A 144,179-nucleotide genomic window follows, 5' to 3' on the forward strand; every position below is an offset into this window, starting at 1 on the left:
TGGAGCTAGTAAACTACCTCGACTACGTCTACTCTCACGTCTCCTGTCTCGTTGTTTTCTAACTCCACATTGGTGACCCCGACGTGATCGAACTACTAATACGAGTATGTCTGACAACGAAGACGCCGGGAATAATGCTGCCGCGGTACCCGCTCCCGACGTCGGTGCTAACAACATGGCTATTGCTAACGCTAGCGTTTACGCCGCTACTGTGAAGCTACCCGACTTTTGGCAGCGTAATCCACGGCCGTGGTTTCAACATGTGAAAGCCCAGTTCCAGCTGAGAGGGAACGCAGGATGCAACGCAGTACTTCCACGTAGTGGTGGCGTTAGACGCATCGACAACGGCGCGAGCAATGACACTGTTGGAAGCTCCGCCAGCTGCTGGCAAGTACGATGCTATAAAGACATTCCTCCTGAAACTATTTGAACTGTCGGAGCTGGAGAAGGCAGACCGTTTACTGTCCCTGAATGGCCTCGGCGACGGCAAACCGTCTGAGTTAATGGAAAAAATGCTGTCTGTGCTGGGATCGGCTGATCCGGCCTTTCTTTTCACACACATTTTTCTGAGGCAGCTCCCCGCACCTGTACGCACAGCACTGGCCAGTTCTCCTCTCGCCGCCTCCAAGGACTACCGTTCTCTGGCTGCTGAAGCAGACAGGGTTTTCCTGGCCAACCGGCAACAGTTTGTGCATGCCCTGCTACCCAACCAGACCGCCCCACCACCACCTGTGGACGACTATATGGACACCGCGGCTGCGGTGACAGCCCGCCGCCAACCTGACGACGGGCTCTGTTATTACCATGCCAGGTTTGGGGCAAAAGCAAAACAGTGTCGCAAACCCTGCAGTTACAGGGTTCAGGGAAACGCCAAGGCCGGCGCTCGTTAACGGCTATGGGCGCCAGCCGTGACTGCAAGCTGTTGTTCATCAGAGACTCCTTGTCGGGCCGACGGCTGCTGGTTGACTCTGGCGCTCAACGCAGCATACTACCAGCACAAGCTGTGGACACAATGACCGACAGTCACGGCCCCCAGATGGACGCCGCCAACGGCACGTCCATTCGGACGTACGGTATCAGACATGTGGACGTCTGTTTTGCGGCCGACGTTTCGGCTGGGACTTTGTGATGGCTGCTGTGTCCACCCCGCTCCTAGGTGCGGATTTCCTCTGTGCTTTCAACCTGCTGGTGGATGTTAAAAACTGTCGCGTGATTGATGCTGTCTCTTTTGCGTCATACCCCTGCACGCTTGGGGGGGCTGGAGCGCTGTGCCTCGCTAACACACTCTCCACCGGGGATCCATACCAACGCCTGCTCGCAAATTTCCCCGAGCTCACCACACCCACCTTCTCCTCGGCGGTGACCAAGCACGGCGTGGAACATCATATCACCACAGTGGGCCCCCCAGTTTACGCCCGGGCCCGACGCCTCGACTCGGCCAAGCTCGCAATAGCCAGGGAGGAGTTTTCGACTATGGAGCGCCTCGGCATTGTCCGCCGTTCTGACAGCCCATGGGCTTCCCCTCTTCACATGGTTACTAAGGCCGACAGGGGTTGGCGCCCGTGCGGGGACTACCGTCGCCTAAACAATGCCACGACCCCCCGACCGGTACCCCATACCGCACATACAGGATTTCTCTACCCACCTGGCGGGCGCTGCCATCTATTCCAAAATCGACTTAGTGCGGGGGTATCACCAAGTGCCGGTCCACCCACTGGATGTCCCAAAAACGGCTGTCATCACACCCTTTGGGCTCTTTGAGTTTTTACGTATGCCTTTCGGCTTTAAAGGGGCGGCGCAGACGTTTCAGCGCCTTATGGATTCTGTGCTCCACGACATGCCATTTTTGTTTGTGTACTTAGATGACATCCTCGTGGCCAGCGCGTCGGCGGAGGAACACATGACGCACCTCAGACAGCTGTTCGACAGGCTCAGCGAACACGGCCTCATCATCAACCCAGCTAAGTGTCAGTTCGGGGAGTCGTCCATCACCTTCCTCGGGCACCACATCACTCCACAGGGGGCCGTTCCCCTCCCTGCCAGGGTTGAGGCTGTCACCATGTTCCCCCGCCCCCGCACTGTACAGTTGCTGCAGGAATTCCTGGGCATGGTGAACTTTTATAACCGTTTCCTGCCCCGTGCCGCCCACATCATGCGTCCCCTGTATGAGGCCCTGCGGGGTAAGAAGTCTAAGGACGAGCTGGACTGGTCTTCGGGGATGGACGAGGCTTTTGTGGCCGCCAAGACCGCGCTGGCCAACGCTGCGCTGCTAGCTCACCCGTCGCCCCCATAGCCCTTACAACGGATGCCTCCGACTACGCCGTGGGGGCCGTGTGTGAGCAGTGGGTGGGGGGGGGGGCTGGCAGCCGTTGGCGTTCTTCAGTAAACAACTCCGTGAGAGCGAGCGCAAATACAGCACCTTTGATAGGGAACTACTGGGTCTCTTCCTCGCAACCAGACACTTTAGGTTCCTATTGGAGGGCCGACAGTTCACCGCTTTCGTGGACCACAAACCGCTGACGTTCTGTATGGCCAAAACCTCAGAACCGTGGTCTGGGCGTCAGCAGCGCCATCTCGCGGCGGTTTCCGAGTTTACCACGGACATACAACACGTGTCGGGCAAGGATAACTTCGTCGCCGACTGCCTTTCACGGGCGGTTGTTAACGCCGTTCACTTGGGACTCGACTACGCCGCTATGGCAGCGGACCAAGCCAAGGACGCGACCGTTCAAGACTACCGGTCGACCCCTACGGCGCTACGGCTGGAGGACGTGATGTTCGACGCGGCCAACACCACCCTCCTCTGTGACATCTCCACCGGTCAACCGCGCCCCCTGGTGCCTACTTCCTGGCGGCGCCGAGTTTTCGACACCGTCCACGGCCTTTCCCACCCGGGAGTGAAGGCCTCGACCAAGCTGATGAGCGTCAAGTTCGTTTGGCCTGGGCTCCGTAAGGATGTTAGAGCCTGGGCCGGCTCGTGTGTGGTGTGCCAACGCGCCAAGGTGCACCGCCATACCAAGGCCCCTTTGGCGCCGTTTGTGGTTCCAGAGAGGCGGTTTGACCACGTCAATGTTGACCTGGTGGGTCCCCTGCCCCCCTCCCGTGGTTATACGTTCCTCCTCACTATTGTGGACAGGGCCACCAGGTGGCCAGAGGCTATTCCCTTGTCCTCCACGACGGCAGCAGAGGTAGCACAGGCGTTCATCGGCTGCTGGGTGGCCCGTTTCGGCACGCCTGGTGACATCACGAGCAACCGGGGCTCCCAGTTTACCTCGGAGCTCTGGACGGCGGTCGCTGAGCACCTGGGGGTGAAGATCCACCGCACTACGGCGTACAACCCGCAGAGCAACGGACTTTGTGAGCGGTTCCATCGGGACATGAATGCCGCTCTGCGGGCAAGCCTCACTGGCTGCGACTGGATGGACCGGCTCCCGTGGGTCATGCTCGGCCTGCGTTCGGCCCCGAAGGAAGACCTCCAGACCTCCTCCGCTGAGCTGGTGTATGGCCAGCCCCTGCGGGTTCCGGGGGAGTTTCTTCCGGATGCTACGGCTCCCTGGTCGGCCGCCTCTCACCTAAGTGCGTCCCGGAGCGCTGCCGGTGCCTTCGCTCCCGTTCCGATGTCTCAACACTGCCTCCCCCGGTCCTACGTCCCCAAGGATCTGCCATCGGCGAGGTACGTCTTCATTAGGCACGACAGCCATCGGTCCCCGCTGCAGCCCCCATACGACGGGCCCTTCCGCGTCCTGGAGGCGGGGGATAAGAACTTTGTGGTGGACATGGGGGGCAGGCCGGAGCGGGTCGCTACAGACCGTCTCAAGCCCGCTCACTTGGACATTGGGAGCCAATGCAATTGGCCCTACCCCCGTGGCGGGGGCGCCCTCCTAGGTCGGCCCCGGCACCTGCCTCTGTTCCTGCTTCGGCCCCGCCTATGGCCCGGGTTTCGGCCCCATCTGTTTCCCCTCCTGTGAAGCGCAGCCGTTATGGCCGCAGGGTCCGCCCCCCGACTCGTCACCTGTTTTCCCCGTGACTTTGCACTATGTCATTGACTGTTCTGTTGTAGAGTCTATTTTTATGTTCATGACTTGCACTTTTGCTGTTTTGCATTGTTTTGTGTAGGTGAATTCTGGGGGGGCCTGTGTGGTGACCCACATCTATATATCGAGAGACATTCACCTAAGAGGACGGTGTACCTTTAAGGGAAGAGGCGAGGGGTCAGATAATGCACTTCCGCTTCCGGTTCACAGTCAGTTCAGTGTCGTTGTCAGATGTATGACATGCTAAGTTGGAGCTAGTAAACTACCTCGACTACTTCTACTCTCACGTCTCCTGTCTCGTTGTTTTCTAACTCCACAGTACGATTCTTTCCACATTTTATATTCCATGTACAGGCGGCACAGTGGCGCAGTGGTTAGCGCGGTCACCTCACAGCAAGAAGGTCTTGGGTTCGAGCCCCGGGGTAGTCCAACCTTGGTGGGTCATCCCGGGTCGTTCTCTGTGTGGCGTTTGCATGTTCTCCCCGTGTCTGCGTGGGTTTCCTCCTGGGGCTCCGGTTTTCCCCGACAGTCCAAAGACGTGCAAGTCAGGCGAACTGGCCATACTAATTGTCCCTAGGAAGAATGTGTGTGTGTGTGTGTGTGTGTGTGTGTGTGTGTGTGTGTGTGTGTGTGTGTGTGTGTGTGTGTGTGTGTGTGTGTGTGTGTGTGTGTGTCTCGGGCCTGTGATGGCCTGGCGGCCTGTCCAGGGTGTTTCCCCGCCTGCCGCCCGATGACTTGACTGCTGGAAGAGGCTCCAGCATCCCCGCGACCCTGAGAGCAGGATACGCGGTTAAGACAATGGATGGATGAATATTCCGCGTACAGATCCCATGCTTCATGGTTCAACGGGGGAGGCGGAGATAGCCGAACACCAGGGGCTGCCATAGTCCCAATTCCCGATGCCAACAACTCGTGGTTTGAGGTCGCTGCAATTATCTCCTTTTATCCTCGTCGCCAATGTTGCATCATCCAATAAAGAAGCAATACTTTTTTTAACTCTCTTTATTGTCCATCCTCTCACTCCAGTACATTCTCGTCCCCCTCATTTCCTGTCCCTCTGCACTCTCGATATCTCCCACTATACTACATCCAGTGTTATTGAGCATGCACAAAGACATATTGAGAGAACCGTTTCGTCACTCGTCTAAGTGACCTCTTCAGTCTCAACTGACTGCAGGTATCCCCACCCTTATAAGCAATACAGTGGCATAACGACCGAAACCAGCGATCAGTTTACAATGTATGTTTGATCATTAACTAGAGTTTCAATGGCCATGTGTACTATTCACAGAGGATTGGGGAATAGTTGCAATCACAGCATTGTCAGATACAGATATACCCCCCCCCATTTAATATAATGCAAATCTTTGCAATGTTGGTGGATAACTATCTGGCATTTTAACTCAAAAATAAATCAGTTCCTTTCATAGCTTCATATCAATTAATTAGGAATTTGGTCTTTTGTGAAGGCAACGATGTGAGATAACAAGTAGTGATGCTAAAAAAAACCAAAAACAAATAACAGAGTTTTGTTTTGAACCCCTTTTTTCCCCCCAATTGCACTTGGCCAATTACCCTACTCTTCCGAGCCGTCCCGTTCGCTGCTCCACCTCTTCTGCCTATCCGGAGAGGACTGCAGACTACCAAATGCGTCCTCCGATATATGTGGAGTCGCCAGCCGCTTCCTTTCACCTGACAGTGAGGAGTTTCGCCAAGAGGACGTAGCCCGTGGGAGGATCACGCTATTCACCCCAGTTCCCCTTCCCCCCGAACAGACGCCCCGACCGACCAGAAGAGGCGCTAGTGTAGCAACCAGAACACATACCCACATCCGGCTTCCCACCCGTAGACACGGCCAATTGTGTCTGTAGGGACGCCCGACCAAACCGTTGGAATACGGGGATTCGAGTAGGTGATCCCCGTGTTGGTAGGCAATGGAGCCCTGTGATGGCCTGGCGGCTTGTCCAGGGTGTTTCCCCGCCTGCCGCCCCGTGACTGCTGGGATAGGCTGCAGCATTCCCGCGGCCCTGAGAGCAGGATAAGCGGTTCGGATAATGGATAGATGGATGGAATAGACCGCTACGCTACCCGGACGCCACAGAGGGAAAATTTAACAATGCCAGACTAGTCATTAAAGTGATGATAGAACATGTATTAGATGTATAAGCCTTAGATCTTCCAGATGAATGACTGTGTATAGCTACATCCAGCTTCCCATGACAAACAATCCCCTTATGAAGGCGCTGCAATTCCAGTCTTAATTTCCTGTGCTAATGATCCAATTAATTCAGGGAGCAGAGCCTATGTGAAATGGAGATAGCAGAATTAATGGAAGATGGTCAGTGGAGCATATTTTTGATGTCTACAACCCTTCCATATATCCTTAATGACGGTTCACTGCTGACAGCCATCTTTGAGATCACTTACATCTTAGGCTGTTTAAATATGTATTACCGTTTCATTAATCACACACACCACAGTGTGACAGTGCATGCCTGGGGTTGTATTTTAAGACATGGAAACTTCTTGGACTTATCAGAGATAAGAGTACGAAAATGTGGTTTAATGGATTCAGATTAAAGACAGTTGATCCATAAACTCGTTAAAACCAAGACAGATTTATTGAGACCACTAATGAATTCTATATGGCTGGTTTACAAGGAATGGAATGATGTCAAGGTAATTAATTGCCAGTTAATGTGTTAGTTATAAGTTGCATTCTTTGTTGGTTCCATGTCTCATTGATACAAATAAAAAAGTGAATGATATTTACTACTAGACAAACTTGGTAAGGAATAATTGAGATATCATCTGGGACCCAGGCTTTACAATGCACATACATGCTTTAACCATATCAACTCTGTCAAAGATGACTTTGGTGTCTTGAACGAAGTCTAAAGGAGTATGACAAATAAATGTTTTTTGTTTTTTTTAATCAAATTATCAACTTTATCGATAATGAAAAAAGCTAATTTTTGCTTTTGTTGCACCACTTATCTCAATGAGTTGTATAGGACAGATTCCATTTTGTTCAACCTCTTCACATTTTCAGTGACCACCCCCCCCGTCCCGCGCTCACAGTACTGCCAACACCTCTCAATTAACTCATTTAGCCTGATAATGTTCAGTCATCTGTCCTGATAAATGTGTAATTTCTTAGTGAAAACTTAACGTAGGACGAAAAATATACGACAAGGATGAAATGATAACAAATAATTTTAAATCTATTGTGGCACAAATTAATGTATTTCATGAATATATTTTTTTCCATATTTTGGTGACAGCAAAATGATTAAAATACTGCTCCTAATGTGGTAATTTTCCAATTTTATTGCTAAAAAATTATCTTTATTTAAATCAAACCTTATATCAATGTGTCCAGAGAGAGAGAGCGAGATAATTTTTTTAACATTTTCGAAACAAGTCTTATTTAACAAAAATTTATCAAAAAAACAGACTTGAAATCTTTTTAAACATATAAACATTCATTCATTCATTCATTCATTATCCAAACAGCTTATCCTTACTCAGGGTTGTGGTGATGCTGGACCCTATCCCAGCAGTCATTGGGCGGTAGGCGGGGAGACACTCTGGACAGGCCGCCAGACCATCACAGCAACACATTGCAACAAAAATAAGAAGAGATCTTAAGTGGCCAGATGTGGAAGCAATCTGGATTCAGGTTCACCTGCTGCATCTCAAGCGATTACTAGAATGCCACTGCGATAGAGCACGTAACTCTGACATGGCATATCTTGAAAAAAATCTGTACAATGCTTCAGAATGTTTCTGATCTATATTTCTCTCTGTGTCAGAAACATATAAACAATATTTGTCAAATTACAAACACTCAACATGCATCTTTTAACAACCGCCCCCCCAAAAAAAATCATTCAACAACAACTCAAAATAGGTAAGACCCCTTTCATCCAAGCTCTGCAGCAAAAATCAAAAACCAGCTCATCCTCCATGGTTGAACACAGCACCCCTTTATAACACCACATGGCTGTGAATTTGTCCAGATCTTTCATTGCTTTGTAATAATTAAAATCTACCCTTATCCTGGCCTTGACCATCCTGGTAAACAACAGTTCAACATCACATTGTACACACTCCTTTTTTTACGGCTCACAATGAAGTTCAAGAGTTGGCATTTAAATTTTACACGTTGGCTATATTTGCAACCAAAAATAAAATTCTGTTTGCAAAAACTTTCCCCAGACGATCTAAATAAATTGTCTGTTAGCAGAAACAGGGGTATAAGCCTCACACATTCTAAAAAAAACAAACAAAAAAACAACAACAACTAAACACGTTCTGTCTGGGCACAACAGGAACAGTTGTCATTCACATTAGGATTTAACACAGAAACAAAAGCATTGACCGCCACTATGCCATGCAAGACCCTGTCAGCCCACCACTGTGACACTCTTTAAGCAGTTTCAATAAAACACGATGAATGAATTGTACCTTTTATTCCCATCTGACCAGGGGAGGAGCCATGTACACCTTCGGGGCTTGGCCACCCCATTTACGGCAGATATGCTCTATTTCCAAGTTATTTGAGATAATAGAATTCCTAAAAATCTGTATGCCATTTGGGAAAAACATAACAGGGGAAAAAAATCACCTAGAGGCGACGTCCAATTTTGCATTCAATTGCTCTCCAACTGTCTTCATCATTCTGAAACCATAACATAACAAATATGGAGGATGATTAATTTTCACTCCTGCCTCCTAAACAGGTAAATATTTTCTGATGTTACTATTTTTAAGTTACATAACATAGGTAGGGTGGGAATTTGGCGTAAACAGCATAACTAATCTTGAAACCTAATTTGGTTAAACTATGATGGAGTAGATTTCACAGGATGAATGTTCAGCTGACAATCTGCTACATTTGGATCCATGCCATAATAACCTGGGCTGCTTTGGCTGCAAATTAAGGATCCCTAACAAGTAAATGTAGTCTTTGATACTCTGAGTTGACTATTAAGATAACAAAAGAACACTTACACAAATTATATTTCTTTAGGCAATAGCATAGTAGGATAAACAACATGGGCATATATTATTATCTTACGGTATTTGATCTCTGTTCTCTTTTCCTCTTTCCTTGTCCGCCCAGACATGATACACATATTTTCAGATCAGAATCAAAATCATGTTTATTGGCCATGTAGGTTTGCAGCGGGAGGATGATGCAAACCTACCTTCCCATGGTGTGGGAAGATGGTGGCGCGAATTCACGTGTGCGGCGGACTCACCCAGCACCGCCCGTGCCGTGCCTTTGTCCACGTCTAAGTTTTGTCTTCGTTTTGTCACGGTAGAAGCAAAGAGGAGGACCCAAGTGAAGACGGTGGAGGTAAACCGGTTCCGACAAACTCCTTTTTTAAAAAGAAACAAAAACCGCAGGTACAGATAGCGGGGAGGGCTGACAAACAGGATGAGGAAAAACGTACAAAAGTAGCAGGGAGAAAAAAACAGCAGTAATGGACGCGGGAAAATAACAAAGACGAGGCACTCTGGCGACAAGAAAGTCTCTGAGTCTCAGGGGGGTGAGTGTGAGACGACCCGACAGAGCGCCAGAGCAACCAAGGGGCATATACGTATACCCAGCGAAGGCCAATCAGGGAGATTGGGCGCAGGTGCGCAGCAGCCGGCCAGCCAACCGGAGACAGGGGAGGTTGAGTGAAGCCGAGAAATCCGGGTCATTCAGGACCCCGGGCGCAGGTGGATTAACACACCAATCAGAGGATGGGAGAGCCACGACCGGACACCATGACACGTTTGCTGGCTGGGAGAGCGGGCGCTGGATTGGTTGGGAGCGCTTGGTCTGCTGTGTCCTGTGGGCGCAGGGACCACGGTCCTGCCCGGAGCAGCGCGCGAGGAGGTAACACCAAGGGCGGTCTGACAGGACGTGGAAGCAGGGCAGGCTCAGCTAACTGCTAGCCCATGCAGACCAGTAGTTCCGGTAACACTGAGGGTGGTCTGGCGGCAGCCTTGTCTGGCGTTGACTGTGGTGCTTTTGGTGTTGTTGTGTGGAGTGCGAGGAGGTGCGCGAGGGTGTCTGGCTGGGAGAGCTGGCGTTGGATCGGCTGACGGAGCCTGGTCTGCTGCGTTCGGTGGGCTCAAGGACCACGGCCCCTGCCTGGAGCTGCGCCGAAGAGGAAACACCGAGGATGGTCTGACAGGACGCAGAAGCAAGGCATGCTAAGCTAACTGCTAGCCAATGCAGACCGGCAGTTCCAAAAGTCATCGTGGCTTGCGTTCGTTCTCTTGGACAGTGATTCTTTTTTGGTTTAGTTTGGATATATATGTTAGTTAGTTTGGATATGTGTGTTCTTGTACAAACCCCAATTCCAAATGAAGTTGGGATGTTGTGTAAAACATGAATAAAAACAGAATACAATGATTTGCAAATGCTTTTCGACCTATATTCAATTGAATACACTACAAAGACAAGATATTTAATGTTCAAACTGATAAACTTTATTGATTTTTGCAAATATTCACTCATTTTGAATTTGATGCCTGCAACACGTTCCAAAGAAGGTGACAGGGGCAACAAAAGACTGAGAAAGTTGAGGAATGCTCAAAAAACACCTGTTTGGAACATTCCACAGGTGAACAGGTTAATTGGAAACAGGGAATTGTCATGATTGGGTATAAAAGGAGCATCCCCGAAAGGCTCAGTCGTTCACAAGCAAGGATGGGGCGAGTTTCAGCACTTTGTGAACAACTGTGTGAGCAAATAGTCCAACAGTTTAAGAACAACGTTTCTCAACGTACAATTGCAAGGAATTTAGGAATTTCATCATCTCCAGTCCATAATATCATCAAAAGATTCAGAGAATCCGGAGAAATCTCTGCACGTAAGCGGCAAGGCCGAAAACCAACACTGATGCCTGTGACCTTCGACCCCTCAGGCGGCACTGCATTAAAAACCAAAGGAGTTGAATCAAGTGCGACTCTCATGACCACTGAATAATGAAGTCGAAACTAACACCCCCAACGACCGTCGCTGCTAAACAAATGCAAACCAATAGCCCCGATAATGACGGGCACGGCCATAACATCGGTACACAAAAGAGCCACTCATACCTATGGCTCTGTTAGCGACGGGCGTCGGTAAACATCGGGACACAAAGAGCCGTGGACATCTATTGCTCTGACAACGACTCCAAAGAGAATAGATTCTGAGTCTCATCACCAGCCAGTCAGACTAGCTTCGTCTAGTCAGAAAGGCACGAACTGAGGAAGCCTCTTGGATGAGAGGCGAAACGTCTTCACGGATATATACCAAGTCCAGTTGCACTTGATTCAACTCCTTTGGATAACCATGACCTGGATGAATGAGAACATTCACAGACATGCATTAAAAACCGACATCACTGTGTAAAGGATATTACCACGTGGGCTCAGGAACACTTGGGAAAACCATTGTCAGTTAACACAGTTCGCCGCTACATCTACAAGTGCAAGTTAAAACTCTACCATGCAAAGCGAAAGCCAGAAACTTCTCTGGGCCCGAGCTCATCTGAGATGGACTGACGCAAAGTAGAAAAGTGCGCTGTGGTCTGACGAGTCCACGTTTCAAATTGTGTTTGGAAATCATGGACGTCGTGTCCTCCGGGCTAAAGAGGAAAAGGACCATCCAGATTGTTATCAGCGCAAAGTTCAAAGGCCAGCATCTGTGGTGGTATGGGGGGGTGTTAGTGCCCATGGCATCATGGGTAACTTGCACATCTGTGAAGGCACCATTAATGCTGAAAGGTACATACAGGTTTTGGAGCAACATATGCTGCCATCCAAACGACGTCTTTTTCAGGGACGTCCCTGCTTATTTCAGCAAGACAATGCCAAGCCACATTCTGCACGTGTTACAACAGCGTGGCTTTGTAGTAAAAGAGTGCAGGTACTAGACTGGCCTGCCTGCAGTCCAGACCTGTCTCCCATTGAAAATGTGTGGCACATTATGAAGCGCAAAATACGACAATGGAGACCCCGGACTGTTGAGCAACTGAAGTCGTACATCAAGCAAGACTGGGAAAGAATTCCACCTACAAAGCTTCAACAATTAGTGTCCTCAGTTCCCAAATGCTTATTGAGTGTTGTTAAAAGGAAAGGTGATCTAACACAGTGGTAAACATGCCCCTGTCCCAGCTTTTTTGGAACGTGTTACAGGCATCAAATTCAAAATGAGTGAATAGTTGCAAAAAAATAAAAAAGTTTATCAGTTTGAACATTAAATATCTTGTCTTTGTAGTGTATTCAATTGAATATAGGTCGAAAAGGATTTGCAAATCATTGTATTCTGTTTTTATTTACGTTTTACACAACGTCCCAACTTCATAGGAATTGGGGTTTGTAGTTTTTGGAAATGTGTTTTTGTCTTTGTGTTGCACTGTTGTGGGCTGGGGAAAACGACATTTCCTTTGAAACGACAGTGCTCCTGATTTTGGTACTTCGTGGGTGAGCTGTGCTCTGTTGAAATCCCCAAGGACGTCATACCTGACATCACCTGACGTCATACCTGACATAACCTGACAGACAGCAGCGTAACTCATTTGACTGACAACTCTACAACTGTATACATAATGACTTGATGTCAGAGAGGGGTGGGACGTCTGTGTATTTGATCTGATTACATTCGGAGCAGATTGGAGCATGACGGTGTTGGGGCGAACTTAACCAGTAATGGAACCTTTGCTCCATTGATTTGCCGGTCCATTCACAGAGACCGAGGGGAAATGAGACAAAGTTGACGTTATTTTAAAAACTTAAAAAAGATTTGGCGCTTTTGAGAAAACATTCGGGGTTGGAGCCTAAGAACCCCTCGCTCCGCCGCCTCTTCTGACGTAACAGCAGATTTGCTATTCAAATTTCATTGCAGCCCAATTTCAACCGGCCCCCTCGGTGCACATTCGTGCTCCTTCCAGTAGATGGTAGGGTCACACTTAAAAGAACAGTCACTTCATTCTGTACCGAACATAGTCTCTATTTTAGACGCGCTGCGTAGTAAATTTCCTGTTTCTGCCGAATGATGAATAGGCTCTACGCCTATTCATCATTCAATTCATCACCTGAAAAAGAAAACAATAATGAATTATGTAAAAATCAGGCTTTCATAGCCGAAATGAGCAAAACTTAAAAATTCACTCGTTTTCGCTCACCCTCACTTCGACTTTCTCTCATCCACGTAAGCACAGCCACACTTCGGCACGCTACGCCTCTACCACACACACACACACACACACACACACACACACACACACACACACACACACACACACACACACACACACACACACACACACACACACACACACACACACGCTCCTTTACAAATCTTGCCTCCCCTATCCTCCCTATCCTCCCTCTCTCCATATCTCCCTCACACACACTCTTCATGTCCTCCTGGCCCCAACACGCTGGGAATGGCAGATGCCGCTCGCGCTGGTCTCATTCGCGCTGTGGTTGAGCGCATCACATGTTGTGGCTCGAGCCGGAGCTGAGCGCGCAAGTGTCCCACCTTCGGTTACCTGCTCTTCTGATGCCAGGCCACACTAAGCTCTACAAAACTCGAGGAATGGTGGAATTTATCAATTTTAGCGGATGCCAGCATTGTTATTAGCATATTAATCAACTATTTACATCATTGCCCGCGGGAATGGTCATAGTCAATTGTATGCACTGCAGATAACCAGCCTTTGGAACTCAAGCAAACGGAAGTAAACGGCATGTGATTTACTCTTTACTTCAGGAGAAATCAGAACAAGTAATGGCTGCCCTACGAAGAAAATTTGGAGAGGACTACCAGGTTGTAAATACAAACCGGGCCACCACTTTTTCAGCGCCGGCGAAGAAGAAACGCCAGCGCTTCGTGGAGAAGAACGGGCGCTGCAACGTGCAGCACGGAAACCTCGGCGGAGAGACGAGCAGATACATCTCTGACCTTTTCACCACTCTGGTGGACCTGAAGTGGCGGTGGAACCTACTCATCTTCATCCTAACCTACACCGTCGCATGGCTGGTTATGGCATTTATGTGGTGGATCATCGCTTACATCAGAGGAGACCTAAATCATGGTCACGATTCATCTTACACTCCCTGCGTGGCCAACGTTTACAACTTCCCCTCAGCTTTTCTGTTCTTCATTGAGACCGAAGCGACCATCGGCTACGGGTACCGCTACATCACGGAGAAATGCCCGGAGGGCATCATTCTGTTCCTGTTCCAGTCGCTGCTGGGGTCCATCGTGGACGCCTTTCTCATCGGCTGCATGTTCATAAAAATGTCCCAACCAAAGAAACGCGCAGAGACCCTCATGTTCAGCCAGGACGCAGTGATTTCTCAGCGTGATGGGAAACTGTGTCTCATGTTCCGTGTGGGCAACCTGCGAAACAGCCATATGGTGTCCGCGCAGATCAGGTGCAAACTCATCAAGGTAAGGACAACATGGGCCAGATGCGTCCTGCGCCACGGGCCGCTTTGACGACCATAAACGAAACCATGTAGTCAATCCGTACTAAAAGCAAAAATAGTGTGTGCTTAGACCGAACAAGGTGAACGTCACACTGCTAAGTGTGCCTCGCTTTTGAATGACCTGGCAATGTAGTGAAAGAATCATATGCTATTCATTTGGAGATAACGATATATTTTGTGTTTGCAATTTCCACTGCGGTTCAGCTAGGCAACACCAATACCTCCCAGCAACGTATGATACAATGAAAATATCAGTTTATGCAAACTGTAGAAAAAATATAAAACCAGAACCAAAACTAGAATTTCTGCACAGTGTTTGGGTTCTTCTCTGACATCGTCACTGAAAGGTTAAAACCAGAGTGAACACATTGCATATCAGTCATGTAAATAAATCATCTTTATTTAAAGCTTAATGGTAAGCAGGTCCCACCACAACGTGTTGTAGACAAAACAGATGCACAGAGCATGTTCACAATCCCTCAGTGGACAGGCTGTGTGACTGAAAGGCGGTCGGGCGCATCGCAGGTTGGTGTGGTAAGAGAGCAGATAAGATAGGATAAGAGAGCAGATAAGATAAGGTAAGATAAGATAAGATAAGATAAGATAAGATAAGAGAGCAGATAAGATAAGAGAGCAGATAAGAAGATAAGAGAGCAGATAAGATAAGATAAGCGAGCAGGGGGACTTTCAGCAGCAGAACCACACAGCCACTCCTCAGCCCGTGGCAGCTGCAGGTTTGACTGCTTCGCTGGTGTGACGGCAGGTGCAAAGCAAGGCAGCGTGCTGATGGGAGACTGGGACAGAATATGGCTGCTGAGGACATGGTGTACCTGGTGAACCCCAAAGCATGAAATGTGGAAAATCAGTAGCGAGAGAATTTGGTGTATCACTTCCACTGGTTGCCAGTCAAGTAAATAAACAGCACTCTAGGGAGTCAATACTCTTCAAGGAGAAACATTAAGTTTTTTTTTCTTCCTTAAGTCCACGAGGGAATAATTCCCCTTTTTTCCTTTCACTTAAGCAACATCATCTTTTGAGTATGGATTCAACCCTTCCATAAAGATGTCTTTATGCTCAGCTGAGACTGAGGAGCTCACTTAGATAAAATGTTTCTCTCAATAAACGTGTCCAGATGAACTGATTCAACTTTCTGCGACCTTCCATAAGGAGGCTTTAAAATGACTTGGTACTTTATCCACTAAATGTGCTGCGCTCTTGCCAGGCAAATGCATACCGTACCGTATGCAATGTTATGGCTTTCATTTACGCAACTTTTTGTCTCATGTCATCCATTTTTTGTGTCCCATCTTGTCACTCTCACTACACTGTTTAGTGTGGTAGGGTGTCCACCACATCCTGACATGTAGCTGATGATCCTCATCCTCATAACACAGACAACATTATATATGCATATCATTCCCTCACATCGTGATATGTGTGACTGGCTCCTCATTTAAGTAACGATCGTTCAGCTGCCTCACAAAATGGGCTGTAAAGAAGATGAAGATCATTAGGAAAGTGTTAGGAGCTGTTTTATGTCTGTGTTCTTCCGCACATCCACATGAGCGGATCCACATGAGCACATCCACATGAGCACGTCCACATGAGCACATCCACATGAGCACATCGAGCAGAGTGTTAGTCAACTTAATGGTGCATGCACACAGGGAGCAAAGCTACTCCACCGCCCCAGTCCCAGCAACATAAGAACGAGAGAGAGAGGGGAGGGGGAGAGAGAGGGGGGAGGAGAGCGAGAGAGAGAGCAGCCTATGGATATAAAGAACAATCACATCCGGTTCTGTCTACAGTCTGTCAGACGGACCCAGAACCACAGCTGTGTTCAACACGTGCAATCATATCATTGGTTAATAGTAAACATATGAACATATGTCATACACATGTTGATAAGCATTAAAGAAAAACAATAAAATAATATTGATCATTACTGTTTAGAGTAAAAGTTTGTGCTGCAGTTCTCATACAGAACGGTTGGTGGTGCTATGGAGTTGCAACTCCTTCAACTCGTAATGTCTCCAATCTGAACGTCCGCTACTTGTGCTTGTGCCCATGGATACTGTCACACGACTACATTAAGAGTTAAAATGATGTTTTGTGTGTGTGTGTGTGTGTGTGTGTGTGTGTGTGTGTGTGTGTGTGTGTGTGTGTGTGTGTGTGTGTGTGTGTGTAAAGATGTAACCCACTGGTGCTGGAGCCTCTCTACACACCCTGGGACCCTGCGTTGTGTTTCTTTGTGTGTAATGGGGTATTGTGCGGCAAGAATAAATCACTGGACAAGGGGGGTTCTGAATTGTGGCTGAGACCGTGTGGCACTTTATTTGCTCACAACAGCTGCTGGTCCATAACCTTACAAGGTAGTAAAATAAACTAGGGCAGGCTCTTCTAATACTCTTATGACTCCTTAATCATCCAACTCCTCCTTCTACTCCTCCAACTCCTGCTATCACTCCTACTTCTACTCCTAATACTACTTCATCTCCCTCTCCAGCCACTCCTCCTTATTCTAACAACTCCTATAAATACTACTCCTTCTACTCCTCCTACTGCTCCTAATTATTTTACCACTCGTACCACTCATTCTACTCTTTCTACTCTTATTATTCCTACAACTACTTCAACTCCTCCAGCTACTAACACTCCAACTACTCTTCCAACTTTTACTATCACTCCAACTTACTATGCATTCATGTTTGCAGTGGCCTCACCCAATACCGGTGTGGGAAGATGGTGGCGCAAATTCACGTTTGCAGCGACTTCACCCAGTACTGTCCATGCAGTGTCTTTGTCCATGTCTGCGTTTAAGTTTTGTCTATGTTTGATGGTTGGGAGAGCTGGCGCCCAGGGACCACAGCCCTGCCTGGAGCTGCGACCGAGGAGGTAACACCGAGGGTAATCAGACAGGATGCGTAAGTGGGGCAGGCTAAGTTAACTGCTAGCCCATGAAGACCAGCAGTTCTGACAACACCGAGGGTGGTCTGGCGGCAGCCTCACATGGCATTGACTGTGGTGTTTTTGGTGACGAGGGTATTTGGCTGGGAGAGCTGGTGTTGAATCGGCTGGGGGAGCCTTGTCTGCTGCATCTGGTGGGCCAAATGACCACAGGCCCTGCCTAGAGCTGTTCCCGAGGAGGAAGCACTGAGGGTGGGCTAACAGGATGGGGAAGCGGGCAGGCTAAGCTAACTGCTAGCCCATGCAGACCGACAGTTCCGATACTCATCCTGGCTGGCGTTTGTTCCCTTAGACAGTGATTTTTTTTTTTGGATATATGTGTTAGTTTAGGTATATGTGTATATGCAACTACCTTGGGACACCATAGTAACCACCTCTTACACCTTATATTTCACCTGTAACACCTTAGCAACCACCTGGCAACCACGTAATGATAACCTGACAACCATCAGGAACACCCTAGTACCCACACTGCAACATCATGCAACCACCTGATAAACCCTATTAACCGCCAGGAACACACTAGCAACAAGCCACAACAGCCTAGTAACCACAGAGAATACATCTGGACTACCCTTTAAACTACCTAACAACATCTTAGCAACCACCTCGCAACCACTTAGCAACAAACTGGCAACCACCAGGACCACCCTGGTAACCACCTTGCAACACCCTGCAACCATCTAATAAAACTCAGCAACCACCAGAAACACCCAAAGCAATCAACTTACAACACTCTAGGAACCACATGTAAACCACCTGGAAATTCAATATTACATCTATACCCTAAAAAAATTTCATTGTTTTAACTCTTGAAGCACTCTTTAACTTTTTTTTTTTCAGCTTTTGCCTTTAGCTCGTCCACACTGTTTCTTCAATAAAAGTACCTTTCTAGTTATTGTTATTTTCCATCTTCTCCTTCTCATGTTTCTCAAATTGCTATCAAATTGCACCAAACATGGTTCATATATCCAGCTATCCCTGCTCTACAATTTTTCCTAAAGGACCATTAAAATCTGTCACATTGGATTTTTGCTAACTAGCATTTTTTTAACCTGTTTTTTATTCCCGTAGGGCTTTTTCAATTTATGACCTATCAGCACAGAATTTGGCACACAGCCTAGTGGGACCAAGAGAGACAAACTATCCATGAACCTGATCAGTGTTAGAAGTGATAGGGGTTATAGCTGCCATTTTCCCTCTTCTTTTCTTACTTACTTGGACTGGTTTTCATTGACAAATGATTAGAGGTGTGGTTTTCCCGCCCTTAGGCACGGGGGTGGGTGCATTGTTCTTCTGGTCTAAACATCCATAGCCGGATGTAAACACGCAAGCCTAGATCTGCGATATCTTCAACAACATTAAACATTAAACATGTGGGCACTTTCTCTGACGTTTTTGAAAAAATTGCGAAATAGCTAGAATGGCCTGAGAATAGGTGGACGTTGCTTATCCAGAGTGTGCTTGAGGGCAGAGCCCAGGAAGCTTATGCTGCATTAGATGTGTCTGACAGCAGAGACTATAATACTGTGTGGAAGGTGGTTCTGGCAGCCTATGAGGTGGTGCCAGAAGCCTACTGACAGAAGTTCAGGTTTCTGCAGCGAAAATCAAGTTAAACGTTCCTTGATTTGGCTAGGCAACAGGAAGTTGTGTTTGACAGGTGGTTAACAAGCACTAACACTCACACCTTTCAAGAGTTTTGGCAACTTATGCTGGTGGGGCAGTTCAAAACCAGTTTACCCCGACATATGGAGATACATCTAAATGAGATGGGCATTACTGAGCTAAGAAAAGCTGCTATGGCAGCAAATTTTTATGAGTTAACTCACAGAGAAATGCCACGGAAAGGAAAGTTTGGCAGACATGATAGGAGGCAGGCTGCAACTGACAGGCATGGTGGGGCAGAATCTACTCCCGCCTCTGTTCAGTCTCCATGGCCAGGGAAAAGATATGAGAAGCCTTATTTTTTCCACAAAGATGTCATCTGCCATTATTGCAGAAAATCTGGCCATATAAAGGCCAGTTGTTCCGGTCTGAAGCGGAAAAATGGAGATGGGAAAATTGTGGGATTGATTAGAGCCCAGACTTAGATCAGTTCCTGTGAAGTGGACAGTTTGAACCTGCCTTCCTGCCCAATAGTGAAGGGGTTTGAAGGTTTTGTGTCAAAAGGAGCAGTTTCTGGTGCAGCTGATGGCAAAATGGTCCCTATATCAATTTTGAGGGACACAGGTGCCACACACCTTAATGGTTCAGGGTGTCATAGACCTACCGCCCGCCACCTATTTAAAAGCTTCGACCCCAGTGACGGGGGTAGGAGGTGTTTTTGTTAGTGCCCCTTTGTACAAAGTATTTCTGGCATCTAACATTGTAAATGGACCAGTAGTGGTGGGTATTGTTCCTTCCTTGCCTTTGTGTTGGGCAATGATTTGGCTGGTACTCAGGTTTGTGTGACACCTGTTGTGAGTGAGACACCTTGTGAGGTCTCTGAGACCATGACTTTGGAGAGAGAACATCTGAAGTTGTTTATGGCATGTGTGGTGACACGTGCTCAGGTTCTGGCTGCTGAAAAGGGACATTTCAGTGAGAAGTATGAACTGTCTGGTGGTTTGGCTGATACCTTTTTTGCTAGACTAGTTGAGGTGCCCCCCTGCTCCCAGTTTTCTCAGGAAGCCCTTATATCAGAGCAAGGAAAAGATCCTTCTGTAGCTCTATTAAGACAGATGGCTGATAATGCTGAGGACATGAAGGCTGTGGCTGAAGGTTTATTTCTCCAAGATGGGGTCTTGCTGAGGAACTGTGGCCTTGTGATAGTCCTGCTGATGAACCATGGACCGTTATGACTCAAATTGTGTTGCCTGAGAGTTTCAGGAAGGAAGTCCTGCGTTTAGCCCATGAAGTATCCTTAGCAGGTCATTCAGGCATCCGTAAAACACAAGAGAAAATCAGTAGACATTTTTACTGGCCCAAAATGCATAAAGACGTGGTTTCGTACTGTCGTAGCTGTCATCCATGTCAGATTGTGGGAAAGCCCACCCAGACAATTCCAGTTGCTCCTCTCTGCCCTCTACCTGTTATGGAGGGACCTTTCTCGAGTAATTATTGATTATGTTGGCCCTTTGCCAAAAAAAAGAAAAAGAAAAAGGGAATGAGTATCTCCTGACTACTATGGATGTGGCCACCATATTTCCAGAGGCGGTGGCTCCACCAAAATTACTGTATCTTGATTCAAGATACAGTAATTTTGGTGGCTCATTTTTCAAGATTCTTGAAAAATTTAATGGCCATTAAAAATTGCTGTGATGATGGCAGCTTGCAAAGTTAGTTTACTCTATGAGCCAAATATTGTGAAACCTAGAATTTAATAAACAGGAAAAGGTACAAGCTTTTTATTTATAAAACAGTTGTACATGTGGGTTCTCATTTCTGAGTCAATGAACTGGACTGTCTGTGGATCAACGCCATTGATTAAGATGGTTGCAAATGCAACAGCAAAAATCCCACAGTCACAACCATTTCTTTGCTGCTGCACTGCTGTAATTCTGATTCCCAAGTAATTTTCTTCCCCAACAAGATTCTTAACTTGTTCCTCGACCTCTTTTTATATTATTGAAAAGACTGTCATACAAGTTGACAAAGCCATTATCACTGCCAACGGTACTAACACACACCCAGTGTGAATTACCAGTGTGTAGTATCTGTATAAATTGTCCACTGACTCTAGGAAAGTTTCTGCATAGCCCTAAAGTTGGTCTTTGTAATCCTTCGATAGATGGACCAGTATTTTGAAGAGGAACATGAGCATAACGAATGATATCCCAATCAAGCCAACTGGAAGGCAATAAAATTAACTTGTTTTGTTCATCTGTTAGCTTAATGAGTATAGAGCAAACCTCTCAGCATCACCAATTCTGGCTCCAGTAATAATCAAATCTTCATCTTTATTTGCATGATGGATTTGATTTTGCTTGGAGACACAGCTAACTTTGCAAGCATGCGGTTGTAAATGATGCATTGCAAATGAAAAAACGTTCCATTTTTGCAGATGTCATTATGACATGCCAACAGTTTGTCAGTTTTCTTTAGCTCTTTGTTACAAATGCAGATAGATGTTTGCTCAAAAGCTTTATTGAGAACAAGGCTTTCTTTATTGGGTTTTTATGTTTAACTTTGCCCTTACATGTTTGACAAAGTGGGCAGATCCAGTTCCTTTGTATGTCAGCAATCTTTAAGCATGACATGAAATTTAGTGATGGGACATGACTCATTACTGCAAGAAACAAGTGTTGACTCTGTATCCATTCTGCAAAAGCATGTTGAATTTTGATTGACAGTCTCAATATGTTGCAAAGCTCTTCTCTGTGTGTACCATCTCCCAAGAACTTCAGGTAAAATGCAGTATCTCCAGAAATGCATAAGCCGTGGCAGAAAAACATCCCAATGTGCAGGGTCAGGAAGAATCCTGTTCATAACCAGCTCTGCCTCTTTTTTTTTTAATCACTGACACCACATACAATGAAGTCATAGTATGATCTATCTGTAACAAATAGCTGCTGCTGCACCTGGTAGTAGTACTGGTGGTTCTTTTTAAGAAGATACTCTGAACCGCAAACAAACAAGCACGAGTTGCGCTTTGATACAAGGGCATTAAAATCATTATCCTTCAAACAATATGGGCATTTAACCTCACCACACCCCAGACCACAACAGTCCCAATTGCACATAAAACCTGGAGTTGCATGTAGCCATGGATGGCCTTCATCAATGAATATTCCACATTGTTCAGTTTTAAAATTTACATGATGCTGTTTCATAAAATCCTCATATGTTTTTACTGCAGACTTTCCATGTTTGCAACCATGATCAGTGGCTGCTGACACAAACTTGAAGATGCTTGGGTAACAAATAATTTTTATCAGAGACTGAGAGGGTTGTGCTGGGTTTGTATGGCTGACCTGCTAACTAACAGAGGCACCAATCCTCCCAGTCCTATGTTTGTAAAATAAACCTCCGCTTGCTTGCTCCCTTATATCCTCTTCAATTAACTTGATATCAGATGCTGTCAAGTTGATACTAACAGTTGTGCATGCTTGCAATAGAGTATGACAATCCATGTCAAGATACTGTTCATCAAATAAGTCAAGAATTGTTTGTTTAAGCCTAGTTTTTGGAACAAAGGACTCAGAAAAGGAGCGTACAACACTCAATATAACTGGTTTATTTTTTGCACAAACTAAGTTTCTCAAATAAATCATTTATCTCAGTGGCAGTTGGAGCAGTGAGAGCCTGTTTACTCTTTTGTGATTCAGCAATACCTTGATGTTCCTTTAAGCCTGGTGTAAATTTAACTGTTTGAGTATCTTTCAGTTTGCTGGCTGATCGAAAATGTATTTCTCTAACTTCTGACACATCCTTAATGTTGGGAGGCAAAAGCCATGAACATTTAGTTTGTGTACAGGCCAACTTTCCCTTTATCTATATTGTAGCGAATTCGGGGGGGGGGGGGCAACCACAGGAACTGCCACAACTGCCGATGGAGGGAACCGCCACTCCTCCTTTCCTGAAGGAGGGGGGTAGTGTAATGAGGCCATCGGAAGCGTTTCCCGAAGGAGGGAGGTAGTGTAAAGTGCACGAATAAGTAGACACGTTAGTACTTGACTGTCGGGTCGGACCCTTTAGTCGACTGGTTAACGTTGTCGCTCGCGGTGCGGGAGACACGGGTTCGCGCCGCGGCAGTTTCTGTGGTTGCCCCCCCAATTCGCTACATTGGTGTCAGAAGTGGGAAGCGCGCGGACGCGCTTCCCGAAGGAGCGGGGTAGTGTAACGTACACGAATAAGTAGACACGTTAGCACTTTGCTAACGGGTCGGACCCTTTAGTCGACTGGTTAACGTTGTCGCCCGGGGTGCAGGAGACACGGGTTCGCGTCCCGGCTGTGGCGGTGCCCTCCATCGGAAGCGCTTCCCGAAGGCGGGTACGTGCACAGATGAATAGGCTCGGTAGCCCTTGGCTAACGGGTCGGACCTTATAGTCGAGCGGTTAGTGATGTCTCCCGCAGTGCGGGTGATACGGGTTGGCGTGCCGGCCGCGGCAGTTCCTGTGGTTGCCCCCCGAATTCGCTACATTGCTGTCAGAAGTGGGATGGTGAGACCATAAGGCCATCGGAAGCGTATGCGCCCAGAGGCGTGAAGGAGCTGATACGTTTCAGCGAGGGGACGCGCTTCCCAAAGAAGGGAGGTAGTGTAACGTGCATGGATAAGTAGACACGTTGGCCGCTGGCTGACGGGTCAGACCCTTTAGTCGAGCGGTCAGCGATGTCTCTCGCGGTGCGGGCGATACTGGTTCGCGCCGCGGCAGTTCCTGTGGTTGCCCCCCTCCCCCCTTCGCTACAATATGTTGAGCAGTTGCTACGGTCATTGTGTATTTTTCAGGTGGACATTTATTGTGAGTGTGCAGGGTTATTTACTCTGATATTTATTGTATGGATTATTGCACGAATAACTAAAAAGGACAAATTGCCCATGTTATGACCGAGTTGTACATGCCACTGCTCAGTTCACCCTCTACAATATACGAAAAATCAGACCTCATCTGACACAATATGCCACACAACTTGTACAGGCTCAGATAATTACTCTATCTATCAAATACACTATGACAAGTTTGTGGTTCTTCTCACAGATCGCTACAATGCATTCATGTGTAGCTTGAGCAGAGGACACAATGCTTTGGTCGGCTATAGCTTCACTGTTTGCTCATAATTCATTAATTAGGCATATATCTTGTCATAAAACAAACAAACCAAACAGACCTTGTAAACAACTCTTTATGTCTGTAGGCAGCATCCAAAAAAAAATAATCAGGGAAACTTGCCCTTTATTCAGTCAGCAGAGAGTCTTTTTACGATCACGTATGTGAAAGTCAGGGCTCATATCAGGATAATATCAGGGCTGTGTGGTGGAGCTAGGGTTACCACCTTTGTCATAATGTTTGACAGATCTTTGACAATGCAGGTAACATGGTCACTCAACACCTCCCACCTGGTGAAGAAAGCACAACAGAGGCTTTTCTTCCTCAGGAAACTTAAACAAGCCAGTCTCCCTTCTCAGCTGCTGGTCAACTTTTACAGAAGCACAATAGAAAGCATCCTCTGTCAATGTGTCACAGTGTGATATGCCAGCTGCACAGCAGAGAATAGGAAGGACTTGGCCCCGGTGGTAAAGACAGCACAGAGGATTGTGGGAGCTGTGCTCCCGAACCTGGATGCTGTGTATGCTGGCTGCCTGCAGAGGAAAGCAAGCAACATCAGCAAAGATGCAACACACCCAGGTCACTGTCTGTTCATTCCCTTGCCATCGGGGAAAAGATACCGCACCATCAAAACCTGGACTAACAGGCTGAGGAACAGCTTCTTCCCCAGAGGTGTAGCCTCCATCGCCCCCCCCCCCACACACACCTGCCTATAGCTGCTGAAGACTAACTGGTACTAAAGCCGCTGCAATATGGACAACTATGTTCAATAACCCCATTTACTATTTTGAACTTTAAAAGCTGCTGCTTTTGCTGCCTCACTTATTTTTACTACCTCACTTATTTATACTAAATGTTGTTTGTCCTTGTTTTTATCTTCTTCTTTTTTAATTATTTACCTTGTTGCTGGTCTGAGAGTCACCAAACGAAATTTCGTTGTGTGTACACAATGACAATAAAGTCTCTTATCTTATCTTACAGTACAAGTAGATCGAACCCAATAACATAGTTGATGGGTAGTGTATGCCCAAAACCGTTGATATTATCAAAGGGAATGTAAAGGGAGGTTGATTGATGGTTAAAATAAAGCCAACGGGAAACTTGGTTATGTAATGTGTGTTAACAGTGTATGCTAACGAACGAACGAACTCTTTCCCTCCAAAAAGCACATGTGATATAAGCATTGGTGAAAGTAGGCCGGTACAGTCCGATACTGCGTACCACTAAAAGATTTAGATCCGGTACTAAGCGGTACGCAAGTAGGGGACTTTTCTGAGGGGAAGCAAAAGCAGCTTGCTTGTTGTCACATAGCCAACACAATCAGTAACGACTGCATCTTAACAAGAAAACACAGCTGCTCATGTTATGTCAGCATTAACAGCAGTAATTTATTATGAATCGCTAATAAATAGTGTTTGTGCCCCCTCCCCCTGCCGGGCACACTCGCGACTAGGTGAGCTTCGGGGAAAATATCTTAAGTCACTAGTCTCAGCAATAATATGAAGAGAGGCAACCAACCCAACAAAAAGCCTCCTGGAGCACACCGGAAGAGTCGAAAAAAGATGGAGGAGGAAAGACGGCAGGAAAACAGGTACGTCTGATGACTGTTTTTGTATTTTGACATTTTTCAAGCTAAGGTTAAAAACTAGCCGTGCAGCTAGCTAACGTTATATCCTGTCATACCTGGAGCTGGTAACCGTGATGTTAGCTAGATCATTTACCTCACCTCACTGATATTACTACCATCTATTTGCAAGGAAAACAATATATCTCATGACTTTTGTGTTTACTGGCATTTTTCAAGCAAATGTTCAAAGCGGGCCACTTGACAGCTAACGTTAGCTAATGATGGGAGCTGCCGAGCTGGCATATGAACTGCCACCTGTCGTCATCTAACTTAGCTAGCTAGATAGCTACGTCTACATTTACCTCACTGGTATTATTAGAGCACCATCTACCTAGTTCCATCTGTAACTTGCAAATGGTAATGGGCACAAAATAACTCTGCTAAAGCGTTAATTTAGCAGAGCAAGATTAACACTGTACTATAAATGTGTTTTACATAGTTGGCCAGTATAGCCACAGGAAATTATGTCAGCTAGTTAGGCTACTCAGTATTTTTGCCTATTATTATCTGTATAATTTCCAGGTGCATTGCTGAAATATCTGGATAAGCCCACGCCCACCACTGCACAACCTGAGGACTCTGCTACTGGATAGCAGGTGAGTTCTCTCTCTCTCTCTCTCTCTCTCTCTCTCTCTCTCTCTCTCTCTCTCTCTCTCTCTCTCTCTCTCTCTCTCTCTCTCTCTCTCTCTCTCTCTCTCTCTCTCTCTCACACACACACACACACACACACACACACACACACACACACACACACACACAGTGGGTGTCTATAACTGTATCAACCATGTTGGTCTGTGCCTGCAGGTGACCCTTGTCATCAACACTACCTGCTACACAATCTGGAGAGACATCAACCTCATCTATTGCAGCACAGTCTGCAGCAAGTGAGTCCAGTTTATTATTGCACATTATTACAATAGCACTTCTATTACTAATAATGCATATGTTAATGTAATACACACAAGCACACACACACACACACACACACACACACACACACACACACACACACACACACACACACACACACACACACACACACACACACACACACACTCATAGTGTGTGTCTAACTGTATCCACCATGTTGGACTGTGCCTGCAGGTGAACACTTGTCATCAACACTACCTGCCCGAAGTGTACCTGCTACACACTCTGGAGAGACATCAACTTCATCTATTGCAATAGCGCTTCTATTACTAATATACAATGCCTTCAAGGACCACCAGGGGGCCACGAGCCACCAGTTGAAAACAGCTATATGATGATTACTCAGAACACATCAGTAGGCTATGTGGTGCACTCTTTAAGTGTTTTGTTTTTGATGGGAAAATGCAGAAGTTATTCCACCTGAAATTAAAAGACAGAGACTAGTAAACTATTCCACTGTTAATGAATTTAGTTGTTTTACTAATTTAGTTATTTTCTTCTTATGTAAAACAGTTGAGGGCCAGAGAGAGGAGGCAGGAACTTACCCTTCTATATGGAAAGAAGACCGTTCAGGTGCAAAAATGAATGGCTGTATGCTCATAATGGAAAGCTAGGCTGCACCACATGCCGTGGTGTAAAGAGCCTGGGTGTAATGGCATCAAGTGGTGTCAGTATTGCTATTCAGTGGGCTGAGGGAAAGATAGCCCCATTTGGTAGCTCAAGGGATGTCCAACTTCTATCACTGCGCAAAAAAATATCCATGAACATGGGAACTCCAAAGCACATGAAGAAGCAACAAATATTCTTCAGAAAGCAGAGAAAAAAGTACTTGAGAATGTGAATGCCAGTAGTCAGGAGACTGCATTTGCTTCTACTGCCAAGGTATTCAGGACGGCATACTATGTGGCCAAAAACGACAAGCCTTTCACAGACTTTGAGAGTCTGATTGACCTGCAGCAAGCTAATTCTGCTGATCTAGGGCATGTTTTGCACAGCAAAACTGTCAGCATTGATATTATTGAACATCGGTCATCACAGATGAAACAGGAACTTCTGAAGAAGATAATAGAGACCAGGAGTAAGATCACAGTATTGGCTGATGGGTCAAGCAGTGTGGGCATAAATCAACACAAATTGTGTTCCTGAAGGCTAGTGTCGATGGAAAGTTGGAGCCCATTGCCTTTCCATTGGATCTGATTGAGCTGAACAGTCTGTCTGCTGCTCATATCAAGGAGCAGCTCATGGGATGCTTGTTGAAGAATGACTTCACCATTGAGTTGCTGCTGGAATTCCTCATTGGACTTTGCAGTGATGGGGCCAGTGTCATGCTGGGAGTGAAGTCAAGTGTTAGGAAGCTGCTCCAGGATGACTTCCCAGGCATAGTACTATGGCACTGCCTTAATCACAGACTGGAGCTTGCTGTGGACCAGGCACTGGATGCGACAGGTGGAACAAAAGACTTCCAGGCCTTTCTTGACAGCCTATATTCATTATATAGCCAGTCACCAAAAAAAAAAACAAAAAAAAAACAGCGGGAGCTGAGTGAATGTGCTCACAACCTAGACATTGCCCTCAAGAAGATTTGAAAAGTGTTCAGTGTTCACTAGATAGCGTCTTCATCCAGGGCAGTCTCTTGCAGTTTGGCAGTCTTATCCAGCCTTGGCACAACATTTCTGTGAGGCATCAGTGGATAAGACAAGGGACGACAAAGAGAGGGCAAAATTCAAAGGTCTGCTTTAAGTTGTGCTCCATCAACTTTGTGAAAAGCCTTGCAACAATGGCAGACGTCCTGACTGAACTCAAGGACTTTACAGAAATTCTTCAGAACAGGAAGACCACACCCCCAAAGGCCCATGATACCATGACAATGTATGTCAAATGCATAGAAAGCCTCAGTACCTACCCAGGACAACATACAGTTGATGCCAACCAGGCAGAGGAAGTCATGTAATTCAAGCGAGAACAGTTAAGTGTTGGCAGGTCTCCCATCATCAACTCTGCTCGGTTCATCCAAGCAATGTGTGTCAACATGAAAGAAAGACTCTTCACAACTGCAGCAAACAAACCACAAGCCAGTGTTGTAGCCAACCGGAGAGAGGCTTACAACAGTCTTATCAGTCAAATGGCAATCCTCAACCCTGACAACTGGGAACACGACAATCCTCGATTTGGAGAAGATGAGGTGAAGTCTTTGAGTCATGTCCTACATCTGAATACAAAAGAAGCCCACCTTGGGTTCATCGAATACAAGTAAAGTGGAGGAAGAAGCATTCCTAACAAGATGAGGAAGTTGCTTATGGCATCTCCAACTAAATGTCACAGTCGTCTGTTAATGTGTCAGCCAAATCAAACATGCACAGTGGTGCTAAGTGACGGGTGACATTTTGAAAGTTTATTTATAAATACTGTTGCACTTTATACACCAAAATAAATAATTTGCTATAAATGATGTCAAGTGTTTCTAATGTTTACACACTATACAGGCATTTATAAAATCGAACGTGTCTTCAGAGATGCTTGTCTAGGGGCAGGAGGCGAACAATGTCAAGCGATGGTTAGAGTAGTAGTACCGGCAAGAACTTAATCCTACTTTCACCCCTGATAAGTAACTTATGAAGTTGTCACTCCGCTACTCCACATGCCAAATTAACAGTAAAGTATATGCAATAAATGTAAAATCAGTTAGAAGTACAAAGAAATGGTTTCATGTTTCATATTTTAGTATTTACCATTTAATATCGCACTCGCTGCTGTCTGACCTATACATGAGATCAGAATGTTTGTAAACAAAGAGCGGCAACGTACTTCCGGGTGGATTCTAGTAGTTGGGTAGTGCCTAGTAGCTAACGTACATAACGGTTAGATAGCACTAGTTGAACAGACAAATTAATTTTCAAAATGCCGAAACCGTGCTGTGTGTGGGGCTGTAGTGCCAAATGTACCCTGGCAAATTAGTTTTTAGGCTTTCTCCGTTTTCCATCAGATAAATCTAAATCTAACCAGCGAAGTCTGTGGGTACAGAGGGTAAAACGGACGAAGAGCACTGCTAACGTTACAAAATTAGTGAAACTGCCGGGAGAACTTGCTTGTGCTGAACTGGGAGGAGGATGGAAACCATCCATTCATGACCGGATTTGTGGGAGACATTTTATTACAGGTAAAAGTTAACATTGTTGCCGTGGTGTAGTGGGAGATTGTGTACCCGTTTCACCCGCTAGCTAACGTTAACCACATTTTACATCAGTCAAAGTAACGTAAATCCCCGATCGCGTCATTTCTAATGAAAGCAACATACAATACTGTTCATGGAACACCCAGCTTTCTATAGCTAGGCCTACTACTTTATTTTTGTTTCAACAGAATTATTAATTAATTAGTCGCGAACACTTCCTTACCTTCTCATTCAGCTAGGCGATCCAAAAATGTCCCAAGTGTCCGTTAGGAGCAAAACGTCCAGAGGTGGACAAATGTCTCGAGAGATATGTCTCGAGACGGGACATAGGCATATTATGCTCGAGACCGGTTTGAGCTGAATGTCCCACTGTTGGACTAGGCTCCAACACAAATAACGTTAGCTACGCTAGAGAGCATAATCCAACAAACTTTTGTATTGATTTTTACACACGTTATTCACAGCAAGTTGAATATAAAATGAACACAAAAACAATAGTTTAATTTAATCTGCACTCAAAATTACTTTATTATGCTCTTTATTTCATACACACATGGGACAAACCTTACAGACCCCTTGCTACAGACGCGTTTCGACTCTGCCTTCTGTGTTGTATAAACATTGCACTCCGCGAAGCTAGCCACCCGGTAGACAGGTTGACGTTATTTGGACGTCACACTGATCGCTCCTATAATAACTTGACAGCGCGGGGATCGTTTGGAACTATTGACGTGTACATGAACCACGTGATCGCGTGGCGGCGAGATCAGTCAGTGTCGTAACTCAACTGCTCCGGTCGAAGGAGAGGAACAGTGGCAAAGGGCGGGACTTCTGTGACTACGGGGAGAAGAAGAACATGGCGGCTACCTGAGGAAGATGGTGAAAGTGTGGATGAGAAGTGTTTGATTGTAATAACTTAACCAAAAGGGTATCAGCGGCAAAAAGGAGTTGTGCGAGTTCGGGTAGGCTGTCGAGACACGAGGAAATGAATGACGGCTGCCGTGTTTGAGGTGGACGGACCGCGCTGCAGTAGGAGCGGCATCAGCGAATCTGTTCGGCAAGTTTGGATGTTTCCTCCCTTTTCCTCCCACCTCCCTCCTGTGAGTATTCCCTGCCGCTTGACTTCGTCCACTTTAGCACTGGGCTTAAGGAGGAATTCGTTTTTAAAACAAGGTGTTCGGCTATTGTCAGGCGCTTTCGTTCTTCATGGAACGGACACTGTTGACAGGTTAAATGAGTGGACATTTACGAACTTCATACGAACTGTGCAACGGAATGTATGATGACTGTTCAGTACCATGGTGAAATATTTGTTTTATTGCTGGAAGAGCAGATTGAGTGAGGTCGCAGTCCGGGTTTGATGTAACATTCAAAGTCTGGTTTTCAGGGGTAACCAGGGCATTAAGGGTTACATTTTGGAAGCGCAGCCTTAAGCTGCCTTCACCTTTTTTTCTCAATAGCAGTAATAGTAGTAAATTCAATTGATTGGACCTGATTTGGAAAGGCACACACCTGTCTGTATAAGGTCCCACTGTTGACAGTGCAAGTCAGAGCAGAAACCAAGCCACGAAGACAAAGGAATTGTCTGTGGACCTCTGAGACAGGATTGTGTCATGGCACAGATCTGGGGAAGGGTACAAAAATTTTTCTACAGCTTTGAAGGTCCCGAAGAGCACAGTGGTCTCCATCATTCGTAAATGGAAGAAGTTTGGATCCACCAGGACTCTTCCTAGAGCTGGCCGCCTAGCCAAACTGAGCAATCAGGGGAGAAGGGCCTTGGTCAGGGAGGTGACCAAGAACCCAATGGTCACTCTGACAGAGCTCCAGCGTTCCTCTGTGGCAATGAGAGAACCTTCCAAAAGGACAACCATCTCTGCAGCACTCCACCAATCAGGTCTTTATGGTAGAGTGGCCAGACGGAAGCGTCTGCTCAGTAAAAGGCACATGACAGCCCGCTTGGAGTTTGCCAGAAAGCACCTAAAGGACTCTCAGACCATGAGAAACAAGATTCTCTGGTCTGATGAAACCAAGATTGAACTCTTTGGCCTGAATGCCAAACGTCATGTCTGGAGGAAACCAGGCACCTCTCATCACCTTGCTAATACCATCCCTACAGTGAAGCATGGTGGTGGCAGCATCATGCTGTGGGGATGTTTTTCAGTGGCAGGAACTGGGAGACTAGTCAGGATCGAGGGAAAGATGAATGGAGCAAAGTACAGAGAGATCCTTTATGAAAACCTGCTCCAGAGCGCTAAGGACCCTAGACTGGGGCGAAAGTTTACCTTTCAACACGACAACGACCCTAAGCACACAGCCAAGACAACGAAGGAGTGGCTTCGGGACAAGTCTGTGAATGTCCTTGAGTGGCCCAACCAGAGCCCAGACTTGAACCCCATTGAACATCTCTGGAAAGACCTGAAAATAGCTGTGCAGCGACGCTCCCCATCTAACCTTACAGACCTCTAGAGCAGTGTTTCTCAACTCAGTCCTCAAGGACCCCCTATCCTGCAGATTTTCATTGTAACCCTGCATAGGTAGCTCTACTTGTACTTACTTAACCAATCATCTCACAGCACTTAATTACGCAAGGTGTGCAAACTCTGACATTCACTGCTGAATTACTACAAACAGGTACCTATTCAGGGTTGCAAAGAAAATCTGCAGGATAGGGGTTCCTTGAGGACTGGGTTGAGAAACACTGCTCTAGAGGATCTGCAGAGAAGAATGGGAGAAATACCTCAAATATAGTAGGTGTGCCAAGCTTGTAGCTTCATACCCAAGAAGACTTGAGGCTGTAATCGCTGCCAAGGGTGCCTCAACCAAGTACTGAGTAAAGGGTGTGAATACTTATGTACATGCAATATTTCAGTTTTTTATTTTTAATACATTTCTACAAAACCGTTTTCGCTTTGTCATTATGGGGTATTGTATGTAGATTGATGAGAAAAAAAGGAATTTAATCCATTATGGAATAAGGCTGTAAAATAACAAAATGTGGGGAAAGTGAAGGGGTGTGAATACTTTACGGATGCACTGTATATGGAAGTACATAATCATAAAAAGGGGGGGGGTTCTCTGCCTCCTATATCTAACTCTAATCTTCCTTATCGAGTGGGATTTGTAAGCTCTAATTTCTTCTTCTTTCTTCTTCAAGGCCTCCTCGTTAGTGAGGGTTGCCAGCACCATCAGGATGACATTTTTGCCAAACAAATCTCTTCCAGATCTTTCTGACCTGAGCTGATCTTGTTGCTTCTGATATTTTCAGACTAAGCCATTGTTTGATGTTATCATGATACTGCCATTTTGGTCAGCCTCTCTTGTGCTTTGTTGGTGTAGTTCCCAATAGATGGTCTTTGTTAATTTACTTACACCTGGACAACAGGTATGCCCCAAAGAATGATAACTTTATTTTCATTGTATGTGCCATTAGTCCTCTTTTTGTTCCTAATTCATTAAGGGTGCTCACATTCGTTCGTTTCTCTGTCCAACTTATTTGAAGCATCCTATGATAAAGCCACATCGCTGCAGCCTTAATTCTGTTTACCATCACTTTCTTCAATGTCCCACTTTCAGCTCCGTATGACAACACTGGCCAGATGAGTGCTTTAAGTAGACTCACTTTCACTGCTTTTCTTATTCCCCTATTTTTCCATATTTGTACCATCTCCATCATTCTTTTCTTTGCTAGGGTAATTCTGATTTTTATGTTATCTGTACAATCATCGTCATTGTTCTTAGCTGAACCCAAGTATTTGAAGCTCTCTAGGTGTTCTACATCTTGTCCATCTACTGAGATTGCAATATCGGATTCACCCACTTTCATGCACTTTGTCTTTTTCACAAGCTCTTGTAATAGTCGAAAAAGGGGGTCCAATTCTTCATAGACCTTTGTATAGAGCCTTGACGGGTGTCTCTGATTTTCTCAAGTTTTAAAAACTGCATAATGTCTTTAATCCATCTGGAAAAAATTAGGTGGTTCTTGTTGCTTCCATGAGAGAACAACGAGACGTCTAGCAAGCAAGGAGGTAAATGCTATGATTACATGTGCTTTACCTTTAAGGGTGCGATTTTCTGGAGCAAAACCAAATAGGGCACATATGGAATTAGGAGGAATTTCTTTTTGAAACATCTTGCTATAGGCATTAAAAATACTGGCCCAAAATGTGTTAAGGTTAAGGCATGACTAGAACATATGTGTGTGATCTGCTGGTTGACTTTTACAGCGAGGACAGAGAGGGTCTGCATTAGGATAAATTTTGGCCAGTCTAGCATTGGTCAAATGTGCTCTCAAAACAACCTTTAGTTGTATTAAGCTGTGTCTTGCACATAGTGAGGAGGTATGTATTAGGCCAATTGCAGCCTTCCAGTCATCATCAGTCATTTCCCCTCCAAGGTCCTCTTCCCAAAGTCTCCTAATAACTTGCTATGAATGAGGGGAGATATTACTTATTCTGTCATATTGAATTGATATCAAGCCTTTGCAGTGTGGGGATAAAGAAAGAATGTGATCGATTGTATTGTTTGTTGGCAAATTTGGAAAAGAAGTAATGTTTTTCTGGGCAAGGTGTCAGATTTGGAGATATCTGAAAAAGTGAGATTTTGGCAGATCGTACATTTGGGAAAGTTGTGTAAATGAACAGAATTTTCCATCAACGCATAAATTAGAAAGTGACTTGATTCCCTTTGAGAACCAAACACCTAAGGTAGAATCAGAGAGACAATGCGGGAAGTTGTAATTATTTTGGATAGGGGAAAGTACTGATGTGGTCTGCAACTTAAAATGTCTCCTAAATTGTGACCAAATTCTAACTGAATGGCACACTATTAAGTTGGAAGAAAATTGGCTTTGAGGAGGAGGTGAGGAGGTACAAATTAAAGAGTATAAATAAAATGGGCTGGAACCGTGTTCCATTTATACCTAGGCCTCACAGCTGCCTTGCACACACTCCCCCATCCAGGATAATAGTTTCTTGATATTACAAGCCCAATAATAATAATTGTAATTAGGTAGAGCAAGGCAAGCAAGCTTTTTATTTTATGTCTCTGCAGTACACTTCTTTTAATTCTATTTTATGTCTCTGCAGCTCACTTATTTTAATTCTATGTGGTTTACCATTCCAGATAAATGAAGTTATACTCTTCTCTAATGACTTAAAAAAATACTTCTTGATCGGAATGAACTTTGTGACTGGTCTCCCCCCCTTCCGAAGGTAACATCACCATCCTCACGGTGGTGGATAGATTTTCAAAGATGGTCCATTTTGTTCCCTTGCCCAAGTTGCCCTCGGCCAAGGAGACAGCCGAGTTGATGCTGCATCATGTTTTTCTCCTCCATGGCTTCCCCAGGGACATTGTGTCTGACCGGGGCCCGCAGTTTGTGGCACAGTTCTGGCGGGCTTTCTGTTCACTCTTGGGAGCATCCGTCAGCCTCTCATCTGGCCACCATCCCCAAACCAACGGTCGGATGGAGCGGCTGAACCAGGAGCTGGAGACCAGCCTACTTTGCCTTGCCTCGCAGAGCCCCAACACATGGAGCAGTCAGCTCACCTGGGTTGAGTATGCACACAAGTCTCTCCCATGTCTCTCATCTGGTCTCTCCCCCTTTCAGTGTGCTAATGGATATCTGGTTCGCCGCTACCGCCACACCTGGGCCCAGGCCCAACGCACCCTGCTCCACAATTCCGAGTGTTACAAGAAGGCGGCTGCCGGCGGCGGATCCCAGCCCCCACTTACAGGAGCGGCCAGAGGGTATGGCTATCCACTAAAGACCTGCCTCTTAGAGTGGAGTCCCTGAAATTCGCTCCCAGGGTTGTGGGACCATTCCCTATTTCCAAGGTCATTAACCCAGTTGCTGTCAAGCTAAAACTCCCCATAGCCATGAGAGTCCACCCATCCTTCCACGTGAGTCAGATCAAACCGGCCATAGAAAGCCCTCTGGTCCCTGCCTCCAGGCCCCCTCCTCCCCCTCGGTTCATCGATGGTGGCCCTGTTTACACTGTCCGCAAGCTCCTGGCGGTCCAGTGTTGGGGCCGGGGCTCCCAATACCTGGTCGACTGGGAGGGATACGGCCTGGAGGAACGTTCCTGGGTCTCGGCCAGCAACATCCTGGACCCCTCCCTCATCCGGGACTTCCATCGGGCCCACCCTGGTGACCCTGGGCCGTCTGGAGCCGGCCGTTGGGGGGGGGGGTACTGTCAGGCTCCGTCTAGATAGTTAAGTTATCTTTTGTTTCTCCCAGTGTTCTTTGTCTTGTACTTCCTGTTTTATTTTGATACTCACCTCTCGTCTCGTTTCAGGTCCTTTACTTCCTGCCCTCATGTGTCTCCCTCCTCCAGAGTATGTAGTCTAGTGTTCCCTTCCTTCTGGGCCAGTTCGCCTTGTTCCTTGTGACAGCGTTCCAGCATTTTTCCCCTTGTGTGAGTTTCTTGAGCCCTACAGTTTCCTGACCTGTTTTTGCCTTTTTTGACCTCGCCTTTCACCTGCCGATTTTGGACACTGTTGCTTTGTTATCTGATCACCTGTGTACCGACCTCATTTTTATTAAAAGGACTGATTTTTGTGAACTGAGAATGAGTCTGCGTTTTGAGTCCAAGCCTGTGCTTCAGTACTGACACCGCCGCGAGAGAAAAGAATAAAATAAATAGTTTTGGTTAACCTTTCAACTGTCTTAAACGTACATTAGTGGTACTAAATAGGGCAGACCAAGAAAACGTTTCATAATCTAACAGAACATTAACTTGCACATCAAAATGACCGCGATAAACACAAGTAGGGATTCTCCAAAGGAGTTGAATCAAGTGCAACTGGACTTGGTATATATCCGTGAAGACGTTTCGCCTCTCATCCAAGAGGCTTCCTCTGTTCGTGCCTTTCTGACTAGACCAAGCTAGTCTGACTGGCTGGTGATGAGACTCAGATATTTATCCTCTAGGAGTCGTTGTCAGAGCTATTGATGTATGCGTGGCTCTTTGTGATCAGATGTTTACCAACGCCCGAGCCATAGATATGCGTGGCTCTTTTGTGTACCGATGTTATGGCCGCGACCGTCGTTATCGAAGCTATTGATTTGCATTTGTTTAGCAGCGACGGTCGTTGGGGGTGTTACTTTAGACTTAATTGTTCAGTGGTCATGACAGTCGTTGGAGCCGTTAGTGACCGACTGTTGTTCTTGGAGGCTAGACAAGTAGTGATTCACATGAATCTGTGACTGCCGTATAGTTGTGAATTTAAAATTATGACTACGTCGTTTTAACAGCTATGTACAAACACATAACCTGCCAAACAAATCATACGAAAAATGGGAAACGGCAAAACATCCAGTCACCTTCCACAGAGGTTACTCACCACCACCGGCGTGATAGATGGTTGTTCAAGAAACAATCGGCGCAGGGGTTGTGCGTAGCAGACGATTCTGAAGAAATGAAGATGCTTCAGGGGGGAGAAAGAAAAATCAATTTCTGTCCATTCTTGTCGGTGACCTGGAGTTTGGCAGGGAAAAACATTCTGCATGTAAAGCCAGCATTTTCTCAGCTGCAACTTGACGGTCGAGTACACGGCTCTTTTCTTCGAGACCGCCACGCTGTAGTCCGGGTAGATGTGTATTTCGGGCCCACGAAAACTGCGGGATTCCCGCCTCCCTTGCTATCTTCAGGATGTGCTGCTTCGTCTGATATTAGTGGATCCGTGCGATGAATGGACGTGAGTTTCCTCCGTGGAGTGGGTAGTCTGTGAGCCCAGTCCACAACTAAAGGGGTGGGGAACGCGCCAGCACCAAAAATTTCTTTAAGACATGCTTCAAAAAAAGAGGTAGGTTGTGAGCCTTCAACTTTTTCCGGTGTGCTGGTTATACAAATGTTGCGCCTCGATCTGTTTTCCAAGTCATCCAACTTGAATTTGAGTGCTTAATTTTCTTTGTTCAGGTCTACACAGAAGGATTCTAGGGAAATAAGTCTTGTTTGCATGTCATTGAGCGTCGTTTCCATTTGTACGATTGTCTGATCGTGTCGGTCAATAATTTCCCGATCAGCAGAGAATTGGACAGTTAGTTTGGATATAATACATCCTTCCATGGCCTTCAGCAGCTTCTCCATGTCCATTAAGGTTAGTGGCGAGTTGCTAGCTTCCACAGCGCTACATGTCCGTGAATGTTCTCATTCCACAGCGCTAGTTTGGCTAGTTTGTGCTTTGTCATCACGGTTAACTTGGTCATTATCGTCCTTTGCCTGTTGGTTATGCTTTTTGTTTGGTTGCCCCATCGTTGATAGTCTTTCGCGAAGATTTACGCAGAGTAGTAGTGGAAGTTGAGTCGTCCATAGGGTTAGTGGTTGTGTCAGGAAGGGCATCCGACGTAAAATTTTGCCAGATCATTATGCGGATTGACAAGACCGCCATCGGTGTTGTGCCCTCACAGGGTACCGATGGAAACTGTCGATTCCGCTGTGGCGACCCCTGGGAAACAGGGAACAAGCCGAAAGAAGAAGAAGAGTAGTGGAAGTTGAGTACATTTCAACAAAAGTTAGCCAGGATTTCAACAGAGCTCTCCCAGTTTGTAACCTACTCCGCCATTAGTCAAACCGGAAGTCCATCCCAGTCATTTTTGTAGAAGTTGCAGCTAAGTCCCCACAAATTTTGGTGCCAAAACCCGGGACAGAATTTAATATCTGACCTGCTGATAGCCTAGCTACCTTACCAGCTAAAGAAGAGCCAGAGAAAATCATGGAGCATTTACAGAGACTGAAACAAAGGTGCGGAGTTGTACGAGCATCTACAACTAAGTTGCTGCTGATGTGAGTTGTGACCGCCTATGAGACCTACTGTCCATGTTGTCGGTTAAGGAAAAGAATCTCCTGGAATTAGAAAACGATATTGAAGAGGAGATACCGATGGACGAGCTGGAAGCGGACATAGTAAAAACTGAATTATCAGGATAATGTTAACCTCTGGAAAGCTCGTGCACCGAGGATGATTGAGAGGGAAGAAGCGAGAGCGAGCGAATAGAGGTCGCCTCGGCTGAGCGATGTGAGTACCCGTTCAAACAGACTGTACAACACGCCGTCAGTAAAGTTGCCCCGGCAGCCGTAATCCTGTACGCACTGTGCGCTATTAACCAGTGACGTTAACACCAATGATCGGCCTTCGAATGCATTTGCGTCAAACGGCGTGAGTGGCAAAAAAACAAAACAACCCCCCCCCAAAAAACGAACAAAATCATAAAAAAAATGTATGCACGGTGCGTACAGGATTACGGCTCCGGCGCCACTGGCCCGAACTGTACATGAACAAGTATGATGGTGAAATATCAAAGTGGCAGGAATTCTGGGATCAGTTTTAGACCACTATCCATAAGAATAGAGAGCTGACCAAAACTGAAAAGTTTACATAGCTCAAGTCATACCTCGTGGGTCCATCAGCAAGAGCCCTGATTTGGGCTGAAAATAACGGAGATAAATTATGAAGCTGCCATAGACATGCTTAAGGAGAGATTTGGTAGAGCAGACCCTACTGGTGAGTGCACACATGGCAAAATTGCTGAACTTGACTCCAGTTAAAAAATCTTCAGATGTTGTTGCCTTAAGACAGCTATACAGTGAGGGTGAGGTCCAGATCAGAAGCTTGAAATCTCTAGGAGTGATCTCAGATACATATGGGGGATTGCTGTGCCCCATATTACTCCAGAGGATTCCAGACGACATTGCCCTCACTTGTAACGCAACACGGGTTCAGAGCATGAGTTTGCTGAACTCATCACTTTCCTACAAGAGGAAGTTGAAAGCAGAGAGCATGCCATGCACTTAACCAAAGCAGGGAACTTTAACAAGAACCCCCAATCCACTTACCAGCACCGTCGTAAATCAGATTCAGAGAGTGGAAAATTCAGAGGGCCAAACTTGCCATCAGCTACAGCACTTCACACAGGCAGTTCAAACTCCCCTCAAGGCTGTTTATTCTGTGACAGCACAAGTCACAAGTCGGAACTGTGCACAGATAATACAGTCAGAATGCGCAAGGAAAAGTTAAAGAAGATGAGAAGGTGTTTCATATGCCTTGGACAGTGGCATGTTGCCAAATTCTGTAGAACAAAGGCTGTTTCATGCAGTAGGTGTGGACGAAGACACCACCCCACGATGTGTGATAAAGGTGAGCAAACTGAACCCCCAAATAGCGCTCAAGAGACAACTGAAGCTACTATATCTCTTCTGTGGCTCCCCATACTGTAAAGACAAGCACATGGAAGCGGAATACAGTTCTTCCGCAAACACTAACAGTATGGGCAGAGGGAGCAAAGGGGAAAAGGAAGGTTTGTTGCCTGATGGATGGAGGAAGTAAGCGGAGCTTCATCCTGGAGAAACGGGTAAAGGCACTGGGATTGCCAGTAGGGAAAAACGAGACTTTAAAGCTTAACACCTTTAGCAGTGACACTCCAGTAACAATGGAACACAACGTTGTGAAATTAGTCCTGCAAAATATAAAACAAGGTGCAAAATCTTGAGATTGAAGCAGTTTAAACGCCACAAGTGAGCTCTGCCATCATGTAAGTTCCTGGAGAACAAATCTGACAGCAGCTAGAGAAAAGGGGGCTACCATCAGCAGATGTTTCATGCAGCAGTGATGAAGAACTGGAGCTGTCCATATCGATAGGTTTTGACTACTGGAAAATCGTGTCTGGCAGAGTAGAAAGACTATCAAAATCCCTGGTTGCTGTAGAAACCATTTTCGGCTGGACAGTGCAGGGACCAGTATCCATGTCAAGTATGAGGGAAGCTTCATGCATGAAGATTGGCATTAAGGAAACCACACGCTTTTAAAATCAGCTACGTGCATTCTAGGAAATAAGAGTCCCAAGGCATCTCCAGCAAAGGTGAGGAACGAGCTGATGACATCAAGGCCCAACAAAACTTTTGACAGGTCAGTCAAGTACATCAAAGGGCGGTATGAAGTGGAGTTACCATGGTAACAAGATTCACGAGAGCTCCCAAATAATCTGAAAATCGCCCGGAAAAGATTTGAAGGGCTGAAAAGAAAACTAAAAACTGATGTGACACTGTTCAAGAGATACAGTGATGTGATCGAGGACTTTCTTCAACAAGGAATACGTGAAGATATCCCAGAGATTAAACACACAGTGCAAACTGAGAACAGTAATGTCGAGTACTATCTGCTTCACCATGCTGTAATTAGGGAGGACAAAGCAACGACCAAGTTGCGAGTTGTTTTCGATGCTTCTTGACATGAGGACGACTGTCCATCTCTTAACAACTTTCTGCTCATTGGACCAAATCTAAACCCAGACCTCCTAACCATCTTGGTAAGATTCAGGCTGCATCCAATTGAATTCACAGCAGACATCACAAAGGCCTTCCTTCAGATATCTATTGTTGATAAGGACAGATATGCCTTGAGGTTCATGTGGCTCACAGGACCCCCCGATGCTGAGGACATCAAATCACGCACACGGAGAATTACCCATGTGTTGTTCAGTGTCATCAAATCCATTCTTGCTTGTAGCCACAATCCGAAATCACTTGGAAAAATACCAATCAAGTCATCCACAGGTCGTTAAAACTCTAAAAAGACTCTCTGTATGTTGATGACTTTATTGCCAGCTCCAGTGACGTTGAAGATGCTTATGCACTAACCACAAGTGTAAGGGAGATCTTGTCCACTATTAATATGAACCCCTGTAAGTGGACCACAAACTCATCTGAACTGAAAGCCAAGTGGCTGCAAGGGGATTTTGACTTCACTCTGGAAGCTGAAGCACATGGCTGTGTGTTAAAGGTGCTCGGTCTAGTATGGAGGCAAGAGATTGACGACTTTTGTTTTCAACTGCAAACATCTAATGGACATTTTCAGAACAAATCAGAACACAAAGAGGAGTGTCCTGCGGTCATCAGCCAAAGTATGACCCCATGGGATTTCTGACACCATTCACAATAAGTGTGAAATGTCTTTTTCAGGATATGTAGCAAAGCGGTATCAGCGGGGACGAGAAACTGCCAGACGATCTCTCTCAAAAGTGGCAGCAATAGTATATGGAGCTGCTTCAGCTGCACCAGATCGTCATCCCCAGGTGGTATGGAACCAACAAAGTGCAAAATGGACAAGGCCATGTTCTTCATGTATTGAGTGACACAAGTAAGAAGACCTACAGTGCAGCAGTGTATCGCCAAGGACAGACAGCTGAGGGAAAAACTGTGACCAGACTAGTCATGTCGAAATCAAGAGTATCACCTATTAAGAAACTCACCCTGCCTCGTCTTGAGTTAATGGGTGCTCTGATTGCAGCTAGAATGGGAAACAACCTGGTAAAGGCAATAAACATGCAGCCGACTCAAATCCGCATGTGATCAGATTCCACGATAGTCATCCAGTGGATTTGCAGCTCCGCCCAGAGGTGGAAACAGAATCGCTAACAGAGTGATAGAGATACAGTCACTGACCCCACCATAAACCTGGTCACACTGTAGTGGAAAGTTTAACCTGGCTGATCTCACCAAAAGAGGTCAGACAGCCTCAAACCTAAAAGAGGAGGAGCTCTGGTGGTCAGGGCCCCCATTTTTGAGTTCAGCAATGCAGCCAGAGCCATATAGTGAAGAGCTCTATGAAGAGGAGATAAAGACTGAGCTTATGTCAAGCCATGTCACAGTCCAGCTGAATAACACAGAAACGACATCGCCAGATCCGTTATTAAAGCTGGATACTACATTAAACTAAAGACTGTATTCAGAGTCGCAGCTTGGATCAAACGATTCATCCACAATGCTCACTCAAAGGAAAGGAGACAAGGAGAGCTTGTAGCTAAGGAGCTAACGGAGGCTGAAAGACACTGGATTTTGGAGGCACAAATTCAAGGTTTCCAGAAGGAGATGAGTGAAAGCAGCAAGGCATTCATAAAGACTCAAAAATCAGAGACCTGAGCCCGTTTCTTGATGAAAATTATTTAGCCTGTGTGGGAGGGAGGCTGCAACATTCAGACTTGAGTTTCAGTGAGCAGCATCCATGGATATTGCCTTCCAATCATAGACTGTCTGAAATACTGATCAAACACAATCATGACCAAGGCATGCACTCTGGTATGAGAGACACTCTAGTGCAGCGGTTGCTAGCCATGTGCCATGGAGAGCCATGTGTATGCAGGTTTTCATTCCAACCCGACTCCACACTAGGTGATTTCACTGATACATTCTTCCTCTTTGGTTGAAGGGTTGCTAATCAGTGAAATCGCCTAGTGTGGAGCCCGGTTGGAATGAAAACCTGCATACACATGGCTCTCTATGGCACATGGTTAGCCACCCCTGCTCTAGTGCAACTAAGAGACAAGTATTGGATCCCTCGAGCCCGACATATGGTAAAAAGGATCATCACAGCTTGCAATACTTGTAAGAGATTCAGATTGAAAGCCATGCAGTAGACAACTGCAGCCCTGCCAAGAGACCGGATTATAGAATCTCCTCCCTTTGAAACTGTTGGTGTGGACTTTGCAGGGCCCCTTTACGTCAAAACCAAGAGTACAGTGGAAAAGGCACACATAGCATTGTTCAACTGTGCTGTGACCCGTGCCGTGCTCCTGGAGTTGGTGTCGGACCTGTCAACAAAATTCCTTCTGACATTCACGAGATTACTATCAAGACGAGGTATCTGTATGGTTGTCTATTCAGACAATGCTAGAACTTTCAAACGAGCTGATCAAGACATCAGAGCGCTCTGGAGGGCTATCAAGGAGCCTGAACTGTTGAAGTATTTTTCTGAAAGAGGCATCATGTGAAAGTACATTGTAAAACGAGCAGCTTGGTAGGGTTTTTTTTTTTTTGGGAGAGATTGGTCAGATCAGTGAAAACATATTTGAGAACGGTGATGGGAAGTGCTTCACTGAGCTTTTGAGGAGCTATCATCTCTTTTGGCAGAGGCAACAATCAATTCAAGGCCACTCATCTTTGTCTACAATGAATTGGAGGGAACTCAGCCTCTGACACCAGCTCACTTTCTGATTGGAAAGCAACTTTCCTTTTTGCCACCTAAGCCCTTTCATGCTGCCAGCCAAACCTCCAACTCCAGCCTAGAGGAGCTGACAGGGAGATGGAAATATCGCCAGCGCATTCTCTATGAGTTCTGGACCCACTGGACAAAAAGTGGACCTGAGATCTGCCCATACCAGGAAGACCCCACACTCTACGAGGGAGATCTGGTACTCATCAGAGACAACAAGACACCGTGCCAGATTTGGAAAACTGGGATAATCAAGGAACTGTCCTCTGGAAGAGATGGACTTGTGAGATCCTGTGCCATGCATACACCAGAGAGGACAATATTAAGGAGACCAGTTCAACTCCTATGCCCTTTAGAGACTTAAGTGTATGAACATTCTTCATGGGGGGGGGGGGTGTTATAGCTTTAGTTCATTGATACATGTAATTCATAGTAATTCATGTAGCTAAAACATACAGTTGAAAAGGTTACATATTGTGAATGTTGAATCATTTTGTTTGTTTGTGAAGAATTATAATTGTGAAGTGACTAATACCGACCACAAGATGACAGTGATGTTTTGAGTGTAAAGTTACAAGTGCCACAAAGTGTTGTCAAAAAATGAGGAAGAATAAATTCACTAACACGAGTGATATGAAAACAGTTGAATGCCCCGCATTTTATTAATGTAAATGATACACAGTTGTTCAGTAAACTTTTGAAAGTTAAGACGTGATGTCCCGGTCATTTTTGTAGAAGTTGCAGCTAAGTCCCCACATGCCAAACTGTGTTTGATAGGCTGAGGAAGTGTCTGATGGCGTCATCTCCCGACTTCAATCTCCCATTCATTGTAACAACAGATGGGAGTTACCTGGGCCTTGGGGCCGTCCTGAGCCAAAGACAATAAGGGGTTGAATGCATGATAGCTTTCACCAGCTAAGGTCTGTGTGGGTCCAAGAGGAATGACAAGAATTATAGTGCCTTTAAGCTAGAGCTTCTTGCCCTCAAATGGGCAGTCGCTGAAAAATTCCGAGATCTGCTGCTATATTCTAAGTTCACTGTCATTACAGACCACAACCCCTTGTGGTACTTGGAGACCACAAATCTCTGCGCGGTAAAACAAAGTTGGGTGGCCCAGCTGGCTGAGTTCAACTTTGAAGTGAATTATATAAGCCTGGAAAACTGAACCAAAATACAGATGTGCTGTCCGGTATCCCAGTGGCTTCAGAGCCAGAAGTCGAGGACACAGAGAAAGACTTCTTGGTGATAAAGGAAGATGAATTGTGCACCTGTTTGTGGCCTGCCTACAGAGTTAGGTCCAAGGGGCCAGTGACACACTCGGCAGCTCTGTCCAGGCTGAAAAGCCAAGTCTACGGACACAGCTGGAGTGAGCTTCAGGAACTTCAGTTGCAAGATCCTGACATCTGTTCAGTATTGACTGCTGTTAAGGTGCATGAAAGGCCCAAGAAACAGAAGCTACGTGCGATGAGCTGGCCACAACGGAAATTGACTGGACAGCGGGAACGATTGACGTTGCAGCATGGCTCCCTGTTTCGGTGCTTACGAGACACCAAAGATTGTGAAGAAATTTGAACGGGTGGTTGTGCCTGAATCCTTACAACAGATCATGTATGAGAGACAACATGACCATGGTGGGCACTTCAGTGAGAGGGGCACCATGGAGGCTTTGAAGCGAAGCGCCTATTGGCCCACTATAGCTAAAGATGTACTATGTTGGGTACAGCAATGCAAGCATTGTGCCCTGCAAGAGATGTGTTCCCAAAGGCACAAGCCCCAATGACCTGCACAAATGTCACAGCTCCCCTGGATGTGATTGCCATGGATTACACCCTTTTGGTACCATCGGCGGGGGTTGTATAAAAATGCCCTGGTCCTTAGTGTTATGTTAACCAGGTTCATGATTGCAGTACCAACGAAGGATCAAACTGCACGAACCACAGCGACTGCGCTAATCAAACATTGATTCGTGTACTATGCCTGCCCTGCCCGATTGTATGCCGACCAAGGCCGGAATTTCGAGGCCAGTATAATTAAAGAGTTCTGCCATGTTTATGGGATTGCCGGGAGTAGGATGAGTCCCTACCAACCACAGGTCAACGCCCAGTGCAAGCGCTTTAATCGCACAATGCATGAAATGTTAAGCTCTCTCCCAGTGGAAAAGAAAAGGAACTGGAAGGAGCATCTGCCAGAGTCATGGCATATAATAGCCATGTCCATTCCTCCACTGGCTACGCCCCATTTTACTTACTTTTTGGAAAGGACGCACATCTTCCCAAAGATATCCTAGGAGGCAAGGACCTGGAAGTTAGCAATGTTGACAACATGGATGACTGGGTCCATTGCCTACCTTGATGGGGATCTGTGGTTCGAATCCCTGTGTTACCTCAGACTTGGTCGGGCATCCCTACAGATGTAATTGGCTGTGTTTGCTGGTGGGAAGCTGGATGTGGGTATGTGTCCTGGTTGCTGCACTAGCACATCCTCTGGTTGGTCGGGGCGCTGTTCAGAGGGGAGGGGGAACTGGGGGGGAAATAGCGTAATCCCCCACGTGCTACATCCCCCTGGCGAAACTCCTCACTGTCGGGTGAAAAGAAGCAGCTGGCGACTCCGCAGTCTCTATCTGAGAAAATGTTTTGTATATTACTCAGTAGTAGATTGTTTCTTGCTTTGAACATTATTTGTGCTCTGTTAAAGTCTACTAAATCCCTGAACTTCAAGGCACTTGACTTTAAAAATAGCTGGTTGATGTGTTCACAATATCCTACATTGTTAAATATCCTTATGGCTCTTTTTTTGTAGGTTGGTTTTGTAGGTGTTACCCCATACCTCCACACAGTAGTTCAGATATGGTAAAATACATGAACAATACAGAGTATGCAATGACTTATGATCCAGAATGTGACTTGCTTTTTTCATGACTTCAATGTGCCTTGCCAATTTTGCTGTCACATTGTATATTATGTGAGGTTTCCAGCAGATTTTGTGGTCTAGTATCACACCTAGGAATTTATTTTCATATACTCGTTCTAGTTGGACATTGTCTATCACTGCTTTTACTTTGGTATTTATTAAGTGATTTTCAAATAACATAAAAGTTGTTTTGTCCAGATTTAAGGATAATTTCTTTTGTCACACTCCCGTTTTAATTTTTCCATTTCTATTGTGGTCACCTCCAAAAGCTGCTGTAAATTCTCACCAGAACGAAATATATTTGTGTCATCAGCAAAAAGAACAAATTTCAATATTTTTGATATCTTGCAGGGTTTTTCCTGGCTCAGAATGGGCCTTTGGGGGGTGACTATGCATGACAGTAAGCATGATCGGTCCGCATCGCGCCTATACGCAACAGTAAAGTCAATGAGTCTGTGTTGCCTTATTGACAGAAATCTATGCATTTTCCTGTTATTTCTGACCATTTGATAAACAAAAATGTCTATTATGCTTGAGTAATTGAAACTCCCATTAACAAACTGGTTAAACAAATTTTTTTTATTACAACATTGTAGAGGGGAGTGGGGTTGGGGGAGAAGAGTGGGGTTGAGGGAGTGAGGTTGAGGCGGGCAAAGATAATTCATAATGGGGAGTGGGGGTGAGGGTGAGGGGAGTGGGATTGAGGGAGAAGGGAAGGGTTGAGGGAGAGGGAGTGGGTTTGAGGGAGAAGGGAAGGGTTGAGGGAGAGAGGAGTGGGTTTGAGGGAGAGGGAGAGAGGGTGAGGGGGTGGTGGAGAAAATAATACAGCAACATTATCACTTGGTTAGAAATAAATAAAATAAAGGGGGGTGAGCGAACGCAAGTACAGTACAACCAAATAGTCTTCTTCGCCGCCCATCACGGTCTTTCGATAGCTAGCTTATGTAACGTTAGTGTGCAGCAGGTGTCAATACAACGTAGCTGACTGTAGCTAACGTGAACAGCTGTTAACTCGAAAAGAAACTAACTAGTGACATTTACGGTGTGTTACTGTAACGAATATAAAGCATTCAATTCTAAGACTAATGTAGATGCAGCAGGCCACCCAAATACAAACTATTCAGTCTTTTACAACAGTTTACCATAAAACGTTTTTTCTCCCTCCTCTCAACCGTTTTTCAACAACCGCTTCTCTTTTCTCCGCAACAACAATATGCAAATTCTTCTTATTAAGAACGGGATGGTTATACATGTATACATATTTTATAGCCTAACGTTACTGATGATATTTATAAATTGAAAACAAGCTGAATTTAATTAATGCGCGCCTGTTGAGACAACGGGTGTCTGATGGGGGTGATTTCGGTCTATCATAACTCTACTACACAGTCAGTGACCGGCAATCCGGAATAACATGTAGCTATACATATAGATAGATAGATCGATAATTTTACTAGCCTCACGACCAAGGCCAGTGGAATTTGTTTTTGGTACACTTTACATTTTACACTCTGCGGCACAATACATACATGGACAACAACAGACACTCCACATATTATCACGAACAATACAGTTGCACAATAACAGAAATAAACATATCCGGCGTAACAACTTAATGGTGGTATTGATGCCAATGGTGTGTGAGGAGGGGAATATAGGGAGGAATTCAGAGTCCTTATGGCGAGGGGAAAAAAACTGTTTGCGAAGCGTTTAGTCTTAGTTGACAGTGACCTGTAGCGCCTCCCCGAGGGAAGGAGCTGGAAGAGGTGATGAGCAGGATGTGAGGGGTCAGAGGTGATCTAATTTGCTCGCTTTACAATCCGGTTAGTATGTAGAGATTCAACTGAGGGGAGTGGGTTGCCTATGATTTTGGATGCCTTGTTGACAATCCGCTGCTATACTCAAATCAATACATAGAAAATAAGCTGACTTTCACTGGTAACTTACCTCACAGGTGATCCAACTCTAAGGCTGTCTTCAAAAAAAGCTCCACTGTCTATGTGCCGGCTGCCTTCTTTAACAAGCTTCGCTTTCACTGAGCTCATGCACCGCTGTCGTTCCGAGCTCGCTGTCCGCAGTCACAGGAAATCTCCGACATGACACGAAATGGACCCATAGATATGAAGCCAAAATGTTTAAGATACTGATAACCTGTCTATTAACTCGATTACTATTGGTCCAGACCACGGAAATTGCAAGAAAGAGGGGCTGAATGGGCTGAACTTGAAACAAGCTATTAAACACTTTCGGAGAGGATTTGAACCGCTATTTTTATTCTTAATTCTTATCGTTTTGGCACTGGTGATTTTCCTTTGGCACTGGCTAAAACCTCTTTGGGGGGCGCCAAAAATTCCTCCATGCAGGAAAAACATTGTTGCATATATCATTTAACTACAGAATAAATCATTTTGGACCTAAAACTGACCCCTGGGGTACGCCACAAATAATGCATGATGATTTATGTTCACCTATCATTACAAACTGCTGCCTGTTACTTAAATAGCTTCTTATTCAATTCTGTACCACCCATCTGATACCATACCTTTCCAATTTACCTATTAATCTTTTGTGGTCAGTAGTGTCAAAAGCTTTTTTTAGGTCTATAAATATTCCCACAGCAAACCTTTTTTGGTTTATGCAATTAGTTATTTCTTCAATTAACCCAATGAGCGCCTGAGATGTTGACCTGTCTGGTTGAAACCCGTACTGGCTATCGGTTAACAGATTGTGCTTCTCAATGAATTTGTCTAGTCTAATAACAACTAGTTTTTGTAGTAATTTGGAGAAATGTGACAATAATGAAATTGGTCTGTAGTTAGTAAATTGGTGTCTATCTCCGGTATTATGTATGGGTATACCTTTTGCTATTTTAATTTTGCTTGGAACTTTACCATATTTAAAGGACGTTACAGATGTGGGTTAGTGGTTTAGCAATACATTCGATTACTTTCTTAACTATTGTCATATCAATATCATTCCAGTCAGTAGATTTTTTTTGTTCTTGCATTTGTTTCCAATGTCCACGATTTTCTTCTCTACTACTGCTCTAAGAAAAGTTGAACTTGGATTTCTGTCCCCAATAATCATAATCACTATCATTCTCCACTGTGATTGTTTGTGTGTCATGGGTTTTTCCTGCCAGTTTTGGGCCCACATTTACAAAGAATCTGTTGAAGCCATTGACCGCGTCTTCCATGTTATTCATAGACTTATCATTATCTGTAAAGTATTGAGGGCAGCTTGGGCTTCTAGATCCATTTCTAATAATACTATTCAAAACATTCCATATACCTTTGGTGTTGTTTTTATTGGTCTCTAACTCTTTATTATAGTATTCCTTCTTGCATATCCTCCAGGGCACCAGATTGGGACTAAAATGGTCGCCAATGAGACTAACTTTTTTAATTTTACGACCATTTTTTCCCCGCCAGTCGCCAGCGGCCACCATTACCCACAAAAAAAGAAAAAAGAAATGGCCATATGTCTTGTTTGTGTACTGAACTCTCGTCTTCTCTTGCGCCTCCGTCTACCTGACCTATCGTGTGAACTCCTGTACGGTTTCCAATACATAAACTCTGCACTCCTGTCCTGCGGCGGTTGAAGCGTTGGCTGTACAGATGAACAGAAACAGTGGTTGAAGATAGTATAAAGTCACGTTTATCGGGTTAAAATTTGAAGTGTTAACTTTTTGCATGGTGTTTAATTTAGTTCTATGTAGTTTAGTTCGATGGAGTTTGAATTTAGAGGTTAGATGTTGCTAACTGTGTAGTTAGCTAAAGTAAGCCAGCTGGCAAGAATACAAAATGCACAAATGAAAAATATCAGACTTTTTCCTCACACCCTGGCCGTCCAATAGGGTGACCAGATTTTCAAAATCCCAAATCGGGACCCTAAAAAGTGTATCGCACGTTCGTGCTCGCGCACGCGCATATGCACTCGCAAGCTTGTCTGTCTCGCTGGATACGATACATTGAAGGATTTTTATCCCCTCCCACCAACAAAAGACAGGCTAGAGTAGCCGAGTTTTTTTTTTTTAATTCCACACACCCTAGCCCTAAAACACATTGAATAAGTGTTGGCTATAATATAGCTTGCTATTCTTTTTCACAATGATCAAATGTCCAGATGTCGCTAGTGCACCTAGTGAGTGCACCTTTCAACACCATGGACAGCGCCTCAGCAGACAAAAAAAATCTATGTTGTTACCAAAAATCTACCAAGACATAGCTTATTTGAAAACTATATAATAACACTAGTTAACACAAAATACAAGGATTGCACTGGTGTAATATAAAATATGTATTGATTTGTCAATAAATCTGGAGGTCTTTAGTAAACACAGAGTTTCTCCTCGGCATAATGAAAAACTTTACGTTAGCTGCTAGTGTAGTGACTGACAGAAGCAAGCCGCAAGCGACATCATAACAACCGTCTTGACAACGACGCATTGATTGATTGACACACATACAGACAAATCAGTGTTTAATTCACACATGTGGTGCATTGTTTATGTTTTTTGATTGGATTAGGTAATAATGAGTGGGACAGAACACGGGAAATGTCTCTATAAGTGCTGAAAACAAATATAATATTCAATATTTTTTTTAACTGCCATGAAAACCGGGTCATTTGGGGGACGGATGTTGAAAACCGGGACATTTTACAGATACTCGTCAGGACTCGGGACACCCAGCTTGAAACCGGGACAATCCCAGGCAAACTGGGACATCTGGTCACCGTACCATCCAAACCCAGCCTCCCCTACATCAGATGCCGACAATGTCGAGACCAACTTGACCAGTGAAAGTTCTCAAGTGACAGTTGAGTCATCCCAGCCTGACTCCATCAGTGTGCAGTCCTTTACAGATGATGATGATGAAGCGCAGCAAGTGGAGTCTTCCTCTCCCGTCCCTGTGGTTCCATCCCTACAAGACAGTTTAAACCACCTTGGCTACAAGAGTTCGCCTTGTTACATTATGACAAGGGGAGAACTTACTGCACATTTTGTGCTCAAGTAGGACAAGAGATTGCTGGTAAAACAGAGTTCATTACCGATTTGAATTATTTTAAAAAGAAACCATGAGGAGGCATGGTGACAGTAAAAAATAAGAACGCCAGGGATTGTGTCATTGCTGGCTAGCAGAAATGCAAACGGGAGAGCCGAGCATTTAAGTCCTCCCTGCCAGTACATAGCCTCTGCAACAGCAAGCCCTATGTGGTGCCTCCTCGTGGCGCCACGCGGTAACTGGGTACACCTTGGACCCTGGCTGAACTACAAGGTCCTAGGAGGAGGTCTGGCCCCTAGACGTGCGGTATGCAGGCCCACCAGTGTGTGGATATTCCCTAATGCCCACGAACCAGCCCTCAGCTATGGGTTAAATAGTGCCACTGCCTAGTGGATACCTCAGGAGAGGAATACGGGAGTAAAACCCTACAGAAAATCAACATCTACAGTGGTGTTGTTTTTTGTTTTTCTTGCCCTTTTGTATCTGTTTAAGTCGGAGAGTACTGCTGGCATCGTTCGTGTGTGGCTGCCGCTTCTCCCTCTCGTAGCCACCCCTTCCCATTCACCCCTGTATGTGTGTTATGTTCATCTGTTGTCTTGTTTCACCCCGTTTATTGTAAAGAGACTTTGAGTGTTAGAAAAGCACTATATAAGATTTATTATTATTATTATTATTATTATTGTTATTGTTATTATTATTATTGTTCGGTGTGCCCCAACACAGCTGATTCAAATGATCAACTTGTTATGAACTTCTGAAACTGCTTAATAGCAAAATGATCATTTAAATCAGCTGTGCTGGAGCAGGGAGTGATCTAAAGTAAGTGGTCCCCCAGGAGAAGTTTGGGAAACGCTGGTGTAGACTATGGAAGGCAGAGCAAACAAAGGTAGACAATACAGAAGGGAAAGAAAAGGCAGTGTGAGACAGTCCTTTAACAATGTAGCATAAGAAATCATAAAATTTGGGACCTGAAAATTTGATTTGGCTCCTATATATTTTGAGTTTGGGAGCCTGTTAAGGCCCTAGTGCTGTGTGTTGGGTGTCTGTGTAATTTTCCCTCTCCAGGTAATGCCCTGCCTCCTGCGGAGCTGCTGGTTGAGCCCAGGTGATACCAATTCCTCATCAGCTGGGTATTTAACTTGAGAGAGAGACGGCCAGTGGGGCGGCATTGTTGGCAACCAGTGAGAGATGGCCAGTGGGCCATTGTTGGCAGCCAGAGTGAGAGGCAGCCAGTGGGCCATTGTTGGCAACCAGAGTGAGAGAGAGAGATGGCCAGTGGGCCATTGTTGGCAACCAGAGAGCGAGCTCTTGTGTCAATACTCAATACTCCTTGAGAAGAAGGGTGAAACCTGTGTTATTGTTTTTGTTTCTTGTTTCTTTCTTTTTGGTCTGATCTGAGTTTTTGTTAGCTATGCCTGGTTAGTTAGGAGCCAGTGTCTTCAGTTGCCCTTTTTTCAGTTTGGGCCAAGACACCACTGTCCCTAAGCAAATTTTCCAGGTCATCATACACCTGTTGACATTTGCCGAGAGTCTCCAGGACTTTACGCTTCTCAGTGAGCAGCTCTGCCACCTGCTCAGCCATGCGCATCTGCCTACGTCGGTACATCCTGCTTTTGACAGAATTATAACATCGGCAGCTGAATAGCAGCACTGTCAGCAGCCCCACCAGGCTGGAGATTATGACTGGTTACCATGACATGTCCTGCAGCCAGCTCAATGCTGCAGCTATGCACTGAAACACACAGAAGTTTCAACCTCAGCCTCATGGAACACAGGAACCAAAGGGATGTGTTTGGTCACATCAAATGTACCGGTACAGCTTGGCGTCGGCAGCTCACTAGCAACAGTAGATCCAGAACCTGACTGCAACTCTAACTGTCGCATTCTTATAGCCGTTTCTGTCTCCAGTTTCTTCAATTCCAACTCCCTGCGAAGCTGGAATTCTCTGAGCTTAAGGTTGAGTGCAGGCACCTAAATGAGCAGCCAGAAGGAGCAAGATCCATCAACACAGCTGCTCTAAAGAAGCAGGAGTTGAAAGTTGCACACTTCGAGTCTGCTGTCGCTGACCTCACACAGCAGTGCCATGCAAAGCAGGTTGAGGCAGAGGAGCTACGTTTGGAGCTGTCGAATTTGAAGAGGATTACCCTCTTGAATACAAACCTAGGGTTTGTATTTATAGGAGGAGGTGTTACGGCCCCAGTGCCGTGTGTTATGTGTATGTGCAATAACCCTCTTGTAAACAAACCTGGGGTTTGTTTTTATGGGAGGGGGTGTTACAGCCCTAGTGCCAAGTGCTGTGTGTTGGGTGTCTGTGTAATTTTCCCTCTCCAGGTAATGCCCCGCCTCCTGTGGAGCTGCTGGTTGAGCACAGGTGATACCACTTCCTCATCAGCTGGGTATTTAACTTGAGAGAGAGACGGCCAGTGGGCCAGCATTGTTGCCAACCAGTGAGAGACGGCCAGTGGGCCAGTGTTGGTGGCAGCCAGAGTGATAGATGACCAGTGGGCCATTGTTGGCAGCCAGCATGAGAAACGGCCAGTGGGCCAATGTTGTCAACCAGAGTGAGAGAGAGATGGCTAGTGGGCCATTGTTGGCAACCAGAAAGCGAGCTCTTGTGTCAATACTCAGTACTCCATGAGAAGGAGGGTGAAACCTGTGTTATTGTTTTTGTTTCTTGTTTGTTTCTTTTTGGTGTGATCTGAGTTTTTGTTAGCTATGACTGGTTAGTTAAGAGCCAGTGTCTTCAGTTGCCCTTTTTTGTATATATATTGACTTAGGGTTAGTTTTTGTTAATAAATCTGTTCACCTGGTTCAGCCTCCCACCTTTCTTATCCCCGCGGGACACTTTATTTTTCTTTGTTACTTCCCCTGAAGAAGGAGACCTTTTGGACTTGGTTGGCCCAGGGGTCTCCTGAAGCAGCAGACAGGTACCGGGAGACCAGAAGGGCTTGCGCTTCAGCAGTCGCGAAAGCAAAAACTCGCGTTATGGGAGGAGTTCGGCGAGGCTATGGAGGAGGACTTTTGGTTGGCCTCAAGGAAGCTCTGGCAAACCATCCGGTGAGTCAGGAAGGGAAAGCAGGGCTTGACTCAGGCTGTGTTCAGCCGGGGAGGGGAACTGTTGACCCGGACTGGGGATGTTGTCGAGTGGTGGAAAGAACACTTTGAGGAGCTCCAGCACCCAATTAACACGTCCTCAGTGGAGGAGGTAGAGTCTGAAGACTCAGGGGAAGCCCCACCCATATCCCTGACAGAAGTCTCTGAGGTAGTTAAAAAGCTTCTTAGTTGCAAGGCACCAGGTGTGGATGAGATTCGCCCTGATATGCTGAAGGCTCTGGACATTGTTGGGCTGTCTTGGTTACATGCCTCTTCAGCGTCGCGTGGAGGTCGGGGACAGTACCTGTGGAGTGGCAGACTGGGGTGGTGGTTCCCATATTCAAACAGGGGGACTGGAGGGTGTGCTCCGATTATCAGGGCATCACATTACTCAGCCTCCCTGGGAAAGTCTAGTCTAGGGTGCTGGAAAGGAGGCTCCGGCTGATTGTCGAACCTCAGATCCAGGAGGAACAATGCGGATTCCGTCCTGGCTGTGGAACAACGGACCAATTCTTTACCCTTGCGGAAGTGCTGAGGAGGGCATGGAAGTTTGACCAGCCAGTCTACATGTGTTTTGTGGACTTGGAAAAGGCTTATGACCATGTACCCCGGGGCACTCTGTGGGGAGTTCTGCTGGAGTATGGGGTAACGAGGCAGTTGCTGCAAGCTATCCGGTCATTGTATAACCAAAGTGAGAGCTGTATCCACATTCTTGGCACAAAGTCAAACAGGTTTTCGGTGGGTGTCGGACTCCGCCAAGGTTGTCTCTTGTCTCCGATTATGTTTGTGATATTCATGGACAGGCTCTCAAGGCGCCGCCAAGGTGAGGAGTGTGTCTGTTTTGGGAACCTCAGAATTGCATCTCTTCTCTTTGCAGATGATGTGGTTTTGCTGGCTTCATCAGAACGCAACCTCCGGCACGCACTGGAGCAGTTTGCAGCTGAGTGTGAAATGGCTGGGATGAGAGGTAGCACCTCCAAGTCTGAGGTCATGGTTCTCTACCGGAAAATGGTGGATTGCTCCTTGAGTTGTTGCCTCAAGTGAAGGAGTTCAAGTATCTCGGGGTCTTGTTCATGAGTGAGGGTAGGATGGAGCGGGAGATTGACAGGCGGATTGGTGCAGCATCAGCAGTAATGCGGACATTGTACCGGGCTGTTGTGGCGAAGAAGGAGCTGAACCGGACGGCAAAGCTTTCAATTTACCAGTCAATCTTTGTTCCAATCCTCATCTATGGTCATGAGCTTTAGGTAGTGACCGAAAGGGTGAGATCGTGGATACCAGCGACTGAAATGAGTTTCCTCCGTAGGGTGTCTGGGCTCAGCCTTAGAGATAGGGTTAGGAGCTTGGACATCCGGAGGAGCTTGGAGTAGAGCCGCTGCTCCTTCACATCGAAAGGAGCCCGTTGAGATGGTTCGGCCATCTGATTAGGATGCCTCCTGGGCGCCTTCCTTTGGAGGTTTACTGGGCACGGCCAACTAGGAGGAGACCCCAGGGTAAACCCAGAACTCGCTGGAGGGACTACATGTCCAATCTGGCCTGGGAACACCTTGGGATCCCCCAGGAGGAGCTGGAGGGCGTTGCTGGGGAGAGGGACACCTGGAATGCCCTACTTAGCTTGCTGCCACCGCAACCCAAACCCGGAAAAGCGGCTGAAGATGAGATGAGATGAGACTTCCCCTCATCCCCTGGACCTTTAACGGGGAATGTAACAGAGCCATATATATATATTTGGCCTGGAGCCCTGTCCTCACAATGTTGGCTTAGTTTTATGTTTTTGTTTTTTGTATTTTGTTTCTGCTTCGATGGCTTTGTGCTTTATGAATTATTTGTAGAGCTTTTTTTAAAAAATTTTTTATGACAAGCGTTGCGTAGTCCCTTGGTGATCCAAGGACTATCTTTATATTTCCGTTTACTGTTGAACTGTTTTGTCGGGCATTTTTTGTCATGTAAGATTGAAATATTTTTAGGAATGAATCGTAACTTTATCAGTGTCTTTTTCTTTGTATACTATATTCTAGTTATATGTTAGTAATTCATCTTTAAAACATTAATTGATTCATTTTTTCTTATATATTTAATGTTGTTGGGAACTTTGTTATTCCTAAAATTGCAGTCATAGACAGTAAAAACTGGTAGATGGTCACTGATGTCATTTATTAAAAGCCCGCTCTCAGTGTGGTCAGTGTGGCCATCTGTAATGTTTGTGAATATATTGTCCATTATCCATCCATTATCCAAACTGCTTATCCTACTCAGGGTCGCGGGGATGCTGGAGCCTATCTCAGCAGTCATTGGGCATCGGTTTAGATGATGGGTGGATGGATGGATGGATGGATATTGTCTATTTAGGTGGCACAGTATTAAGGTGATTCTGCTAGGTCTAGTGATTTTATGATATAAACTCAAACTATACATGGTATTAATGAATGCTTCGGTCTTTTTGTTCTTATTTGGATTTAACAGGTCTATATTGAAATCCCCACGTATGAACACATCCTTTTGTGTTTCTTTTGAATAAGTTTTTTCTATCCAGTCCTTAAATATTTGATCCCAGTGCTCTGTATATACAGCTCACAATTACATTTTTTCTTTTTAATCCATGCAGATTTCTGTTGTAATGCTGTAGTATCTTGACTACATGAAACAAGCACACACACAGGATTTGTTTACTTTAAATTGATGAAAACTTCAACCTCCGGGTTCTCTGATAGTCTCGCAGGAGCTACTACTGAACTGTGTTCCAGCTCCTCTGGAGGTTCCATAGGTTGGTCTGGAGATGGGCAGGACTCCAGGTGACGTGCTCGCACCTGGTCATCGTGTCTCCTCATCCTCTGTGTACTGCCAAGAATCACTGTATAGGAAACAGGACCAGAAGACATCTCAACTGCAGCTGGAATCCATTTTGGTCCTAAGCCATAATTCCTTGTGTACACGGCATCCCCAGGTGCAAATCTTCTCAGCGTGGCCGTTTTGTCATGATGTTCTTTCTGCTTCAGTTGTTTCTGTTGAATTTCAACTTTAGGTCAGGTTTCAGTAGGTCAAACACAGATCTCAGTCGTCTGGACATCAACATTTCTGCAGGCGACAACCCTGTCATTGCCTGAGAGGTGATGCGGTTGCTGAACAGGAACCTGGAAACTCTGGTCTCGATGCTATCTCCTCACATGTTTTTCATCCCCTCTTTAAAGGTCTGAACCGCTTGTTCCACTAAACCGTTAGAAGAGAGGTGGAACGGCACTGAGGTGACATGCTGAATCCGGTTCTGTGACATAAAATGGCTGAATTCTGCACTTGTGAAGCAACTGCCATTGTCAGACACTAACATCTGTGGCAATCCATGGACTGCGAAGCACTGCTGTAGCTTTTCAATTGTTGCATGTGTTGTAGAGACATTCAGCGGATAAACCTCTAGCCACTTCGAATGTGTGTTGATTATCACCAAGAACATCTTGTCCTAGAACGGCCCTGCGTAGTCCACATGAATGTGAGACCAAGGCAGCTCGGGCCATTCCCAGGGGTGCAGTGGTGCATTTGGTGGCGATTTTCTATTTTGCTGGCATTCCACGCATATGCTGAGCTCCTTCTCGATATCCTCGTCCACCACATGTAAGACCTCGCTAAAACGTTCATACGAGATGTGCCTGGATGTGACTGATGGAGCGTCTTCAAGAGAACAGACCGCCGCTGTGGAGGAATCATCATTCTGGCTCCCCACAGGATGCACCCATCTTGCGTACTCAATTCCAGACGGGGCCGTGCCTATAGTCCCCGGGTCCTATATTCCCCGGGTCCTTTCGGGGAACATAGGACCCTTTCGAAAAAAAAGGGTCCCATATTCCCCGTTTTCCCCTAAAAAGGTCCTATAATCCCCGTTGCAATAGACACCGGGGAACATAGGACCCTCTTTTAGAAAAAGGGTCCTATATTCCCCGCTGTTACCAGGGGAACATAGGACCTTTTTCCAAATAAAGGGTCCTATATTCCCCGCTATTGCCAATCGAGGAACAAACCGGGGAACTTAGAACCCTTTTTGCAAATTATTTCCTTAACGGGTCCAAAATAATAAAAACATGGGTCATGGCTGAGTTGTAGGCTACGACAATCTATTCCTCCGCTGATTAAATTAGGCCGTATTACCATTGTTGGCTGTTGTATATCGCAGGCCACCTTGAGTGCGTATCCAAATTCGGCCTATAGAGGAGGCTGTAATTTGCTTTATTGCTATTTCTTACCAATATTTACTGCAGTAGGCCTAGTTAGTTGGCTCTCCGGCTCAGCATGGACAGTCGGCAATCAACGCAAGTTTGTCTTGCAGTAGGCCCGCCTACCAGTATAACCTAGCCATTTCCACCTTCGCTCAAAATTCAGTTTGCACAGCACTGGACACTTCAGCCACTTTCTTGTTACTTTGCAGTTCGTTTTCCATATTAAATCACTTGGCAGACTTTCTTTCAAAAAGACTTTAATGATGAACTTTTTAGGCAGAGAACTTAGACCAGGACTTGAAATTTAGGACCAGCACAAAGTATCCATCAACGGGGGCCGCCTACCTTACACAATAGGCTAATTGCCTAATAATAATAATATGTGCTTCTCAAAAAACTAAAGGCTTGTGGAGGTGCTAAACCAAAAACATGAATCAGAGACGAACATCAAAGGATGTAAGGTAACACTCACCAAATGGTAAAAAAATAACAGAGGCAGTCCTCTATTTCACCATTTTATTGTCTGGCATCAGTCATTAAGGTTTCTGAAGAAGACCACCCGGCCAAGTTAATGACTGATGCCAAACAATGAAATGGTAAAATAGAGAATTGTGTCTTTTTTTTCATTTGATGAGTGCTACCTTACATCCTTTGATGTTCTTCTTTAATAATAATAATAATAATAATAATAATAATAGTAATAGTAATAATATCAATAATAATAATAAGAAATAATACATAATAATAATAATAACAGCCCTAATAATAATAATGATAATAATAATAATAGCCTAATTATAAAAGAGGCCTAATAACAAATAACAATTACAGGCATAATACTATCAATAGCAATGCTGATAATAGGCTATTAATAACAAAATGCTTCTAGTAAAAGCTTGGCTGAAAAAGGGTTGGTCTATGGCAGAAGCCCCCCAGAAAAGGCATGGTCTAAAACAAAAATCTCCAAGGCCTAACTAGGCTAACGTTAAGGCCTTTTTCTTCCTCAAAAAATCAAAATGAGTAGTCCTAGTCCATTAGGCTACTCAACAAAGAGGGGCTAAAACCCTGGATTTGACATTGCCGACGCTGCAGGACCCTTTGCGCATTATAGATCCTTCTGATTGGGACTGTTGGCTCCCTCGCAACTTCTGCAACCACCCCCTGTCGGAATTCTGCACGGTGCACCATTTCTCCGTCAGGGGGATGCACGTGTTCCCCAACATCGTGCACAATAATGTTAGCATCCACGTCCTCCACTTCAAATCTATTTGTGATCAGTGGCACTCTACAGTTCCACCTCCAGCACCTCCATCTAATGGTGTCTTGATTGGTGCGGTGCTTCTGATATCTGAAGTTCTCATGTACCAACACTTTGCCCCCTCGATCACCATCCATAACTATCGCCATTGTTTGTCTTCTTGTAGGCTAGTAAGCACATGACAGTGAGTCCACGAGTTATCACCGATAACAACCGATTGTTGCAAATTGTTGCAAGTTGGCGGGCGGTTTAGACATTGGTGAATTTTGATCATGTGGTTTAGAATGCCAGGAAACTTGCGTGCAGATGACCACACATCCACGACAAGTCTTAAATATTTCCAAACTCGAAATCATGTGTGCATTTGGCTATTTATAAATTATTTTTCGAGCAATATGTGTTTTGTGATTCAGCTTTAGCGTTGTTGATTAGCCTTTCATTCATATTTTGTCAAAAAGGCGTATTCATTAGCCTAGGCCTATGTCCCGTTATTTCTGTAGCATACAGCATCTTAGAATCTTAAGAGACCAGGCAGATATTGTTATTATTTTATTGTTATTACCATGCTATATTAGCCTACTTTATAATTATAAATATTTCAATTATCCAATTTTTAGCATTTCTAATATAAGGCTATATTGTTATTATTATTATTATTATCATCATCATCATCATCATCATTATTATTATTATTATTATTATTAGGCTATTATTATTATCATTACAATTATGATGCTTAAAGGGCCTTACTGAGCATATGGTTTCTATCTAATATCTGTCAGATGCTTTTCCCAATAAGCTGGTGTGGTTATAATGGGAACGACGGCTTTCTAGGGAACATAGAAGAAGTGGGTCGGAATTGGCCTATTGTCGGTATCAGCCAGCTTTTGCAGGAGTCTATCCCTGGTACAATGCGCTAGACCTCTGGGAGATGGACTGCTGAGGACGGAACACAACACCTATCCTCAGCTCCCAGCACTTCTCGCACAATGTGCTACTCATACGCTGAGTTGGCGGCACCCGGGATCGAACTCACGACCTTGCAATCCATAGGCGAGAGCTCTACCGACTGAGCTATGCCCGGGTACAGTTGCTCAAGGAACATAGGCTTACTATATTACATTCAGACACAGACGAGCCAGCTCACCTACTCGGCGAGGCACATTTTCCTCGGTAAGTGACACATTGCGCGCATAAATATCAGAGAACTACCGGGGTGGGTTATGCGCCCAAATGTAAGCTGTAGCCTAATAAATTGAAATTGGTGTAGTGTCGAAAGTTTCCACATACTTTAGCCAACCTGGACTTTGTGAATTCGTTTTTGTGATATAAAAATAGAAATCGTATGATTCATTGTCTTCTTAATAATCTGCCCTAAATAATGCATTATTGAAAATGCACTTTTTGCGCCAAACAGCGTCAAACCTGCTGACCGGGGAACATAGGACCTTTCTTTATAAAAAGGGTCCTATGTTCCCCGGGTGCCCTAGGGGAACATAGGACCCTTTTTATAAAGAAAGGTCCTATGTTCCCCTGCACATACAAAACGGGGAACATAGGACCCTTTTGGGGAAAAGTGGGGAATATAGGGCCCTCTGTATACAAAAAGGTCCGCTATTCCCCGGTCTCTTACAAAGCGGGGAACATAGGACCCGGGGACTATAGGACCCGGGGACTATAGGGAGGACCCCTTCCAGACGGCGCATGTGATATGGCATGAGTTGAGAATGCTTGACCTCTGGCTAGCCATTCAAGACATAGCTGTGCACCAGGGACAGTGTGGCATCCCTCGCCATCCACTTCCTGACTTGTGACATGTTCACCGGTACATTGTCTATATGGTCCATCATCAGCACTGGATCCTGGAGACCAGGGGTGTCAAACTCCAGGCCTCGAGGGCTGCAGTGTCTGCAGGTATTAGTTGCAACCGTGCACTACACCACCTGATTTCACTAATTAGCTCACCTCCTGGATCAAGGAGGGAAAGGAACTAGTTTAATCAGGTGGTGCAGTGCATGGTTGCAACAAATACCTGCAGACACTGCGGCCCTCGAGGCCTGGAGTTTGACACCCCTACTGTAGACCGTCATCGTCGACCAGCTCTGGAACCGGGAGTCTACTGAGAGCATCGGCGTTACTGTGATACTTGCCCGGCTTGTAGATTATCGGATACTGGTATGCTCGAAGTAGAACTGCCCATCTCTGAATTCTTGGGGAAACCATCTGGGGGACAGGCTTCATCTCATGGAATAAGGATAGTAAGGGCTTATGGTCAGTGGCGATCATGAATTTACGACCATAGAGATACTTATGAACTCTGTGTATTCCAAAGATCATGACCAGGCCCTCTTTATCTAGCTGAGAGTACCTTTACTCAAAAGGAGTGAGTGTCCTTGACATAAACCCCAGTGTTTTTTCTGTGCCATCGGGCATCTTGTGAAAAAGCACTGCTCCCACCCCATACGATGAGGTGTCGCATGCTAGGATCAGTTCTCTATCCGCAGAGTAATGGACTAGCACACTTGCTGATTGTAGAATCTCTCTTGACTTTTGGAAAGCTTCGTCTTGCTTTGTAGTCCATGCCCATTTTTCATCTTTTCAGAGGAGCTGATGCATCGGCGCAAGCAGCGTGGAGAGGTTGGGAAGGAAACGATTATAGTAGTTAACTAAACCAAGATATGCCTTGAGCTCTGTGACACTGGACGGGGATGGAGCTTCCACAATGGCTTTAACCTTCGACTCCATGGGATGCAAAATCTGCGCGTCTACTTTATGTCCCAGATAGTACACCTAATTTTCCTGCAGTTGGCACTTGCTTCGTTTTAGCCATAACTCAGCCTCCTCCAGCCTACTAAGCACTTCATTCAGGTTTCACAGATGTTCTTCCTTGCTAGCCCCGGTGACGAGAATGTCGTCTAAGTATACTGCGACCATGAGTATGCCCTGTAGAAGGCCCTCCATTGTTCTGTGAAACACGGCCGGCGCCGACGATACCCCAAAGGGTAGGCGGTTGAAAGTAAAAAGGCCTTTGTGAGTATTCACCATGAGGTACTTTTTAGACTCATCATCCATGAGAATTTGAGCGCATGCATGGCTCATGTCTAATTTAGAAAATTGCTGCCACCCCCGCCCCCCGACAAGGCCGCAAACAAATCTTCAATTCTTGGAATAGGATACTGCTCTAGAGACACGATTGACAGTTAGTTTGTAGTCTCCACAGAGTCTAATTGAGCCATGCGGTTTCAAAATTGGAACCACGGGACATGCCCACTGCGAGTGTTTGACTGGCGTAATGATCTGCTCTTTTAACAGTCCGTTGATCTCTGCTTCTACTTTGGGGCGCATTGCAAATGGAACAGATCATGGGCGGAAGAATCTGGGCATGGTGTCAGGTGCAACATGGATTGTGGCCTGAACTCCCTTTAAGGTCCCAAGCCCACCTTTAAAAACATCCTCGTGCTTTGCAAACACCTGTTGCAATATCAGCTCTTCTACTTTCATATGCTTAATTTCCCCCAATTAAGGTTTATTTGCACTAGCCAACCTCTACCCAGCAGACTTGGACCAGTCTCCCACTACATATAGAGGTAAGATTTTCTGTTGGTTCTGGTATTGGACATTAACCTCTGCGACCCCTAGCACCTTTATGCATTCCCCTATGCAAGTCTTAAATTTAATTGCTGAGGGCTTTAATGCAGGCATTTTTGCATTTGTCCACTGCACCTTAAATTTTGATTCATTCATCAAAGTGATGCTACATCCAGTGTCCAGCTCAAATTCCACCATTTTCCCATTGATTTGCATGTCCACTGTGAAGGGTTTCACTTTTGCGTGGCTACTTTGTACGTTGTACATTGAAAACGCTTGTTCCAAGCCCTCTGATTCGTCTGAATCAACTGGGACATGATGTGAGCGGCTGCTGTGGCCTCTGCCCTGCGCATTGCTATGGTGCCTTTGATCTCTGTTCGTTTTCGATTCACTGCACTTTTTCTTGTTTCTACACACCCACGCAATGTGGCCGATCATTCCACACGAATGGCATTTTTCTTGTTTACGGTAACAGTCTTTCATTTCACCCTCTGCGCGGATCTCAGTTCTCCTTTGCGATGCCAGCAGCTCACTACTGTGTTCCCCTATTCTATTGCCTGCCGCTTTCCCTTGCAAAGCTTGAGCTCCTTTGGCTATTGCTGTTTTAAGTGCGTCCTCAAATGTGAGACTGGCTTCCGACAATAACCTCCTCTGAATGCGTTCGTTGTTTATTCCGCATTCGAGCCGATCACGGAGCATTTGTAAAAGCGTTTGTCCGTAATTGACCTTTCGCAAAGTCCAACCCCCCTTAGTTACTGCCCGTCAAGCATTTCAGAACTATCCAGGAAGTATTCGGAAAACACCAAAACATGAAGGAAGAAATCAGCGCATTGTGTGGGTAAAGGTAACAGTGATAATACGTTAGCTGTATTAGCTATCAATAATAGCTAGTAGCAAGCTTAGCTTGGAGCAGACAAGTATTTTTGTTGATTTTGGATGGATTAAGCTGGCCATGGGGTCTGCTATACTGCGAAATCTATTGCCGGCATTGCGCTTCTTGCGTTCTGGGTTTCGGGAAGGGAAAGAAAATTACACCCCCTCCAAACTTTCAAGATATCTGGTATCCGATTTGCAGATCCCATAGGCACACCGTTTCAGCATTTTGTTGTGTGTTTGAAAGCTTGACGGACCGTTGCATAAGGTAGGATTGGACAAGCACCGTTCTCGGGCGGTACTTTGCGAAAGGTCAATTGCAGTCTTGAGCTAATCTCCGTAGCTCTGCCACATGCTCAGCAACAGACTCGTTGGGCTTTCTCATGCGCGAATCAAATTTAAAGCGCTGTACGATTTTGCTGGGTTTTGGGTTAAAGTGGTCTTTCAACAACGTCACTAACTCTTGGAAAGTGCGTTCTCCTGGCTTATCAGGGTTTAGTAAACTGCGCATGAGACGATACGTTTGTGCACCGACAACACTTATGAGAAGTGACTTCTGGTTGGTTGCATCCTCTATTCCGTTTGCGATGAAGAAATGTTCCACAACCTCACAGTATTCTTCCCAAGTTTGAACATTTGATCAAACGCTCCCAGAGCTCCTATTGTCCCGGCCATTTTCAATAAAGTTAACTTTCGTTTCTCTCCCCCCCCCCCCCTCGTTCTTCCAGGAGAAGAAAAAAAACCCTCCCCCACACGCTCCTCTCGTACAAGCAGCGCTGTCCGGCTCGAACCTCGTCGGCAAATATGTAGTAACTTCACTACATGAAACAAGTGCACGCACAGGATTTGTTTACTTTTATATTGATGAAAACTTCGGGAGCACAGCACAGCCATCTCGGCAGGCATTCATTACACAACAGAAGTACATCCGGGGTAGGTTCTAGGTAGTAATGGGTAAACCAATTTAATGCTACTGCCATCTATTGGACATGCAGGTAAGTGGATCTGGTTTCTTACACAAGTTACTACAAATGTATTCCAACACATCATCGACCACTGTCTTCATGCTTTCCACCACCTCATAATGAAGCTTTTATCCACGCACAAAGCCACACCCCCTCTATTCTTGTTTTTCCTGTTCATATACATCAGTTCATAGCCATTCAACTCAAAGTCCACACCCTTCTCAGGGCTGAACCAAGTGTCTGATATGGCTATTGAATAGTTTCTTGAATTGACTTAAATATTATTTAATGTTTTGGAAGTTGGCGCTTTTAAAGTGGATAACTGATATTTTATGATCAAGCGTAAGTTAAGTGTTAAACTGATCCTCTGTGTAATAACAGCAATTGTTGATATCATTGAAGAAATTATTTTCCAGATCGATATTATTTTCCATATTTTGTGATTTATGCACAGTATATTCAAAAGTTTTCAATCCCAGTTTGTCATATTCTGTAATCTTTGTTGTTTGCTAATCATCATTATCTCCAGATGGAGATGAATGACTTCTTTCAGAACTTGTCATATTCGGTTGCATGTGGTGTGTTGTTCTTTTGGACTCAGGTTTTTGTCCAATTCCTCAATGTCTCTGATGACCAGCACTTTGGACTCTTCTGGCGTTCCGTTTAATGTTATGACAACTTTATAGTTTGTTGACCATGTAGCTTGGATTTTCCTCTGCTTTCTCGGGTAGTGTGCCTTTCTGGCGATGCCCGCATTCATTTTAGTCAGATGTTCGTTCAAGTAGATGTCTGGTCCCTTCAGATTTTTTCCTTGCTTTAGCAATTCGGTTTTATGCTTTCTGTTCGAAACCCTTATTGTTATGGCAGGTTTATCACTCTCGTTTTTCCGAGGGAGAGGGCGGCATGCCTCAATGTAGTTGTTGTCCACTTCAATTCCCTTAGACTGAAGGAAAGAAGTCACCTGTTGCGCCACAGAGTTGGAGTCCTGCTCGCTGAATTCCCCACCATTCATCGCCGTCACTGCCCGGCCATATGACTGGGGTTTAGTCTCTAACCCGGTGACAATGATGTCATTCATTTGCGTATACTGCTCCAAATCATCCACCAGGTTCTCCAGGAATAATATTCTCTTATCCTTTTCTCTGTTTTGTGGCCGCAGGGCCTTGACTTCTTCCACCAGGTTAAAAATCGTTTTCAGATGTAGTTTGATGGTTGCAACCTCCTCCGTCAGAAAAATTAGCAAACTTTTTAAATCTTCCTCAGTTGGGGGATTTTTTTTTTCCTGTGTCTTTTTGTACCATGTCTTTGTCTGTTATAGACCCTGAGTCTGCAATAAAGTTTTGTGTTGAGTTTTGTTTGAGCCAGCTAGTTAGCTTAGCCAGTTAGTTAGCTTAGCTAGCCACGGGTGCAGCCATAATTTTTTTCAGTCGCAACAAGCGAACCCGGCTCCGTGTCTCTCCCACTTTCATCCGCAGTTGCCCAATAGTGATTGTGTTAAACAATCTTTTTTTTTTTAGAATATCTTTATCACATTTTTGTATACAACACAAAACACAACAGCTCAGCCACGACATGACAAAATGAGTAAGTAAATAAAAATAGTGGGCATGATCTCCAGCCCCAACCCTCACCACCCCCTACAACAGAGAAAGGCAATATCAAATAAATAAATATGTAAACAAATAGCAAGATTACAGGAAAACTGGTTTTGCAATGGAAAAGGTACGGGGACAGGCTAGGCCGCTTTAGGAAACCCTTGTAATATGGAAGATGACAGCGTGGGTCCAGTATGTTCTAAGTAAGGGTCCCGAACTTTATAGAAGGCGTCCAGTGAGGCATGAAGCATACATGAGATATATTCATTAGAATGTACTCCATTATAAGATTGTGCCACGACTTTTTTGTTGGAGCGATGTCCTTTATCCAAAATAGCAAAATATTGTTCCTAGCAGCAAAAGTCATTAGATTGAATAGCCTCCTGTGTTTGATATTCATAATATGACCATCTGGAAGACCAAGAAGGAGACATATATGATCTGACTCTATTGGAACGCCAAAAATAACACACAGTTCATCCACAATAACAGACCAGTAGCTTTGTAGCTTCACACATTACCAGAAACAGTGAATGTACACTACCGTTCAAAAGTTTGGGATCACCCAAACAATTTCGTGTTTTCCATGAAAAGTCACACTTATTCACCACCATATGTTGTGAAATGAATAGAAAATAGAGTCAAGACATTGACAAGGTTAGAAATAATGATTTGTATTTGAAATAAGATTTTTTTTACATCAAACTTTGCTTTCGTCAAAGAATCCTCCATTTGCAGCAATTACAGCATTGCAGACCCTTGGCATTCTAGCTGTTAATTTGTTGAGGTAATCTGGAGAAATTGCACCCCACGCTTCCAGAAGCAGCTCCCACAAGTTGGATTGGTTGGATGGGCACTTCTTTGAGCAGATTGAGTTTCTGGAGCATCACATTTGTGGGGTCAATTAAACGCTCAAAATGGCCAGAAAAAGAGAACTTTCATCTGAAACTCGACAGTCTATTCTTGTTCTTAGAAATGAAGGCTATTCCATGCGAGAAATTGCTAAGAAATTGAAGATTTCCTACACCGGTGTGTACTACTCCCTTCAGAGGACAGCACAAACAGGCTCTAACCAGAGTAGAAAAAGAAGTGGGAGGCCGCGTTGCACAACTGAGCAAGAAGATAAGTACATTAGAGTCTCTAGTTTGAGAAACAGAGGCCTCACAGGTCCCCAACTGGCATCTTCATTAAATAGTACCTGTTAGAGCCTGTTTGTGCTGTCCTCTGAAGGGAGTAGTACACACCGGTGTAGGAAATCTTCAATTTCTTAGCAATTTCTCGCATGGAATAGCCTTCATTTCTAAGAACAAGAATAGACTGTCGAGTTTCAGATGAAAGTTCTCTTTTTCTGGCCATTTTGAGCGTTTAATTGACCCCACAAATGTGATGCTCCAGAAACTCAATCTGCTCAAAGAAGTGCCCATCCAACCAATCCAACTTGTGGGAGCTGCTTCTGGAAGCGTGGGGTGCAATTTCTCCAGATTACCTCAACAAATTAACAGCTAGAATGCCAAAGGTCTGCAATGCTGTAATTGCTGCAAATGGAGGATTCTTTGACGAAAGCAAAGTTTGATGTAAAAAAAATCTTATTTCAAATACAAATCATTATTTCTAACCTTGTCAATGTCTTGACTCTATTTTCTATTCATTTCACAACATATGGTGGTGAATAAGTGTGACTTTTCATGGAAAACACGAAATTGTTTGGGTGATCCCAAACTTTTGAACGGTAGTGTAATTGCCAAACTCAGAGTTACACTTGCAGCAGAGCGGAGACACATGAGCATCCATCTTGTTTTTGAGAGCAGGTGTTATGTGCACGATGTAAAATTTTAAACAGAGTAGATTTGGTTCAATTACAGATAGATATTTCCATAGCATGGGTCCACATTTCCTGCCAATCTGAGTCATCAATCGAGATGCCCAAGTCTCTCTCCCAGGCTTGCTTAATAGCTTGGGAAGTGAGAGATGAATTGGAATTCAGGGCTTTATACAACACACTAATGTGTTTCTTGGACACTTGTGAAGACAAGGCCCTTTCTACATGTGAGGTGGCAATAATGGTTGTTAATGTGGTATCTTTAGTGATGAAGTGTCTGATTTGCAAGTATAAAAAAAATCACCTTTCTGTAAGCCATATCACTGATGCAGCTGCTGAAAGGATTGTAAAGTCTGGCCATCGAATACATCTCCTAGCTTTGTTAGCCCCTGGCTGTACCATGCATTAAAGCCCCGGTCTTGGCAGCCTGGCAGAAAATCTGGGCCATCCAGAATAGGAGTAAGAGGGGATGTTAAATTAGCACGGCCCTAGTAAGGATGGACCGCCAGGCTCTGACTGCGCTTAGAGCAATAGGGATTTTAGAGAGGTCCTTAACAGATTCAAAGTTATTCACAAACAGCAAAGTCCACAATGGACATTTGGACAGAAAGGATTCAATGTTGAGCAAAATTGAGGCTGGGTCATATTTGAGCCAATATGTTATCACCTGGAGATCTCCTGCCAACTGATAGAGTCTAAAATTTGGTACATCTAAGTCCCCATCAGAGCCAGCCATTTGGAATTTTGCCATCTTGTCGGGGCTTCTTTTTGCTCCAGATAAAGGAACTCAGCCAGCCTTCGAGCACTTTGATAACCCTATTAGATAGGGATCATTTGCAGTGGGTAGAGTAATCTGGGCAGGATGTTCATTTTAATGAATGCAATCCTTCCAAGCCAGGAAAGCGGTAAGGGGGCCCAGCGATCTAAATCTGCCTTTATGGCACCCAGAAGAGGAGGGAAATTGGCCTTAAATACCCGACCATATGTGGGTGTTATATACACTCCCAATTAAACAAAACCAAAAGGTGACCAATGGAAAGGAAAGGGCCCTGACAGGCCTGGGACAGATGTTAGAGACCCCAGCGGCATGACCTCAGACTTTGCTAACTTAATTTTGTACCCGGAAAAAGTGCCAAATGTTGAAATGGCTTGGATCAGGCGGGGAATAGAGGTTTGTTGTTTTGATAAAAATATCAACACATTATCTGCATGAAGAGTCATTTTATGCTTCCTCTTTCCAATGAGAATACCAGATATTACAGCGTTCTGCCTTATTGCTTGAGACAGTGGCTCAATAGTAACATCGAAGAGCAACAGGCTGAGGGTCCCCCTGTCTATTCTCACGGAGAAGGGGGAAGTTGCTACATCTCATCCCATTAGTTAGAACTGTTGCCATTGGAGAATTGTAAAGAACCCTGACCCAGTTGACAAAATCATCGCCCAGGCCAAATTTCTCCAGTGTATAAAACAAATAACACCACTTGACCCGGTCAAAGGCCTTCTTGGAATCAAGAAAAAGCACAAGGGCAGGGTCCTTGCAGCCCTGAGATAGCTGAATGATATTAAGGAGTCTTCTCATATTATCACAAGAGTTCTGACCTTTAATAAAACCGGTCTGGTCCTCCTTAATAATGTAAGGCAACACTTTTTCCAAACGCTTGGCTAGTAATTTGGAAAGCAGTTTTTGGTCAAAGTTAAGTAGGGCAATAGGCCTGTAGGAGGTGCAACTGTCAGGGCACTTTCCCTTTTTAAGGATAAGGGAGATATTGGCCTCCCTGAGTGATTGAGGTAGGATCCCATTTTCAAATGAATGGTTAAAAATAGCTAGCAATGGGTCTAACATAACATTATTAAATTCCTCATAAAACTCACAACCAAATCCCTCTGGCCCTGGGGCCTTCCCCGATGGCATAGACTTCAAAGAAAGCAATGCTTCCACTCTTGTAATTGGGGCGTTTAACTGTAGTTTTTGTACTCCTGTAGCCTTTGGGAATCTCAGGTCTGAGAAAAATAAGTGCATAAGGGTTAGGGCCTTGTCAGGTTGTTTCGACATATAAACAAGCACCCAAGTTAAAAACTCCACTACCATCTCTCCTAAACATCTCCATGACTCCACAGGTCATCTGGACCAACCACCTTTCCACTCTTTGTCCTCTTCATAGCTGCCCTCGGTTCCTCCTTGCTAATCCACAGCACTTCCTGATTCACTATCCCACATCATCCATCCTTTTGTCTCTCTTCTCATTTTTTTCATTCATCAGCCCCTCAAAGTACTCCTTCTACCTTCTCAACACACTCTCCTCACTTGTCAGCACATTTCCATCTCTATCCTTCATCAACCTAACCTGCTGCAAATCCATCCCAGGTTGGTCCTTCTGTCTAGCCAATCGGTAGAAGTCCTTTTCTCCTTTCTTAGGGTCCAACTTTTCGCCATATGCCTTTCCTTTGCCTTCACTACCTCTCTCTTTGCTTTATGCTGCATCTGCTTGTACTCTTGTCTACTTTCTTCATCTCTCTGACTATCTCACTTCTTCTTTGCCAGCCTCTTCTTCTGTATACTTTCCTGTATTTCCTCATTCCACCACCAAGTTTTGCCTTCTTTCCTCTGTCCAGAAGACATATCAAGTACCTTCCTAACTGTCTTCTTCACTATTTCTGCAGTGGTTGCTCAGCCATCCGGCAGCTCTTTGCTACCACCCAGTGCCTGTCTTAACTCCTCCCTGAACTCCACATACCAGTCTTCCTTATTCAACTTCCACCATTTGATCCCTGGATCTGCCTTCACTCTCTCCATCTTCTTGATCGTCAATGTCATCCTACAGACCACCATCTGATGCTGCCTAGCTACGTTCTCCCATCACCACCTTGCAGCCCCCAATCTCTTTCAGATCACACGTCCTGCATAATATATAGTCCACCTGTGTCCACTTTCCTCTACTCTTATACTGTGTTCCTCCCTCTTGAAATATGTATTCTGCACAGCCATTCTCATCCTTTTCACAACATCCACCACCATCTGTCCTTCCATATTCTTTTCCTTAACACCATACCTTCCCATCATACCCTCCTCATCACCCTCCATCCCCTTCACCAGCATGCCCATTGAAATCCGCTCCAATCACCACTTTGTCCTCCTTGGGCACCCTCTCCACCACGTCATCCAACTCACTCCAGAATTCTACTTTCTCATCCATCTCACACCCAACTTGCGGGGCATATGCACTGATAACATTCATTATCATACCTTCAATTTCCAGCTTCATACTCATCACTCTGTCTGACACTCTTTTTTTACCTCCAGCACACTCTTGACATACTTTTCCTTCAGAATTACCCTTACCCTATTTCTCCTCCCATTTGTACCATGGTAGAAGAGTTTGAACCCATCCCCGATGCTCCTGGCCTTACTCCCCTTCCACCTGGTCTCTTGCACACACAGTATACCTACCTTTCGTCTTTCCATCATATCAGCCATCTCTCTCCCTTTAGTGCCTACATGCAAAGTTCCGACTCTCACCTCCTCACACCTACCCTTCCTCTTCTCCTGCTGCCTCTGGATATGCTTCTCCCCTCTCTTTCTCCTTTGCCCAACAGTAGCATAGTTTCCAACAGCACCCTCTTGGCCAACAGTACTGATGGCAGTCAATGGTAAGGCGGGCCTCGACCGAATCGGTATGGAAATCTGATTTATGATCAGCATATTTAATTTGGTAACAGTTTTATGCTGGACACCCTTCCTGAGACAACAGCCACTGAGGAGGCACTGGCTAGTGCCTCCTCAGTGGCTGAGTTAGTGTTAAAAGGATAGCATTTGAAAAACACCTGCAGTTTTTACTGTCATTACTGCATCTCTAGAGGCAGTGAAACAGAGAGGGTTTTTTTTTGTTTTGTTTTGTTTTTGTTTTTTTCAGCTGCCAGTTAGAGTTGTAATAATTAATGAATCAGGATTTATCAGAATTGAATGAATGAATTATCAGAAATGGCTTTGGCTGTACCATTTCACGGGGGCCGCCTCCCAAACTCTCACAATTTCTTATCCAGTCTCACTCCACTCAAACACACACACACAAATGTCTGAACAAAAAAAAAGTAAGCAAAGTGCATGGCTGTGAATGTTCTCATTCATCCAGGTCATGGTTATCCAAAGGAGTTGAATCAAGTGCAACTGGACTTGGTGTATATCCGTGAAGACGTTTCGCCTCTCATCCAAGAGGCTTCCTCAGTTCGTACCTTTCTGACTAGACCAAGCTAGTCTGACTGGCTGGTGATGAGACTCAGAATTTTCGTGGACAAGGTCCAAGGCATAACACTGGAACCGAATGAAACCATGGTATCCTACGACGTGACCTTGTTATTCACTTGCATCCCAACCATGGGGCTTTGGAAACTGTGAGGCAACGTTTGCTACGGGACGACACCATCCACAATAGGACCAACCTCAGCCCAGACCAGGTTTGCCAACTACTGGACCTTTGCCTGTACACTACATATTTCCAATTCAGGGGACAGTTTTACAGACAGAAACACTGCTGTGCAATGGGCTCACCAGTATCTCCCATTGAACTTATACACTCACCGGCCACTTTATTAGGCACACCTGTCCAACTGCTCGTTAACGCAAATTTCTAATCAGCCAATCACATGGCAGCAACTCAATGCATTTAGGCATGTAGACATGGTCAAGACGATCTGCTGCAGTTCAAACCGAGCATCAGAATGGGGAAGAAAGGTGATTTAAGTGACTTTGAACGTGGCATGGTTGTTGGTGCCAGACGGGCTGGTCTGAGTATTTCAGAAACTGCTGATCTACTGGGATTTTCACGCACAACCATCTCTAGGGTTTACAGAGAATGGTCCGAAAAAGAGAAAATATCCAGTGAGCGGCAGTTCTGTGGGCGAAAATGCCTTGTTGATGCCAGAGGTCAGAGGAGAATGGCCAGACTGGTTCGAGCTGATAGAAAGGCAACAGTAACTCAAATAACCACTCATTACAACCGAGGTATGCAGAAGAGCATCTCTGAACGCACAACACGTCGAACCTTGAGGCAGATGGGCTACAGCAGCAGAAGACCACACCGGGTGCCACTCCTGTCAGTTAAGAACAGGAAACTGAGGCTACAATTCGCACAGGCTCACCAAAATTGGACAATAGAAGATTGGAAAAACGTTGCCTGGTCTGATGAGTCTCGATTTCTGCTGCGACATTCGGATGGTAGGGTCAGAATTTGGCGTCAACAACATGAAAGCATGGATCCATCCTGCCTTGTATCAACGGTTCAGGCTGGTGGTGGTGGTGTAATGGTGTGGGGGATATTTTCTTGGCACACTTTGGGCCCCTTAGTACCAATTGAGCATCATGTCAATGCCACAGCCTACCTGAGTATTGTTGCTGACCATGTCCATCCCTTTATGACCACAGTGTTCCCATCTTCTGATGGCTACTTCCAGCAGGATAACGCGCCATGTCATAAAGCTCGAATCATCTCAGACTGGTTTCTTGAACATGACAATGAGTTCACTGTACTCAAATGGCCTCCACAGTCACCAGATCTCAATCCAATAGAGCACCTTTGGGATGTGGTGGACCGGGAGATTTGCATCATGGATGTGCAGCCGACAAATCTGCAGCAACTGCGTGATGCTATCATGTCAATATGGACCAAACTCTCTGAGGAATGTTTCCAGTACCTTGTTGAATCTATGCCACGAAGGATTAAGGCAGTTCTGAAGGCAAAAGGGGGTCCAACCCGGTACTAGCAAGGTGTACCTAATAAAGTGGCCAGTGAGTGTATATGGAAGAGGTAGAACACAGGGCCGTGAACTCCTTCAGAGGAACACCTCCGAGCCACTAGTTCAGATATGTGGACGACACATGGGTCAAAATCCAAAGACAAGAGGTGCAAGCGTTTATCAAACACATCAACTCAGTGGACAAGAACATTAAGTTCACAAGGGAAGACGTAAAGAACAACAGTTTGCCCTTCTTGGACTGTGATGTCCACATTGGGGAAGACAGGAGCCTCCACATTGGGGTTTACAGGAAACCTACACACACAGACCAATATCTACTTTTCGACTCACACCACCCTCTGGAACACAAACTGAGCGTCAACAGAACTTTGCAACACAGAGCTGACAATGTGCCCAGCAGCACTCAGGCCCAATGAGAAGCACACAAACACCTGAGGGGAGCTTTAAAAACCTGTGGCTACCCCAGTTGGACCTTTGTGAAAACTGCAACACATTCCAAAAAGACCAACCAGATGAGCGACGAGGAGAAAAGGAACAGAAGGAATAGCACAGTCATCCCATATGTTTCTAGGGTCTCCGAGAAACTCAGGAGAATTTTCAACCAACACCACATCCCGGTATATTTCAAACCCAGCAACACACTCTGACAAAGACTGGTTCATCCCAAAGACCGTGTACCACACACCCGGGAAAGCAATCTGGTGTATGCTGTACAATGCAATGAGGATTGCACTGACCTATACATAGGAGAAACCAAACAACCATTACACAAATGGATGGCCCAACACAGAAGGCCAAACTCCTCAGGACAAGACTCAGCAGTCTATCTACACCTAAAGGAGAAGACACACTCCTTCGAGGACAGCAACATACACATTTTGGACAGAGAAGATAGATGGTTTGAAAGAGGGGTGAAGGAAGCCATCTATGTGAAACTGGAAAAACCATCCCTCAACAGAGGAGCAGGTCTGCGACACCACCTATCTCCCATCTACAATGCCTTCCTTTCATCTCTACCCAGGAGACTCAAGAAGCCTAGCCTCCAAGAACAACAGTCGGTCACTAACGGCTCCAACGACTCTCATGACCACTGAATAATGAAGTCGAAACTAACACCCCCAATGACCGTTGCTGCTAAACAAATGCAAATCAATAGCTCCGATAATGACGGGCGCGGCCAAACATCGGTACACAAAAGAGCCACTCATATCTATGGCTCTGTTAGCGACGGGCGTTGGTAAACAAGGGGACACAAAGAGCCATGGGTATCAATAGCTCTGACAACGACTCCAAAGAGGATAAATTCTGAGTCTCATCACCTGCCAGTCAGACTAGCTTGGTCTAGTCAGAAAGGCACGAACTGAGGAAGCCTCTTGGATGAGAGGTGAAACGTCTTCACGGATATATACCAAGTCCAGTTGCACTTGATTCAACTCCTTTGGATAAGCAACGTGCAGTAACCAAGTGAGGTCCATTGTCCTTGTGGCTGCTAGTTTACACCATTACAAAATTTGACTTGAATAATTCCTGTCATGAAAGAATATTAACATTCTGCTCAAGGCAGGAAGTAGAGCTATTTATAGTTCCAGTGTAAAGCTAGACTCACCCTTTGCATTTAAAAAATGATTAAAATAAATAAGTTTTTACCCCCCCGTTTGCTATCACATGTCAAGCACTATTTTTTTTTCTGGTTGTGAACAAAAGTCCACAACTCAGCATGCTGTCACAGCTCAGGTCCTGACTCAATTTTCCCTTGTGTTTCTCTGTATTCCCTACTTCTGTTGTGTCTCCATCTGCCCTGTCTGTCTCTGTGTCAGTCAGTGTGTGTGTGTGTGTGTGTGTGTGCGCGCGCGCGCGCGCAGTTCTCCTTCTGTCTCCTGGCTCCTGATTCACCTCCACACCTGTTTTCAATTTGCTAATCAACACAGCAGTAGAAGAACCCCTGCTCTTCACCAAGTCATCGCCAGATTGTTCTGCCGACTTCTGTGGCAGTCATTCTCTCGGTCACTCCAGTATCTTACGTACTAGAGTTTATCGCATTGTGTTGTCCTTTGTCCAGGGTTCCCTGTGCCCTTTTCCCCAGTGTGTCTCCTCATCCGCCCACACCATTTCAGTCTACTTCTCACTCACCTGCCTTTCTCCCCTCTTCCTCAGCCTACCCCTCATCTCCACCACCACAACCATTCCGCCTTTATCCTTCGTTAAACCCAATTTTCCCTACAACTTTTTTGTCTGTCTGCATTTGGGTCCAGAAACAACCAAGCCATAACACATGCCCTTGGTTGCCTCTTATTCACCTCCAAGCTTCCCATTCATTCTTAGGGTAATGATTGATAAGGACTTAGGAAAGCGCAGATATAGAGTGGCCTCTCCAGGCCCAATCATTTTCATTTACATGTCTTCCTTCGTGACCGTCATTCTCAGCCTTGGCATGCTCCCCTCATAAGCACAAAGAACTCATATTGCTTTTACAATAATGAGTGGTTTTACTGGTTGACAGGTTGAGGTGATGGCTAGAATCTCAAATGGAAAACACCAACCCAAACCATAACATGAGGCTTAGCTAGTATTTCGATGTTTCCTCTTTGGTTGTGCTGTCTTACCAAAAGTGTCTTAGAAAACTAACAAGATAAAAAGTGCCTGCTCAGAGAGAATCATGCTGTTTGTTTATTGGAACAAAGCGACAGATTTCCTCCAGAGAAAGACAGACAAACACTGCTATCTCAGAATCTTTGTGCAAGGAGAGTGCCAAAGGGGCTCGTGTAAGAAGCTTTGCATGCCAAGGTTTGCATACTGTCATGTCTTTTTAATCTTGAGTGGCAAAGACACAGAGTGAAATGTTGCATTGCCCTGAGCTACTATGTAAAAACGTACATGGAGGATTAACATCGAATCAAATCCACGGACCTGGTGAACCCCTTAGAAATGAACAATGCCCTGATAGAAAAAAAAATCATAACCTAAATCTAAATAAGAATCTCACTGATATTCATAAAAGATATAAATAAACCACAATATTTTCTGGCACCCCACTGGTTGTTAACGCTCACCTTATTCACAGTCAGCATCTCAAGAGGGACAAGGTAATGTCACAGTGGGGTCAGTATGAGAGTGGCCTCTGGAAAAAAAGGGTTGCTGTGCTGCAGGTTGGACATGGCAAGACAGAATGAGCATATTTGAATTGAGGGTTAGAATAAGAAAATATACTGCCAGAGCTATTTGTATGTATGCACACTTTAGCATTTACAAACAGAACTTCAACTAAGAGTCCTGGCAGATCACAGGCAGATGAAGAGGATCTGGAATTTCAGCGGGGCTGCTATCAGAGGTTGGGCCTGTTTGTCAGGAAAGATTAGTGTGATGTTGTGTGATGAAGGAAAAGCAAGAGGTGAGGAGTGAGTGTGTAGGTGGCTGGTGGCTGACACATCCCAATGACTAGAGTTTTATTTGAAACAAGTTTTTTAAGAGAACACTATAGATTTTCACAGTCAGACAGTAACTACACTATTTTAGTGAGTTTGCTGACATCTACAGGTTAAAACCATCAAGGGTTAAAAACGTGTCAGAATAGTCTTGGTACGCTGTGATGTTAGCATAGCAGAATAAACACAGTTGCAGATAATAGCATTAATAATGTTAAATACTTGATACAGTGATGATACTATTGACAATAGTTAGTGCTGTCTCTGTCCATCTGCCTGCCTGCCTACCTGTCTATCTGCCTGTCTGCCTGCCTGTCTGTCTGTCTGTCTGCCTGTCTGTCTTTCTGTCAATGCTGATAGCTGTGCTGGTAACACGTAAGTCACACAGAGCCATTATTAACTTTATTATCTGCAGCTATGTTCATCCTGCTATGCTAACATCAGAAAGTAGCAAGAGCAGCCTGTCATGTTTTAACCTTTACATGGTTTTCAGCATGTAGATGTCAGCAAATTCACTTAAATGGTCCAGGGTTTAATTACTCTTTAAAGGGTAAAATAATTTAATACTTTGAATCAATTTATGGCTATGAATTGTTGCCTATTTTTATTCATTCCACCACTTGTTTTGTGTGCCATTTTGTGTATTGCATAACAATATAATATTTGATGTGTAGACTTCATCAGCCAATAATGCTAACTAACCAACCAGATAAACACTCCCAAAAAACTCCACGGCAAGGTTATCGATTTTCATGAAGTTTACTGAGAATCTTGTGAAACTGCAAGCACGATACATACAGGGTATCAGAATTATGAAACAGGGGCGTCCGGGTAGCGTAGCAGTCTGTTCCGTTACCTACCAACACAGGGATCTCCGGTTCGAATCCCCGTGTTACCTCTGGCTTGGTCGGGCATCTCTACTAACACAATTGGCCGTGTTTGCGGGAGGGAAACGTGATGTGGGTATGTGTACTGGTCACTGCACTAGCGCCTCCTCTGGTCTGCTGGGCGCCTGTTCAGGGAGGAGGTGGAACTGGGGGGAATAGCGTGATCCTCCCACGTGCTACATGCCCCTGGTGAAACTCCACACTGTCAGGTGAAAAGAAGCGGCTGGCGACTCCACATGTATCGGAGGAGACGTGGTATTCTGCAGCCCTCCCATGGATCGACGCGAGGGAGGGGGACCAGGACAGCTTGGAAGAATGGGATAATTGGCTGGGTAAAATTGGGGTGAAAAGGGGGGGGCAATTATAAAACAGTATTAAATGATAAAACATAGAACAGGTTACAGTAAGTATCTCGGCAGAATGCATGGAGGTGTGGAGCTAACCTAGCTTAGCCACATAGTGCCACGGCTACCATAAAATATACACTTCAACATTAATTTGGACACAAATTACCCTGCTGGTTATATTAACATACACTCACCGGCCACTTTATTAGGCACACCTGTCCAACTGCTCGTTAACGCAAATTTCTAATCAGCCAATCACATGGCAGCAACTCAATGCATTTAGGCATGTAGACATGGTCAAGACAATCTGCTGCAGTTCAAACCGAGCATTAGAATGGGGAAGAAAGGTGATTTAAGTGACTTTGAACGTGGCATGGTTGTTGGTGCCAGACGGGCTGGTCTGAATATTTCAGAAACTGCTGATCTACTGGGATTTTCACGCACAACCATCTCTAGGGTTTACAGAGAATGGTCCGAAAAAGAGAAAATATCCAGTGAGCGGCAGTTCTGTGGGTGAAAATGCCTTGTTGATGCCAGAGGTCAGAGGAGAATGGCCAGACTGGTTCGAGCTGATAGAAAGGCAACAGTAACTCAAATAACCACTCATTACAACCGAGGTATGCAGAAGAGCATCTCTGAATGCACAACACGTCGAACCTTGAGGCAGATGGGCTACAGCAGCAGGAGACCACACCGGGTGCCACTCCTGTCAGCTAAGAACAGGAAACTGAGGCTACAATTCGCACAGGCTCACCAAAATTGGACAATAGAAGATTGGAAAAACGTTGCCTGGTCTGATGAGTCTCGATTTCTGCTGCGACATTCGGATGGTAGGGTCAGAATTTGGCGTCAACAACATGAAAGCATGGATCCATCCTGCCTTGTATCAACGGTTCAGGCTGGTGGTGGTGGTGTAATGGTGTGGGGGATATTTACTTGGCACACTTTGGGCCCCTTAGTACCAATTGAGCATCGTGTCAACGCCACAGCCTACCTGAGTATTGTTGCTGACCATGTCCACAGTGTTTCCATCTTCTGATGGCTACTTCCAGCAGGATAACGCGCCATGTCATAAAGCTCGAATCATCTCAGACTGGTTTCTTGAACATGACAATGAGTTCACTGTACTCAAATGGCCTCCACAGTCACCAGATCTCAATCCAATAGAGCACCTTTGGAATGTGGTGGACCGGGAGATTCGCATCATGGATGTGCAGCCGACAAATCTGCAGCAACTGCGTGATGCTATCATGTCAATATGGACCAAACTCTCTGAGGAATGTTTCCAGTACCTTGTTGAATCTATGCCACGAAGGATTAAGGCAGTTCTGAAGGCAAAAGGGGGTCCAACCCGGTACTAGCAAGGTGTACCTAATAAAGTGGCCAGTGAGTGTATATTGTCAGATGAACTGTACTTGCATACATTGCTTTAGCTAGCAGAAGATAGAAGAATGGCGTTTAAACTGAAGAGCTGATGACCAATGGCAGTGCGTATCGCGAACCATGAGTTTACTTCCAGAAGTCTGGATGCTGAAGTCCGTCTCACACAGGAATTTAACAAGCAGGAAACGACCTTGTATATGAACTACCGCAGAGTGTTGCTACGACACAAGATAAACAATTTAAACACATTAAGCTACCTTTGCAGGGGCAGAATACTCCCCGCTTGGGATCTTCACAGATCCCACATTAACTAACAAGAATCAGTCTTTGGAGACAGAAACAGGACTACTTCCGTAATAGGACAAGAGAAAGTACTTTTATTTCTGCCTATGAAAACTTGTGCTTCAACTTTCCGCACCAATCCATCTCCTCCAGGAAAAGTTTTTGTGTTGACGGCCCTGGGCCATCCATTTTTTCTCGCCTGATTGTCTTTCAGAAGAACGATGTCCCCTTCTTGAAGGTTTGACCTTTTCTCTTGCCACTTGTGGCAAAACTGCAACGTTTTGAGATATTCGTGCCGCCACGTGTTCCAAAAGGTGTCAGCCAGGCTTTAAACTTGTTTCCACTCCTCTTTAAAGAGATCTGCTTCTTTGAAGTTGTCCAGAGGAGGAGGAGGTCCAGAGCCAGTTTTGAGGGTCAGGAGCGTTGCTGGGGTGAGGATGAGAGGGGATTGTGGATACGATGACACTGGGATGAGAGGTCTGGGATTCATGACTGCCGCTACCTCAGCCATGAGTGTTATCAGAACTTCATGTGTCAGATGGGATTTTTTTTTTAAGCAGCATGTGATGAGCAGTTCCAATTAAACGTTCCCACATGCCACTCATGTGGGATGTGTGGGGTGGATTAAACACCCAGGTGCAGTTCTTTGTGCTCAGGTACTTCTCCACATTAATGAAGTGCAGACTTGTATTGTCCATCTCCAGCTCTCTGGAGGCGCCAACAAAGTTTGTGCCACAGTCATGTCATATCTGTTTTGCAGGGCCCCTAACTGCAAAGAGCGTTTTTAAAGTGTTGACGAAGCTGCTGACACTCACTGCCTCGATCACTTCTATATGTATTGCCCTCGAACACATGCATGGGAACATCACAACTCATTGTTTAGAGTTGGAGTGTCCTCCTCTTGTGCGAAGTGACACAATGTCCCACGGCCCACATAGAGGTGTGGAGCCCAAAGACGTCAACACCTACGTAGGTGAAGGGAGGTGGTACTTGTCGTTCGGCTGGTAGGCCTGCCACCTGCTCATGTTCTGTTGTTCCCCACAGCTTCATACAGGTGACACACTTGAAAAGTAGACTGCTGATATGGTGTTTTGCTCCTACTAGCCAGAATCCCGCAGCTTGAATAGCACCCTCAGTGAAATGTCTCCCCTGGTGTTTCACAGCTTCATGATGATGGCGCACCAGCAGGGCTTCCAGATGGTGCCAGCCAGCAATGATGATAGGGTGAGTCTCGTCCATGTCCAAAGTCAACCATCCTATGCGACTTCCTATTCTCAGAGATCCGTAGTGGTCTATGACAGGGTGCAACTTCCACAGGCTACTGGAAGATGTGAAGATGCAGAGTTCTCTTCTTTGTGCGCCTGTGGTGGAGAAAGCTCTGTAAGGGCACGATAACTGGAGTGCCTCTAAGTCTTGGGGTGACTTCCTCCATCTAGTCCACTTCGTCTCCATGTCTTTGGGAAGTGGGGAGTCCCAATCCTATGCTTGCATGGTGAGCTCTCTGAATATCAGCCTTCCGTGAACAGAAATGGGTGCGAGGAACCTAAGGGGATCATAGAGACTATTTACTGTTTACAACACCCCTCTGTGAATAAAGGGCTTCTGGTCATCTGTAATCTGGAATATGAAGGTGTCCATGCGCATATTCCAGGACAACCCAAGGCTACGTTGCATGGGCAGGTCATCAGCAAAGAGGTCTAAGTTGCCAATATCCCTGGAGCGGTCTTCAAGTGGGAATGCCTCAATGACTGCAGGTCGATTTGATGCAATGTTGTGCAACCTGAGGTTAGAAGCTGCAAGCATCTTGTATGCTCGCCCAAGAAGACAGACTGTCTCTTACTTGGTGTTGAAGGACTTTAGAGCATCATCAACATAGAAGTCATGCTCAAAAGAATCTTCTTGCATCACTGTCATAGTCGGCCTCTGCTTCTTCAGCTGCTCTTCACAAACCAAACTTGACCACAGCAGGGGAGGGACTATTCCCGAAGAGATGGACTCGCATCCTGTAATCCACAGCATCGCAGATAGGGTCATTGTTATTATACCATTGGAGACGGACGAACTCCCTATGGTCTTCCTTTACCATAAAACAATGAAACGTGTTCAATCTCAGCAGTGATGGCTATCTGTTCCTTTCTAAATCTCATGAGTATGCCTAGCAGGGTGTTCTTAAGGTCAGGGCCTGTGAGCACAACATCATTAAGTGACACTGCTTCATGTGATGCGCTGGAGTCGAAGACCACTCGGATCTTATCCGACTTTCTGGGATGGTACACGCTGAACCGGGGCAGACATCATCACTCTTGATTTTGTTGCAGGGGCGGTGCGACCTCTGCATGTCCTCTGTTGAGCGTGTTCTCCATGAATTCTAGGAAATGGATCTTCATCTGCGGTCATTTTTCCAGTGTGTGCCGGAGTGACACAAGGCGGTCATATGCTTGCTTTCTATTGTCAGGCAGCCATGGTCTTGGTGACTGGAAAGGTAAAGGTCCGACCCGGCTGTTAGAGCTGTCCTGGTGGAACTCAGCCTCCATGATCTGAAGAAACCTCATGTCTTCCAATGATGGTGCAAGTCTGTGATCGTCAGCAGTACCACTGAAGATGGTTTGACCCTGGCTGTCTCCAACAAGTGCCGTTGAGCTGTATGTGGAGGTTAGCACTGTATGATGTTGGTGTTTAGGTGCTTGGCTAAACACCTCCTTCACTTTAATTTGACTGTTGCACAGCTGCAGATGGCTTGCACGGCCGTTCTCTAGTATGGACGTTTTGTAGCTGCTCACCTGTAGTGGTCTGTGGGCACCTCCAAGGCATACATCACCGATGACAACTCACCCCAGATCCGGCCTTTGTGCAAACGGTGCATTGTTTGGACCACTAATCTGCTCCTGGATTTTGCCTACCCTCAGGACATCTCTGCCCAGTAGGAGGAGTATGTCGGCATCCAGATCGAGGAGTGGTATTTTGTCGGCGATGTGCTTCAAGTGAGCATGATGGCAGGCTGTGTCTGGGGTAGGTATCTCCGAGCGGTAGTTAGGGATTTGGTTGCACTCGAGGAGTGTAGGTAGAGGAAAATGTAGCTTCTTGTCTGCTGACTTACAGTGTAACCACAGGCTCTTCTCCCCGCAGTATCTTTAAGTCCAGCACATATCTTCAGCAAGTATGGGTGGGAGCGCCCTGAGAATTTCAAGACATTGAAGAACTTGGACCATGCAAGAGAGTGGTTGCTCTGCTCATCTAGTATTGCGTATTTTTTCTTGGACTCCTCTCTGCGTCCGGTTTGGATACACGCTGACAAGACATATCTCGGAGTATGCTCTCATGCTCAGTCCTTCACCACACAATTGTGTGCACTTTGAAGTGACCTCCTGGGCATCTGCTTTGTCCTCCTTCCTGCGATGCTCCAAAGCTGGAGGGAACGACGACTTATATTTCCAGGTAGTTTGTCCTGGGTGAAGCACTGTCACAAGGCTGCTGCTCTTACATTCCATGCATTTGATCTCGGCTGAGCAGTTCCTGGCGAGATGCTCAGTGGAACAGCAACATCGGAAGCAAATGGAGTGTTCTTGTAAGAGCTGTTCGCGCTCTTCTGAACTCTTTTCCCTAAAACCTCTACATTTCTTCAGAAGTGGAGGTTTTTTTTATGTATAGGGCAGTGTTTGTTTGGATCTGTTGATTTCTTATCTTCTCTAGTCTCAGGTTTGTCTATTGAATAAACTTGTCTTATGAACATATATAGGCCTCTCCCACTTGGTCTTTCTCTGATGAACCTTGCATGAAGAGGTTAAAGCTGGGATCTGTGCGGGCCTTTGCCTCTGTCCAAATGAAGCCTGCAAACACAGAGAAAGGAGGAAACTGATATAATGTTCACGCTTATATTTTGACCCAATGTGTATCCACTTTTCTTGAATGTTATGTGGGAGCTTCTCGATGATTGGATTAACCCCTCTGGGGGTGTCCAAGTGTGACAGGCTTGGGAGGTAGCCATCTTGTTTCGCGGCTTCCAGCTCTGACAGCAGGTCTGCTAGATCGCGGAGCCTCCACGCATCTTTCACTGTAACCTTAGGGAAGCTTTCCAGCTTGTTGAAGAGAGCCTGTTCGATGACTTCAGGTGAGCCATATGTTTCATCGAGCAGCTCCCATGCCATCCTCAGTCCAGTTGGTGGATGTTTGATGTTAACTGCTTTGATTCTTCTTACCTGTTCTGCCGACTCTTTTCCTAGATACTTGGTTAACAAGTCAAGTTCTTCTCCAGCAGACAGGTCTAAGCCAGCAGTAACCCTTTGAAATGGTGTGTTCCAAGCCCAGTAGTTCATTGGTTGATCATCATATGCGGTGAGTCCTGACGTCACCAGGTGACTGCGGGCGAGGTATTTAGCGAGGTTGTTGGTGGTTTGAGAGTGGTCGTAACTAGCTCCATAGGGTGCTCTGTGAGCAGACGGATTCATAGGAAATGGGGGCTGCTGATTAATATTCTGTTGTGGCGGTGCTCCACTATGCCAAGGTATCTGGGGTGTGTAATGAGTAGTAGTGTAGACAGAAGCAGCGAAGCAGCAGCTTACATTTGGCTGAAATTGTGAGTGGGGTAATGTTGGCATAACGTTGTCACTTTTTATTCTGACAGGCGGATCCCCTGTGCATCTGCTGGTTTGCTCTGACACATAGGTAGCAATGCCCTGGTATTGACTATTTTTCAGGGCCAAGCTGGAAGACTTGCTGTGTACTTCAAAACCTAGATCTAACAAACCAGCGTCAAATGTTTTTGCATCTGCTATGGCAGCATCCCTTTCGTTTTCATCATTTAATGCATCAATTGAGGCTTGAATGTGCGCCCACTTAATCATTAATTAAATTTCCTTTATAGAATGCGCTGCTCTAGCTTGCACTGAAACAGCTTTTACTCTCGCCATGGCAACCGCTGTTAGCCTTTGAGCTGGACGACTAACTAGATGCCCGTGAGCTTACAGAGCGATTATCTTCATTTCTTTTGTTTGTGTTACCAGTTTTGTCCACTATGACTTAGTGTGTCCTTAATATCAGAAAGGGTTAAGCTTGCATTAAGACTGTCTGAATGTCTTTGTGCTAGCCACTTAGTGCTAAGAATTGCGTAGCTCCACAGGATGGCTGTCTTCTTCTCCACCGCTGGCCATGTTGCCTCTTTTCACTGTGTAGGCATCGTTAGCCTATGACGCTAACTATCCAACAAGATAAAAACTCCACGGCAAGGGTATCGACTTTTTGTGAAGTTTACTGAGAATCTTGTGAAACTGCAAGCACGATACAGACAGGGTATCAGAATTATGAAACGGTATTAAAAGATAAACGTAGAACAGGTTAAGGTAAGTATCTATGCAGATATCATAGAGGTGCGGAGCTAGGCTAGCCTAGCCACAGTCAGAAAGCATAGAGATACAGAGCTAGCCTAGCTTAGCCACATAGCGCTACGGCTACCGTAAAATATATACTTCAACATTCATTTGGACACAAATTACCCTGCTGGTTAAATTAACATATAATTTTCTGATGAACTCTACTTACAGACGTTGCTTTAGCTAGCAGAAAAACAGTGTTTAAACTGAAGAGCTGATGACCAATGGCGGCGCGTATTGCAAACCATGACTTTTCTTCCAGAAGTCTGGTTGCTGATGTCTGTCTCACACAGGAATTAAACAAGCAAGAAACGACCTTGTACATGAACTGTCGCAGGGTGGTGCTGCTACACAAGATAAACAATTTAAACACATTAAGCTACCTCTGTAGGGGCAGAACATTTGACATGTGGCTGTTTTGAGGTAAATTAAACATCAGTGCTGCAGGAGTGTAGATTCTGACCTAGCAAAGTTTTACAGAAAGGACATTTGTCCTACTTTTCAATGTTTTTAATAAGAGGGTTGACATAGATGATCTTAGTTTAATGCTCTGGGATTAAACTAATTGAGTAGATAACTTAATCCTTGAAAAAAAATCCGCTAACAGGAAAAGGTAAAAAACAAATCTTAAAAACTTTGAAACCACAGAAAAGGCAACAGAGGACTTGTTACCTAGACCAAGGAAATTACTTCGAAATCATATGTGCCTGCAAGTAAATGGTAAAAAAATGACCCTGAGCATGCTATCACATGTTCAACATCTTTAGTGTGTAAGGAGGATGTGGAATAGAAGGAGAATGGGTGAGCAGATTAATGAGAAAGAAGACAAAGTAGAAATAAGACTAGTAAATGTGAAACAGACAGAAGAAAACAAAGAAAGAAATTAATTAAAGTCCAACATCAAAGATATAACTTCTGTTTCCTACTTTCGTCTGGAAAATGAAATGCTTCTGCACCAGTTAACAGACCTGCATAGACATGGAAGTCTCCAACGCTGCCTCACATGTGCTGCTGGAAATCAGTGTGAAGGCCGAGCACTGATATTCACCAGAGACCATGTGGTGATAGATGGATAGAGAGAGAGAGAGACAGACAGACAGACAAGTAGATAGATTGTTGTAGAAATCCCTTTTTTAATCTATTAATTATTTGCTAGGCCCAATTGAATAACTGCTTACTTCAGGGTTGAGTCGATATGATGGTACATTGTATATCGGAAGCTTCAAGAGAAGACCAACAAGTTTCAGTAAGAAGAAGTTGGTAGCCTAGTTCTGAAAACATACTTCTGCATAGGTATCCAAAGGAGTTGAATCAAGTGCAACTTGATATCTTCACGGATATATACCAAGTCCAGCTGCACTTGATTCAACTCCTTTGGATAACCGACGAATAAGAACATTCACAGACATACTCTGCATAGGGTTTTTAATGTACAGTGCATCCGGAAAGTATTCACACCCCTTCACTTTCCCCACATTTTGTTATGTTACAGCCTAAACCAAAATGGATTAAATTCCTTTTTTTTCTCATCAGTCTACACACAATACCCCATAATGACAAAGTGAAAAAGGTTTTGTAGAAATTTTTGCAAATTTATTAAAAATAAAAAACTGAAATATTGCATGTACATAAGTATTCACACCCTTTGCTATGACACTCAAAATAGAGCTCAGGTTCATCCTGTTTCCACTGATCATCCTTGAGATGTAGAAACACCTCAAGGATGATAGTAAATTCAATTGATCGGACATGATTTGGAAAGGCACACACCTGTCTATATAAGGTCCCACTGTTGACAGTGCATGTCAGAGCAGAAACCAAGCCATGAAGTCAAAGGAATTGTCTGTGGACCTCCGAGACAGGATTGTATCGAGGCACAGATCTGGGGAAGGGTACAAAAAAATTTCGACAGCTTTGAAGGTCCCAAAGAGCACAGTGGTCTCCATCATTCATAAATGGAAGAAGTTTGGATCCACCAGGACTCTTCCTAGAGCTGGCCGCCCAGCCAAACTGAGCAATCGGGGAGAAGGGCCTTGATCAGGGAGGTGACCAAGAACCCGATGGTCACTCTGACAGAGCTCCAGCATTCCTCTGTGGAGATGGGAGAACCTTCCAGAAAGACAACCATCTCTGCAGCACGCCACCAATCAGGCCTTTATGGCAGAGTGGCCAGACGGAAGCCTCTGCTCATTAAAAGGCACATGACAGCCCGCTTAGAGTTTGCCAGAAAGCACCTAAGGACTCTCAGACCATGAGAAACAAGATTCTCTGGTCTGATGAAACCAAGATTGAACTCTTTGGCCCGAATGCCAAATGTCACGTCTGGAGGAAACCAGGCACCTCTCATCAACTTGCTAATACCATCCCTACAGTGAAGCATGGTGGTGGCAGCGTCATGCTGTGGGAATGTTCTTCAGCGGCAGGAACTGGGAGACTAGTCAGGATCGAGGGAAAGATGAATGGAGCAAAGTACAGAGAGATCCTTGATGAAAACCTGCTCCAGAGCGCTCAGGACCTCAGACTGGGGCGAAGGTTTACCTTTCAACACGACAACGACCCTAAGCACACAGCCAAGACAACGAAGGAGTGGCTTTGGGACAAGTCTGTGAATGTCCATGAGTGGCCCAGCCAAAGCCCAGACTTGAACCCCATTGAACATCTCTGGAAAGACCTGAAAATAGCTGTGCAGCAACACTCCCCATCTAACCTTACAGAGCTCGAGAGGATCTGCAGAGAAGATTGGGAGAAATACCCCAAATATAGGTGTGCCAAGCTTGTAGCTTCATACCCAAGAAGACCTGAGGCTGTAATCGCTGCCAAGGGAGCCTCAACCAAGTACTGAGTAAAGGGTGTGAATACTTATGTACATACAATATTTCAGCTTTTTATTTTTAATAAATTTGCAAAAATTTCTACAAAACCTTTTTTGCTTTGTCATTACGGGGTATTGTGTGTAGATTGATGAGAAAAAAAATCCATTTTGGAATAAGGCTGTAACATAACAAAATGTGGGGAAAGTGAAGGGGTGTGGATACTTTGCGGATGCACTGTATATCGTGTATAATACGAGACCATCTGGCATAGTTTCTATATTATAGCAAACATATTTTGGTACAACAAACTAGGTGGTTCAGGTGTCATATCTGTTCTCTATTGAGGTCTTCAATGTCCCAGACAGACGTTCAAGAGCTCATCATCTCTCCATGCTAGGGCCCTCCACTTTTACAGGCATGTTTATGGCCATACCTTATCTCCACGAGCAGGGCCCACCCACGCCTCGTTTTATTCCATAGTAAGAGAATGAGTACTAATACAATTATGATTATTAAACTTAAGTAAAAGATTATATATTCTATATATGTTTCCTCACAACATCCATCAAATAATGTCTTTCAACTCTTCTGAGTCACCCTGGTTGTTGACTTCTATCTTTTTCCCATTTTTTGCTCTCCTTTAGTCTCGTCAGACACCTGAGGGGGAGTTCCTGCCTTTGGATCAGTGTGAACTGGATGTTGGCTTTGGGACAGGTGCAGATCAGCTCTTCCTGGTATCTCCTCTCACTATCTGCCACGAAATTAATCCCAAGAGCCCCTTTTTTGACCTTTCCCAACGCTCGCTCAAGAATGAAGAGTTTGAGATTGTTGTTATCCTGGAGGGCATTGTGGAGACAACAGGTGAGGAATAATTCTTGTATTTCGATCGCAGCTTTCATTTTCTCCTTGTCACATCTTTTACATTATGACCCTTCATCTTTTTCTCTCTCGGGTGGCATGGTGGCGCAGTGGTTAGCGTGGTCGCCTCACAGTAAGAAGGTCCTGGGTTTGAGCCCCGGGGTAGTCCAACCTTGGGGGTCGTCCTGTGTGGAGTTTGCATGCTCTCCGTGGGTTTCTCCAGGGGCTCCAGTTTCCTCCCACAATCCAAAGACATGTAGGTCAGGTGAATCGTCCATGCTAAATTGTCTCTAGGTATGAATGTGTGTGGGTGTGTGTGTATGTCAGCCCTGTGTGACATTCTGGTGGCCTGTCCAGGGTGTCTCCCCACCTACTGCCCAATGACTGCTTGGATAGGCTCCAGCATCCCTGCGACCCTGTGACCAGGATAAGCAGTTCGGAAAATGGATGGATGGATCTTTTTCTCTTCTTTTAATTTTGATCGTATTTGTATCCTCTCCTCCATTTCTAATAATTAACTTATTTATAAATATCAACCAATTTTGCTTTCCTACATAACGGCTACATATGAGCTAAACCATGGAAATCAAATTCCCAGACCTTTAGGACCCATACATTTGAAGAAAGCAAGAGCTGAAGAGAAAGACACTTTCATCCTGATTGAATTATGAGGGATATTCCAGTACTGTGGAATTTGTTTCATGCTCTATGCATAATATTAGCCTTAAGTTCGAGATGTGCTGATAAATGAACATGGGTCTTAGAAGAAGTTTCATGCCTTTATTTAAATGATGATGGCAAAAGCAGAAGTATTTCTGAGAACAGATAGTGAGACGAAGCATAAAACCACCAATATAAAACACATGCAGACACGCAGGAGGGCTCCCAGTAAAAAAAACTATTTTTCTCATTTAGCAGAATGCCTGTTTCTTCCAATTTCCACACTTGCACATGCAAATAAACCCATCCCTGCTGCAACACTTTCGATTCTTTCTGTCACACGGTCTCTTGCAACATCTTTATTTTACCCTGTTTCATTTCATCTCTTCACATCTCCATCGCCTCTACCGTTGTTCTAGAAAGAGCCACAGTGCTGAGCAGGCTCATAGCAGCATGGCAGGCAGGCAGCACGGTCTGGCCTCTGCTGATAATGTCATTAACCAGGCTGAAGCAGTTCGGTCCCAGTGTGTTGAGTCACTGAGCTGGGGAGCCCTGAGAAAGGAAGAAAATAAATGGCAATGTCATTTTCTATGGGCCAAGATCATCCATAGTCATCCACATCCAACAGGAAGCCTATTAATGGTACACCATTAAGAATCACTATCATCCTGTAACATGAAATGGTGGGGGTACAGTGGTTAACTATGCTGACTTTTTCTTTGACTCATTCTAATCATATTATGGTGTGCTGATTGTAAAATGGCGCACGTTGAAATTAACAGCAGTATTTCTCCACATGGCACGGTAGCACAGTGGTTAGTGCAGTCGCCTCACAGCAAGAAGGTTCTCGGTTTGAGCCTCGGGGTAGTCCAACCTTTGGGGGTCGTCCCGGGTTGCTCTCTGTGTGGAGTTTGCATGTTCTCCCTGTGTCTGCGTGGGTTTCCTCCCGGTGCTCCGGTTTCCTCCCACAGTCCAAACGTGTGGGTCAGGTGAATCGGCCATACTAAATTGCCCCTAATGTAGGAATGTGTGTGTGTGTGTGTGTGTGCACGCCATGTGTGATGGCCTGGCAGCCTGTCCAGGGTGTCTCCCCGCCTGCCGCCCAATGACTGCTGGGATAGGCTCCAGCATCCCCGTGACCCTGAGAGCAGGATAAGCGGTTCGGATAATGGATGGGTGGATGGATTTCACCACATTTAGCTCAAAACAACTTTTAAAAAGTAGCGTGAATTTTTTGAAGTCACTTTCTACCAGATTAACAGCAATATTTATGAACTTTGTCATATTCACTTTTCTTGTACAAAATATAAACCTAAAAATATTAAATGTTAACAACGGCGTCTCTGCATTAGGGGCCAGCGGTGTCCCACCAGATGTCAACATGGCACAACATGATCAATAATTCAGTGTAACAAGTTTTTTGTTTTGTTTTTTTTTTGTCGTGTCTGTTACGCATTTATTACAAATGACAACAGCAGTGCTGTCCATACATTCTAAATATCTTCCTGTACCTGTTGTGTGTCCTAGCAGTCTTCATTTGGTGAGCATGGGGCCTGTCAGCGTTCATTTAACCAAAACACTGCGCATGTTCAATGCTCTTTCAGTAATGAGCTGTGGGGCATGGTCATGTAGGCCCCATGCTGAGAGCAGCCAATAAAAAAATAATAATAGAATGAATGACATTCCTCAAAATGTTTAGTAAACATCTTTAAAGGTATTAATAATAATAATCTCCATCATGCAGTCGGGTCATTAACATCGGGACCGATCAACATCAGAAGCAGAATCTTCCAAGGGGATTCACTATAACCACTGCTCTTCTGCCTTGCACTAGCGCCACTCAGCAATCGACTAAACAACAGCAGCTATGGGTGCAAATCACAGAATGGCAAATTGACGGGCTCAAGACGTTTACCAAAGACGACAGTCAGCACAAGGGTATACTCACCATCGTCAACACCTTCAGCGATGACATCAAGATGGAATTTGGAACAAGTGTGCCAAAGCCACTTTCAAGAAATGAAGACTTAACAAGACTGCAGACTTAGACCTTGACACTGACACAGTAATCAAAGAGCTAGACCAAGATGACACATACAAGTACCTAGGAGTAAACGAAGGAGACGGCATACAACACTCAACCATGAAGGAGAATATCCAGAAAGAGTACCACAGGAGAGTGCGTATGGTACTGAAGAGCGAACTCAATGCAGCTAACAGAATTGAAGCTATCAACACCCTAGTGATACCTGTAATGACGTACAGCTTCAACATCATCAACTGGAAACTGAACGACATCAAGAAAATGGACACCAAGACAAGAAAGATGCTGACCATGAAGAAGATACACCACCCGAAAGCAGATGACGACAGGCTGTACCTACCAAAAGCTTCAGGAGGACGAGGCCTATTCCAACTTGAACTGACCTTCAAGACTACCACTATCGGGCTGGATGCATACCTTTTAAATTTATTTCTGATTTTTCCCTTTTTTTCTCCCAATTTAGTGGCCAATCGATCCCTATTTTAGTTCAAACACCCATCCTCGTACTGCATGCGTTCGCCAACTGCATATCTCTGGCTGGCAGTCTCGAAGGAGACACCTCCCCACTTTTGTGACAAGGCAAATTCAGGCCGAACCACTGCTTTTTCCGACACACACAGAGACGCATTCATGTGATGAACACAAGCCGACTCCGCCCCCCTCCTGAAGACAGCGTTGCCAGTTATTGCTACTTCCTTGAGTCCAGCCATGGTCGGATCTGACAAGACCGGGGCGCAAACCCCGGTCCCCAGTGGGCAACTGCATCGACTCAAAGCCGACGCTTAGACCGCTACACCACTGCGGACCCCGGCTGGATGCATACCTGACAAAAACAGATGACCCACTCCTCCAAATAGTAAAACATCAGATCTACTCCATCAATAAAGAAGCTGCACAATTCAAGAAAGAGCTTGATGTCCCAGAAACCCCACCAACAGAAAATGAGGCAACTACCATCTACGCCAAATGAGTGAAGCAGTAGGCAAAACGCTATGGCCAGCAGCAACTGCAAAAAACCTGGAGGACAAAGCAATGCACAGGAAATGCTCAAAAAGAATGAAAGATGCAGATGTGGACCAACAAAAGACACCAGTGGATGAAGAGCACCGGACTGAAAGCAGAGACGGAGGGCCTGATAATAGCTGCACAAGACCAGAGCCTGGCAACCAGATCCTATCACCATTGCGTCATCAAAGATGAAACAGACCCAAAATGCAGAATCTGTGGAATGTACGAAGAAACCATCGACCACATTGTCTCAGGCTGCCCGGAACTGGCAAAGACCGAGTACATATACAGGCACATCAAGGCAGCAGCATACCTGCACTGGAAGATCTGCAGGAGTTACAAGATCAAGACGACTGAGAAGTGGTACAAACATCAGCCAGAAGTGGTCACTGAGAACAATGTTGTCACCATCCTCTGGGACATGCCCATCCACACTGACAGAGAGATAAAAGCCAACAAGCCTGACATCGTTATTAAGGACAGGAAGGAAATGAGGTGCATGCTCATTGACATGGCAATACCATCCGAAAAAAAACACCTCAGTGAAAGTCACAGAGAAGTTGACCAAGTACAAAGACCTGGAGATTGAAATCAACAGGATGTGTGGTATGAAGACTGAAACAATACCAGTGGTCATCGGAGCTCTAGGACTCATGACGAAGGGAATGGAAAAGTTCACCAACTGTATCCCAGGCAACATCAACATCCATGCAGTCCAGAAGATCGCCCTACTCGGAACAGCCGACATATTACGATGAGTACTGTCCAAGTGACATGTGCCCTATAGTGTCTCAGGTCCATACTTTGGACCCGGCTCTACTGGATGTAAAACAGGAAACACGAAAAATAATAATAATAATCATTACATTTATATAGTGCTTTTCTAGACACCCAACACGCTTCACATTGAAGGGGGTAACTCACTTCAACCACCACCAATGTGTAGCACCACCTGGGTGATGCATGGCAGCCATTTTGCGCCAGAACGCTCACCACACATCAGCTTGAGGTGGAGAGGGAGGAATCATTGAGCCAATTAAACAGGGGGACGATTAGGTGGCCAGATGGAGAGAGCCAGGTTGGGAATTTTGCCAGGACACCAGGGAACCCCCTATTCTTTGCGATTGGTATTGGTATGCAGCTACATGCAACACCATTTGACACCCTGGGGCAGGGATGGGCAACATGATCCAGAAAGGGCTGGTGTGGGTGCAGGTTTTTGTTCCAACCAAGTAGTTACACACCTGATTATATTTCTTAACCAATAGTCTTTGCTAAGGACCTTGAGTGGTAGACTCAGGTGTGTCACTGCTTGGTTGGAACAAAGACCTGAAGCAACGCCAGCCCTTCCTGAATCATGTGGCCCATCCCTGCAGGGCAACAGGTTAAATGCACTTGCCATGCTATCAATTGAAAATTAATTCATGGATTTGTGGACTTCGACAGAAATGTCGACAAGTTTGCCCAGATTGTCATGCATCTTTGAGTCTGGTGAGTCTATTTTGGATTAATTACTTGGCACATTATTTTGGCTGCAGATAAGGCCCGTAAAGCAAAAACAATGATATTAACAACAATGCATTTTATTTAAAAGTGTCTTTCATGACACTCAAAGTCACCTTACATCAAATACAATAAAACAAAGCAGGAAAAACATGAGTGCAATCAGCAATAAAACACACCATAAGCAATAGAGCATACATCAACAGGAGTTAAAAAAAACAACAACATGAATTTGATGCTGTTAATGTTGTTAAAGTGAGGATGCTAGATTAAAAAGGTGGGTTTTAAGAGCAGTTCTAAATTGTGTAATGGAGTCCAGTAAGTGGATATGACGGGAAATTGAGTTTCAGACCGCAGGGAACGAGATAGCATGTAAGAGTGGCTGGAGGCGCGGTACCCAATAATAGTCTATATGGGGAAAACTCCCGGGGGGAGCTATCGCACAAAACAGTACTATGGAGTACGACCATAGGTAACCTCAGCCGCTTCTGCGGGGTCGGGTTGTGGTGGCAGCAAGCTAAGTAGGGCACTCCAGACACCCCTCTCTCCAGAAATGCCCTCCAGTTCCTCCTGGGGGATCCCAAGGCGTTCCCAGGCCAGACTGGACATGCAGCCCCTCCAGCGAGTTCTGGGTTTACCCTGGGGTCTCCTCCCATTTGGACGTGCCCGGAAAACCTCCAAAGGAAGGTGCCCAGGAGGCATCCTAATCAGATGCCTGAACCACCCCAACAGGCTCCTTTTGATGCAAAGGCGCAGGGGCTCTACTCCGAGCTCCCTCCAGATGTCCGAGCTCCTTACCCTATCTCTAAGGCTGAGCCCAGAAACCCGAATGAGGAAGCTCATTTCAGCCACTTGTACCCATGACCTCACCCTTAAAGTCACTACCTAAAGCTCATGACCATAGGTGAGGGTTGGAACAAAGATTGACTGGTAAATCGCCTTCCGGCTCAGCTCCCTCTTCACACAACGGTGCGCTACAACGTCCGCATTACTGCTGATGCTGCACCAATCCACCTGTCAATCACCTGCTACATGCTACACTCACTCGTGAACAAGACCCCAAGATACTTGGAACTCCTTCACTTGAGGCAACAACTAACCCCCAACCCGGAGGGAGCAATCCACCTTTTTCCAGTAGAAAACCATGGCCTCAGACTTGGAAGTGCTGACTCTTATCCCGGCCAACAAAACCACATCATCTGGAAAGAGCAGAGATGCAATTCTGTGGTTCCCAAAACGGACACCTTGGCTGTGCCTTGATATCTTGTCCATGAATATCACAAACAGAATCGGAAACAAGGGACAACCATGGCGGAGTCCGACACCCACTGAAAATGTTTTTGACTTTGTGCCAAGAATGTGAACACAGCTTTCACTTTGGTTTTAGAAGGACTGGATGGCTTGTAGCAACTGCCTTGGTATCCCATACTCCCACAGTACCCCCACAGAGTGACCCGGTTAACACGGTCATAAGCCTTCTCCAAGTCCACAAAACACATGTAGACTGACTGCTCAAACTCCCATGCCTCCCTCAGCACTTCCACAAGGGTAAAGGGTTAGTCCATTGTTCCACAGGCCTGAACGGAATCCACATTGTTCCTCCTGGATCTGAGCTTCGACAATCGGTCGGGGCCTTCTTTCCAGCACCCTAGAGTAGATTTTCCCAAGGAGGCTGAGCAGTGTGATGCCCTGATAATTGGAGCACACCCTCCGGTCCCCTTTTTAAAATATGGGAACCACGATCCTAGTCTGCCACTCCACAGGTATTGTCCCTGACCTCAACGTAACCTCCACAAGAGGCGTGTCAGCAGAGATGCAATTCTGAGGTCCTTACCTTGGCTGCGCCACCCTTCCGAGAATTGTCACCTTAACATGGTGGAGGGGTTTGGGTGTCCGGGTGATCCTGGGAGCTGTGTTGTCAAAGGACAATAGCTCCTGGTAGGGTATCCCAAGGCAAATTGGTCCCAGGGGAGGGTCCAGACTAAGAATGATTCTAAAGAAACCTGATGAATTTACAACAGCAGAGCCACAGCACCTTGCCCGGAAAAGGGAAACCGGGGCCGCCTCCTGGCGCCAGACCTCGGAAGGGAGCTTGCCGGCAAGTGACTGATGGCTGGGCTTTGGCCCATGGGGCCCGAAAAAACAACATGGAGACACCATGTGGACCCACCACACATGGGAATGAGCATTGGGGTAGGGTGTAATGTAGGCCAGGCAGCAGCCAAAGGTGGGGACCCGGACGTGAATTCTGGAATCGCAGACTGGTCCTTGGGGCGTGCAGTGTCACCTCTCTGGCAGGGAAGGAGCCTGAGCTGTTGCGGGATGTAGAGCAGTACCAACTAGATATAGTTGGGCTCACCTCCACACATAGTAAGGGCTCTGGTACCAAATTCCTAAAGAGGAGCTAGACTATTTACTTTTCCAGAGTTGGCCAAGGTGACAGATGCTGGGCAGGTGTGGGGATACTCACAAGTCCCTGGTTGAGCACCGCTGTGTTGGAGTTCTCCCCGGGGAATGAGAGGATCATCTCTGTACGACGAGTTGCTGGTCTGTGAATGTTCTCATTCATCCAGGTCATAGTTATCCAAAGGAGTTGAATCAAGTGCAACTGGACTTGATATATATCCGTGAAGACGTTTCGCCTCTCATCCAAGAGGCTTCCTCAGTTCGTGCCTTTCTGACTAGACCAAGCTAGTCTGACTGGCTGGTGATGAGACTCAGAATTTATCCTCTTGAGAGTCGTTGTCAGAGCTATAGATGTCCATGGCTCTTTGTGTCCTGAAGTTTACCAACACCCGTCGCTAACAGAGCCATAGATATGAGTGGCTCTATTGTGTACCGATGTTTGGCCGCGCCCGTCGTTATCGAAGCTATTGATATGCGTGGCTCTCCTGTGCTCCGATGTCCAGCCGCGCCCGTCGCCATCGGAGCTATTGATTTGCATTTGTTTAGCAGCGACGGTCGTTGGGGGTGTTAGTTTCGACTTCATTATTCAGTGGTCATGAGAGTCGTTGGAGCCGTTAGTGACCAACTGTTGTTCTTGGAGGCTAGGCTTCTTGAGTCTCCTGGGTAGAGATGAAAGGACGGCATTGTATGTGGGAGATAGGTGGTGTCGCAGACCTCCTCCTCTGTTGAGGGATGGTTTTTCCAGTTTCTCATAGACGGCTTCCTTCAAACCATCTATCGAGTTGCTGGGGGGAAGGCTGTGGTGTGTGCTTATGCACCGAATAACAGTTTGGTGTATCCTGACTTCCGCCTGGGGACTCTATTGTTCTGCTGGGGGGCTTCAACACTGACATGGGCAATAATAGAGAAACCTGGAGGGGTGTGACTGGGAGGAACGGCCTCCCCATTTGTAGTAACTCAAGTGGTGCCTTTTTATTGGACTCCTGTGCAAGTCATGGATTGGCCCTTAGAAACACCATGATCGAACATAAGGTAGTTCATCAGCGTACTTGGTACCAGAACACCTTAGGCCGAAGATTGTTGAAAGACTTTGTGGTTGTATCATCAGCTGTGCGGCGGTATGTTTTGGACAATCGGGTGAAGAGAGGAACAAAGCTGTCAACTAATCACCACCTGGTGGTGAGTTGGATCAGATGGTGGGGAAGGCTGCTGGACAGACCTGGTAAACCCAAATGAGTCGTGAGGGTGAACTGGGAACGTCTGGCAGAGGCCCCTATCCATGAGGTCTTCAACTCCCACCTCCGGAAGAAGTTCTCGTGTATCCCAAGGGAGGTTGGGGACATAGAGTCTGAGTGGGCCATGTTCAAAGCCTTTATTGCAGATGCGGCAGGTAGGAGCTGTGGTCATAAGGTCATTGGTGCATGTCGAGGTGGCAACTTAAGAACCCGCTGGTGGACACTGGCAGTGAGGGAAGCTGTCAGGCTGAAGAAAGAGGCCTTTTGGGCTTGGTTGACCCAGGGGTCTCCTGAAGCAGCAGACAGGTACCAGGAGGCCAGAAGGGCTGTGGCTTCGGCGGTGGCGTAAGTAAAAACTTGGGTGTGGGAGGAGTTCAGTGAGGCTATGGAGGGGGACTTTCGGATGGCCTCAAGGACGTTCTGGCAAACCATCCGGCAACTCAGGAAGGGGAAGCATGGCTTGACTCAGGTTGTGTTCAGCCGGGGAGGGGAACTGCTGACTGGGGCTGCAACGATTAGTCGACATAATCGACGACGTCGATCATAAAAACTCGTCGACGCAGAATTTTAGCTTCGACGCGTCGTATAAAAACAATCAGAGCCAGTAACGTTAACTCAAAACCGCACAAATGTTCATTTGTAACTGCAATGCCCTATAGGAAGTGCTGGGGGCAGTATTGCTTCCATCGTCTGATATAACTGCATTTTGCATGAACGACGAAGAGAAGAAGAAAGCGTATGAACGATGGCGGAAAGGAGAGCGAATGAGGCTAATGAAGAGCAAAAACCAGCGAGACCGAGACTGTCAAAAGTCTGGGAGTATTTCACAGATGACAAGCCAAAGAAGTCAGTTAAATGCAGAATATGCAAAGCCGAATTGGCATTCCACAGCAGCACTACGGCGATGCACGAGCATTTGAAACGCAAGCACCCTGGAGCCACGATGATTGCTACTTCGGATCATGGGTAAGTTTAGCTAGTTAGCCACAGTATTGTAATGTTTACGTTAGCTTAAGTTACATGTTGGAAAACAGAACGTCTCAAGGGTGATGCTTGCTAAGCGAACGCTATTTCAGTTATGTGGATTCTGCGTATCCACCAACGAGCTGTATGTAACATTAGCTAAACAGCACCAAGCTTGCAGCATAGCACACTACAGCTTAGAGTTGTTTAGCTCCGTCATTTATCACCGAGTGTCGTGTTTTTGCAGACTGGAGTATTAACTAGCTAAGTTAAGATTGCTAACGTTAGCTAAATGTTAACGAGTTCTAACATTCACTGACTCTGCAGTAACTTACGCTATGGGCTCTAGGTTTCTTTTTTTTCAGTTGAAAAAAATTGAACTTTTTGGGCTAAAGCGCAGGCAAGACTGCAGAGACGGGGAACGTTAGCACCATCTAACATTAGCTAGCTATCTTACTTAGCTAGTCAATCTGCAGTCTGCAAAAACACGACACGGTGCTAACGTGAGCTGTCTGTAGCCTAGACAGTCAACTAGCTTTCCCAGTGCGCTCTAATCAGCTGTAGCTTGTCGTAGCGTTAGCTAGTTAGACTGGGTTGGAGCATATCAATAATTCAGTTGTAAGATATTTATTCATTTAAATGGGTTAATTGGTATTAGGCAGTACACTAAGATAAACTGATACCATAGCCTACAACTTGTGATGATAATTAATACAGCTTTCTGTTTTGTTCTCTTTCTATTTTAGTACTAAGCAAAGGCGTGTGGATGAGTTCATCCTGAAGAGAGGCTCATGCACCCCTCAAATGGCTGGAGTCTTAACAGAGAGCATCCTCAACATGCTCGTCAATGACATGAGACCAATATCCATGGTTGAAGATGGGGGATTTAAGCAGATGGTCACCACATTCCATCCAGGTTACACCTTACCTTCCAGAACTCATTTTACTAAGCTTATGGAGGGAAAGTATGAAGCTACTTTTGGTAAGGTTAAAGATGCTCTTAAAGCAACCAAGAACAAGATTGCCCTGACAACTGATGCCTGGACCAGTGTCGCGACAGAGGCATATCTTGGCATCACCTGTCACTTTATAAGTGATGACTGGGAGCTCACTAGCTTCTGCCTTACAACCATGCCACTCGAAGAACGGCACACTGGACCCAACATTGCTGCATGGATTGAGCAGGCTGTGGAAAGGTTTGAGATCCCTCCAAGCAAGATTGTGGCAGTTGTTCATGACAATGGCTCCAATGTCGTACTGGCTGCAAACATCTTGCAGGAAAAACATGGGTGGGTGTCTATCCGCTGTGCAGGCCACACTTTACAGTTGGTGATCAATCGTGCACTGAAACACCCTCAGATCAGTAAAGCACTGGGAGCAGCGAGGTGTCTCGTCGAGCACTTTAAAAGGAGCGAACTGGCTTCAAGCAAGCTTAAGACAAAGCAGAAACAGATGGGGACCCCGGAACACAAACTTGTCCAAGATGTCTCTACCAGGTGGAACAGCACCTATTATATGGTGACTCGCATGCTGGAACAGAGATGGCCACTGACTGCGACTCTGTCTGACCCGGCAGTAACACAGAGAGGGAAACAATACCTAGACCTCAAAGCAGATCAGTGGACCCTGCTAGATGAACTGGCCAAAGCTCTCCAGGCCTTTGAATGTGCCACTGTCTACTTGAGTGGTGAAAGCTATGTGACAGTCTCCGCCCTGCCTCCACTAGTCAGAGGGCTTTTGAAGTCCACCCACACTGCCTATGATACAGCTCCTGTGCAGGCCTTCCAGGCGGCTGCTTCAGAGGAGACCACTGCACGCTGGTCAAGAGAGGTCACCATCACAGATGATGACCCAAGCAAACAGATCATTGCAGCTGCACTAGACCCACGATTTCGAAAACTGAAATTCCTGACACCAGAGGAGAGGTTTACTGTTCAGAATAAAGTACAAGCTCTGGCCCTACAGTCCAAGGATGGGAGTACTGTGAATAACCAGCACACCAGTGGGAATGAAGAAGCCACAGCAGCATCAGCTGACAAGGATGCCACAGACTCAGCTGAGGGAACTCCAAATAGGTCTGTTTCAGCTCTCGATTCACTGCTTGGATGTGACTCAACAGACAGTGACAGTGAGACCAATGATGAACAGGATGCACGCAACCAAGCGATCAGTAATGAAGTGCTGATGTACTTCGGAGAGCAGCCCCTCTCAAAGACAGAAAGTCCCCTGTCTTGGTGGAAATTGAATGAGGCAAAGTATCCAACCCTTGCATCACAAGCCAAATCGTTTTTGTGTATTCCAGCTACTTCTACTCCCTCTGAGTGTCTCTTCTCAGCAGCTGGGAACATCGCCTCAAAGAAGAGAGCCAGCCTCACTCCAGAGCACGTCGACATGCTCACGTTCCTGCACTGCAATTTAAAGCGTTTATGAACTGCATGAGATCAGAGTAAGACACACATATACACACCCACAGCTCCTCTCACTCACACACAGCAAACAAAAGACCTACAAGTCTGTCTGATCTGACTCATCCTCCCCTCCTGTTGGAGATGGTGGAGCCTAGTGAGTGGATCCACGTCCCCCTCCTGGACCAGGTTAACAGCCCCATCAGAACCGCGGTGCTGGGGCAGAGGCTGCTATTTTGAGTTACTTTTAAAACATTATTTGCACATTATCTTTACGTTTTGACTTGCACTTTAATTTGCATTATTTAATTTATTTACTTTGTTTTTATTATGATTGATAATGCATTTACTTTCATTTGTATTATTTAATGTATTTATTTAGTTTTCATTATGATTGATGATGCATTTGATTAAACAAGTAGCTCCAAAACAAGTTCCAAATTCAAATGTTTCATGAGTCATTATTTTAATTCGCTATGGGATCGTGTTATGTTAAGGCAGAGACACAGGGCGACATTCACAGGTGTGCAGACTTAAGCATGTGAGGTAAAACATGCACTGGAGCCCGGAAGAGGATCCGCGCCCTCAGGAAGCAGAGATGGAGGGTGTGAAATAAATAATCGTTAGATTAGTCGACTAATCGAAAAAATAATCGACAGATTAGTCGACTACCAAAATAATCGTTAGTTGCAGCCCTACTGCTGACCCAGATTGGGGATGTTGTCAGGTGGTGGAAAACACTTTGAGGAGCTCCTGAACCAAGCTAACATATCCTCAGTGGAGGAGGTAGAGTCTGAAGACTCCCCCACCCATATCCCTGGCAGAGGACTCTGAGGTAGTTGAGAAGCTCCTCGGTGGCAAGGCACCGGGTGTGGACATGAGATTCGCCCTGAGATGATGAAGGCTCTCGGCATTGTTGGGTTGTCTTGGCTGACACGCCTCTTCAGTGTCATGTGGAGGTCAGGGACAAGAACTGGGGAGTGGCAAACTGGGGTGGTGGTTCCCATATTTAATAAAGGGGATCAAAGGGTGTGCTCCAATTATCAGGGCATCACACTTCTCAACCTCCCTGGGAAAGTCTAGTCTAGGGTGCTGGAAAGGATGCTCCGACCAGGAGGAAAAATGTGGATTCCATCCTTGCTGTGGAACAACGGACCAACTCTTTACCCTTGCAGAATTACTGAGCGACGCATGGGAGTTTGACCAGCCAGTCTACATGTGTTTTATGGACTTGGAGAAGGCTTTCAACTGTGTACCCCAGGGCACTCTGTGGGGGTACTGCAAGAGTATAGGGTATCGAAGCAGTTGCTACAAGCCATCCGGTCCTAACCAAAGTGAAAGCTATGTCCACATTCTCGGCACAAAGTCAAACATGTTTTTGGTGGGTGTCCGACCTTGGCACAGCCAAGGTAAATATATACTACTACAACTACTACTTTCGGCTGCTCCCATTAGGGGTCACCACAGCGGATCATCCATTTCCATTTCTCCCTGTCTTTTGCATCTTCGTATCACACCAGCCACCTGCATGTCCTTCCTCACCGCATCCATAAACCTCCTCTTTGGCCTTCCTCTTTTCCTCTTCCCTGGCAGCTCCATATTCAGCATCCTTCTCCCAATATACCCAGCACCTCTCCTCCATATATGCCCAAGCCATCTCAATCTTGCCTCTCTTGCTTTGTCCCCAAACCACCCAACCTGAGCAATCTCTCTAATACAATTGTTACTAATCCTGTCCTTCATCACTCCCAATGAAAATCTTAGCATCTTCAACTCTGCCAACTCCAGCTCCACCTCCTGTCTTTTCGTCAGTGCCACTGTCTCCAAAACCATATAACATAGCTGGTACCCTTCTGTTGCAAATCACTCCTGACACTCTTCTCCACCCTCTCCACCCTTCCTGCACTCTCTTCTGCACTCCCTGTTACTTTGGACAGTTGACCCCAAGTATTTAAACTCATACACCTTCGTCACCTCTACTCCTTGCATCCTCGCCATTCCACTGGCCCCCGTCTCATTCAAGCATAGGTATTCCATCTTGCTCCTACTGACTTTCATTCCTCTTCTCTCCAGTGCATACCTTCACCTCTCCAGGCTCTCCTCAACCTGCACCCTGCTCTTGCTATAGTTCACAATGTCATCTGCAGACATTATAGTCCACGGAGATTCCTGCCTGATCTCGTCTGGCAACCTGTCCATCACCATTGCAAAAGAAAGGGCTCAGAGCCAATCCTTGATGTAATCCCACTCCACCTTGAACCCATCTGTCATTCCAACCGCACACCTAATCATTGTCACATTTCCCTCATACATATCCTGCACCACTCCTACATACTTCTCTGTAACTCCCGACTTCATCATTCAATACCACACCTCCTCTCTCGGCCTCCTGTCGTATGCTTTCTATAAATCTACAAAGACACAATGTAACTCCTTCTGACCCTCTCTATACTTCTCCATCAACATTCTCAAAGTAAACATCACATCTGTGGTGATCTTTCATGGCATGAAACCATACTGCTGCTCGCTAATCATCACCTCTCCTCTTAACCTAGCTTCTGTTACTCTTTCCCATATCTTCATGCTGTGGCTGATCAACTTTATACCTCTGTAGTTACTACAGTTCTGTACACCGCCCTTGTTCTTGAAAATTGGTACCAGTGTACTTCTTCTCCACTCCCCAGACATCCTCTTACTTTCCAATATTGTGTTAAACAATCTAGTTAAAAACTCCACTGCCATCTCTCCTAAACATCTCCATGCCTCCACAGGTATGTCATCAGGACGAACTGCCTTTCCATTCTTCATCCTCTTCATAGCTGCCCTCACTTCCTCCTTGCTAATCCATTGCACTTCCTTCACTATCCCCACATCATCCAGCCTCCTCTCTCTCTCATTTCCTTCATTCATCAGCCCCTCAAAGTACTCCTTCCACCTTCTCAGCACACTCTACTTTCTTGTCCCTTTTTTTGGGTATATGGGTATATAGAAATATATTCTAATAAGGAAAACAAAATGTATTACTCCCATGGCTGTCTCTTTATTGAGTTTTGCCAAATCCCTTGTTATCAAAACATTGCATGTATTATATTTTTTCTTTTCAGCTGGTGTATTGAGCAAAACAGCGCCCTTCTGTAGTTGATATCCCCTGCGCTGTTTAGTGGTCAGTGAAATGCTACCATTGTTAGGTTTCACGAATGAAGACCAGAGGCCAGTGTAGCGAAACCCAAAAGGACAGACATACAACAGAGCACCGGGATAACCCGAAGCGCGATTTAATGAAGGGAAGAAAAACAAACAACACTGCCACAGGGGATAATGACAGGTGAGTCTCAGGTGGGCGTTGTTGAGACGATGTGCGCCTGGCCAGAGCCCTAGAAAGAAAGAGTTGCGTCAACTCTGTAGACGTCAATGGGCCAATTATTTAACAGCAATGGCGGCTCATGGGAGTCCCGGATAGTTCCAAACAGTGCGACCCGGGGCAATAGGATTTCTATTGCGAAGGTATGTTTCTCGCATTAATCAAAGGTTAATTTAAAGGTAAGAAGCTACAGTTGACATTTTAATGATGACCATTTTACAAGCACGTTTGAATCAAATTAACGATGTAATTTAAAGCATGACAGCTCGTCAATTCCTACACATGCGCATAGAATATGTCACGTTGGAATATATCTATATATAAATGTAAAAATCTGAAAATACTGGTTAGTAGTTAACAGAAATCGCGGCTAAGCAGTTCATTTAAATGACCCGCCAAGCTTCGTTTGGAACTATTCGGCGGCTACGTTAACCACGTGACCCTCTCGCGTTCTAACCCCTCAATGACGCAACTCTCTCTTTCTAAGGCTCTGCGCCTGGCTACCAAAGTCCGAATCCGTAGAGCAAGGGCTTGTCCGAGATCCAGGAAGTCAAGTCCGAATAGGAGGGGTCCAGGTAGAGAGGCACGGAGGGAGATCGCTGGAGAGGTCCGGGTGGAAAACGTGAAAGTCGCTGGGGGCGAGGAGCTAGGGAGACGCTGGGAGGGAAAAAATGGAGACACAAATATAGACACTGGAAATAAACAGAATAGCAAGAGGGCAAGTAACGCTGGAGGGCTTGTCAGAGCTTTACCGCATGATTCAGTACGTAGAAGCACGGAGAGACATTCTGGCAGGCTTATTTTAGAGGGCTGCCTGCCAGACCATGTCACCACCGTCGAGGACCGTGGGGGGTGGAAGGAGCTTGGACAGGGGGAGACAGGGGGCTGGAGGCTACCCGGTTTGAGGTGAGAGACATGGAAAACGGGATGGATTTTGAGTGAGGTAAGGAGATGGAGATGCACCGCCGAAGGGTTGGCGATTTGGTCGATGGTGTAGGGGCCGATGTAGCGGGGAGCCAGCTTCCGGTTGAGGGTAGGGAGGGGCAGATCCCGGGCCAGGAGCCATACCCTCTGGCCAGGTCGATAGGCTGGGGCCGACACTCTCTGCCGGTTGGCGCTGCGCCGGGCCCGCTCTGTAGCTCGCAACATAGTGGCCCGGGCCGTCTTCCAAATGCGCCGACATTAGCGGAGATGGGCCCTCGTGGACGGGACCTCCACCTCCAACTCCTGACGGGGGAACAGAGGGGGTTGATAACCAAGGGAAGACTCAAAGGGGGACAAACCGGTAGCCGAACTCTCCATGGAGTTTAGCGAGTACTCCACCAGGGCAGGTACTTGCTCCAGGAGGCGGGGTTGCTGGTGGTAATGCAAAGCAAAGCCGCCTCCAGGGCTTGATTGGCCCGCTCTGCCTGCCCATTGATCTGGGGGTGATAACCGGAGGAGAGGCTGACCGTGGCCCCAATCCCCTTACAGAAGGCCTGCCACACCTTAGAAGTGAACTGGGGTCCACGGTCAGAGACAATGTCCAGGGGGATGCCATGGAGTCGGACGACATGGGAGATGAGAAGGTCCGCCGTCTCGGCTACAGAGGGGAGTTTGGTGAGGGCGACAAAGTGGACGGCCTTGGAAAACCGGTTGACAATGGTCAGAATGGTGTAATTGCCTTGGGACACGGGGAAGCTAGTTAAAAAAGTCCAAGGCAATGTGGGACCAAGGTCGGCTGGGGACAGGAAGGGGGCGCAGGAGACCTGCTGGAAGGTGATGGAGAGCCTTGCTGCGGGCGCAGGTGGTGCAGGCTCCCACGAACTCCCTGGTGTCTGCCTCCATGGTGGGCCACCAGAAGCGCCTGCGGTTGAAGGCTGCCGTTCGGTGGACACTGGGGTGGCAGGCAAAACCCCCACTCCAGCACCTGGGGCCGGACAGAGGGAGGCACAAATAGCCGCTTCCGGGGTCCATTGCCTGGGTCGGGCTGGGCATGCTGGGCCCTTCTCACCACCGTTTAGATGGCCCAGGTGACGACCCCTCCCTACCCGGGCCGGGAAAAGGATGGTGTCTGGGACGCCAGGGGACGCCTCGGGAAACAGATGGTAGAGGGCGTCTTCCCTGACGTTCTTGGTGCCCGGGCGGTAGGTGAGGGTGAAGTCGAACCGGCTGAAGAAGAGAGCCCAGCGCGCCTGCCTGGGGTTGAGTCTCTTAGCCGTGCGCACGTAGGTCAGGTTCTTGTGATCGGACCATACGATGAATGGCTGCCCTGCTCCTTCCAGCCAGTGTCTCCACTCCCCTAGGGCGGCGTGGACAGCCAGCAACTCCCTGTTGCCGATGTCGTAGTTCTTCTCCGCAGGACTGAAACGCCGGGAGAAGAAGGCGCACGGGTGGATCTTCTGGTCCTCCTCCGGCCGCTGGGAGAGGATGGCTCCGATGCCCGTGTCCAACGTGTCCACCTCCACAATGAACTGCCTGGACGGGTCCGGGTGGGCGAGCACCAGAGCCGTTGTGAACAGCCTCTTCAGGGCCGAGAAGGTGGCCTCTGCCTCTGAGGTCCAGGAGAAGGGGCGGAGGGTGGAGGTGAGTGCAGTGAGGGGGGCGGCCACACGGCTGAACCCCCTGATGAAGCGCCGGTAGAAATTTGCGCACCCCAGGAAGCGCTGGAGTTGCGTCCTGTTGGTGGGCCGTGCCCACTCCTCCACCACTCGGGTCTTCCTGGGGTTTGTGCGGACGAGCCCCTTCTCCACGATGTGGCCAAGGAACTTCATGGAGGCAGAGTGGAACACACACTTCTCGGCCTTCACGAACAGCCTGTTCTCCAGCAGCCGTTGGAGGACCAGGAGGACATGCTGGTGGTGTTCCTCCTCAGTCCTGGAGAACACGAGGATGTCATCCAGGTACACCACCACAAACGTGTTCAGTATATCCCGGAGCATGTCGTTGACCAACGCCTGGAAGACGGCAGAGCATTGGTGAGGCCGAAGGGCATAACGAGGTACTCGAAATGCCCTAGGTGGGTGTTGAAGGCCATCTTCCATTCATCCCCTTCCCGGATGCGCACCAGGTGGTATGTGCTGCGCAGATCCAGCTTGGTGAACACCGTGGTGTGAGTGAGTGGCTTGAACGTGGAACTCATAAGGGGGAGTGGATATTTAGTTTTAACTGTGATTTCATTTAACAGTCGATAATCTATGCAAGGCCTCAGGCTGCCCTCCTTCTTTGCCACAAAAAAGAAGCCCGCTGCCACCAGGGAAGATGAGGGCCTTATGATTCCTGAGGCCAGGGACTCTGTGATATAATTGTGCATAGACTCCTTCTCCGGGACAGATAGGTTATACAGCCAACCGGTGGGAAGGGCGGCCCCAAGAAGGAGATCTACGGCGCAATCATAGGGACGGTGAGGGGGGAGGGAAAGTGCACTGTCCTTACTAAATACAGGGGCTAAATCGTGATAAATGGGAGGAACACCAGTGAGATCCGTGGGAGGAGGCACGGGTCTGAGGCCGCTGGACGGAGAGTGGGCGGAGCGAAGGCAGTTGGCATGACACGCAACGCTCCAACCCAAAATCCGCTCCAGTAGACCAAGAGATGTGGGGATCGTGCCGTTCCAACCACGGTCTTCCTAACACCAGGGGCGCTTTTGGGGCATGCAAAACCAAAAAACGCATAGATTCAATGTGATTTCCTGAAAGAGTGAGAGTGAGGGAAGCAGTGCTGTGTGTGATCTTACCAAGTGAACGACCATCTAGGGCTTGGGCTGTGAGGGGTGCGTCTAGGGGGACGAGTGGAACGCCGGCCTGCCGGGCCAGTGAGATGTCCATCAAACACTCGTCCGCCCCCGAATCCAGGAGTGCACCAATAGAGAGTGAGTCGTTACCCCAGGTGAGAGTTACAGGAAACAGCTGGTTGTGCTCCTTCTTGGGCTGGGGCTGTGGCGGGGTCGTCAGGCTCACTAGGACACCCCTTGCTAGTGAACTGGGTCTTTTTGGGCGAGTCGGGCAGGCCTTGACGTAATGGCCCGACCTCCCGCAGTAGAGGCAGAGGTGGTCGCGCATCCTCTGCTCCCTAACCTCTAGCGGGAGCCGTGACCGACCCAACTGCATGGGCTCCTCCTCTGGCTGGGATCCAGAAGACACCCAGGGTTGCGAGGGGGAGTGTGAGGGTGGAGAGAGCCCGTGGGACGCTGACCCAGGGAAGGCACCGGTAGAACGGATGGGGGTTGGTCTATGGGAGGGCCCAGTGCGCGGGGCGTGTTCCTGGCGCCGCTCCCGCAGCCGTTCGTCCATCAGGAGGGCGAGGGTGATGAGCTCGTTGAAGGAGGCAGGGCGGTCCTGAACGATGAGGTCTTTGAGGGGCTCGCTCGGCGCCCTCCTGTATGCGCTCTTGAGCGCAGTGTCATCCCACCCACTGTCTGCCGCGAGTATCCTCACCTCCAAGGTATAATCTGCCACCGACCTGGCTTCCTGCTGGATGGAATGGAGGCAGCTGGCAGCGTCCTGCCCATCATCTGGGTGGTCGAACACTAGACGGAACTCACTGCGGAAGGCACCATAGTCCGAGGCGAGCCGTTCGGTATGGCCAACTGCCGCTATGGCCCAGCTGAGGGCTTTGTCGGTGAGGAGGGACATAACAAGGGCTACCTTGGTCTCTCCTGTCCTATACCTGGCTGGCTGGTGTTTGAACAGGAGCTCACACTGACCAAGGAAACCCCTGCACAGCTCGAGCTCCCCACCGTAGGCCTTGGGGCAGGGAAGGTTAGGCTTGAACCGGGGGTCCAGTGGGGGTTGACTTGGAGGAGGGGGAACGTCAGGACTAGGAACGGGGAATCCGGAGGCCGGGCTGGGGGCCAGAGCAGGGTGGTCGCTGATCTTGGACACTGCCACAGTCAGAGCAGCGATCTGGGCGGAGAGTGAAGCAAGGTTGCTCGCCGAGGTATGCGAGTTTGCCTGGAGCCCGCTGATTTCTTCAGTGATCCGGGAAAAGGCAGCGCTAAGCTCAGAATGGAGTTGGGTGAGTTGAGTGCTGTGATTCTTTACCACTACCTCGAGAGCTATAGGGTTCTGGGGCTTAGGGGCTATAGCTCCCTGAGCGACCGCCTGCCCCTCGGGTTTGCTTTGGCTCATTCTGGATTCGACGTTCTGTTACGTTTCACGAATGAAGACCAGAGGCCAGTGTAGCGAAACCCAAAAGGACAGACAGACAACAGAGCACCGGGATAACCTGAAGGGCGATTTAATGCAGGGAAGAAAAACAAACAACACTGCCACAGGGGTTAATGACAGGTGAGTCTCAGGTAGGCGTTGTTGAGACGATGTGCGCCTGGCTACCAAAGTCCGAATCCGTAGAGCAAGGGCTTGTCCGAGGAAGTCAAGTCCGAATAGGAGGGGTCGAGGTAGAGAGACACGGAGGGAGATCGCTGGAGAGGTCCGGGGGGAAAACGTGAAGGTCGCTGGGGGCGAGGGAGACGCGGGGAGCCGTGGAAGTCGCGGAGGGAAAAAAGAGACACAGGAATATAGACACTGGGAACAAACAGAATTGCAAGAGGGCAAGGAACGCTGGAGGGCTTGTCAGAGCTTTACCGCAGGGTTCAGTACGTCGAAGCACGGAGAGACGTTCTGGCAGGCTTCTTTTAGAGGGCTGCCTGATTGCCGCAGGTGTGCCTGATGGATGATGGCAAATACCTGGTGCAGCTCAGCGCTCGTCTCCTCAGAGCGCAAGCCGAGCGCTCGGATGTTTCCGGCATGTCCGAGCTGGGGGAGTAGCTTAAACGTGCCAGGGAGGCAGCTCGGGGCGGTGTAACCACAACAACCATTACTCAAAGGAGGCCATCTTTCCTGGCTTCCCTTAGCGGGAAAAAAAACGAAGTTTTAGCCAATCAGATTGAGGCTAGGCTTGACCGAGCTCAACATTTAATCGTCAATTCATCGTTTAAAAAAAAAACGAGGGCCAGGATGAACCTGGCTTCTCACCAATCAAAGCATTGTTGTCGTCATAAAAACAAAAAATGCATGCACTTAATCACCAACCATCTAGCCTACTATATGTAGTGCGGGCAGAACCCGTTCCCAAGTTAGCTTAGAGACGGGGACCTTGAGTTTCTCGTGAAAAATGATTTTACTAAGCTTGCATTTGGGCTGTAACTGAAGATCAAAAAGAACGGTAGGCCTACCCCATGATATGCAATAAATATTCAATTAATTGTGATACCCAGAAAGTTTAATAAGTTCATCTGCAGACAATATTTAGTTGGAGAAATGTTTCATCACTCATGTAATAAGTGACTTTGTCAGTCTCAGCTGACTGCAGGTATCCCCAACCTTAATAACAGCACAGTTGCATAACGACCAAAACCAACCATTGTTTTCATATGTCTGTGAATGTTCTCATTCATCCAGGTCATGGTTATCCAAAGGAGTTGAATCAAGTGAAACTGGACTTGGTATATATCCGTGAAGACGTTTCGCCTCTCATCCAAGAGGCTTCCTCAGTTCGTGCCTTTCTGACTAGACCAAGCTAGTCTGACTGGCTGGTGATGAGACTAAGAATTTATCCTCTAGGAGTCGTTGTCCGAGCTATAGATGTCCATGGCTCTTTGTGTCCCGATGTTTACCAACGCCCGTCGCTAACAAAGCCATGGATATGAGTGGCTCTTTTGTGTACCGATGTTTGGACGCACCCGTCGTTATCGGAGCTATTGATATGCTTTTGATTTGTTTTCATATGCAAATTGCCGTGAGCATTAATTAGTCATTGCAATTTGCATATGAAACTGATCGCTCGTTTCAGTTGTGATGCAACTGTGCCAGTTTCAGTCGTTATGCATCAAACAATAACGAATAACTGAAGTAAAAACGATGTAAAGATAGGAACCATGGCACCTAGTATTGATGTATTGATGTAAGTATGGTGCTATAAGACTGCTTAGAATGATTATAAACAACTAGCATATATCACAACACAATATTAAGTGATATACTCCTATCTCACCTCAGTTAATGGCAGATAACGTCGGTTTTGCTTCGCCATGGAAACAGATAAGTCACTGCTTTGGATCGAGAAATCATTACATCAGTGCAGAAAAGACAAGAGAGAGCAATTGATTACATGTGACTTGTTATGCTATAGTGAGATTCAGCTGTTTCTGTCCCTCTTTCTTTCCCTGTCTTACTCTGTCTGTTTTTCTAACTCTCCCTCTCTGTATCACTTTTTCTGCTAAGAGGGTTACATAGATCTGCTAATTATATTCTATTAGTATAGTTTAGCTATTTCAGGAATAGGTCTCCTATAATGAGGTAAAATATTTATTGAAATCTCTAATAATGGGAAATGCAGGATGTGGAAATACTCCATAAGTAGTGAGAAACAACAGAGAAGATGGGGTGATAGGCAAGAGTGCTGATATTTGCTTTCCCCCTGTATAATTCACAAATAATTACTGGAGCGTCAGCTCCATACACTTTTAAATTCAAGAACAGTGTTGAAAAACATATGTTATTACATGTTATTACAGCCTAATGAATCTTTCTTTCTGTTCAGGTATGACATGCCAGGCACGGACATCATACACTGAGGATGAGGTTTTGTGGGGCAATCGCTTCCTGCCCGTCATGTCTCTAGAAGAGAGCTTTTTCAGGGTGGACTACTCCCAGTTCCACAGCACATTTGAGGTGCCCACACCACCCTATAGTGTCAAGGAGTATGAGGAGAAGATTTCACTGCCATCCCCACAATCCACTCCCACCCCTGCGCTTGGTGAAAGCCGTGGAGCCCGTCGAGACCGGGTCTTTTCTGTGGACTGCATCAACACTGCAGAGGAAAGGCGGCGCCGGGCAGGAGCTGGAGGTCGAGTACCTAGCAAGCTCCAGAGGATGAGCTCTTCCGGAAAGGAGGACCTGCAGAAAAAGGTGCTGCTGCTTAACTCCCAACATATTGAAAAGGCCTGCAGTACGGGAGACCTGCCCCTTAAAGTCCAACGCCTCAGCTCGTCTCCTGGACCTGAGACTGAGACGCAGCTTCAGCTCAAAGCCCTTAAAGTGGGCTTTGAACCTATGACCCAGTCAACAGGTGACCTGTACCAGGACAGCCAGCCACCTGGGACTCTTTCAGTCCCCATGCAAAGCCCGTTGCTCTCAGCAGGAGGGAGGCCAGAGGACAATTTACCACCAAAGCTACAACGGATGAATGCTGATCGCTGAATCAGCATTTCTAGATAGACCCTCACCCACAAGCTGACCATGCCTTCCACTGCCGTCTGACAATAGACAGACATGAGGCCATATGAATGAAAGCAGATTTAGAACTATACTTTACCCTGAGAGATATGGAAAAGAAGAGAGTGATGGTTTACTAACAGTTTTTTTTCACTCTTCATTTTAAAGACACAGCCTTTAGTGGTATTAGAGTGGTTTTAAGTTTAATAGCAAATGTATTCATACAGGCTTGTTTAAATATGCTCACATTCACTCACTCACAAAATTACACACACATTCTTTGAACTTTATTTCATATAACTGTATGACAGCACTGCCAACAAAGAAACACAATGAATAACTAATGCATGTGTACACTAGACCCATTTTTATGCACCTCTGCCCTTCATGGTTAATCTCTTAGTTTTGCCCAAATATGAATATGCTATATTGACAATAATTGCCATTTGAGCTTTCAATTTCTTGTGTTTTTGTTATCACTGACACTGCTGTAATTAAATCCTGGCAGAAAAAGTTTCTGTTTTTTTTCATAATTTGTGAACTCTTCATCATCGCTTGTACAACAGTATATCCGGTAGACAACAATATAAGTAGCAAGTGCAGAACATTTTATATGGCATGTTGTTCATGTTCTTATTTTTGCCTCTAGCAAATAACGTGTTCGGCAGTAGTTTCTCATTATTCTTCAGAGCAGAAAGAAAGCAGGTGATAATGGGCAGCACTGCTGCTGATAGAGAGAAAGAGACGATATAAAGGACATGACTGGTGTAATGGAGAATGGAGTCTCATTATAGGCAACTCTTCATTTCTGATAAAGAAGTAAAAGTGGTCGCTGAGGCACACATACACTCATATGGACACACATACATACAGTGGATATTGAAAAAAAATCTACACAACCCCGTTAAAATGGAAGGTTTTTGTGATTTAAAAAAATGAAACCAAGATAAACTTGAACTTTTTCCATGTTAAATGTGAAATTGCAACCTATAAAATTCAGCTGAAAGATTAAGTGAAACCTTTTAGGGAAAAAAAACCCAACTTAGAATAACCTGGTTGCATAAGTGTGCACACCCCTAAATTAATACTTTGTTGAACCTTTTGAAGTTTTTACAGCACTCGGTCTTTTTGGGCAAGAGTCAAACAGCTTGGCACATCATGACTTGGCAATATGTTCCCACTCTTCCTTGCAAAATCGTTCTAAGATCTGTCAAATTGTGCGGGGCATCTCCTGGAGGCAGTGTTGTTGGGCCAGAAGGGAGCAGTCCTCCCTCTGATCCTAATTAAAAAAAAAAAAATCCCAATGCCCCAGTGCAGTGATGGGGACACTGTGCTGTAGGAGATGCCATCCTTTGGATGAGATGTTAAACTGAGGTTCTGACTCACTGTGGTCATGGCACTTGTCACAAAGAGTAGGGGGTTCCCCAGTGTCCTAGCAAACTTCCCACCCTGGCTCTCTCCATCTAGCCACCTAATCATCCCCCCATGTAATTTGCTCAATGATTTTTCCCTCTGCACCTCAAGTGAGCGTTCTGGCACAAAATGGCTGCCATGCATTACCCAGGTGGGTGCTGCTCATCGGTGGTGGTTGAGGTGAGTTTCCCCCCTCAGTGTGAAGCACTTTGGGTGTCTAGATACAATCCATCATTACATGACATTGCAACAATGTAAGGTGCATATGGGTGTGTTAGCTATTCAGCAACCTGACTGTCTGTGGAAAGAAAAAAATACTGAGATGGGAAGTGTGTGATTTAATGCTCCGGTAACGTTTTTAAATGGAAGGAGCGAGAGCAGGACATGAACGGGGTGGCTGATGATATTTTGGGCTTCCCTTTTGCAGCGAGTGGTGTAAATATTATGAAGTTGTGGTAGTTCTAAGCCAATGATTTTTGCTGCTGTCTTTACAGTCCCTTGAAGTAGTCTGCAGTCCTGAGCAGTTCGGTTGCCAACCACACTGTGATACAGCCTGTCGAGACACTCCATGGTACTGTGATAAAAGTTCATAAGAGTTTTGGTACTCATACCAAAGCTCTTGAGACTTCTCAGAAAATACAGTCTCTGCTGTGCTTTCTTGAGGATACAATTGCTGTTGCGAGACCATATGAGGGTGTCTGTGACATATAAACGGAGAAATCTAAAACTGTCCACAGTTTCAACAAATGACCTATTGATGGAAATAGGAATGTTATTTTTTCTCATGTTTTTAAAGCAAACAATGATTTCTTTGGTCTTGACATTTAGAGAGAGATTTTTTTTTATCATGGCACCATATGGTTAAATCATCCACTTCCCTTCTATAGGCCCTCTCATCACTGTCGCTTATTAATCATTGTGCAATCACTGTGGTGTCATCTGCAAATTTAATGGTGCTGTTATTATCATATTTGGCAACACAAGCATGTGTAAACAGACTGACCAACAGGAGACTGAGACAACAGCACTGAGGCACGCTGGTCCTAAGAACTAATGTAGATGAGTATGTTTTACCCACTGTCAAACTCTTAGGCCTGTCTGTCAGGAAATCAAATAGCCAATTACCAATGTTGGGGAGTAACTAGTTACATGTAACGGTGTTATGTAATTTAAGTAGAAAATGCAACTGTAATACATTACAATTACTGAGAAAAAATGTAATTAAATTAGTTACTTATGAAAATTGGGTTGATTACAAAGGGGGTTACATCTGAATAGTTTCTGTAAAAAGCTTAGGCTATATGTTGAATAATATTCAATTCATTTATCGTCATTAAAAACAATGTGCAGGCACATATTAAAAATGAAATGAGGGCTGTGGCTTCACCAAACAGTGCAAGACAGACACAGACAAACACATACACACATGAAGACCAAAAGCTAAAAATAAGTTAAAAAGAGAGTACAATATATTTAAAAATATCTACAGACATTCAGTGGGTAGCCAGGTTCAGGTGGGCAACAGTGTGTGGAAAGAAGCTGTTTTTGAGCCTGGTAGTGCAGGCTCTGAGGCTCCTGTAGTGCCTCTCAGAGCACAGGGGGGAGAACAGTCCATGGTTGGGGTGGGTGGGATCTCTGCTAATGCTGAGACCTCTTCAAAGGCAGCATTTGTGAAAATTTTCTTTTATGGCTGGGAGCTGGGTACCAGTGATATGCTGGGCTGCCTTGACGACCTGCTGCAGAGTTTTCTGGTCTACTGAGGGGCAGTTGCCGTACCACGCTGAGATGCAACTGATCAGGATGCTCTCTGTGGTGCAGTGGTAGAAGTTGGTGAGAATTTTGAGGGATAGAGGGGCGCTCATCAGCCTCCTCAGGAAATGCAGGCATTGTTGGGCCTTTTTCACAAGGGCCTGGGTGTTTAATGTCTACGAAAGTTCCTCACTGATGTGGACTCCAAGGTATTTAAAGCTGGAAACACGCTCCACTTCCACCCCATTGCTGTGTATGGGGGAGCGGCTGCAGCTTCTAGACCTCCTGAAGTCCACAATCAGCTCCTTTGTCTTCTGCACATTGAGGGCAAGATTGTTGGTAGTACACCATGATGTGAGGTGCCGAATCTCGTCCCTGTACGCCGTCTCGTCATTGTTGGTGATACATACGATCAATGACTGTGGTGTCATCTGCAAACTTAGCAATAACATTTGAAGGGTGAGTTGGCAGGCAGTCGTGGGTAAAGAGGGAGAAAAGGAGGGGGCTCAAAACACAGCCTTGAGGGGCACCTGTGCTGAGGGTCAGGGTGGAGGAGGTGTGGTCACCTAACCTAACAGACTGAGGTCTGTTGGTCAGGAAGTCCAGGGTCCAGTTACAGAGGGAGGGTTTGAGGCCAAGGGAGAGGAGTTTGGTGGTTAGTTTGGCGGGGATGATAGTGTTGAAAGCAGAGCTATAATCTATAAACAGCATCCGGATGTATGTGTTGTTAAATTCAAGGTGGGTCAGAGCAAAGTGCAGGCCAGTGGCAATGGCATCCTTAGTAGACCTTTTGGGATGGTAGGCGAACTGATGTGGGTCGAATGTGGGGGGATAATGTTTTTGATGTGAGCCAGAACCAGTCTCTCAAAGCACTTCATGGCAATGGGGGTGAGTGCTATGGGTTGGTAGTCATTCAGACATGTGGATGTTAGTTTCTTGGAGACAGGAATGATAGAGGTGGTCTTAAAGCATGCCGGGACTATGGATTGGGACAGTGAGAGGTTAAATATAGTTGTGAAGACCTCAGCCAGCTGGTTGGCACATTCCCGGGGGACCCGACCCGGTATGCTGTCCGGTCTGGCAGCCTTCCATGTGTTCACTCTGCGCAGTGATTCTCTGACCACTGCGATCGATAGAGTGAGCACCTGATTTTTCTGGGTGGCTGGGGATTTTTGTGGCTGGGTCAGTATTGTCCTTGTCGAAGCGGGCATAGAAATGATTTATCTTGTCTGGCAGGGAGGCATCATGGACAGTGGGACCGCTACTGGAGCTTTCATAGTTTGTGATAGACTGAATGCCTTGCCACATTCGCTGGGGATCAGAGTTATTGTGAATGTGGTCCTCTATTTGTAGGGAACATTCATGTTTGGCTGTTCTGATGCCCTTTTTGAGGTTGGATCTGGCTGCATTGTAGGCCTCACAGTTACCTGACTTGAACGGTGCCTCCTGGACTTTCAGCAGCTGCCGGACCTCACTGGTCATCCAGGGTTTCTGGTTTGGAAAGGTGCAGACTGACTTTTTTGTTGTGACACTCTCAGTGCAAAAGTTAATGTAGGCTAGTATGGCAGATGTCTGTTCGTTAATGTCTATATGGGAGCCATGGGTAGCTGAATGTACAAAAATACTCCAGTCTGTGTTGTCAAAACAGTCCTGGAGTTCAGAGACTGCTCCTGCTGGCCAGACAGTGATTGTCATCACTGTTGGCTTGACCTGTTTTATTAGGCGTTCGTAGGCTGGGACCAGGAACAGGCAGAGGTGGTCAGAATACCCCAGGTGGGGGCAGGGAGTAGCTTTGTATGAGTCCTTAATGTTTATATAGAGATGGTCCAGGGTGTTTTGTCTCCTAGTGTGGCAGGAGACATGCTGATGGAATTTGGGCGGTACAGCCATGAGGTTAGCCTGATTAAAATCACCACCTATGATAAAGGCATTGTCTGGGTGTTTGGTCTGTTGTCTGCTGATGGCACATTGTAGCTGCTTAAGTGCTACCTTAGCATTAGCATGTGGAGGGATGTATACAGCGGCGATGGTAATGGCCGTTAGCTCCCTGGGCAGGTAAAAAGGCCTGCACTGAATCATAAGGAGCTCGAGATCAGCAGAGCAATGCCTTTCAACGATCTTTATATTGTTGCACCAAGAGTTATTGACATAAATACTCAAACATCCTCCGCGGATCTTGCCGGAGTCCGCTGTCCTGTCGGCATGGAAGGCTGTGCGGCCCGCTAGCTCGACTGCCGAGTCGGCTATGTTGCTGTTGAGCCAAGTCTCCGTAAACATCAGCAGACAGCAGTTCTGCAGCCTTTTCTGAGAGGACAGCCTGAGTCTTATCTCGTCCATTTTGTTAGCTAACGATCGGGCATTAGCCATGAAGATGCTGGGGAGGGAAACTTTAAAGGGAGCGCTACTTAGCTTAGCATGTAGCGCACCTCGTTTCCTCCTCTTCTGTTTACGTTGCCGACGGGGGCAGCGTTTCCACTGCAGGACCGGTGAGCGGATAATATCGACTTGGAAATTGTCCGTGGTGGTGGAGGGAAGTGAGTAATCCGTTCTGAGGTTTAAAAGTTCCTGACGGCTGTAGAAGAGCGCATGACCTACACTTGTAAATAAACTTAAAACTAACGTGTGAATAACAAAGAAAACAGCACTGAACAGGGAGCCGCAGTAGCCGCTGCATACAGAACCATCTTGGATTCATTTTGTTGCTCTGCATGTTTTTGATGTGCACAATGCTTTCTTTTGCCATTTCCAGTCAAGGCCATTTAGTAAAGCCATTTGACGCTATTCTGATGCTTGTGATTGGTTCTCTTGTTTGAATCTGCGCCCCAAGTCTGCCAATTAAATCAATCCACAATGCCGCTCAAAGCTAAACAACCTGTCTGAGAGTGGCCATGTCTATGGAGAAAAACGTGTTCCAGTGCTGGAAATTTAAAAAAACATTTTATTTATAAATTAGAAAAGGGCTCGAACATAACAGTACAATGCAAGATATGTTTACCAGCTGTTAAAAAGTTATTGACGTCGAAATCTTCCATGTCAAACCTGAGGAAACATCTGCAGGTATGTAGCCTATCTATACAGTTACTGCAAGCAGTCACATTAAATAAAGTAGGGAAGGCATTGCCTACCTCCCGCCTGCCACACCATGCTACCAATATGTTTTCAAGGCATATTTTAGCTCTATATTTTGCTTGGTGCACGTCCAGTCATTTATATTTAACGATGTTAATCTCCATTCATTACAAATTATCTAGTCTGCTAGCTAGCTAAAGACATATTTTGCACAGCCAATACACTTCCATTTATGAACCCTTTGACAGAAAATATATAGCTAACGTTTTTCTTTCTCCTTGAATAAGGATGTTGGTTATCTGTGAGATCTAATATTATAATTATTTTTGCATTGTAGTGTATACATTATTGACTCGCGAGGTCACTGGGCTGTGAAAATTCTAACAGGGCACCAATAGACTCCCCTGGGCAATGCAACCTTACCGCTAACCCATTTTAATTTCCAGTGTCTATTGTAAAGGCAGTGTTTAGGCTACTGCATGATTTTCAATTGAAAAGTGACTCCAGTAGATGACACAATCTGCTGCAATTTCATAATAGTTTCTGATGCAAGAAATGCGTTCAGAAGAAAAATGTAACCGTATTTTCTCAAAGGTTTGAAACTTTTGTCCCATGAACGTAAACCTGAAACGCTACCTAGTGGACAAATCTCTATTAGTTTGTCCTGTTTTGACTTCCAAAATATAGCTATTTAACTAGAACACACATTACAACGATTGGTCATTTAGTCTAAACAATATTTTATATGGAATATAACTTTATTAAAAAAAACAAAAACAATGGTAACATGCATGTTATGACGGCTACACTGGGGGAGTTTGTATTGGGTTGCCAATGAGTACGAAGCTAGAATGTGGCTATTCTTGCTTCTATTAGTGAGAAATCAATATTAGGCCTATATGGTATCACATGTTTCCCCCCCCACACACACACACACAGTGGTAAAAAGAACAAAATGCAGATTTTTACTCAATTTTTATATTCTGTCCTGTTTTGTTATCAATTTGATATTAATATTTTTGTAAAGAACAAAAACATCACATTTTTATTACGGTATAATGATCTGTAATTGTGTGTTTCTCTTAAATATAACTAAATACAACTATCTCTATTTTTTTAGAGAAAACATCCAAGGACTCTATTGATGTAAGACACAACATCAAGTCAGTCTCATATGACGGAAGATGAATCGGCAAGCTCCTCTACCCAAGTGCCTTCACAACCCACTTTGAAGCAAGCAAGGATAGAAGCAGGGCTCAGCGTGTCACAGCAACGTGTGAACAAACTGCTATTCAACTTTGTGGTTGATGGCGTACAGTGCTTTTCATTGGCGGAGCAGCCGTCATTCTGAAAATTGATTTAGGGAATCAGTGGCGGGACGAAAGTGATGTGTCGAAAATCCCTGATGCAGTGCATTGATAGAGAGTTTGCTGCAATGAAGGAATCTATAACCTCCAAGCTTATTAATGTGGAAACTGTCTGCACCACAGCAGACATTTGGTCGGCACAAAACCGCAGTTTCTTTGGAGTGACATATCATTGGATTGACAAAGACACACTGGAGAAACATTCCGCAGCATTGGCATGCACATGCCTCAAAGGTCGACACACGTATTGTGCAACTGCAGCAAAACTGAACGAAATCCATGCAGAATACAAGATTCAAAACAAAGTCAAATCCACTGTGACTGATAATGAAAGTAATTTTCTAAAGGCATTCCGTGAGTTATGTGTAAGTGAAGATGAGTCAGATGATCACAGTGATGGAGTGAGATATTTTTACGTCAGTGGTCTACTTCAGGAAGAGGGAGATGAAGAGCAATTTTTTCTTCCACATCATCAGCGCTGTTCTGCTCATACATTAAATCTGATTGCTACCAATGAGATTCACAAAGCAGCATCAAATGGGCCATCATGTAAGATATACAGAAGAGTCATGGCTAAATGCCATGGAACAAAGCGCATCGATCTTCATTAGCCACAGAAATCATTCAGGAGATTGCCAACATGCATTTGATTGTCCCATCGGTCACTAGATGGAACTCGGAGTACAGGGCTATTACAAAAGTTGTAGTGCTCCCAGAAGACAAGCTGAGGGAGATCTGTGATAAGCTTGACGTTCCAAGGCTTCATCCACAAGAGTCTGCATTCCTAAAATAGTACACTGAGGTTCTGCAGCTTCTTGCTGTTGTCATCGACATTCTCCAGGGTGAGAACAAATGTTACCTAGGATCTTTAATCCCTACTTTACTGAGCCTCAAGACAAAGCTGTCTGAAAAGCTGCCTCATTTGATTCATACTGCACACATCACCACCACAATCATTGAGGCCATGGGAGAGCACTTCGGACCAGTATTAGCCAGCCATGAAGCAAAGATGGCAACCACAACGCTGCCAATGTTCCGTTTATGCTGGCTTAGCCCTGAGAAGAGAGATGAGATAAGGAGAACCCTCCTGCAGGAAACTATTGTTCTGGAACAACAACAGAGTCCGACTGCAAAGAGAGATGACAACTCATCTGTTAAATCTGACGAGTCAGGTGATTTTTATTTTTTTTGTTTTTCATAATGCCAAATCATCATCTGACAGCACAACTCACGATGAAGTTGGAAGGTACTTAAAATATTCAGATAACAACCTGAAGTCTGTCAAGGCTTTTCCAACAGTTAAGAGGCTTTTTGTCAAGTACAACACCACATTGCCCTCCAGCGCTTCTGTGGAGCGTCTTTTTAGTCATGGAGGCAATCTTTTGACCGCATCTCGAAACAGAATGAGTGATGACCACATGCAACAGGTCCTACTGCTCCGTTACAATAAACAGCATTGTCCCAGTGACCTAACCCATGATGACTTATGTATAGTGTGGATACTTAGCTACTTTATCTATCGCTCTATTTTCCAGTTTGATTTTTAGCAGTGATTTTTTCCCCATTGCACTGACTGCTGTAAAATGTTAAGACGCCAATGTTTCATGGTTTTCTTTGTCTTGACACTTAGCTACTGTGTCTGTTGCTCTATTTCAAGTTTGATTATTGGCAGACAGATCACACACACACACACACATACACATACACACTTACACAAACACAGAGAACACAATCCAACAAGAATAGGACACGCGCTTATTCAATAATTGTTTTATTTCGTATTTAGGGCTGTGTATATGATTTATTTTTTGAGATTAACAGATTTTTTTCCAAGGCTTTGACTGCTGTAAAATGTTAGATGCCAATGTTTCATGATTTAAAAACAGTGTCTTAGCTATGCAAAGATTTGTGTTATGATTTTAAAAACAGTATCATAGCTATTCAACCATTTTTGTTATGATTTTAAATCTGTATACGACCTCAGAATAATCTGGAAGTAAAAAGAGGTACTGAAGTCTGACTTTGTGGTAGCTGTGCTTTAAAATTAAATTATTATAATCTTAATTCAAGTGATGATGAAGGACTGAAAAAAGTTTGACAGTCATCAGTGTTGAGTACTACTGTCAGGTTAACACTGCCTGGTTTAAACATTTGAAAACGGTAAACAGTTGAAAATATTTGGAAAATTAGAAAAGTAATTAAAAAGTAATTAAATGTAATAAGTTACATTACTTTAATTATGTAATTATTACATTTTACATAGGGCAACTAGTAATCTGTACCCTATTACATTTCCAAAGTAACCTTCTCAACCCTGCCAATTACAGATAGATTTGCCCAGACCAAGACCTCTGGGTTTGAACACCAGTTTGGATGGTACAATTTGTGATGTATTGGGCGGGGTGATTGTTCTGGGTAATTTTTCCTGGCTGCCGCCTGAGGGCGACACTATTATTTTCATGCTGTTTTGTTGTACTCTCTCTCGCTGGTCTGATTAAAGTGTACATTGCAGCACACTGAAATATCGCCTCTTCCCATGTTAATTTAAAGTAACACTCGGGATTTTACTGCTATTGAAATGCAGTAAACATAGTGACCATGACAAATTGGCAATGAGCACGGTAAACCCGGTGATTCTAAACAACACTTGGGTGGCGAAGAATCTGCGCTAGCTTGTTGTGGCTAGTATTAGCATTGCTAGCGGTGAAGCCGGCCTGTCGGTGGAGAGATGGCGGGGATCAGCGGTCATATTTGATGCTGTTGGTGAGTCAGCGGGAGCAGTGGTTGACATATGTGGAGAGGTTTGAACATGTTGTGCTGGCAAATGGAATTGAAGGTGAGAAGAAGCGCTCAGTTTTTCTGTGTGATTGGGCTGACAATTTATGGTCCGTTGCGCAGCTTATTTGCCCCAGATAAATATTGCCGGGAGAGTAAACTTACGATAATACAGTGGAAGTACTACAAGCCCATTTCTGCCCGAAGCCCATTGTGATTGCTAAAAGATATCACTTCCACAACAGAAATCAAGCAGAGGGGGAGACAATAGCACAGTATATTGCAGATCTGAAAAAAAAAACAACTGTCAGAGCACTGAATTTTGGGTTTATCTGCAAGATGCACTGAGGGGCAGGTTTGTCTGTGGCCTCAACAGCGAGTCCATCCAGAAGCAACTACTAACAAATGCTGCCCTCAACTACCAGAAAGCAGTAGAAATGGAGATGGTGATTTCTGTGGAGATCTCTATGGAGATGGTGACAAGGGAGTCCCAGCAGCTTAGCAGCTCATTGAAGGTGAATGCCATGTCACTTTCATCATCTCCGGGGAGGAAATGCACCCGGTGTTGTGGGGCAAATCATACTGAAAGTGACTGCTTCTACAAAGATCTGATCTGCCACCGCTGCAGTAAGAAAGGCGTCATTGGACACGTATGCAAAGAGAGAAAACAGGGAAATAAAGCAGGAAACAGAGTGAGGGAGAAAAAAGGAAAGACATAGTAGGAAAATTCAAGGAGACAGGTTAATAAGCTGGACACTAGTGCTAAACCGAGTGACACTGATATGACAAATCAGATGCTGAATTAACCCTGCACATGGTAGCTGTAGCTAACGATGGGACACAGAGTGAAAATGTCATACAGCAGGACAATCCTCTTCTGTAATCTGGGTTATGCCAAAAGTAGAGGGGTAAAAACAAAGATGGAATTAGGCACAGCGGCAGCAGTCTCCATTATTTCAGGGAAGCAATACAAGGCAAAATTCAGCCACATTCGTCTGCGTCACACCCACATCCTGCTGAAAACATATACAGGTGAAGCGATCTCCCACATAGGTGTCATGAAGTCTAGGCCAAAAAAGAGCACGACTCCCCCTATATGTGGTGAAAGTTAATGCACCCCCATTTTTTTGGTCGTGGCTTGTGAGTGACTTAGAAAAGTGAGACTGAACTGGACAGCATTAAAAGCTGTCACATCATATAATAATAATATCAATAATGATAATACTTTTTATATAGCACTTTTTCTAAAACAATGTTAAAAATGCTTCACCAAAAAAAAACAAAAAAAAAAACAGACGAGGCAAAAATTGACCAAATAAGTGAGAGTAAAAATAAAAACAGTATAAATAAAAACAAATAGACATTTGTAAAATCTTTCACTTAAGAAAAAAAGTTTTAAGATGAGCTTTAGAGACTCGGTTTGTCTTAGTTCAACAGGAAGAGAGTTCCATAGTATGGGGGCTCTAACAGCAAAAGCCCGACCACCCTTTGTAACAAACGGAGACCTGGGAATAACTAGCAGGGCTCCAGCTGCAGATCTTAATGGTCGAGAAGGCATATACCAAGTCAATAAATCACTAATGTATGAAGAAGCAAGACCATTTAAAGCCTTATAAGTGAGCAGTATATTTTCAAAATCAATACGAAATGTAACAGGGAGCCAGTGTAGGGAGGCAAGCACAGGAGTGATATGGTCATGCCTCCTTGTACCGGTAATGAGCCGAGCAGCGGCGTTTTGTACAAACTGCAGACGGTGGAGGGAGCCCTTGCTGATACCAGAATAAAATGCATTACAATAGTCAAGCTAAATTGGTAATTGATAAAAATGACCGTATTTTATTAGCTTGTTTGATTTGATTATCAAAACTGAGGTTAATATCGAATAGTACCTCAAGATTCCTAGCAGTCTGCTTAAGACTACCTGACAGACCACCAAGATTAGTAACAAAACGGCTGATGGAATTTGCGGGACCGAACAAAATGACCTCAGACGTATCATTAAATTTGAGAACATTTTCGGACATCCATGACTTAATGTCAGATAGGCAAGTTGTGAGATTTGCTAGGGTGCTCGGATTTGTGGGTTTTAGTGGCAGGTATAACTGATTGTCGTCAGCATAAAAATGTAAAGCACATTGTGATTTTGAATGACCTGAACAAGAACCGAGCCTTGAGGGACACCATAACTCAACTGAGCCACCGAGCAGGTCGAGTTACTCAGAGCAACAGAAAAAGTTCTGTTGGTGAGATAAGAGCGTAATAAGCTAAGAGCCGAGCCCTTAATGCCAACCCAAGTCTCTAAGCAATACAAGAGGATGTTGTGGTCAACCGTGTCAAAGGCAGCACTTAAGACTAAAAGAACTAAAATTGTGCAGTCACCTGTCTGTAGTCAGCAGTAGGTCATTAGTGACCTTAACTAGAGCTGTCTCGGTACTATGAAGTGCTCTAAAACCAGACTGAAAACTATTAAAAACAGTATTAGTGTTCATAAAAGAAAGCAACTGAATTAAAGCGGGGAGACGCGTTGGAAACGGTGCTAAACAGGCATGCAGAAGTGTTCAATGATGAGCTGGGAACTCTAAAGGGCTTTGAGGTAGCACTGATACTCAAGTCAGGACATCAGCCCAAGTTTTGTCAGGCTTGTGTTGGCCCCTATGCACTCAAGCCCAAGGTGAAAGCAGAGCTGCAGCGCCTAAAACAACTAAGGGTGATTTTCCCTGTTCAGTTCAATGAATGAGCCACTCCTATTGTGCCAGTCACGAAGAAAAAGGGGGGAGTACGCTTCTGCATGGATTTTAAAATAACCGCCAGCTCCGCCATCTGTGCTGAACATTAGTCCATCCCTGAATAGAAGAACTGTTGGCTTCTCTAGCATTTCAGCAGACTTGATCACTCGCATGCTTACCTGCAGATGCCAGTCCAGGAGAGCTCCCACAAATACCTCAACATCACAACACAAGGGAATGTTCTGTTACAACCGTCTGCCGTTTGGAAAGGACTGCCATTTGGATTTGCTGAAAGGACTGCCATTTGGAAAAGACTGTTTGGAAAGCACTGCCATTTGGACTTGCTGAAAGAGGTCAGCACCCTCTTTCAGTGAGTCATAGCCCAAGTTCTTCAAGAGCTTCCTAATGTGCACTGTTTTCTGGATGACATCCTTGTAACTGGATGTGATGACGCAGATCACATGAAAAATTAAGAGGCAGTGCTGAGTTGCTTGTAGAAATGTGTCCTCTTAGTGTAGTGTGAAAAATGTGAGTCATTGACACCACAGGCCTCCACAAACCCCCAGAAAAACTCAGGGCTAGTGCAGATGCTCATGCCCCAATGAATATAAACCAGCTCCACTCTTTTCTGGGATTAATAAACTATTATGACAGCTTTCTCCCAAACATAGCAAAAACACTCAGCCCCTTGCACGTGTTGCTATACAAGGGGCACAATGGAAATGGCCTTCGGAATGCAAAAAAAGTGTTCTGTATGGCAAAAGAATAGCTCCTCCCAGAGAGAGTATTGACTCATTATGACCCCCAACTGCTGATCAGACTGATGATGCCTCGCCATGTGGCATGGGTGCGTGATTTCTCACATGATGCCTGGTGGTCAAGAGAGACCCAGTGTTTACCTCCAGAACTTTGAGCAAAGGCAAAGCAAAACTGTGTTCAAATTAAATGGGAAGTCCTGGAAATCATATTTGGTATATGAACATTTCATGTATATCTGTACAGGCGCCATTTCACCTTGCTCACTGATCGATATTACAGCAATATTAAGCCCCAGCAAGGCTATTCCATCTATGGCAGCTGCTAGGCTTCAGCGATGGGCCGTTGTATTAACAGGTCACAACTACACGTTTCAATAGAGGGGTGCATCTGAACATGAAAATAAGGATGGCCTCTCACGCTGCCACTACAAGAAGCACACGAGGACAAACCCGATTCAGTGCATACCATGCTTATACACAGTGTTTGGAGAGTTACTTTTAAAAAGTCTTCTGCTACAGATTACAGAATACATTTCATGAAATGTAATTTGTAACGCATTCCGTTAGATTACTCAGTGTGAGTAATGTATTCTAAATACTTTGGATTACTTTAATATTTTCTTACATTTTGTGTAACAGCATATGTAGCATTCACACAATACTACTTACTTGAGTAGACTATTCTGTTTCTTCTATTGCATCAACTGGCTGAATGCATTTGAGTCACCTTAAAGAGAGACTGACATGCCCTTTCTGAACACATTTTTTAACATTGGGAGTTTGTATCATAACCGAAAATAAGTGTGGTTTTATGAATTCAAAGCTATTGGCTATTGTCTTCCTGTGTGGTCAACTGGGTGTGGCTCGGTGTTCGCGTGGCTGTAGTTTTAGGTAGGAGTGAAATCCCAGTTTGGATTTCTAGATTCCGGCAGTTGAGCAGGCTCGCTACAACAACCACATTACATACTGTGGATTAGTGTGGGCCATTAGCCAAGCGGAGAGCATTGGGAGACCCTCACCTCACTGTAGCTTTCATCTCACATCTTCAGGAACCAGCAACACTTTATTTATCATTTACCTCACGTACTTGCGCAAATGAAATGAAACGAATTGCCGTTTCCCCCAGCCCACACAGGCCACACAGCTCACAGCAGTGCAACATACAGACAAAACCACATCCAAGAACTACAATCCAAACTAATCTACTACTACTACTTTCGGCTGCTCCCATTAGGGGTCACTACTGCGTCTTCCTCTGTCACACCAGCCACCTGCATGTCTTCCCTCACCACATCCATAAACCTCTTCTTTGGCCTTCCGCTTTTCCTCTTTCCTGGCAGCTCCATATTCAGCATCCTTCTCCCAATATACCCAGCATCTCTCCTCCACACATGTCCAAGCCATCTCAATCTTGACTCTCTTGCTTTGTCGCCAAACCGTCAAACTTGAGCGGTCCCTTTAATATAATCATTCCTAATCCTGCCCTTCTTCGTCCCTCCCCGTGAAAATCTGAGCATCTTCAACTCTGCCACCTCCAGCTCCACCTCCTGTCTTTTCATCAGTGCCACTATCTCCAAACCATATAACATAGTTGGTCTCACAACCATCATGTAAACTTTCCCTTTAACTCTTGCTGGTACCCTTCTGTCACAAACCACTCCTGACACTCTTCTCCACCCACTCCACCCTGCCTGCACTCTCCCCGTTACTTTGGACAGCTGACCCCAAGTATTTAAACTCATATGCCTTCGGCACCTCCACTCCTTGCATCCTGACCATTCTACTGTCCTCCCTCTCACGCATAGGTATTCTGTCTTGCTCTTACTGACTTTCATTCCTCTTCTCTCCAGTGCATACCTCCACCTCTCCAGGCTCTCCTCAACCTGCACCCTACTTTTGCTACAGATCACAATGTCATCTGCGAACATCATCGTCCATGAAGACTCTTGCCTGATCTTGTCCGTCAACCTGTCCATCATCATTGCAAACAAGAAAGGGCTCAGAGCCGATCCTTGATGTAATCCCACCTCCACCTTGAACCCATCTGTCATTCCAACCGCCCACCTCACCATTGTCACACTTCCCTCATACATATCCTGCACCACTCCTACATAGTTCTCTGCAACTCCCGACTTCCTCATACAATACCACACCTCCTCTCTCGGCACCCTGTCGTATGCTTTCTCTAAATCTACAAAGACACAGTATAACTCCTTCTGGCCTTCTCTATACTTCTCAATCAACATTCTCAAAGCAAACATGGCATCTGTGGTGCTCTTTCGTGGCATGAAACAATACTGCTGCTCGCTAATCATCACCTCTCCTCTTAACCTAGCTTCTATTACTCTTTCCCATATCTACATACTGTGGCTGATCAACTTTATACCTCTGTAGTTGCTACAGCTCTGCACATTGCCCTTGTTATTTTTTTATACTATTTTTATAATTCTTAAATGTTATGCAATTTTCATCTTCATCTTTATAAAAGGTGTGAATAAAAATGAAGGGCCCTGTACACACACACACACACACACACACACACACACTTTGATTGATTGATTCATACATTGAATGATTGATTGATTGATTGTCCTCCATAGAGGAAAGCCTCATTGTTGTATATGTGTACACATACACAATGGTCTCTTGATTACATAGAAAGAAACACACCATCAAACATAGGTAGCCAGCAATGTAGTAGGTTTGTCATGCAAAGATACAAACAAACATGTACACACACACACACACACACACACACACACACACACACACAGACGGATGACAAATGAGTGGAGAAACATAACGAATGCAGATGCTTCCATACAGGTGTACTGCATGCTACAATTAAGCAGTTAGCATCCTATCCTGCTCTGTGACATGTATAAAAATACTGAGCAGGCCCAGTTGATCTCAAACCAATGGAACACCTATGGGAGATATTGGACTGACATGTTAGTGCTCTCCACCACCATCATCAAAACAGCAAATGAGGTAAATAATATCTTAGAAGAATGGTGTTCCATCCCTCCAGTAGAGTTCCAGAGACTTGTTTGAATCTATGCCAAGGCACATTGAAGCTGTTCTGGCTGCTCATGGTGGCCAAACACCTTACTCAGACACTTTATGTTGGTTTTTCCTTTAATTTGTCACCCGTCTGTACATTGATTGATTGATTATATATATTGATACAGTGTCTCATTGATACACCCTCACAGGTGATGGAAAGAAATATTGTACATAAACATACACACATACATTGATTGGTTTATACGTTGATTCATTGACTGGTTTATACATTGATATATTTATCAATTCATTCAGTTTGTGTTGTACCTTTAAATTGACTTGGTCAATTTTTGATTCTCTGGTGCCTTCCTTGGCCTTCCACATGACATTACTGTCTAGGTGGCAGAACCGTCTTCGTGTTGGTGGAGGTGGGCATTCCCCTCTGAACAGCTAGTCCCTTACGTAATTAGACAAGTGTCGCCTAACTTCCCTCAACTTCCTGGCGCCAGCCAAAGTTAGCTTAACTTGGATCAACTGGCTCTCTGAGTTCAGCTGCCTGTCAAGTAAACAATATGGCAAAGAAGAAGGAGTTTGGCATAGATGTGCAGGGCCAAGTAAACATATTGTCGCAAGAAGGTTATTCCTAGTGAGAAATTGCAAAGACGCTTAAGATTTCCACAGGTGGCCTAATACTTTTGGCCTGTAGTGTATGTGTGTATACATAAAAGATAAAAGACCACAAGAAGTTGGTGACTAAGGTGTCATCAGGTCAAATTCAATTAAAGATGCATTATACAAACACATTGAGAAAAAAAGAAAATAATAGCTGAAAGTTTAGTTATGGGCACCATGAGAAGACCGGAGGATGTGAGGGAATGGGTGGGCGCACAAAGGTGCAGGAGTTGTGTGAAGTATGTGATGGCAGAAACATGTAGGGCTTTATGTGTGAACTTTATAGTCATTTCTCTCCTTGACTGGGAGCCAGTGTAGTGCTTGAAGTGGTATGTGTTGGTGTGAGGAGTCTGGCAAACTAATTTTGGACATTGCAATAATCCCAGTTGGGAGTAGATGAAAGCATGTTATTAGTTTTATGAGGTATGACAGGGTGGGATCAATTATAATGGCAAGATTATATGTAACAGGAGAGGCAGCAACATAATATTCATAATATAATTCATAATGGAAGTATTGCATGTTTACCTTTCCATCAACTGGATGGTTTTTGTGCTCTGAATTGGAGCGAAAGCAGGAATAAAACTTTGCCACTGTTTGAACTGATGGTTCACTAGCAAATGCAGCCTTCAATGCTGTTGATGCCATCCTTCTCTTCCTGTCTGTGTCCTCAGAGATCTAGGAAATGTACAACAGTTACTACATGATAGAGGTATGTTATTTGAGGTGCAAATCAATGGGGAAGTCACGGTATCGTACTTGTCTTGAAACAAAAAAGATACATGGTATTGTACTTGTGGCACTGACAGGGCAGAGGTTGTGGGTTCGATCTCAAGGGACTACATATACTGAAAATTTATGCATTCATGTACTGTACATCACTTTGGATAAAAGCATCCGCTAAGAAGCATATACACTCACTGGCCACTTTATTAGGTACACCTTGCTAGTAGTAGATTCAACAAAGTACTGGAAACATTCCTCAGAGAGTTTGGTCCATATTGACATGATAGCATCACGCAGTTGCTGCAGATTTGTCGGCTGCACATCCATGATGCGAATCTCCCGGTCCACCACATCCCAAAGGTGCTCTATTGGATTGAGATCAGGTGACTGTGGAGGCCATTTGAGTACAGTGAACTCATTGTCATGTTCAAGAAACCAGTCTGAGATGATTCGAGCTTTATGACATGGCGCGTTATCCTGCTGGAAGTAGCCATCAGAAGATGGAAACACTGTGGTCATAAAGGGATGGACATGGTCAGCAACAATACTCAGGTAGGCTGTGGCGTTGACACGATGCTCAATTGGTACTAAGGGGCCCAAAGTGTGCCAAGAAAATATCCCCCACACCATTACACCACCACCACCAGCCTGAACCGTTGATACAAGGCAGGATGGATCCATGCTTTCATGTTGTCGACGCCAAATTCTGACCCTACCATCCGAATGTCGCAGCAGAAATCGAGACTCATCAGACCAGGCAACGTCTTTCCAATCTTCTATTGTCCAATTTTGGTGAGCCTGTGCGAATTGTAGCCTCAGTTTCCTGTTCTTAGCTGACAGGAGTGGCACCCGGTGTGGTCTTCTGCTGCTGTAGCCCATCTGCCTCAAGGTTTGACGTGTTGTGCATTCAGAGATGCTCTTCTGCATACCTCGGTTGTAATGAGTGGTTATTTGAGTTACTGTTGCCTTTCTGTCAGCTCGAACCAGTCTGGCCATTCTCCTCTGACCTCTGGCATCAACAAGGCATTTTCGCCCACAGAACTGCCGCTCACTGGATATTTTCTCTTTTTCGGACCATTCTCTGTAAACCCTAGAGATGGTTGTGCGTGAAAATCCCAGCAGATCAGCAGTTTCTGAAATACTCAGACCAGCCCGTCTGGCACCAACAACCATGCCACGTTCAAAGTCACTTAAACCACCTTTCTTCCCCATTCTGATGCTCAGTTTGAACTGCAGCAGATCGTCTTGACCATGTCTACATGCCTAAATGCACTGAGTTGCTGCCATGTGATTGGCTGATTAGAAATTTGCGTTAACGAGCAGTTGGACATGTGTGCCTAATAAAGTGGCCGGTGAGTGTATATATATTGTGAACAATTCACGGCAAAACTGGAAATACCTTGAATCCGGGAAACTTTATAACATGAGTGACTATTATTTCTACTGGGCAGCCCATCTTCTTTGTATTTTGCACAAGGTGCCTTCTTGCTCCAGACGTGCGACTCAAGCTAAGGCAAAAGATTTCGAAAGACATGTAATGTATGTGAAGTTTAAGTAGTGCTCTGCATTCAAGGTTAACGATTTCCTGAAGGGGTACAGATACATACAACCTTATTTTGTTTCTTTGTGATGTGACACAAGGGAATAAAATGTCCTCTGATTAAACTTACAGATTGTTGCTCTTTTTGGGCATGATATTTTTCCATTTGGCGCACATTCTTATCTGTGCCCTGATGGCACCCATATATTTTGGTGCCCACCACCTGGAATGGAAAGCCATCACACTTGAGATTTTTCAGTTCTCACTGGGTTCGTTTTTCTGGCAGAGCTTGAACATCTGTAATAAAATGGAATTGTGTATGAATGGTCAAAACTAAAAATAAAGCACAATTATATACAGGTATACTGTAGTGGTTATGGGGATACATAATTCCCCTTATTGAGCTAGTAGGAACGTTTGTTTACAGCTGCTGTTTTCTCGGTTCGTGTTTACAGTGATACACTTCGGCTGCGCGGGTTTTTGTGTTGTGGTTGTAATGGTGAAGGAATAAATGGTGCACGTTGTGTAGCCGAAAGAGAAAGTTGTCACGACTCCTGATTGAGCTCCTCTACACTGGTGACCCCGACGTTTGTCTCTTGGTAGTTATCAGAGAAAATCTTTCAAATGAACATGGTTGACGAAATCAACGTGGTTTCTCTCAAATTGCCAGAGTTCTGGGAGTCATCGGCAATGACATGGTTCGCACAGGCGGAAGCGCAGTTTGCTATCTGCAAAATAACAGATGATGCTACTAAATACTACTACGTGGTATCGGCGCTCGGGTGTTCGACTGCAACTAGAGTGGTGAGTCTCCTTACAAATCCTCCGGCGGCAGACAAATACAAGGGGCTCAAAGATCACCTCTTGAAGATTTTTGAACTGTCCGACGCCGAGAGGGCCCACCGTCTCTTTTCTCTGCAAGGCTTGGGTGACAGCAAGCCATCTGAGCTCATGGACAAAATGCTGAATCTGCTGGGACCGGCGCACACACCTGATTTCCTCTTGGTTCAACCGTTTCTGCGACAACTGCCTGCTCAGGTGCGGGCCGCTTTGGCTAACACCACAATTACCGATTGCCGCAAGCTAGCTGAAGAAGCTGACAAGTTCTTCCTGGCCAGCCAACAGCAACACTGCGCGTCCGCGTTCACCCCTGCCCACCCCCACGCGCCACCACCTGGTGACTCAATGGTGGTCGCCGCGGCAACCCCCGGTCGGCAAAAGGCGCCCGGCCTGTGCTTTTACCATGCAAAGTTCGGGGCCAAGGCGAAAAAGTGCAACTCCCTGTTCAATTTCAGCTCGTCGGGAAACGCCAAGGCCGGCGCTCACTAGTGGCCATGGGCGTTGGCGTGGAGTACAACAGGCTACTTTTCCTGCAAGACTCCATCTCGGGGCGGCGTTTCCTATGCGACACTGGGGAGCAGAGGAGTGTCGTACCTGCATCGAGTGTGGACGCCCCGTCGGGCACTCACAGCCCTCCCATGGAAGCTGCTAACGGCAGCTCTATCCATACGTACGGCACGAGGCACATTGACACGTGTTTTAACGGACAGCGGTTCAGCTGGGATTTTGTCACCGCCGACGTGGCATTTCCCCTCCTCGTTGCAGCTTCCCTTTGTACGCATGGGCTGCTGGTGGACGTCAGGAATCGACGCTTGATTGACGCCGTCACCTTCGCTTCACACGCGTGTACACTCAGCGATACAGGCTCCATCAGGCAGTCCAGCATGCTCTCCAACGAGAGAGCATGACGTGTTTCTCCGTCTTCTCTCTGAGTTCCCTGACCTCACTCAGCCCACATTCTCGTCATCTACGACCAAACATGGGGTTGAGCACCACATCGTCACCACTGGCCCGCCGGTGCACGCCCGAGCTCGGCGCCTCGACTCCACCAAGCTCTCTGTCGCCAAGGCGGAGTTTGAGAACTCAGCCCCGACCCGTCGTTCCGACTGCTTTGAGGCGCAGGGTCTTCGACGCAGTCCATGGGCTGTCTCACCCTGGCAGAAAGCCTTCACAAAGGTTGGTGGCGGCAAAGCTTGTCTGGCATGGACCTCAAAAAGGATGTGAGGGACTGGGCTGACACCTGTGTGGAGTGCCAACGCTCCAAAGTGCTCCGGCACGTCAAAGCGCCCCTGATACCTTTCACAGTACCTGACAGGAGGTTCGACCATGTGAATGTGGACCTGGTAGGCCCCCTACCCCCCTCCCGTGGTTTCACATACCTGCTCACCATGGTCGACAGGACCACGCAATGGCCAGAGGCCGTCCCGCTTTCATCCACGACAGCACCTGAGGTTGCCCGAGCGTTCATAGGAACCTGGCTCGCCCACTTTGGCACCTCATCTGACCTCTCCTCTGACAGAGGGCCGCAATTCACGTCAGCGCTCTGGGAGGAGATCGCCGCGGGTTTAGGGGTGAGGCTCCATCACACCACAGCGTATCACCCTCAAGCTAATGGATTGGTCGAGAGGTTCCATCGCTCGATGAAGGCCGCATTGCGGGCTACCCTCAAGGACGACCGCTGGGTCGACAAACTGCCTTAGGTCATGCTTGGGCTCAGGACGGCCCCCAAGGAGGACCTCCAGTCCTCATCCGCTGCACTGGTCTACTCTACGGACAGCCACTTCGGGTCCTGGGGGATTTCCTTCCCACCGCCACAGCTCCCTGGTCCATCAGCTGCCAACGGACTGCGCTGCAGGAGGAAGCCAGGGCTTTTGCACCGGTCTCCACTTCTCAGCACGGCGGCTCTCAGTCCTATGTCCCCATGGAGCTGCGGTCGGCGGAGTTTGTTTTCATCTGTCACGACGTGCACCGCGTCCCGCTGCAGCCACCCTACGATGGCCCATTTCGGGTACGGGAAACTGGCGATAAGCACTTTGTGGTTGAGGTTGGCAGCAGGCTGGAGCGGGTTTCTGTGGACTTCCTCAAGCCTGCTTACCTGGACTTAGACCGCCCTGTTGGTCTGGCCCTGCCCCCACGGCGGGGGTGCCCCCCAGCCCTGCCCCCCTCCCCCGGCGAGCCGCCCCCTGCTTCCCCAGCCCGTCCCTTTCCCCAGTCCAGCTGTGAGGACTCTGCTGCTTTGCCCCCAGCCCCCAGCTCCTGTTCAGCGGAGCCGTTGGGGCAGAGAGATCCGCCCCCCTCGCCACACTGACTTTTCGTATTAAGGAGAATTCTGGGGGGACGTGTGTAGTGGTTATAGGGATACATAATTCCCCTTATTGAGCTAGTAGGAACGTTTATTTACAGCTGCTGTTTTCTCGGGTTGTGTTTACAGTGATACACTTCCGCTGCACGGGTTTTTTGTGTTGTTGTTGTAATGGTGAAGGAATAAATGGTGCACGTTGTGTAGCCGAAAGAGAAAGTTGTCACGACTCCTTCTTGAGCTTCTCTACAATACAATATGTACTATTACTTGCCAAGTTGTAAATTATTCTAACCTGAGCAGTTGTGGCCCACAAACATCAATTTAGAAATAAATGTTATACTTTTACGCTATAGACTAATTGTATTTATTATTTATAACATAGATTATGCGCTTTATTGCAGGCTACTATACTACTTTATTGCAGGTCAATATGTTTGTGGTCACCATTGTTTTGGGTGATACACTTACTTTTGAGGGGACAATACATAAGCATTCATAACACCTTCATGAAGGTTGCAAAGACATTCTCAACTGCCTTCATATAGCATTTACAGTGATGCTTGAAAGTTTGTGAACACTTTTTGAATGGTCTGTTTTTCACATATTTTAGACATAAATCCTTATTAGATCTTCATCTAAGTTCAATTTTCTGATAAAGGATGCCTGGGTTGAAGGAACAACATTCATTTAAAGGCATTTATGTATTTAATACAATGATTAAACATTATATATCATTGTATGTAATTGATTCTATTAAAATAATGTAAATATTCATAGACATACAATACAAAATTATGTCGCAGATGACATACAGTATGAACAGCTATATGAAGGCTGTTGAGAATGTTTTTGCAATATTCATGAATGTGTTATACAGTCTGTGTTGTTATGAATGCCTATTCATAACCTCTTCAAAGAAAGTGTTACTGTTACGCCACTGTAAGGGGGGATAGAAAGAAACAACACACGGACACGATGATGCTGCAGCCAAGTCCGATATTGTAATGCATTTTCCAAAACTTTCATATTTACATGTTCACAAAGCTTCTCAATAAACATTACATTGTCCCTATAAGAAAGCACACAATTAGACAAATATAGCATTGCCAATTGTCCCAATGAAAAATACCAATATTGTCTTTGTTACCTTAAACAACACAGAAAACACATTGGATATAAATCAGAAAAATATCTGCATTAGACATTTAACCAGAATAAGCAGAATATCTTTACAGCATCTTAAAACAGCATTGGAAAAGGAATATCTTTACAGTAGCTTTAAACTGACTTCGAACAATACTTTGAATCATCACCTTGAACAGACTTAGAAAATTACCTATTCGATCTTTAAAATAAACAGCTTAATATGTGCGCATTATTCCAGTACTACATACTGCTACGCATTTAACCCTGAGAACAGTTTAATCTCAATTAAACTTAAACACGAATAAAAGTACTTTTGCATTCACACATTCCACTGGTATATTTCGTACACTGCAACACTTTAGCATTACTATTGTAACTATATCATGTAAAATGAATGCCGAGCAAACATGCTTTGTCATGAGATACTTCCTCACTAAATGGCGACCATTACGTTTCTACTGCACTGCTGCGGACGTAACGCAGCGAGCTAGCAAGCTACAGCAGAGCAACATCTCCAGATTAGCCAAACTACGTTCAGATACTAAAGTTACTGGAGACACGGATATTTTACTCCCTGCGTGTTCCTTATAGTATAAGAAACATATACCCACCGTGAAACACATCACAACTATCGTTCTTACCTGTAAGGGGGGATAGAAAGAAACAACACACGGACACGATGTTGCTGCAGCCAAGTCCGATATTGTAATGGCCGACCGCAGGCAACACCCCATCCCCCCACAGGTCTGAACGAGGCATTAGCAATCAACAACACATCAGCAGATTACAGGCCGACGACCAAACCTGGCGAAATAAGGAAACACTGCAAAACGTAACCTCCAGTGTACCTTCCCAAAACATCATGGGATGTTAATTAGAACTAGACAGTGCATTTCAAACACAGCAACTTCATAACCATTACACGCTCCCCTTCAACATAGATGTCGTCCTCGACATCCCAGGAAGCAGGTTATCAACGTTTAAAACAAGTACCCAGTGCATATAATGCTACCAGATCATCCTTGCAAGGGTTTGTATGAGAGCACTTGGCTTAATCAAAAGTCCATGAGTGTGTGTAGCGTGTGTGTTTATATGTCAGCACTCAGCTGTTTCAACAGTCCACCATGAGTGTATGGTGTATATGTGTTAGCACTCAGCTTGTCCAACAGTCCATAGAGTGTGTGGTGTGTGTATACGTGTTTGCACTCGGCTTGTCCAACAGTCCATAGAGTGTGTGGTGTGTGTATATGTGTTTGCACTAAGCTTGTCAAACAGTCCTTGAGTGTATGGTGTTTTTGTGTGTGCTCTTCATTTAGTACCCTGGTACAACAGCAGGCTGGTAGTTAAAGTACTGCACCGGAGTCATCCATGCAGTTGTCGCTTACATAGCTCCATAGGATGCTGGCGAGTACAAGTACATGGTGTTACTTGGGAGTCCAGTACTGTAACAACTGGGATTACCCAGCTGATCATATGTGAAAACTCTCGGAGGTCGTCTCTCTCTCACCAGTCGCTGGTATCGTTGTTCATTTCCACTGTTATTTTCACTTTGAACAGGTGACAGTGGAACTGGCATTCTCTCTCCCAGGGCAATTTCCTCTTATTTTCTTCTTTATTCTCTCCTCTTCACCTGATGTGTCCTCCCCTGTCAGTATGTCTCCCCTGTTCTGATCCAGCTGAGGAATGCCTTGTTGCTGAGGCTCAGCATCCTGTGACTGTTGTGTGACTTCCCTGTCAGCATCCTCTCTGTCTGTATTTACCTGAGGCTGGACCACAGGCAGAGGCTGATCTCTTAGCATATAGTATCCATAGTCATCATCATCACTATCATCATTATCGGCTTCTTGGTTTTGTCCTCCCCTGTCTCTGCTGGTGTGAGCTGTGATTTGTCTTTTTACTTTGTTCGGTTTTAACTGAATCTCTACGGGCAAGTAATCACATGGCAACAAGAGGTTATGGTGCAGTATTCTACTTCCTCTCCCTCTGCCTTGCTCTGGCAGTACTTCATATATGGGCGTATCTTTTCCCACCTGACGGATGACTTTGTGGATGCAATCTTCCCAATGGTTCCGGAGCTTCACCATTCCTCCTCTGGGTGTCATATTCCTAACGAGAACCCGGTCACCCTCATGCAACACAGAACTCCTTACTTTGCTGTAATAATTTCGTTTGCCCCTCTCAGCACATTTTTTTGCATTTGCTGTTGTGATCTCATATGCCTCTTGCATTTGTTGTTTCCATTTTTTCATGTACTCTTGAAGATCAGTAGTTCCAGTCTCAGGGGTCAAGCCAAACAATAAGTCAACAGGTAGTCTTGGTGACCTCCCAAATAGAAGATAGAAGGGAGAGAAGCCAGTGGCTTCACATCGAGTGCTGTTGTAGGCATAGATGAGCTTCGGCAACGACTCTCTCCAATTTGACTTCTGCCTCTTGGTAAGCGTTTTCAGCATTTGCAGTAATGTTCTGTTTAGCCGCTCAACTTGCCTGTTACCTTGTGGGTGATACGGTGTTGTTCTTGAGCCCATCACTCCACAGTTTTTCCTCAGCTGCGCAAACAACTGATTTTCAAATTCCCCTCCCTGGTCGTGATGGATTCTTAAGGGGAACCCAAACTTCAGTGCATAATCATTGAATATCTTATCAGCAACAGTTTTGGCAGATTTCGATGTTGTGGCATTGGCTCGTGCAAAGCGTGTGTAATGATCAACGATCACTAATATGTATTCATATCCACCTTTGCACTTGTCTAAATGCAGAAAGTCAATGGATACAAGTTCGAATGGCTGAGTTGTGACAATCGACGTGAGTGGAGCTCTTGTTTCTCTACAGGGCCTTTTCTGTTTGAGGCAGGCATAGCATTGGGTGACATAGTGCTCTATCTCTCGCTTGCATGTGTGGCCAGAAGAAGCAATCCCGAATGAGTGATGTTGTGCGTTCCACAACTTGGTGTCCCATTTCGTCGTGGAGTTGTCTCAGAACTGTTGTCTTGTGTATTTTAGGTAGAACAAGTTGTGTTCTAGTTGCAGTCTTTCGGTGAAGAACCCCATCTCCATCGACGCTGAGTTTTTCCCAGTCAGGGAGTAAACACTTGTAGTCAGGACCGAAAATTGAAAAAGCCCCTTAGAAAACAACATGGTAGGCATTTTTGAGGAAAAGCACTTTATGTGTTGTTTCTATATGATTTTTTTAGTGCTGAATCCATTTCTGCTGGTTCCCCAGCTGTAAAAGTTACTGTTTAGTCATAAACATTGATTAATTAGCATATGTGCATATTAATCTCCAAAACTGGAAATGGCTACACTTAAGCTCCTAATTAACTTATAAAGGTGATGTAAGACTTTAAATCTATGTTTGTGATGTCCTAAAATCCACCTTTACCATAATACAATCATGCCACCTTTCCTTATTTGCATAATTTGCATATATTATGTAACAATTGGGTAAAAAGCAGGAAATGGCGAGATTCTTGATGATAATATACTCCTATAAAGAAATTCTTTTAGGTTTTAGGTTTTAAACACCAAAAGGTCAATCTCATAATTTTCTTATTGGAATAATTTGCATCAAATTAATTTAGTAATAATTAGGCCAAAACTATGATATACACCAGCAATGTACAGATCACAATAGGGATATGAAGTGCTTCACAGTCATCGTAATTTCTGTATTATAATTATGTGCTGAATTCAACAACAATAATGATGATTATGATAATAATAATAATAATAATAATAATAAGGCAACTTAAGCGGTTTGATCTACGTATTTATTAAACCAAAGCAAGGTTCTTACACAATTGGTATCATGGTCTGGTGCCCCCTCTTGTTCTCTAGTGTATTTTTATGTTGTCTTCCTCTTTACTCCGTGTTCCCCATTCCTGTTCTGTCCTGTGTCTTCTGCATGTCCTTTCTGGTCCCCAACCCTCTGTGTACTTCCTTGTCCCCAAACCTACTTCTGTCTCCATGCCCCTTGCGCCTAGTCCCTAGTTCATTCTCGGTCTTCTCCTTCCCAATCCCTATATCCTTATGTCTCCTTAGCTCCCTTCCTGTGTTCCTTCCTTGTCTGTTTCAGGGGGTGGTGCAGAGTGCTTAAAAATAACAAGTTAGTTATTCATACAGGTTTCACTGGAGTTTCTGCACTTGCAAGATGCAGTACAAGGGTTAGGCTTGTAGCCGCATCGCGCTGTCTTGCATCCAGTGGTGCAGGAACAGGTGATTAGCTCCTCACATGCCTCTGGAACTGGAGGCAGTGACATGAGTTGGGGAACAAGAACATTTTCCTCCATCTTCCATCCCATATCTTCAGGCAGGGGCAGAACTGGGTGCTGTAAGTGGGCCTGCCGCCAGACCAAAGCCTGGAAGTGAGACGCTGGATATGAAAGTAGAGAGCATCTCTAGTCAGTGGTAGGCTCTCTATTTTCATGCCTTTACTAAACATGCTTAGCCGAACATCATCAATGTTGTCAGCATTCATCGCACCATACATTTTGCAGAAAAATACTTCTGCATCCTGGACGGTATGGTCGGTAAGTTCAATACCTTCACCAAGCCCCTTAAGTAGGTGGTTATTCTCTACAAACACACCCCAGCATGTCTTCTTAGTATGTCCTGCTATGTACGAGATTGAGTCACTCCCTGTCAGAGCATGGAAACCCAGAAGCCGTTTGAGGACTTCCTCTTCCATCTGTAGCTTTTCCACTATTGTATGAATTGGGATATACTTTATTTCCTTTGCAGTGCCAGCTCTCATCCAGATTTTTGTACATGGCATCATGTGGAAATATGCAATTAGCAGTATCAAGACATCTGTGTCTCTAGCAGAGACAACAATGGTGTCTGTGCTGCTTTTGATGCAGTGAAGAACGATCCTTGTGTCAGCTTCTTCATGTTTGGCTTCCAAGTTAGCAGTGTCAAGGGCTGGATCTGAAGCGTCCAGTTTCCTCATCACTGAACCCACCTGCAGCAACTATGATTTTATTTTCTGGTGCTCTCAGGATCAGCTGTTGAGAGATGCAACGTGCAAGATCTGCCTTGTTGTCCTCATGGGCAATGGAGTTATCCCATTTTTCAGGAAGTGGCACATCTCTGCTTGTTACTGGTCTCCTGATTGCCACTGAGCCTCTCCCACGCCGTTTCCGTGTTCCACCTTTAATTGAGTGCCTGTCGTAATGATCAAAAAGCACATCAATTCTCTGGAACTGTTCTCCACTTCGAATAATGCTTTCAACAAAAGCATCTGCAAGGTCCCCAAAGGTCTGTGCTGCTTGTGGTTTTCCTATTGCTATGACCAGAGCTTGACCATCAGTGACCAGCATTGGTTCATTCTGTAGGTCGCTGGCTTCAAGGCGATTAGGACATGGAATGTCAGTGGTCAAGATCTTAGAAAGTATTGCCTTTGAACCTGAACGAAGCTGGCAATCAACTTGTGCCAAAGACAGAGGTACAACAAAGAGTTCATGTTTCATAATGTTGTTGAGGTTGACTGGGCGTCCTGCTTCATATGCAGTGATGAAGTGCTGAAGGATGTTTCTGTCTGCCTTGACAGTTTTTGCCTTCCCACTTTTTGCATCTGATTGTTGCACTTAATACAGGGAATAAAAAGTCAAATACCTGTTCCGTTTCAGTGTATCCTTGAAAGTGACTCTTCTCTCCTCCAATGGTATCCGCCTCTCCTTGACAAATGCATCCAGCTGATCTTGCCCTTTCCGTGGAGCTTTCAATAGGTCATCTTCAATTTCCTGGGTAGCCAAGTCTTTGTTCGCAATATTTTGCAGTGTCTGGGGCAGGTTTTCTGAAAACAGATCAAATCTCTGCAAGACTTTGAGCATGGCATCTTCCTCTTTTGAGTCTCGCTTCATTCTGCCTTTTGTAGTTTCATTGTGGATGCAGTCATCACCTTTTCCCAGACCAAAGGCCTCTTTGGTATCATGGGTTAGTTCA

The 144,179-nt window shown here is 45.6% G+C and overlaps 1 protein-coding gene across 1 annotated transcript; it reads left to right on the forward strand.

The window, feature by feature from the left end:
- The first annotated feature begins 13,818 nt into the window (after positions 1 to 13,818).
- kcnj19a (potassium inwardly rectifying channel subfamily J member 19a) lies at positions 13,819 to 114,136 on the forward strand. The gene is made up of 3 exons (XM_056287339.1): positions 13,819 to 14,484; positions 90,158 to 90,374; positions 113,478 to 114,136. The coding sequence occupies exons 1-3, from the start codon at positions 13,819 to 13,821 to the stop codon at positions 114,134 to 114,136; spliced, it is 1,542 nt and encodes a 513-aa protein (XP_056143314.1).
- Positions 114,137 to 144,179: the final 30,043 nt, after the last annotated feature.

Source organism: Lampris incognitus, chromosome 10 (assembly GCF_029633865.1).
Source record: "Lampris incognitus isolate fLamInc1 chromosome 10, fLamInc1.hap2, whole genome shotgun sequence".
NCBI lineage: Eukaryota > Metazoa > Chordata > Actinopteri > Lampriformes > Lampridae > Lampris > Lampris incognitus.

Excerpts from the sequence above, each read along its gene's own strand:
- kcnj19a (XM_056287339.1), top strand. The coding sequence starts at position 13,819 with ATGGCTGCCCTACGAAGAAAATTTGGAGAGGACTACCAGGTTGTAAAT. Across the intron at positions 14,485-90,157 it reads TCAGGTGCAAACTCATCAAG|TCTCGTCAGACACCTGAGGG; the intron begins GTAAGGACAACA and ends GCTCTCCTTTAG. Across the intron at positions 90,375-113,477 it reads GGGCATTGTGGAGACAACAG|GTATGACATGCCAGGCACGG; the intron begins GTGAGGAATAAT and ends CTTTCTGTTCAG.